Consider the following 127740-nt stretch of genomic DNA (forward strand, 5'->3'; position numbering starts at 1 on the left):
TTGATTACAATCCTTTAAATCCAGCAGTCAAAAAAATTGTCCATCTACCTTGTTGCTTATAGTCCACCTAGCCAAAACATATTTCACTAATTTGTTTGTCAGAATACTATGTGAGATCACATCAAAGGCTTTGCTAAAATCAATATTGACAACATCCACATCTCTCTCTTCACTGAGAGTCAGTTACCTCATCATAGAAGGCAATCAGTTTTATCAGACACAATACAGCATTGGTAACTCCTTGTTAGTGGTTTCCAATCATCTTTCTGACATTCATGCACCTGTACAGGAATTCCAAGAGGATTTGCTCCATAAACTTTGCCATAACCTTCCAAAGCTGATATAGAACATCTGCACAGTAACATTGGCCAGCAATTTTGGTGTTTCTGGAGACATCTCAGCTGGTCCCATAGGCTTGTAGATATTGAGTTTTCCTGAGTGCTCGTTAAGTCTGTCTTCATCTACCCTTGTTATTGCTGCGCTCCCCCAGGCTTTGCAACTGGGTTCAGTGGGGTAGGAGGTCTGAATGCACCCTTCAGTAGCAAAAAAGGCAAAAAAAAGCATTGACTACATTGGGCTCTTCCATGTCCTTTGTCCCTCAATCTCTAGCTCTACACAGCAGCAGGCTCACAGTTTCTTTAGTTTTCCATCTGCAGTTCTGTAAGAGAAGTCCTTCCTCTTGTCCTTCAAATCCCTTGCTAATTTAAGCTCCAGCTGCTCTTCTGGTATCTCTATGTTTTCTTATATTACAGACAATTAGTTATATTCATCCCATTGGTAGGATGACAAACTCTAAGGAAGAACTCTCCAGAGTCATTTACATGAGGGAACTAGTCAAATGCACCTAAATCTTTCAGGATTTGGAAGCAGCACCCAGATGAAAGGGCATAATTTCCAGATGTCAACCCTACATGGAAAATTTCAAATCCTCAAAGAAAACAATTCATAGAGAATTCATCTTATGAAAGACATCAGAGAGGGAGAAAAATCACTGTTCTGTTTTGTTACTATGCATCTGAAGGCCTTTCCCAAACTCTGACTAGTGATATATATTTTTTATCTCACAAGGCACATTAACTACCAATTATATTATAAAATTCTGGCAGCACATTATAACTATTTTCACCTGGAAAACTTTTTTTTTTTTTCCCTCATGGGGCACTTCTGTTAAGTGTGAGACATCACTGTTTGGAAAGATGAAAGACAGCTCTGAAAGAAAAAAAATAAATCCATGATTGAGCACACACTCAAGGAATAAAGCACAAAGCTCTGTGCCCTTCAAATCCTTGCTCCCCAAGGCCTTCTTAGGAGAATCTTGGTGCAAACACAATTTGGAGTTATATTCCCATTTTATTTTGCAATGAAAACTGATGATGTTTCCAACATGCAAATATAAAAACCCTAGGGGAAGATAAAATGTATTCTTTCCTGGTCTTTTCTTTAAAGATTCCTGTTTGCTGCCAGGCATGAACCTTCATATTGCATGTGAACTATGCTGTAGCTCACGGAGGTTTCAACAAGTTCATGCCTTTGCTACCAGAAATTTTTCATAAAATACATCTGGTGTGAAAATGGCATGATGGGAGAAAAGCGATTATCAAAGAAGGTGCTGCCTGAACATCTGCCTGTTTTTTCAAGTGACTTTCTGGCCTGAGGCTGTCACTATAAAGCTAAGAGAAGAATTGGTATGAGCTGTCTTGCCAAATAATCTTCTGTTGCCTTTGAACTTTTTGCAGTGATGCCTAAGGGAAGAGTTACGGTTTCACTTCATCTTCCAGTAAAAAAAAAGCACACACCTAGTCACACATTTACATCTGCTACTTGCTGTATTAATGCCCAGTCACCCTGGCTTCTCCTTTAGCCCCTGCCTTCAGACAAACTGCGCTTTCCATGGTAGGGAACTGGGGCAACAGGTCTCCTCCAGCTTTGTTCCAACTTAAAATGGCAAAATGTGCATTGCTTTGAAATTGTCCATTATTGATTGTCATATGAAAGCCTCTTCTGAGATGCTATGGATGTTATCTTTATTTCCTACACTGTGAACTTTTCTTTTAGCTCTTGCAGTTTCTTCTCACATCAGCCTGAGAATCACCTTTCTATTTCTCATTTTATGTGGTATTTTGCCTGATGTCCTCCTGGTTAATGATTATCTAAACGTGTTAGTCAAGGTCTGGGAGCACTGCCTGGCAAATGAAGAAGTTTTCATTGGGGCTAATTTTAAAACTTCCTGTATTCTTGCTGCATTTTTTGTCTAAAATCCCACCTGAGACCTGCTTTCATAACCCTTCCTCTCTTCTTCCAGCTTTCAAGAGCAGTCTTTAAACCCTTACTTTTAAACACTCATGAGCTCTATCATGGATTAGCCTCTGGTATCTCACTTAAAGTCATTCTGCTTGTGTGTCACCTTGACATGGAGAGCAGGGTTCTTCCAGTTCCTGTACTATGTAGTCATAGTTAATTCCTGCTAGGATTAATTGAAAGTTGTTAAAAATATCACATATTTCAAAACCAACTATTTTCAGGACTAAATGTTCCTTCCAAATAGTTGTATTTGTTGGTGGTATCCACCCTCTGCAGAAGAACTAAGTCTTAGATACTCTTTGGGTGCCCTCTGAACTTGACATCCCTCATATACTCCTTCTGTCTTGCCAGATGGTTAGGACCGAGGTGCTCTGGAATTGCTGTATCCACCAGTGAGCTGGTTGTCATACTGAGGTTGGCGGAAGATAAACAGTATGTGTGTGGCCCCCATGCAGGCATAATCTCGCCCCTACCTAAACTAAACATTCCTCTTTGGCACTTCCAGTGCTTTTGTGCAATGAGAACACTTAAATAACATTGTGAACATCAATCCATGAAAAGTTAGGTCTGAAAAGTTTTGACACTGGAGGAAGGCTTAAAAAAAAAAAAAAAAAGCACCTAATTTTCTAAAAACACCTGTCTATACCTGTCTCCAAGTCTTTTGTGTGGAAATGTTATTCTCTGTAGAAAAAAGGAAGTGTGATTTTTCAAACACACAGAATTTCATAAATAAAATTATTCCCCAAAGGATAAAAGAAGGCACAACAGGACTTAGTCTTTGGTTCATTGATTTTAGGGCCATGAGGGACCATTATGATTATCAAGTCTGAGAATCTGAATAAGGCAGGCCAAAAAAATTTCAACATTAATTCCTCCATTAAGTTCCTCTTGTAGTTGAGCAATAGAAAAGGCTTTAGCCTGGCATCCAGTTTGATCCATTAGCAAATGCCACTTGTTTCTCCAATTCCCACAAGTAATTCTCTCTCTCTCTCTCTCTCTCTCTCTTTTTTTTTTTCCTTTTCCCAAAGTATACTTAAAGCAATTTGAAATCTTTTAAAATGAGTGTTCAGTTTCCCATCATGGTTGGGCTATTTTTATACCTCCTAGAAGAGATCATTTGCTGTGAAGAGTAAGTACAAGTGCTCAAACTTGGCAAATTGATAAGGGAGGGACCCCTGTTACAGAGAACAAACCTACTCACTACCACTTGAACACAGGTTACCTATGAGAGCAGGAAAAAAAATTAAGGAACCGTTATTATTGGTAGGAAAGATGGTGCTAAACTTTGAACTAGAGTTCACTATCTAACACAGTGCAGAGCAAAAACGGTACATTATAGGGATAACTCCAGATTCCAGACATAAGGCACCACTTTCTCTCTGTTTATGGTCAATACTCACTCCTAGACCTACAAAAGAAAGCAGAGAGCAAATCTGGACCTGGGCAACCCTAGGCAGCACATGAAGTCCCACATCTGAAGGTTTCTGTGGGCCCTTGCTCACAGGGAAGTGTCTGAAGCCTGGTTACTCCTTGGGCACAGCATTGGGAAGTGGCCCTGTGTTTGCACCATGGAGAAAGGTCCTGTGGGAGGTTGGCTGTGGTAGGGGCTACATGAGCCGGCAGTGCTCGTGCACCATATAGGGCAGGAAGGTTTGAGAGGAACCAGGCCTCAGCCCTGAGGTGGGATGGGAAGAAGGTGTTGCTGGTGCTTTTCCTGCAGGCCCTGAGGTGTGCGCCACTGGGGAGAGGTAGAAACCTCCCCATCACACTCCCCTATTGTTTTAAGGAATGCTGTCAGATCTCCCCCAGGTTCAGCTCCGCTTTGGAGCTCATGGCCACCAACTGCAGGCTCACAATGGTGCAGAGAGGTGTCCACCAACAGCAGTGAATCTCCATGCTCCTTCCTTTGCTGCGTGTGCACAGCCTGTCTCAAAATGGTGGCACTGGAGGGTGGCTTTGCACCAGGGACAGTGAGCAAGGAGGGAGAAAGACAAGAACATCAGATCCTGAAATTTAGGGTAAAATTGCAGCAGAACTGCTAATCCCACTTGAAAGAATGGGCTCGAGTCTAATTACAATTTTTTTCCAATCCAATAGGAAAACCATTACACTGATGACAATTGTATTGGTGCAGCCATGGCAATCTTGAAAGCATTTAGGATATTTTGATTAAATGATACAGTGGGCAAAGACTGAAATTGCTTCTCTAGAAAAAGCCCAGCATGGATAAATTTTTAATTAAAATGAATTAATATGGCATTTTTATTTGGAAAATCACATGAAAGGGAAAAAATAAAATTGAGGGGTATGAGAAAGGGAAAACACCCCTTTGTTTTCTCTTCTGGCTGATTGTCACCACACTTTTAAAAATCCCTTTGCTTCCCTGTGTAATCAAGTTGATTAAAATCCTCTAAAGAAATAAAACAGCTGCACAAACCTTCAGAATCACACTCTCCGCTACTGTGTGTGCATTGTCTTCTTTTCAACAGCTTTGTTTTCAAATTATTCTTTTCCCTTCATTGCCTCTGAAAGCCTATTACTGGATTTATTAAAACAAAGCCGAATAAGCATGCTGAATACAGACATAGTGATTGCCTCAACACATGTTGTTCTTGCAAAGAGTACTGTGCTAGCAGGTCTGAACTGCTGTCTGTCGCTGAACTGAAAGCAGAACAAAGCAAAACCCAGCTGAACTAATGAAAGTGTTCACTAAACGAAGACTCCATATTTTGCCCTTTCATCACATGCTGCAGAGCTAAAATAATAATTATCACGCTGAAGTCAGACCATGACATTTCCCTTCAGCCCAGGCTAGGCTGCAAAACCTTCCCGAACCAGCTCTAAGATGACCTGACACCTTCTCCCCACCTCGGGCTAGGACCAGGCAGCTGCTACCTGCTGTTGCTGCAGCTGTGTCCTTCAGCCTCAGCCTGCCTGGGGTGTCTCAGGAAGGAGACACGCTGCTGCCCTCCCACTCCTGCTTGGGTTTCTTGTGCCTCGCTGCAGGAGGCAGAGGGGATGAGGGGAAGGTGGCGGGCAGGATGGAGGAGCACTGCAGACACACACTACACATATGGACCCTGCATGCTGCACACACACACTGCACATATGCACACCCCAAATGTGCATTGGACATGTGCACACTGCACATTGTGGCAGTCCACCTGGACAAGGCAGTGGGGGTGGCTCACCATGACCGGGGAACACTGCTGAGAACGGCGGCAGGGAGAGTTTGGTCCCTGCACGCTGCATGACATCTACAACATTTGAAAGGTAGCACCTAACAAAGCAGAGACATCTCTCATCCCAGCCAACACATTAAGTTTCCTGGATTTATTTTGAAGATGCAGTCTGGAAGGAGGTGTTGGCCTAATATTGGTGGGACAAGTTTTATTCTTGTCCTGCCTACTGACTTTGAGGTATTTACTTCAGCTCTCTGCAGCTGTGTTCCCTCATCTGGCAAATGAGATTAGTGCTAGCTAATGCCTTTGGAAACCACTCAGTGGACTATGAAGGAAAATTCCTGTGTAAGACACTAGATATTTTATTCTCAGTCTGACTTTCTCTCTCATCATGGAGACCAGAAAAGCTCAATGCCCTATATAAGCTTACACTTAGATCGATAGGACATATCATGTTTACTTTCATAGATAAAGGTCTATTAAACTTTAAATTCAACTTGGTATCTTTCATGAAAAAAAAAAAACTGCACAAATCTGAAACAGTGACAATGTAACTTTTAAAGTGTTTACAAAGATGAAAATATAATACCTGCAGGATAAGAGTAAACAGAGTCAGTCCTATGCAAACAATGGTGGACTGGGCCTCATTGTCTTAGAAGAATCCCAAAGACTAGTTTTTTTTATTATTATTTTTATTTGTTCCTGGCAAGAAGAAAATGTGTCCCCCAAACAGCTTTAAATCGGTAAATTCTATGTGCTGTTATACAGATGGAGTAAAATGCTGGCCCCACTGATGCTAATGACAAATCACCCAATGAAGTCAGTGGGGTCAGAGTTTTACCCTGAGACTCTATTTATTTAAAAATAACTCATATTTCTGACATTTTTATATACACTTACATAACATAGACTTGCAGACTTCCTGTGCTGTGCCTATATATATTATCTTTTATAGCAGTGCCCTTGTACTAATGCTTTGTAAAATCTTTTCATGATTTACAGCACTAAAGAAAAGATTTTCTAATTTCTCTTCATCATACTATTCAGAGGTCACACTGTATGGTGCTCTTCCCTCTCCAGTGCAAACCACTGAAATCCCACTCTAGCAGAATGACATGCAAGCATATGCTTTGATTTTAAGTGTCTAATCAAGAGCAGACACAAAACATGCCAGTTTCTTTAAAATGCAGTGGCGCTGCATTGCTTTGCAGCATCGACCTATAAAGGCACCATATTTTCCTTTAAAATGCCATGATATGATATAAATTGATTAATTTATAAGCCTGTTATATGTGTTTGGGGGACAAAAAGGATGCAGGAAAGTAGGAGGCAGTGGCAGAATTACAGATCCCCTAGAACCATCAGACAGCCCATCCAGTCTCCTGGACGATGCAGCGAGTTCCAGCCAATGCGGTGCTTACCCCCCACCCAGGTACTGAGCTGCAACACCCACGTATGCATGCCCCAGAGCCCAGTCACAAAGGCCAGCAGGGCTCCTGCACTCCCATTTTTCTCCCAGCAGGAATGATCCGGCAAGTTTGTGTACCATTTCCCAGCTCTGGTGGGTCAGCTGCTTCTTCTGCAAGAGTGATATTTCGATATTTTCAATTGCATGCAGTGACATATATTTATTTTCCATATTTGCTGTATATGAGATTTTTGTTGCCGGTGGTTTTACACAAATACTTTCCTAGTGTTGAAGCAAGAGAATGTGACATCATATTTTTTCAGGTTCCTGTACCAAAATCTCTGCTACTCACATTTCAGAAGGGCACTATACATTGGCCATGCAAAACAACCAACACTATCATTATTCAAAGAAGTGTTGATATCCTGAGTAAACTTTGTGGTAGAAATAAAAAAAAAAAAAAACCTTTTGAAATCCCCAGGCTTTTTTAAATAGGTCACTTTTCACGGGTTCAAAGCCTAGATAGGGATGTGATACATTTTTTAGGTACATTTTTGAAAATCTGCATTTAGGTTCACACCCACAGTTAATATATGCATCTGTGTATTTGTCTAACCTTGTACATAAAGCTCTTTCAGCTGTGATGCTTATGGATGATTAAAATCATATCATTATATCTGTTTCTTTGATGACAAATTAGTGTAACACATTATCTTGATTCTCAGTAACTTCCAGCTTTGATGTTATATTTAATAAAACATGGCGCTGTGTTGGAGAGTCCCTAGGGAATCTTTAATTTCTTTTTTTTTTTTTAATATATATTACTTTTTAAATGGGATTAAATTGTCTGATCAGTGAGGCAGGCTCTTGCTGTAGCAGATAAACCCTGAATTCCTCAGGGTGATGTGCAGCCACTGTTAAAGCCTCTTTCCAAGACAGAGACAAGCTCAGCAAATCCCGCGAGAGTTGAGCAAAATATTTCCCTCATGCCGAGGCTGGTTTCACGCTCCCACCCCAACATTTGCTCTGCTCATTCATCTTCTGCCGCACAAACATTACTTTTAGGTACACAGGTAGCTGTTCTCCCACCCCTTGTTATGACTCAGAGGCTTCACATTGGGGCAGTTCTTCTGCCTTCCCCCCTCCGCAGTTTCTGCACCATCCATCCCTCATCCACAGTAGCTTGTCCTATGTTTATTTTAATCGCCTCCAGCGGATTAGCAGGGGCAAGTGGAGCTTAATAAACTCTGGCTGGAGATGGCCCTTCTTTCGCTGTCAAACAATAACGGTAGCCTTGAGAACCTGGGGCCATGTCATTATGCTCTTTATTACATTTTATAAAGACTATATATTACAGAAGTAACATTGCAGAGTTGGACAGTTACAGGACAACCAGATTCTGCCATAGTGCATGCATACAAAAATTCTTCATCACTTTGGCTCTTATTGGCTAACACAATTGTCTTTGAAATACTCTGTTAACTTACCATACAAGAAGGAAAATTAAGAAGTAGAATAGAGAGAAATAAAAATCCAGATTAAAAAGACACAAACACAAAAGACCTTTTAACTCACTAAGGTTTTGTCTCTTGAGTCGTCAGGTTTTTAATATTTATTTGGAGACAGATATATATATTACATTGCTGTAAGACAGACTTCTATGCTGTAATTTGTGAATAATACTCAGGAAAAAGTTACACATAAAACCACCTGTTTATTTCATAAATGCTTCAAACATTTAGTGTCATGATAGCATTCTTATGTGAAGAATGCTGAAGTCCCCTTGCACGAGGCTCAAGGCAGAGCTTTATAATGCAGCTGGGTTTTTTTGGTCCTTTAGCATCAGGCCCCAGCCTAGACATCATTGACATACCTAAGTGGTTTACATAGGTGAGTAGCACAACTGCCTTTTCAGAGAGCCACTCGTGTAAAGCTACTCTTTCACAACAGGATCAGCAGAAATACTCACAGTGTACAAGGTGGTATTATGGCTTTCTCAGGGTCAGGGGAAAAAAAAAAAGTTTGCATAGTTTCAGGACCAGAAGAAGGGGACATGGGACAGGAGTAGGGGTTATTTCTCTATGTCTATACAGTAGAGAAAATCTCTTCAAATTCACACAGGTAAAATGTGTTGCTTTTTTTTCATATCTTTCCCCTCCTGACCACTGGAAGATAAGAAGATTACTGACCCAAGAGAAGGAAACATTTTACAATGTGCTTAAGGCAAAAAGAGTGTTGCAATAATTACTGGCAATTAAAAAAAAATATATCAATATAGAAGTTCTAGGAGTAAAACATATATGATGAAGGAACTGTTTGCATAGATGCAGTAAGTGAACCTGATAGTAATACAGCAAGACATTACTAGCACAGACCAGGGAGGCACAGTGTGAAAACAAAGCAGGGCCAGGGAATCTGTTAAAATAGAGGCAATGTGAAGGGACCTCGCATATCATCACCATTTTTCTAGCTAGCTTAGGTGACCAAATTTTATGAATGTGCTTAGTTACCTTCTGCTTTGCCTTCCACCTGGCACCTAAATAGCTGATTCCAAAGTGAATTGTAAATTGTGCAATCAGCTCTTCGGTTGGTTGGAGGTAGGAAGCAGGCAGGTAAGGTGGGACTGGCTCCTTGTGCTAACACAAAGCTGTGCATGCTGCCGTATGCAAGACCTAAGCCCAAGGCAGCAAACACCTGAGTCAACAGCAAGATTGCCCAGACTCGGATACTACTGATGAACGTGCATGTCAGCAGCAAGGACTTCTGGTTTTCCTGGCAGTACATAGGCCTCTTCTCAACTTCTAAAAGTGGGGTCCAAAATCTGGCCATGCCCCCTCTTCGTTCCTTCCAGTGCATTGTCCACAAGCCCCACACCTCCCTGCAATGCCCCCAGCCCGGGACCTGTCCCGCTGCCCTCTGTAGGAGACGGGTGCCTGCCCTAGCAAGGATGAGATGGTTTCGCAGTGGTAGCTGTGATATTGGGAACATCCATGGCACAGTTCAAAAGTCTTTGGTATTAAACATGAAAGCCCTGAGCCTAGCAAGTGTGACATAAGGCATTTTAGAAGAAATCACTATCCAGTACAGAGTTAGACCCCCCCCCAAAAAAAAATACAAAATGGCAGGATCTGTCCCACTGGAAAATAGCCATGAGAGAGAAATTCTTTCAAATGCATCTCTGACCCAAGAGATAAAATTAGAAAACGCCAAGCTGACTGTTGTGAAAACATTCTTGCCTAGGCCAGTAATTTAGAAAGTTTAGATAAGTGTTTGAGTCGCTGTTCTGACTTCTTTGAGGACAATGACCGTATTGGTACTACCTTTAATGAGGCCAGGATTTCACCCCTGAACTTTGTGCTGTTGATCCAAAACAGCCAACATCAAGTTGTCTCAGTACTTGTATGAGAACAGGAATGAAATCAGGACAGCACTCAATTTGTTGAGGAACTTTCCCATTAGTAGGCAAACCCTGTGCTCAAGAGCCATTTTGCTCAAGAGCCATTCCTACTTGTCTGAGGAAAGTTCTTATGAAAATACTGTCATCTAAATAGTTTGTGTGAAAAATATCTCCAGGAAAAAAATAAAAATGTTAGTGTCATCTCAAAAAATAAACTATGTTCCATAGAACTAAGAGCTGGCTCAAAGGAAGAAAAGTGCGTTTGCTCTTAAGAAAAAAATTGATTTTCTTCAGGGGAAAATTAAAAGAAAATCCTAGCCCCTAAAACATAATTTTCTGATTGTGGCAACAATGACTTAAGTTTAGGAATGACTTAAGTTTAGTTCCTTCACTCTGAAAGGTAGTTTGAGGATCTATTTTCTTTTATGAAGTATGTTTCCATAATGTCTCCCTTCTTTATAAAGAAACATAGGAAACTAACCCCATTTGCAAAAACTTAGCCTTAGTTGAACCTTCATCCACCTTGACTGTTAGAAAATATTTGATCAATCCTTGTAAAAAAATGTATCTTACTAATATTTATATACTGATAAAATAAAACTTAAAAAAATTAATAGAAGAATCTATATTTTTTGTATATATATATATAATATATACACAGACATATAGATTTGCAGTAATTAAATCAATGTAAAGAAGCTCTCTCTCCATTTGAAATGATTCCACAATCCAAAAATGAATTAATGCACAGGGTATAAATAAATACCAGTTAAATATGTATCTTTCTGTTAGGGAAGAAAGGGCTATCTTAGTTTTCTTCCCCCTTTACTAATAATTTTGTGTTAAATATTTTCTGCTACTAATTTTTATTTTATTTTTATTTAATATCGTTAGAAATCAGATAAAAAACTCAACTGGCCTGTGTATATGCTGCATTTAAAAGTCCTCTACTTCTAAACAGATCTTTTGACCCAGAGAAGTCAAATGCTGCTGGCACTCTGTTTTTCAGTCACATGTTCTTCTTTCCTTAAAACTACAGGTAATCTTGCCCTGTTCAGAACATGAGGACAAACATGTACACTACTTATATTCTTCTGTAAATCTCAGACACTAACACATACTAAAATTAAAACTGCTGTAGTATTTCAGGCTTAAAAATAAATGTAGGTGAAACCATCTTCAGCACAACATAAAATTCAGCCCATGGGGAAAAAAACTGCCCACACTTTAAACAGGAATAAGTGCTGTAATAAATCTGGGTATCATGATGCTGGGAAATCCCTCTGCAAGCCTCTGTTTTTTCACCATACATTGATTTTTGTCATAAGCTGTTCTAAAATTAGAAAAGGACAGGATCTGACAAGTATCCTTTCTATTTAGTCCTAGCAGATGGAAACCATGAGGTGCTTTCTCAGCTTGAAGCTCTTCCAAAACCTAAGGCACTAATCTGGCATATTAAACCAAATTTATATAAAGTCTTGTGCCTTTACATCATGCAACATCATTTATGGCGTGCTGGGCAGTGACAGTTTAAGTTATGAAAATGCTGTATCACACAGCAGATCAGAGCTGGCTTTATAGTAGGTCTCATGAATTTCTTCATCCAAAAAGAACAAATTTTGTATGGGAGCATTCTGCATAGCACCCCTGCAGAGCAATAGATTAAAACTGGATTTTAGCATTTACCTCTTGCTCACATATAAAACAGGAATTAGAATTGATAATGGCAGTTACCCATCAATGGCAATGCAACTGCAGATGAACAGGAGTTTTATGGATAAAAGGAGTGTCCATATAGTTCATCCATATGGATGCATTAGAAGTAACACCTCTCCAGATTGCAGAACGTTATTCTGAAACTCTAGTGGTGGGCATGAGCTCAGATGCAGCAGTTCACATTGTAGACCCCTGTTGACAAAAGACCTGTGTGGGATGTCTACCACAGCCGGCAGGATTCTGCCCCTCGGTTCATATTCGTATTTACTGGGCAGCTGAAAGCCTTACGGAACTCTTCAAAGTTGCTCATGGCACCAATAACTCTGCAAAGAGAAAAGAAAAGTTCTCAATAGGCAGGTTATATTCTGTCAAACATCACAGACCTGTGAGTGTTTCAACATATTCACTTCGGGTTGAATTTTCAGGCTTCCCTTGTCATTTCTCCAGAAATAAAAAGTTCAGGAGAAACACTCCCATTTAAAGCTAATGTGAAGACAATCTTGTTTCATTCAATGCTTTGAGAAACGTCATACTTTGCTAGAAATTCAACTGAAAACAATTGCTTTTTAGCAGATACCATGTCATTCAGAAAGATTTTCCAGTCTGAGCCTTGGCAGGAAAGGTGGGGGGACGTCAGCAGTAGCCTTGTGTGGTGGAACCCTTCTTCCAGCAGCTGCCAAACTGCTGCAGCCCAGCACACAGCAGTGTGTAAGCACACACAGGGGTTGTGCTGGAAGTGGTTTGATTTGGCTCATGCCAACCAGGTTCCCATAACAACACCCCCTACCCACACACACAAGCCACCTCCCCAAGACTTTGCAGCCTGAAGCTGGGGTGACAGACTGAGCCTCTCAGCCAGCTCAACCTTGGGCATCCCAGCCCTTTCGATATTTTGGAAATCCATTTTCTGAAGCTTCTGACCTGACCAACTCCCAAGCTCTCTTGCTTCCACCCCAGATGGCATGATAGTGAAAAAGCAGCACTTCTCCTCCTCACACAAGCTAGACACTGTGTTTGAATCCTAGACCGGCACCTTCAGGTACACGGGAAGAGCTCCTGTGTGCAGTCATCTTTGGTTTCTTCTTCCATGTCTGTACTATTTCATCCTGTCAGAAATGATTATTTTACCATTGCTAGATTGGAATTGTGTTGTTTGCAGATTTTTCCTATGCTTTTAAGCATCTTGGAGTTTACTAACCTGAAATTTGAAATGGTATTAAAGTAAACAGCAGCCTGAGTTAAAAGCAGAAAGGTATCTACTGAGATATTAATTGTGTGTCTTTCTGCCCTCCTTCTTATGCAGTGGGAAGACATTTTTCTCCATTGCAGGCAATCAGCTTCTCAGCATAGCTCAGCATGGTAGAAAACATTCTTATTACATTGATTAGACTTTCTGTGGGTAAGAGAATTTGCAGTCAGCTGGTGCAAAAATATCTAAAGGTCAGTTTTGTAGGGAGAATTACAAAATGTTGTTGGGCTTCAAATAAGATATACAGCTTTACCATAGAAACATCACAAATACCTACTCAGGTGCTGGAACAGAAAGAGCTGGTCATGCTGGATTGCTACTTACGTTGGCGGGCATTCTGCCTGCCACACCGGGGAGTTCACTTTGAAATCGGCATTCAAAATAAGTGAACTCCCATGCTAATACGGAAGATCTGCCACTTAAATAAAACCAGAATCTAGTCAGCAAGAGATCTTTATGTGTCCATTAATATGACTTTTCTATGTACGGTTTGACATTGCCATGTTAACTGTGGAATCAGAATGGGCTGTCTGGATTTCAAATCACTGACCTACAGCAGAGACACCTTCCCTTGAATGGGTCACCATGGGCTCTCTTGACTGTCAATAGAAAGGCGTACTTGCAGAGTTGAAGTAATCCAGCTTATTTATTTACAGAATGATATGATACGCATTCAAAATACCTATTCTTTTTTGACTGAGAAGAGAACTGGGGGTGACTAGCTCAGATGCACACACCTATGCTCAAGATGTGTGTTTTTCATTTTTATTATTTTATGATTACTTTTTATAATTACTTAGAAAAGTCTGTTTGGGATGTCTGGATAGCAAGTACTGTCATTTTGGAAAGTAGCTACATTGCTGCTATAATCATAATGGTCTTGGGACATAAATGAAACAAAGCTGGGGGAAACATAATATTATTCCAGTTGATATGACATGGAAGAAGAGACAAACCAAAATTTCTCTTAAGTTCTGAAACAGAAGATTGTTCTGGCTATCTCACATAAAAACTAAGAGAAAGATTTGTCTATATTTTCTAGACTCAAAATTCATCTAATCTTCTCTGTAATTGTCTTCCATAACCTGATTCCTTCAGCTCAATAAGAGTTTTTCCTCATGAATGCATTATCCTTAGGTTTCTCTGCATATTTTGTGTTTTGCACCTTCTCATAGAAATGTAGCAATGTGATGATTTTGTACATAGAGAAAGGTAAATCTGAGGACTTTTAAAGCCAAGAAATGGTTGTTTTTATCAAAATCTGACGTGTGAGTTATAAAAAATATCACTCTGTAGGCTGAAGATCAGGTGGATACTGCAGTCTTCATTGTCATAAAGTATTTTTCAATTGTTAAAAGGCATGTAAATTTGTATATCATAGTTGTTTTACTCAAGCTGATGTGGCAAGTATTGCTAAGGTATGCTACTGCACGTTTAAGTGCAGAGTGCAGAAATCTACCAAGACCAGGCATATTCATCTGCATTGTTAGCTTACATTACATTTGCGCTATAATCTTTCCAGCTCCATTATTTCTTAACTCATTCTGGTTATAAGTACCCCAAGGTGTGCTATGCATACTGTGTTTATATGTCCAGATTTGGTATGGCTATGTCCAGGGAATATGTCAGAGTACCTGTACCCTTTGGTCCATGAAGCAACCTCACAGCTCCCCTGTGAAGACAGTGTTGCTATTTTTCCTTTATCAAGAGAGATAGATATGAGGCAAAGGGAGCTCATAACACCTAAATTTAGCCAAGGAAAATCCCAGCTTCCTCTTTAGTCAATAGAAAGTGGTAGGAAACACCATAAGATAACCTGACTGAGAGCAAATACACAATTCTTGGTGAAGTAAATGCAAATGGCATGAATCCCAGAAGAAACAAAAATTGCCCTTGGTTATGCAGACTCTGTGGAGATACAGAGAAATAAACATCGGCTTCTTAATTCTTACATAGTCTTTAAACCTTCCTCCTTTTCCAGTCTCTCCTTCTTGATGTTCAGTGGTTAAGAGAGCCTGGCAGAGGCCTCTTGGGCAAAGAGGTGGACATGCTGTTATGGCTGGACTACCACAGTTCCTTTAAGAATTGTGTCTTGGAGGTCAACTGAAGAGTTCAGTCTTGAACTGAACCGATGTGGCATGTTTTGCTTTGCTTTTCTACCTGTTCACTATTAGTATAATTCAAGGCACTCTCTTTAAAGCTTTAATGAACTCAGGCAGTTTGAATCAAGGACCCTCCTAATATTCATTGTTTTCCAAACTAGATTGTCATAGGAAAAAGAAAAAAAAAATGACAGATGAGACATTTCATATACTCAGGTCTTGATTATAGAACATCACAAGGATCACAGTATGTTCTGGTTCAACTGCTTTTGAGGGTAGATGCAAGTCCGTCATTTTTACAGAAGAGCATTTGTAACAGCAGAATATAAGCTAATAAGAACACTTGACTTTGAATCTAGGCCAAGACCATAGGCAAATTTTGTGTTTTTTTCTTAACTTCTCTTAATATGCTAAATTTCTGCTCTTGACTGCTGCAGTGATGATTCTGAATGTATACTAAGTAAATATATTATTTATACTACCTGAACATAGGAGGGCTGTGAGCTCCAGCATATATTTGTTCTCTTGCAGATTCTGATCTAAAGGAGTTGCATCTTACCTAACAAAAGATAAAAAGAAGAAATAGGCACATCGTTTGGAATGACCTTGCAAGTTAAAGTAGAATGTAACATCACAGTTCTTAAGATGCTTGTTACGTATAGAATGTACAAAATGGAAAGACACCTCTAACTCCTATTTGGTTTCACCTTTGCTAGCTTGCAGCGTTCTCCTGATATATTCTCCTGTTTTTTGAAATCCCTTAATGGATCCAGTCCCCACCTGCTGTTTTTCTCCACCCACTCATTCCCTTCATCTAATCATAGCCGCTTTACCAGTTCTTTGTTTGATATGCTCTATAATTGTAGTTTGATTTTCAGCTTGTGCTGGAGCATCTCACACCTTAATAATTACCAAGGATATTTCTTGGTCTCAAAGCTATGTAATGTGTAAAAGGTACATATAATGATGTCTCCCATCTCTAAAATTGCAGCTGTATTACCTTACATTCGTTCCACATTGGAAAGGCAGTTTCTTTTGAAATGAAACATTTTTCAAGTTTCCATTAGTGTTCCCCAATTCACTATTCCTAACACAATGCTTGGCCCAATTGTAACTGACCACAAAACAGAGTAGAGAGAATATTTGCACAACTGAGTAATCCCTCTTATGCTGTATCCATTGCATGAAAAACCTCAATCTGTCAGTCCTTACCTTACCTAAGCCCGTGTTGAATATTTTCTATCAAAATCCTTTAAGCCAGACCACATATAAAATACATGTGCTTCAGTATAAACTACCAAAATGCAATCTTTTCATCAGTTAATATTGTCAAACTTAAGTGGTCATAGACCTGTACACTGCTACACTGCTACCTGTACCCTTGGCAGAGAAGTGCCAGGGTAGGTTTAAAACCAACGTTGGTTGCACTGGGTCCTGTTTGTTCAATTTTCGATGATTCATTCCTTCAGGTGGCTGATGCAATTTTATAGCTCTACTTTTACTCCTCATATAGGGAGTTTGCCCAGGTCTTTTATACAAATAAATCATTTCTGATTCTCTCCCTTGTTTTTTACAAAAACTCACATCTTCTATCAAAGTTTTACTACAGGGTGTCCAATGTACAGCAAACAAAGGTGAGAAAAAAAGAAGCAAATATTTTCTTCACCACTGCTTAGTTTCACTGAACAATCTGCTCAGTAACAAATGGTGGTGGTATATTTGCAACAGGAGTTTGTGGTGGATAAACTGCAGGTGGAAAACAGTCATAAAATTCTGCACACTTTAAGCACCAGAAAACTGGGATGCGAACATAGAAAGAGGTTATAGAATCAATATGTGCAAGACAAGTTTTGCAGTGGATGGAAGCAGCAAGAAGAAAGCAAGCTGCTGCGAGAACACTGTGCAAAAAAAAAAAAAAGAATAACTTCAGCATTTCTGGTACCATGGATAGGTGAATGAGAATGAAGAGAAAAGAAATAATAGTCTTGTGAAAATAAGTCTCTGTTTATATAATTAAAAGTATGGATTTGGTTGCTATAGATTGTTGAAACAAAGCAGCCTCATCTCTGCACTGTACCTTGTGCAGGTCAATAGATGGAGACTCAAAACACATTCATATTACTCACATGGGCATAGCTCAGAAAGAAAAGCTGGTTGTGTGTGAAGTTAAGGCCTGGCAGTAAAGGTTCTTCTTCTCCTCCTCTCTTTTCTCTAACCCATCTCCTGTATGCCTGATAAGAAAGAGATAAAAAGTGTCTTTCAGTGACATGGAACCTAAACACAACTGTCTTTCTCTCTCTCACTCTCTTTTTTTTTTTTAGTAATACCATGTTCCAGACATTTTTCGTATACTTACTCTGAAAGCCTCTCGCAAACCTCCATTATCTGCAATGTTTTCTGCCAAAGTCCTCTTGCCATTCACCTGGCAGAATGAAAGCACTTCAGTCATTTGACCTGTTTCTGAACTTCCTTCTTGATCAACTTCAAGGGACAGGGAAAAAAATAAAGGAAGGCAAGAACAACCTCATCCAATTTCAACCATCATATCTCTGGTTAAGAAAACTGGTTTTCATTGTGAAAACTGTCAGTAAATAATCCTCTGTTATCCTGGCTCTTTGCCTAGATCTTTGTAGCCGAAAATGTAGTAGATAAAATGCACTCAAAAATCCTGTCCCTGATCTTTGATCTGAGAATCAATAATTTTCCCCTGAAGATTGTTTTTCTCTGGTTACATGTGAGATCCAGCAGCCCCCTTTGTAAACTTTTATCCAAAAGCTTATATTTGTTTCTCTACATAACTCTTTATATACTCCTGGGATGCTAAAATGACTTTTAAGTCAAAACATAGAAGAGCATAATTAAAAATAACCGTCAGAGACAGAATTGAAATTGATAGTATATTCAGTGCTCTAAAAATATCTGTGAAGGAGATTCATGTTGCTTTTCCCCAATATTGATTACAAGAGCAAGAGCGATGGAAACAAGAATATGTTGTGAGAAGCAGTGCTATCAGAAGTTTCTGAAAAAGCCAGTCTCCTGGTATTACAAAGTGCAATATCATCATGGAGAAATCCTCATTTCTGCAAGTACAGCGTTATCTCTGATCACCCAGCTGATAGGGTCTTAGTGCTACCAGACGGTATTTGTAATTAAGCAGTTTTACTCTCTGTTATGCCTAAAATGAACAATGTAATGAGCACAGTTTTGTGCTGAGCTCTGAAGACCAATGCTGACTGGCAAATCTTCCAATGCCATGCTCTCCCATGGTGTGGCGGATGAGCATAGGAGGGTCTGGGTTCAGGACCCACTTTATTTTCAGGTTGGTATAAAAGGAAAAAATGGGGTAGAAAAGGTAAAAGGGCTCAGGAGATACACAGGCACATGCACACAGTCCCACCACTCAGTGTAGATGAGCACCCAGGTCAGACCCAAGGAATCTTGCTTGACACCTAGCAAGGGCGTAGCAAGGAGAAATGGGAGCAGTAGAGGAAAGAGCAGACCCTTTCCTACCTGTCCTTCCTCCCTTCAGAAGGCCAGAGATGGAGATAGGAGGGAGGTTGTCAGGAGAAAAGTTGCTGGGACACCAGGGAACATCCATATGTATTGACTGGCTTTTTTTTCCGGCCTACATCTTCACACATTTTACTTGTGGTTATCTTGTGAAGTAGACTGATTTAGAGAATGAAATGAGAGTAAGCTTGCAGTGGCATGTGAGCCATAGGTCATTTTAATAAGTGGAAGAAGTCCTTCCGCTGATCTCAGGAAGCTCTGGGTCAGGTATCTGAGACTAGTGGGTGCAGACAGGTCATGACAGGGCTCAGAGACCACGATAAGCCCTTTGTTTGATCAGTTGAAGCTGAAGCTATTTCTATATACACTTTTTCTTTCATTACCTTGCTTTTCTGGAGACATTTTTATTGTAAACTAAATGAGAAAGAGGAAGAGTAAATAGGTTTCTTGATCCATGTAAAATATTCGTACAGGAATAAAAATACCTGCAGAATGTATGAATATTGATGTAAACGACAGGGGAAGAAAAAGCTCTTTGCATGCATAGCTCTTCATACAGAAGCTATGAAATACATCAGAAAATACTAAGATTATTCTTCTATCCTCTAAATAGTGCTTTAGGTTATCCCACAGAAATAGAAGGCAAAAGCCTCACATGACAAGGCTGCAGATAACAGGATCTCTTCATAAGCCCATCCACCAGCTTCAAAGATGGTAACTGTACTGGAAGGGATAACTCAGATCTACCCCATTTCAAGAGACACCATAGAAAGTAAAGTGGATGGTGGAACCATTGGCGGGAACATTGGAATGACTCTGTTTGTTTCTTAGGGAAGGTTTTAATGACCTTCCGTAAGTGACATTTTTGTATTGATAGTTCTTGTCCTATAGACATTCAGGAACAAGCCTGAGAATTGGTATTTGCAAATTACTTTGTATGAATTACTTTATATCTGAATTGTTGAACTTCAGATTGGACTACAATATGGTCTTGTTATCTCTGAGACAAATATAAACAGCCTGAAGAAAGTATTGCAATTATTGCTAAGCATTCAATGCAACTTCTCTGTTCTAGAAAGGCAAAGAATTTATTGTAATTCTGCTTCTAAAAAGGTAAGTAGAGGTGGCGAAATTGAGTAGGGGGTTGGGTATGTGTTTTGTCCTGAATATTAAGATTAAAATCATGTCCTGGCCAACATCACCAGAATTTTAGCTATTGACTTTTGAAGACCTGGGTTTTATCCTATTTATTCTCTGTTTGGGACACTTACATAAAGTACACATTTTCAGAGAAGCCTATAGCTCTGATAGACAATGAAACAGAAACAATTGCCTTGCACTTTCTTTCTCAGTTGTTTTCTATGAGCTACTGCTATCATACTCCCTTCATTTGGGATACAAATTCGGTCTGTGTGCACATATGGAAAAAATAGCAAGAGTTGAATGTGAAATAAAGTAGGGTTCATGCATCTGTTTTCACGGCTGTAATAAATATCAAGTATAATTGCTAAAGGAATGCACAAAACATGTTATTATATTCTTCTTTTTAAAAACAGTGGCTGCTCAGATTTCATTACTGACCTCACCTTCAGAAGACATTTAACATGCTCACGGTAATTGACCAGCCCTGCTGAGTGGCTCCATCCTCTTCTTCTGTTTCCAATATGATATGATGGGGAGAAGAAGTTTAACCCTGTCACCAGGGTATGGGTACTGGTATTTGACTGGACTAATCAAATCTGACAGACAATTTTAATCACAATTATTCATTTCAGAAGATGATTCGTTGTGAGAAATGAAGGCGGTAGCCTAATATCCCAATATATTGGGATTTATGAAAAGATAGATTAAAAAACAAAACAACAACAACAAAAAAAAACAAACACACTCCTAATATACCAGTGCTTTCAATCACTTCTGTTTTACATACATGTAAGCCAGCTCTCTTCCAGTAGTAACTGCTGTATTGATTAATCATGCATTTTGTCTTCTCTTTAAATTTTTCTTCAGAGCCATTTGTCCACCATGGGTCTAAATTTCCATTTTTGTCATATTTCCGACCTTAAAAAAGAAAAAAAAGAAAGAAAACAAACATTTCAAAAGGAAAAGAAAAACAAAACAATAACAAAACAATAGCAAAATGAAACGAACAAAACCCATAATTTTCCAGTTCAGGAATGTAGCACTTCCATAGAAGTTAGAGGTAAATGTACTCATGGAAGTGTGTGAACAAAATACTTAATATCAGCAGACAAAATCTTTACCTCAGTCAACTCAGTAGTAAAAAGCTCACATTCATTTTATAATTATGTAATGTAAGAGGGATACAAGCTTTCTTGTGAATATAATTGTATTTTTCATCCTCAGCCTATATGTCTTTGATTCTGCAAACCTGGTGACAACTAATTTATTACTTGACAAGAAAAAAAATAAAAAAACCTGTGTCATAGAAACTTCTGAAGTTTACAGTTTTTTGGTCTTGGAGCAAAACCAGAACATTAGAACTACATTCATATAAACAAGAAAAATATATATGTCCCATTTCCCAGGTTGGTGGTTTAAGCAATGGAGACCAGACCACAACTCCTTGGCCAGGTTCTTACCTTCCCATTATAGAACTGAATAAAACTTTAGGGAATTTGACACCTCGAACAAGACAGAGCCCTTCAATTTTCTTCACACAATTCAGCATCGTTAAGGAAATAAACAATAAAAGAGCTAAAGTACACACACGTCATCTTTCTAATCTGTCAACTGTAAGGAAAATAAAAGTTATCAACATACAGACAAACACTCACCATTATTATCAAACCCATGAGTAAACTCGTGGCCAACAATTACTCCTATAGCACCGTAGCTTAATGACCTGTAACACAAAGAAGCAGTGTTCTCAGAAAGCGTCTACACACAAAAATCAAAGAACAGAAGACAGAAGGTCAAACCAATTTGTACCTCAGGAAAGATCGTTATTAAAATTGGGAGAGGCTGGGGGGGGGCTGGGACACAAAATCATAAGGTACAATTTTGACTTAAGGTTTTTGAAAGTCTGAAGGTTAAATCCTTACTTGTTTAAAAACAATCCTCAATATAAAATTTCAAAAAGCATTGTTGTGGCTCACTCTTTTAACCAAATCATTTATTAGCATTATCTGAGCTCCAGAATGTCTCCTGCAGCTGATTTTATTATGTATATTTTAACCAAGAACAGGAAAAAGTTATAGATAGTATTATTCTCTTATAGTCGTGAAAAAAGCATAGATCAAAGGCTGCAGTGGGCTTCTGTAATGCCAGGTCCAATCATTCTTCACTGGCATGCAACAAACAGACTTGCAAATGACTCTGTAATGCAAAGCATTTAACAGATCTCCTTTGAGTTTTCAAAATAAAGGTCAGACAATTTCCTTGCACCTGCACAGGGATAGGGCATGATCTGCAGTAACATAAATGCACTGGAGAACCAGAATAGACAGAAATATTTTGTATTCTTGATTGACAATAAATGATATTCTCCCTGTTATACCCGAATAAACATGCACCTGGGAGAAATAGGGATGAAAGTTTCAGTACGAAATGCAATGGGTATGGGGGGGAGGGGTGGGTGTTATCTGCTAAATGCATCTTTCATTTGTTAAGTTGTTCCTTGTGATTTTAATTATTTCAGTTATTGAGATGCCATATTTCAAAGTAGCTTAGAGTATTTTCAACAGATTGTATTGAAACAGGAGAAAGGCTGAGGGTTTTGAAGTAACATGTTATTACTGGACCTAATGATCCATAGCACACTAATTGCTCATCTCAGTCATACCCAAAAAGTATGATATGATTTAATTTCCCCTTCTCCCATGGCAATTCTTCACTTTGGATTTCTTTCTTTTTTTTTTTTTTTTCATTTCCTGAAAGGTAACTTACATGATTTACATGTGATATTGCTTTTTTTGCTTTTTTCTTTCTTTTTTTTTTTCTTTTTTTCCCCACTACTATTGCAAACCATTAAAAGATGTTGGTTAAAATTGTATATTTCTGCAATGAAAATATCACCCTTTTGTGTGGCAAATTTCTAATCTTGTGTAACAAATATTGGTAATTATCCATACTTAATGTACTATATTAGACTTGTTTTCTACATCTGAAGTAAAGTGGTTACACAGGATCTTTTAAAGAATAGCGTGCAACTTATAAAGAGTTCAAGAAGAACCAATGAGATCTATTACTAAATGCATCTTATTAATGATAGGTAGCAGAGAAAGCAGGCTGGTTCCCGGGCATACCCAGGTCTTTCCCCAGCTCCAAAAGACCTGTGCGGAAGTTTGGCATGAATTTTGTCCTTTCCTTCTATGAACCCCCTACAGCATTTTGTCCTGCTCAACAACCACTTTGCCAGAAATGCTCCCAGGTCTGCTCGTGCTCTTCTCTTTTGGGACACAGCTAGACACAAATGGAGAGGATTAGATCAAGCCCAACGGGTACCATATTGGAGAGGAATGTTCTGGGACTGGGGAGGCTCTGAGGACAGCAAGGAAGCTACTGACTCAGCCTGATGTCTCTATTTCAATAAATCTGGCATTGAAGACTCATAACTATGAATAATGGCATTTGGATGGTATTTTATTTCACGTACTGAGATGTAAAGTGACAACTTAACTTCCCTTTATGCAAATAGATGCAGCTGTTTTATAGTCGTTATGCTGGAACTGGACACTAGAACTGCACTAAATGTTAAATATTTGCTAAATCAGTTTTCCAGCAAGTGCTGATGATTTTTTGATGATTTTTCTGTTCCAGTGCCATGTACTGTTTCTTTTAAGCAGACAGAAAACAGATCCAGAATATTTCAAGGACAAAAGCAATCTGTTGTCTGATATAAAACAGCTACATTTGTTTACTAAATTTCATTTTGATACGTACTCAAGCAAAACCAATTTAAGCTAAGGTAACCTTTAAAGAAGAGAAATGAGCAAAGTACAAATCTTTGAAAGAACCATAATTTTATCACTATGGCAGAAGGTCAGGGCACGGAGAAACCTCTTCAGCAAGTAAAGCTGGAAAATGATCTGCAACAACCACAGCAGAAAATAAGTTCTCCTTAACCAGAAAGGACTTTTCTGTATCCCCAGTTACCACCTAGAAAGTCACGTGCCTCGGCAGAATTCTTTTTGAATGGAAATTCATTCGTTCCTAAATTGAATGCATCTCTCTACACGTACTGCCAAATTTCTTGTTTACAGGGACACATCCAGACTGGAAGATGGGAAACCAAAAATATTTTAAAAGTTTGATTTTATTTTTTCACAAATATTTATTAAGGACATGTTTCACTTGTAATTGACTTTCTATAACTACAAAATAACTTTCAGAAACTGGTGTCAGAGACTTTTCCTGGTCTGAACCTGTCCTAAAATAGAAAGATATTGAACTGCATAGAAGCAGTCATCTTTCAAAATTAAATATATGTGACCTGTAATTACTCTTCCTTGTCTATAGTAGCACATAAACCTGCTCAGACAATCACTCTTGCACATAGAGGCATTCTCATGCACCTCAACAAGCAGACCCACTGTTAATCTTAGATTTTAGCAGAAAATGAGAAAAAAAAAAAAAAAGATAATGAATGGCTTCTCAGTATATTCATTTCTGTTCAAGGTGTGTTGGTCAGCTGATTTACAATTGCTTTTAATACTTGCCATATGCACACTGCTGCATCTGCGTACTATAGCATTGAACCACTTCCACTAAGGTGCACTTAATTAGCAATTCCTGTGAAAAATCAGTCATCAGTTTAAGACAACAGCAACACCCATACTGCTCCCCAGGGTAAGAAAAGTTATCACAAAAAGCAGTAGTTTTCAGATATTTTTTTTTTTAAACTATTGCAAAATCAGGACACAGCAGGGAAAAACAAGGCAACCCAAAGGCTGAGCTTACCCTACACAGTGACAAGACAGCATTACTGTGAACTACTTGTTGGCTGTCTTTAGCAGTATAGCCTTTTTTCTCTATGCCCTCTTCTTTGTCTGTATGTATTTCTAACACCTTTACTTTCTATTCCTTGCTTTCACGTGTAAGAGGTTCCCCTGATGCAGTACCTACCTAGGATACTCTGTTCCCCAAAAGAAAGGCTTTTGCAGTTCTCCTGCTGGGAATCCTGTAATAGCAAAAAATGACAATCGTGAGATCCCTAGATAAATATAGCTGAATTACAAAGTAAGTCACTAGGCCCAACAGTCACCTTTTTTGTTTAGTTTCAGAAGATTTTGCTAGGCAAGCTTTCCCTCAGGTGGTACTTTCAGAATATGACAGAGAGGATCTTTGAGAAGAAGTGGAGATCTCTCTCTTTCAGGACCCCAATGAAAACCAGATGCTGCATTGCAAGAACTTGATTTTCTTCCATGGCTATATGTGCATATATGTGTGTTTGTGCATTTGTTCCCATGAATAAACAGCTAGCATTTCTCATGATAAAGAAAAAAACTACTTGATTGCTCTCGGATGCACTGGCAGATCAACATTGAACATATAGGCAAAAACCGACAAGAATTATGAAATTGTTGGTTTAGTGAAGCTTCAGTACAGCAAGAGACATACGAAAGTGATATAATGTAAACCTAATTGTAGTCTGTGAAATCAAAGGTAAAGGAACATACTTAGGCACTTCAGTAAGGAGCTGTAGACAGTAAAGAGCTGTAGAGCCAGTCTAGCTACAGGAATTACCTGGCTGCTGGTAAACTAACCAGCAGCCAAAACACACTAACAGTGTAGGCACTCCAGTGAATGGCAATCTACTGATGTTACACAAAGAAGCCAAAATAGTTTCTTCATCAAAGTCACGTGTCTATTTCTAATTCCTGGATGACATTTCACTGCCGTGATTCTGAAGACAATGGAGCAGGCCATGTTAGCAGTGTAACAACCCAAATAGTTGCTAAACAGACACCTATACCAAAAGTTTTCAAATGCTGGTGAAAACTGTAGTTCGTCTGGGTCCAAACGCAGAGTTTGGTGACTCACATGAAGAATTCCTATTTACAAAACATGGGCTTACATCTGCTTTGAATGTTACCCCACATGGACTTCTCCTTGTCAGTGAGGAAATGGTTTCCTCTGATGATTCACTTGCTTTCCCGGGAATCTCTGCTTCACCTTACAAGGCTCTCTGCAAGAAATCACCTGGCCACTCAGATCAAAACAAACAAAAAATGCATTCACTTGATTTTGACCATCTTCAATTTTTCACTGATAAATAGGACATAGATTTTCCAATAAATTTTCGGGCAAAATTTTTCCTTTCCTTCCAAAGTCATTAAATACAATATCCTGAGGGTAATTCACATCAGATGATGTAGCAAGTGTTATGTCCTCCTGACTGCTTTTTTTCACTGTTCTATCCTGGCTGTCTTGAATACCTATTTGCAATTAGTTTAACAAAAAAAGTATGGATTGCAAACTTATTTTCTGAGTACTTTTTTCTCCTACTTCTGCAGATGCTGTTTTGTCCTTTCAAGCTTGTTATCAATTGCTTTCCCAGTGCTACAAAACACAATTGTACCAATGTCAAGGACAAAGTTTTCCTGATCTAATTCTATTTGCCTCCCAGCACACACAGAAAAGTATTGAGTGTTTATGGTTTGTGTTTTTAAACATCTCACAGTAATGGTACACTGATGCATCCTGTTGAAAATTGTTTGCTAGTACACTAAGTTCTTCCTAAAAAAAAGTCTGATAAGTTTACAGAGGAACAAATCCATCCATTAGCGCCTGGTCCAAAATATACAGAGGCCAACAAAATTATCCCTGGGCTGGACTGTGGCACATTGATGTAAGTAAATGGCACTCCCCCATTCCACATTAGAGCATGCAATGTTCCAGCAGGTTGGTTCACATGACACCTGAACCTTCAGTGTCCTGTTCACATGCATTTTGTGACTGCTATATGTTGTAATCAACTTTGTGTGCTAAGCACCATAAGGTACTAAGAGTTGGAAATCTACCCTGAACTACATTGCATGCTTCCTTCCAAGTTCAAAACTTCAGAAAAGACTTTTGGACATGCCAAAGATATCATTTAATAAAATAAATGTTAGGGTCGACTAACCCTGAATGATCCTTTCCCCCAGCAGCAGATGAGAGGAACTGTGGACAGAATGAAGAAATCATGTCTAGTGGTCACACAACCCTGGCACACAGCCATGTAGCTGCTAGCACACCGAGATGCTATCAAGATCTTGTAAGCAGAAGAAATTACTTTGCTTATGTGTGCGCTTCTATAGTGAATTTGCACTTGTCTGTGCTCCAGTAGAGGTATACATGCATTTTTTTCAGTAAACTAGATGCAAAGATTCACTCAGGTTCACCCATCTAAGTAATATAATCTAAAGTTGCCTTCATGTGACAGTGCTGAAACAGTCAGGTGTGAGTTAAGCCATGAGATAAAGTTACCACTCGTTATGTGAAAGAATGGGAAGAAGCTCCAACCATGAGTCAATTCAACAGGTTGAAAATTATTTTACTCTAAGTCAGGATCCATTTTAGATAAGACATGCCAAATAATGGAGCTTGTTTAAAGAGTGATTTCTGCTTGTGCTGTGTGAAACACCTTTGTAGTTCAAATGCACCAAAGCAAGCTTAGGAAGTATTTTCAGGCCAAAGTGAGTCACTGATCTAAGACCCATTTATGGAAAACTCATGGAACCCAATAGGGTGTTTTTGTTCAATAAAATTATTATCTAGTTTTAAAAGTGATTCCTGAGCAGCTAATAAAGTGGAGGTGTCCTATCCTCCAGAGATTAGTGATACTAAATGATGAAGGGTGCTTGCCCAGTATTGCAACAGTACTAGGATACAAGGAACAGCTTTGGAGCTGGCAACACAGGGCATCCCTCTAGAAACAATGTCTCCCTAAGGCAAGTGTCAAAAAGATTGTCCTTGGAGGAAACAAGGAAAACAATGTCCTAGACCTAGAATCTTCTCGAAATTATAACATGAGATAGATCACCTGACAGTTTCTTATTCTGTGCTGTTTTGAATCCCCTGAGTTAGGCAATTCCCTTCTGAAGCCTGTTTCTTGCTTGCTTGCTTGGCATATTGCACCTAAAAGAATTAATGACAAAACTCAGAGAGCTCATAGTAGGCTGCAGAAGCAATAAATACTAATAAGATTATTTATATGCCACTGGAGTTCAAGCGAGAAAAGCACTGATCTGGAGAAGTAAGTCAGGCAGACTTCAGTTTCACATCTTAAAGAATGGATACAGGCAATAAGTAGGTACTTACAGCTAGCACTTCACCACAAATTTAGCCTTTAGTGCATCTTTACATTCTTCCTCCCTCTACATGGTCCAAGAAGAGGGATATAGGCTGAAAACCTCTCTGTCAGTTATGTGTACAGTTTACCGCTAGTGCTGGCTTGGAACCATACTCATCAGCAGCACACAGAAAGAAAACTGTGCTCTCTTATTACAGACCCCCAGACAAATCCCTTTGCCATAGGTATGACCTGGACTTGCTGAATCTGCCTGGCCTACTTTCTTATGTCCTACCTACTTTTGTAGCAACATTGCAAGACTGCAACATCATTCTGAGATGGACACTGGTGTAAGATGACATGAGAGCACTGGAGATTTGTGGACATCTGAGTTCAAGCTATCAGAGAACAGCATTAGTACTGTACATCCAAGCATTTTAGAGAAGGCAAGATGTATGAGCTGGGTCATCCTCCAGATGGACTTTGTGCCACTGATCACAACCCTTTAAAGCCCAGCAGCTATGATCACAGCCTTCTGAGTCCAGCAGTTCCACCAGTTTTCAGTCTGCTTATGAATGTCTGCTTATGTAGTCTTTACTTCATTAATTTGTCTTTGAGAATATTGTAGGAGACAGTGTGGAAAGTCTTGCTCAAGTCAAGATAAATCACATGCACAGCTCTCCCCTCATCCCCAAGATGATGATAGAAGGTTATTGGGTTAGTGAAGGAAATGGTTTCCTGGATCTCTACTTTAAACCCCATCACATACACAGGGACTGAAGTGAGGCTAGCCAGCCTGTAGCTCCCTGACTCTTGTGCTTTTTGAAGACAGGAGTGACATTTGCTTTCTTCCAGTCCTCAGCAACCTCCCCACAACCTTTCAAAAATAAATAGGAGTGGCCTTGAAATGGCATCAGCCATCTCCTTCAGCTAACAAGTTTGCCTTATCAGATCATGGACTTGTGTCTGTCCAGTTCTGTTTATATATTTCACAATCTGCTCATCCTCCAATGAGGATAAGACTGTTTGCTCTAGACTTTCCCTTTGATCTCAAGGGCCTGGGATTTCTGAAAGTCTGTTTTACCAGTAAAGACTAAAGCAAAGAAGGCATTGAGTACCTCAGTCTTCATAGTGTCATTTGTCACCAGGTCCCCTGAGACATTCAGCAGTGTGTCCACATTTTCCCTAGACTTTCTGTTGATGCTAATACACCTGCAGAAACCTTTCTGACAGCCCTTCACATCCTGCACCAGGTTCATCTCCAGGTAGTCTTTGACTTTCCTGACCCCTACGCCCACACTCTTGGACAGTGACTTTTTGCTGAACTTTCCATCTTACTGCTCTGGAACACAGGAGCATTTCAACCAGTGATGCACATCTGGCTTACTTTAAATATTTCACTCTGAATTTATGCTGATCTTGAAGCTCTGACAGCACTCTTCACCTGCAGAGAACTACTTTTAACTTAATTGAAAGCATCCAGCTTCATTTTATCCATTGCATCAATTTTAAGCCTCTTTCCCCAGCAAGATGCTATGAAATTTGTTGGAGTGTATTTCAAGTTTGAAACACATTTTTTTTCTTTTTTTTTTTTTGCTTTTTTTCCCTCTCTCTCTCTCTTTTTTTTCTTTTCTCTTTTTAGTTTTACAGTGGCTTTACTGCAATTAATGAATCAATTTACCAGCTGATACCATGTTATTATACACATTTTGCAGATGAACACCCTGAAACTCAGGGGAATAAAGCTACTTTTCCAGAGAGACACAAACAATGACATTTCATCTAATAGTTCACTGTAACTATGTAAACTAATAATGGATGAAGTAAACAAAAAACAGGTGAGATGCCTGAACATGTCATAAGGAAACTTGGAGTTCAAATCTCAATATGAATTCTAATTCCGTAGTTCATTTACATTGCATGATATTTTTAACTAAGACAAGATCTAGTAAAGCCTCATTCAAAGTCAGTGCATTTACAATTTCCAATAATTAGCTGGTTTGTTTAAAGCAACTTCTGACAGGCTAGTGAATCCACCACATAAATAGCAGATGTGGGAGACATCTGTGCTAAGCTGTGTGACTTACAGGGTACTCTGCTGATTGTCGTACTGGCTGTTTACAGATGTCTTTAAAAAATGCAACCTGTTTTCAAGTGTCATTGAACCAATTCATATTTAGAATTTTAAATGGATAAGACATAAGCAGAAGACTAATTTCTGGTCAGTAAGCAAAGGATTTTGAATTCATGTAAGAAATTAAACTTGAAAACTATGAGGATGTTGTTTAGTTATCTAAAAGCTGCGTGAAGGGCAGGATACATTTCTTTAAAATGGCTCTATAGACTTTAAGTTGTTTGGATAACTGAATCTCTTCCCAGTGCCATTTGAGGTGCCTTTGCACGTCCTGCCTGGGACATGAAGTGCCACTCCCAATGGAATGAGTTCTCCTGTCTCCAGGGTCTCAGATCTGCAAGATATGACGATGTACTAGATGCTGCAAAGAATCCCAGACAGCTTTGATCTACCTATATGAAGGCAATTAGGATCACTCTGTCGTAACATTGACCTGAACCCTACACCTTATTTCAAGTTCTATCCTGCAGACAATAAGGATGGAAAATATAAATTGTGTGAGGCACAGTAACTGTTTCAGACTGTGCACGAATACAAAGCTTAACTTTCTGAGTCGTAGTGAATACATTAATTAACAGATAAAGAGAAATTATGGTCTTAAAGCAGAGGACTCAGCAACTTTTGGTTCAATTCTTGGCTCAGTTTCCATTTCACCTTACAAAAGAGGGTCTTTGCTGCTCATGAAACAGAGAGAACCTCAGTGGGGCACACTGAGGAGAAATGCATGATGGTTTGTGACAAGCTAATGAATAAGTGTGCTGAGGGATTAAGAAACATGTTTTTACAATAAATTTTAAGCTTTATTTTCTGAAGACAACAACTCTCTAGATTCCCCAGATAAAAAGAAAAGCACACGGAAAAAATCCTCCTATTTTAAACATTTATACATAAGAATTTTAGGAAGAAGAAATAGAAAAATGTGTGTAAGGATCATGTATCATCTCACCTATAACTGTAAGTAAATAAAAGAGAATACTGTCCATTAGTAAATAGGAAAAAATGAAAACGAGTGCTCACTTAAGAACACTTAAAGCTTACTTAATAACAGGGCTCAGAAAGTATTCAGTCCAAATCTGTTATGTTCATTAACCTCCTGGAAACTAATGGAGCACTTGAAACTACTTCATCAATAACCTTCCAATTAGTCCAGTTCTTAAGGGAAGAGAAAGTGCTGCTACGAGGAGTCCCCTGGTCCTTCCCCAGCCACGGCACCATGTGCTGTTTGCCAGTGCTTGCCTGGCTCCTGGTGAGATAAGAGTTCTCCTTTGCAACTCACAGCATCAGCCAGCTGCCAGCATCAATATCTGCATGCCACTTTCTATAAAGATGATACTTGCTGCCTAATATAAGCTCTCATCTGTAGTTTTCTCTATGGATGCTAATTTGAACATAATTTTAAAATTCTATTTTAGATTATATCTTCTTCCTGTAGCATGTAATGAAGCTGCTCTCAAAAGAGGCCTCTTGACTTTCTAGAGAACTGCAGTACAAGCAAAAATGACTTAGAAGAAGCATAGGTATAAACTTACAGAGATAACATCAACAGGAGTTAATTATCCAATACATCTATTCAAGCTCATACCTCATTGAGTGTGTTGCTTATATTTGCCTTAGTTCACTGTAAATCCACTTTTCATTACTGTTCACAACCCACAGATGTTACTTTTTTGACATATTCTAGAGGCAAATATATTGACACTTGGAAAGAAAATTAAACACACCAAATGTCTAATGAGCAGTTCCCTTCTACCCTTCACACATTCAAGGGCCAATATTTTAGTGTTGTAATGAAATAAAACCTTTTCTTGAAGAGAATTATGCTAGCATACTTTGTTCATCACTTGTATCTATTTTCATCACGTACTTGTTGGCTGCTCTAGAGCTCATTAAAATAAAGTCTCTTTTGGAAAGTGTTTTTGTATTCCAGTGATCATAATTTAAAAAGATGGTATTCATGCTGCTTAGGTTATATGAAGTGTGCTTAGACACATATGTAGCATCTAAAGACAATTATATGTACCTGTTATCCTTGTTAAGTACCTATAATTGAACAGAAATTGACTAGCAAATACTAAGAAAAATCCAATTAGAATTTAAAAGTGATTAATAACCATTGTAAAGATGCATGGTTGTTAATCTAAGATGCTTTGAAGCATGGAAAAAAAAAGAAAAAACAGGAAATAAATAAATCTCAAGTATAGAGATCATCAGGAGCAAACTTTAATAAGATAAATTTTATATACCATAATTAATAAATTTGCTTTTTGCAGCACATCTTACCTTGATACTTACTTCTTTTTTGGAAAAATTAACAGAATTGTTGTCCATTTGAGCAATTGATAATTTACTAATGAAAATTAAATGAAGTAATAGCAGCCATAAAGGATGTTTGCACTGAAGCAGAGCAGAATTCATTACAATATATGCACATTGAAGTTTTGCTTTATTCTCCCAAATCCAGCCATTTTTTTAATCATCTAGTTTCTATTGTCTATTAATTTTCACTTTTAGTGAAGAAAAGTCTTTTCTTGCAAGCAATTCAGTAGTCAAGATGCCACTAAAAACAGTAACGAATTTCCCTTATATGAAGATTGCATGGACTTGCATGGAGATTCTAGCAATTTCTTGTTTAACACTTAAGTGAGCAATACAGACTACAGTGACAGGAGAATTTATAGACCTTTCACTGGGAGAATGCCAGAGACTTCCCTGTGCTATGGGTGCAGAAAGAAAAGGCATCTTCCTAAAGTTAAGAAGTGATCAAGGACCACCATGTTCCCCTCCACTTCTGCAGGTACCTGATGACAACTCCTTTTCAGAGTCCACAGATCAAGGCACAGATGATGCCTTTTCTCTAAATTGTTTCATGAAACCTTCAGTGACTAATCGAGTTTGGAGTTGCTGTGGTTAAGCTGATAATATCACACAGTACATTTCTGTTTCCAAATTGAGTGTTCTTAATTTTTAGAATCAACTTTAAAACCAAGTCTTTTCCCGCTAATGTAGCAGCTGCTTTCCAGAAAGAATTTGCTTTACGCATTTTAGAATTCAGTTTTCTCAAATACTCCTTCTTAGTAAATGCATTTACCAAGAGAATAAATAGATGGGCCTTGAACACACTAAATTCTAGTTTGTGTACTGAAGAGCAAGAACACTCAAGAAGATAAAGAGCCGACCTAACCCATTCTCCTCTCTGTAGCAGTGACCTGTAGATATCAGTGGAAAGAGCATTGGGCATCTATCTGTGAGGTAGTTCTTCCATTAATACAACTTTTGACCTTCCAGCAATCAGTAGATGAGGGACATGTCCTCTTGAAACAGAGTTTATCCTCCTGGATCAAAAACTATGCCTTTGTTCAAGACAGAACACCCTCTTTTTCTGATCATCTGCTAACAGAGTGACCAGCACAGATCCTTTGGTAACACACCCCTCCAACTATTCTGAAAACAATGAATTTGTTCCTATCTCCTTTTCTCATCTCTGATTAGTCATTAATTTCTGAAAGGATATTCTTTCCTGTCTCCTGACAAATTCCAATTAATAGTATTGGGAAAGAACTTCATGAAAAGTGTTCCACGGAAATAAACGTAACATATCAAGTTCACTTACATGCTGAATTACAAAAAAAAAAAAAAAAAAAAAAAACCTATTAGACTAAGGAAGCGTGATTTTTTTTTTTCTAAAAGAGAGCAAAGAACAAGTCACTTTGACTCTTCCCCATTACTTCACATATTTACTCATTCTTGTCTTTGTTATGGTCAGTTTTCTTCACATAGGTGCTAGAATACTGCATATAATTATATCCCTCTGGATTCTCTTCGAGAAAAAAAGATTTGACATTTGCCATACCCATTCTTCCCATGCCATGGATGGTGCAAGTGATAACATACCAAGGCTGGTTGGTTGGCAACTTCTAAGTTCCTTTGGAATATCTGAGTGAATATTATCTGGTGCTTATATTTGTTCCAATACACTTTATGAATTTCTTCTAAAGCATCTTCTATTAACACTATGTTTGAGACACTTCTTGGGACTTAATTTCCATAAGAAAAAGCTTGAGGATAAGAACCTTCCAAACTCTTCCAATACAGAGAATTGTATTATTTTTATGTCTTAAAGACTGTCCTTTTTCAGTGTATTTGGAAAAAAAAAAAAAGTTTTATTATTAGTTCTTATATTCTTAGAAAGTTGCTCCTCCAATCCGTGTGGGTTTGTTATATCACAACTTTACATTTAACCTTCTAGAGCTCATGCTCATTTTTATTCTCAAATTACGTTCTTATTTGTAGAATTTTGACATTCTGTTTTGTAGAACTTTTTTTCTGTTGTTTAACTACACCTTTGAAAAGGACACAGGTTTTGTAGCACATCCCCAGCCCCTGCAGAACTTGCTGTGATTACTACTGAAAACATAGCTATAGAGCAGTAAGGCAATAATTCCTGTGTGTGAGATTTGCCCAGAGATACAGCCCACAGCAGGAGTATGCTTGGGATTGCAAAGTTTGGTCTAACATGGTACAGTTCGTTCCCAGCAGCATTACTGGGAACTCAGTAGCAATATGACAAATATTTATCAGCAGCTTCAGACCTGAGCACGTTCCCTGCACATGTCACAGGGGCCACATTCCCTGCAAAGCACATTGATGGAAGTCAGCAATGGAAGATCATTTTGTGCTGTGCCTTTCATCAAGCCTCTTCTCCTTTTGCACATCATTTTGAGTGTGAGGTTACATGTGTAACTCTCTCACTCACAGGTAGAACAGGATTTTGTTCAGAAAGAACCACCTAAACCCTTTTGCTCTTAGGAGCTTGCTTGTCTTAAAAGGACAGTGAGCAGCACTATCCAAATTTCTAGGTCAAATGCCAGCAATACAAGACGGTCAGCAGTTGAGATACAAAACACAACCGCCCCTATACCCATGACGGATAGGTTACATTTGCCAGCCCTCTGCTTCGTGACACTTAGACACAGTGAGAGCACAATTCAGCTTCAGTAGCTCCAGCCTCTCCATTGCAGCTTTCTCTAATGTGCCCTGGTGGAGAGGCTAGGAGAGCTGAATGCAGCTGGAACTTGAAAAGACCCAATATTAAAGAAGATGTAACAGCAACAGCTCTCATTTTGCACTGACTAAGCTTCCTCTCTGTCCACACAATACATCTGAAAGAGCAGCGGGGGCCTGTGCTCAGTTTAGTGGGAAAACCAGATGTCGTTTTTCAGATGTACTTTAGAGCTCTGATCAACCTGGTGAAACCTGCCTCAAGCATACACTCCAATGATCAACAAAAATGTGGCTGCTTAATGATGGCAGATTTCTAATTAAAGTGGAGCAGTCTAGCTCTAGAACTAATTTTAGTCAAAAGACCCACCTAATTATCATACTTGCTTTACAAATGAGCTCACTTAGATACAAAAGAATTTAGATTTGGTGGCAAGAAATTATTTACAGAAATAGGCAAGAGCAGATACCAGCAGACCCAGATCGCCTGTCCTCTGCTGTAACCTCTTCAGTGAGAAACATTCATTCTGGGCCTTTCAAAAATTGTTTTTCTATTCGATCAAAAGGGATTCAGGAGAAAGCGGGGGAGTCACTCAGTGATTTTTGACAAGCCTGTCTCTGGGGACCCAGATCACAGAGGTTGCAGCACTCAGCCTTCCAGGCCCTGGCGGCATAAAACTGGAATGGCTGATTTAACTTGCAAAGCTAATAGCAATGAAGAGAAGTGTCAGGGCAAAGATAACACTATTATCCACAGAAATACTGGTATAGACTTTTAAAACCAGTTAGAAATTTTGCATGCAAAGTCCCATTAAGGCAATTGGAGCAAACATCCAAACCCATACGTATCTTTGGAAAATCTCAACAATTTTACCAAACCAGGATTTATACTCACTAGAAACAACAAGGAACTAAAATTAGTGCAAGACAGGTGGCACTCTACATACAAGAAAATTTCATCATACTATACAGGCAAGAGTTTTAAGTTACCTACAGATACCGCTTCTTGTCCTTGTAAGGTATTGAACAAATCTGCCGGACACCATTTTTATTTTATTTTTTATGTCACAATTTCCTATAACCATGGTTTTTGCTACATATCTATTAATACTAGCAAACTGAATTGCTGTCACTTAAAGTGTTAGTGCATATTTATGGGGGTATATGTGCACATGTTTTTGCTACAGCAAACAGAAAATAGAAACAGTAGTATAAACTTTAGTAAAAGTGATTTAAGCTAACATTTTTGTTCATATTTTCAATGGACAGACTACACACAAGCAGTTACTGCAACTCAGTTTACTCAGGGTAATTCACTAAGCAACAGTAATTCAGATTTGTTGGAGCCCTTGCTTTTCCAGAACTATCCTCTAACTAAAATGCCTCACAGATAAATTATGTTTAAGTTATGTTTGCAGTTCTGATTTTCTTCTCCCCAATATACAGTCACACACACACAAACTGTACAGATATTTTCTGAAGCTTAATGTAACATTTGCCAAACAGACATTTTAAAAACAGGCTCAGAAGTCAGATACTCACTGATTTGATTGGTAGATGCACTATAAAAAGCATTGACAGTAGTTGGGCTGGTAAACCACCTGTAGTAAGAGCAAAAGCAATCATCTGTCAGTACACTAAAACAACTTTATGAATAGAATAAGCAAAGATTAAAAGTTCACTCAGTGGAAAGAAAAATGTAAAAGACCGAGGATACATTAAATTATTTCTCCAGTTCAGCTCACAGTTTCTGGAACATCGAAGTCTATTGTTTAATGGCTTTACTTTAAGTGCACTTACTCAATGATTGTTCAACAAGAGTGATTGTTAAATTTCCTATTACCTAATCTGTTGTATTTCTAAGTGACATTAGTGCTTGTGAGGTCTTCCAAGCTGACAAACTGAAGTCCTGACTACACCCAACAGAGGTGCAACACTGATAGCAGCTGTGACAACTCTATAAGATTTTATTATACCTGTCTTTCAACCATGTGCAGAGAAACTCCCTCTTGAAACTAGAGAGCATTTTGAAATGACTGAAGTGGCTTCAGACTCTTTGCTGAACAGGCACTTGTATGATTAGGATGATGTTAACAACATGGGTAGGTCCTTTCTGGGAACCTAAATTTGAAATAAACAGCTTCACACTCTGTACTCTACTCAGTGAGCATCAGTGTGCCCATAAACAAATGGACATCCTTAAAGCAAAACAAATTTTACAAGGAATATTACCATTTCTTCTCGTGTTTAGATTTCTCATACTTCCAGGAACCTAGATTTGAAGTGCAAATAGGATTTATGAATCTCCTTAGCCTAAGCTCATCTATATTGGCAGTGGTTTCACCCATACGAGTGGAAAAATCTCAATAAGTTTCAGCAAGATCCAAAACCCCTCTGAGGAAATTCTGACTTCAGTGAGTTCAAGATTTCACCTTATGCTTTTATAATGAACTGAGAAAAAATTGAAGTAATTAATAAAGATGATGAGAATTTGTAGCTAATTCATAATAAATTAGAAACAACTGTAATAAGCATCCAAAAAAGGAAAATCCTGATTTCTTTAGCAACACATTACTCAGAAGCTTTATAAATCCTGAAAGCAATAAAAATAATGCAATTGCTTTGGAAAATTCCTTTCAAAGAGAAAAGATGGCAACTGCAAAACAAGGAGTAAGACAAAGGAAGATCTATCAGAACATGGAAAATGTGTGATGCCGGTGACATTCAAGAGCATGATTTGTGTTTTAAAATAGCATCATCAAATGAAGGAGTTATCTGCAGAGCCTGACTGTTGTTCTGACAGTTGATGTCCTCACATAGACCATGTAACAAAGGGGAGAGGTTTATGATGGCAGCATTCTGTCTTTTATCAATAAGTTTATCTGCTTCTCTCATGTTCAAAGCTGAACAGCTTATTTTATAATGCAGTAACTAGAAAAAGTAACCAAGGAAAGCCAAGAGTGATGTCTTGTAAATGTCTAAACCATCCATCACATTATACTCTCTAATTGCCACAGATAATTCTCCCACTTTTGTTTATTAGGAGATGCTGAATGGGAGGAGTAGGGGGAGGTTGTTTATTTTGGTGTTTTCTGTTTCCTCTGTAATAAAGGCATGAAATGCAAGAGATAACATAGTGAGATAATGGAAAACTGAAGAAAGAATGCTTATGGTGAAGGGATAAAGAAAAAAAATTAGGGGCTCTAATTGACCACATTTTATTTTCACATTTGTTGACATCACTGATGAGCCGAAATATTTTGAAGGATTCAAGCCAGCCACTTGTGCAGTGATACTGCTCTCCCAGCTTAGCAGTAGCTCTGAAGGACTCTGTCTCTCTTTGACAAGGAGACAACCCTGGAGGGACCCACTTGAAATGCTCAACACTATAATTTGGATTTTACTGGAAGTTTGAATAGACACATAGCATTGCAACTTCTACCTCACCCTGTGGGTTTGCTCCACTTAAAACATCCTTTCTATTCTCTTGAACAGCAACTTCTAAGCATGAAAAAGGCTTCCAAACAACAAACAACTCCCTTTTTACAAATCCTTCTTACAGTGTGTGTCTTGCAGGGCTCCCTCATTTCCAGGCACAGGATTAAAGGCCTGAGGCAGATAACTTACACTTCAAAACAGACTAATGTACTTTGCTCTCTTCCCCATCCTCTTTGCTGTTGCGCTCCCGGGGCCACACTGAGCTCACTGCAACCAGCTCTTGATGGGAAACACCACAAGCAGTGGTTAAAGAGTTCCTCAAGTACAATCAATGCCTCTCTAACAGCACAAGTTTTCACCTCTTTTTCTGGGTGAGGAGCTAACCATAGCGATGCACGTATTTGTCATAACAGAAACACCTCATTTGGCCTGAGAGCAACCAACACCGCACCACTGCTGGCCACACTTTCATGCCTAAGAAGTTACCTCATCGCTTGTAGACAAGCTGCTGAGTCTCATCACAACCTCTCTGTCCTGTTGCTACTCCTTTCTTCATGATCTACCACTGCAACAGCAGAGCCCATCTTGTCTTCTGAGCTTAGTATAAACCAGACACCAATAGCAGTCTCAATTTTCTCATTGTAAAACTGAACTATGTTCTTTCTAAGTCACTTTTTCACAACAAGGCCTCAAGAAAAACCCAGTATGAAATTTGTTATACTTTTAAGCAGATAGAAAGAGAAGACTTAGTAGCTGTAACAAGGAGTCACAAAGAAAAGAGTTTTCTGGTGACAAGCAGTGTATACTGCTGAATTTTATATTTGACGTTTAGAGACTCTGGCAAGGAGCATATTTGCACTCCAGCATTTTGTTATACCATTGCAAGCCACTCTCAGAAAGATTTAGAAAGCATTTTCCACAAAAGAACAGAAATAACTGAGACCGCTTCTATTCAGACTAGATGAACAACTTCACCTCACATTTGTCAGCCTCTTTCAGTGAGTGCCTTGAAATGATTGAGTCTTCAGTGACAGACCTTAACTAATAATATATCAAATTACTATATGAAGAGCTATAATAAATAGCTGTCAATGTTAAATTTTAAGGTGAAGCAAATTTAGAAATAGCTCTCACATTCCTGTTTGAAGTCTGGTTGGTCATTTGCTCTAGATCTGGTTACAATGTCAGTGTATTTGACTCACTATCAGGACAGAAAAAAAAAAAAAAAAGAAAAAAAAAGAAAAAAAAGAAAAAAAAAGAAAAAAAAGACAAGCATAACAAAATCTAAGCTCCCTTTAATTACAGACTAAATAATAAAACTAGAATTGTTTCTTCTGTTTCTATTTCTTAGTAGCATGTGAAAGAGGAATAGCTGAGTGTAAAACGTTACCTATCAACTACTGCAGCAGTCAAAACATAAAGCTGTGGACTTGATACTTTTAAGTTTGATATCTCTTGCAAAGAAAATCTTGTACTGAGATAACAAGTGAGGCAGATGCTCTAATAGGTTTGTGTTACAGCTATCTCCACCATATCTTACTTCCTGAGTTAAAAGCATAGTGTGCTACAACGGCAGTCATGAAAAGTGTTGACTGGGAACGATTACAATACAAGGAAAAGCTTATTTCTTTAATTCTCCACAAAGCATGAACTGAAGTTGCAATTTGTTCTCTCAGCTTTTTGAGTTAGAGGAAACGCTTAGATGGAGCAGAACTTGATGTGCAGTGTCCCAAGTAAAAATTGTGTTTTTGTTGTTGTTGTTGTTGTTGTTTGAAGACTGCAAAGTGCACCTCCTGTGGCTGTGGTGACTGCAGGGGAACCAGGCCCCTGGGGACCCCAGTATCAAGTCACAGCTCCTCGGCACCATCTGGGTGTGAAAGGTTTCCAGGTGCATTCCTCCCATCCATGGCGTGATCAGCATCGCACATGATGCCCTCCCTACTCCTTTTCACAGAATCATAGAATCACAAAAGGGTTGGAAGGGACCTTAAAGATCACCCAGTTCCGATACCTGCCAGGGACACCTCCCACCAGACCAGGTTGCCCAAAGCCCCATCCAGCCTGGCCTTGAATAACTCCAGGGATGGGGCATCCACAGCTTCTCTGGGAAACCTGTTCCAGTGCCTCACTACCCTCACAGTGAAGAATTTCATCCCGATATCTAATCTAAATCTACCCTCTTTTATTTTAAAGCCATTACCCCTTGTCATATCACAACACTCCCTTTTTGCTGTAAACCAGACAACAGCTAGGTCAGGAGGGAGCAAAACACAGGACAATGAATTTTGATAAATACTCCTGGTTTGGGGGATTGTTTCTGTTTCTTAGATTACAAAACCGTTGAATCCCCAGAATAACTATTTCCACTTTCTTATCCACATTCCTCTTGCTTTATCAAACTCCTTTGTCTTGTACCTCTCAGCTCCTCTGTCCCCTGATAGTGTTTCCCTGGTGTTTCAAGTGAACTAGCACGTTGTTTTTCCATATAGTTGACTATGCTGATGAAAGTGAGTCCAGATTGAAATAATATTGCTGAGAAATCTGCACCATCTGCTAAATGAATATAGTGTTTCACATTTGGGAGTAATATTACAGTACTATGTGATAACTTGTTTTCTTATATACTTGTTTTCTTATTTATCTTTATCAGTCCACAGCATGGACCATCTTTTAATTTATATCTCTAAATATAAATATTTTGCTAGAAGCTACTGAACTAAAGAAAAGTAAAAACAAAGAAAATGGAAACAAACCCCCAAGGGTAATTCTCTATTAACACAGTGCCAAGCTTCAGTGTAGGCCAATGATCTGTGGAGTTCAGTGACAGATAAAAGTTTAAAAAAAATAAAAAATAAAAAAAAAATAAACAGAGAAAGAAAAGAAAGAAAGAAAAAAGAGAAGTAAAAGCCTCAGAATGCAGTGTTCTGATAGCCAAAATGTGGCAAACACTAATGCATTTAAGACCATCCTTGACATGCCTCAGACTGGTGGGAATTATTTGTATATTATAATAAATTAAAACACAGGATGGTATTTTTACTACAGGTGACAATGGCTTTCTGTGCCTTGGTAGTCCTCAGCTGACACAGCAACAGTGGCCAGTGTAAGGGATACCACCTTCAGATCCCTTTTCTATCCCTGAGCAGGTGCAGAGGCAGAATAATCCCCCAAGAGGAAAAACCATGGCTGAGGGCTCAGACGGGTTTACCCCCAGCCCCGCAGGGAACAGAGCATATAGTTGTGCTGACAGAGAAAAGATATTGAAAATCAGGTTGGGATGCCCCAAGCCAGACTGTTCCCCAGTGAGCTGCGCAGAGTGAAGCTGGAAGGGTCTGTCCCCTGCCCTATATGTATGCACACATGGGGACAGTAAACCCACCAGAGGTTCCCATCTCCTCTCTTATGCAGCAGCCAGTACAGAAGGGGTCATTTTTTCCTTTTTACTCCACCTCCTGTGGATGAGCTACTTTGTAACCACATATGGACACTAGACCTGTTTATCTTCCTATTTTTTTAAGCAAAGGAAAGTGCAAAAGCAGACTGGAATAGATCTATTTAAGGGCAAGACAAAGGTGATGAGGAGACTGCTGTTAAGTAATCCTCAAAATAAAAGGGCAAAGACAAGGAAGAGAAAGTAGTCAATCTTGTAGTGGTCAGTAGGGTAAAACCTTCAAGTTTTTGAAGTGTACCCACATGAAGTGACAGTTCTCAGAGGTGACAGCCCTTGAGGTGTGTATTCAGGGACTACCTGCCCATTAATTTCCCTGCAGGGGGTATTTTCATTCCTGCCAGCAGTCTACTTAGTCTGTGTTAGTGCTGCCTCATCTTTGCTCACAGGATGAGGGCTGCTGATTACAATTTCTGTGGAGAGGCAAGCATTATGTTTCACTGGGATTAACCATTGCAATGTCAGAAAAAGGTGTAATGATCTTAGGTTAACTCATCATTAAAATGAAGCTATAAATAACCCCCTGAAAATATGCAGCCAAACTATGAAATTCTAACCAAGCACGGGCTGCAACTGCCCTGCTGGCACCCTCTTCCTACCCCACGGACAATGCAGAGCCACCCTTGAAACGAGGTACAGTTCAGTATGAGAAGGAATTTCTGGAACCATACGGAAATAGCATCACAGGAGCTAAGCAGCAGCACTGATTTCAAAGGCTCTGTGCAGAAGGAGTCATTTTTAAGTAGCGTGATTAGAGTAATTAAGTTCTGTTTAGGTTATAATTTGCATTTTAAGGATTTGATTACCCACCAGTAAGAAAAGAGACTGATTCTTTTATGTATTTGATGACTATATGTGACACAATATGTACTCTCAGGTTTACAAATAAAATATAACATATGTAAATTAAATCATGTCTTAGGCTGTATCACTGCAATCAACAGCAGGTAACTAACAATGCTTATTGCTATCATTAATAATATTATCTCTTGATAATGGCTCCATTAATAGAAAAAGTATTTCATAAATCTCTGCTGTATCATTCCAAATTCTAACTGTGACCAAGAGACATAATCCAGTTTCAATTGAGATTCAACTAGTTCTTTTTTTTTTCATTAGATTAAAAGTTTAAACTGCCAGAATATGTTTATTGTGCATCGGAACAGGGGTACCTAGAACTTAATGAAAAGAGTATTTTTAAGATAAAAATATCCCCAGGAGTTCCTGAATAACTGTGGGTTTTTTTGTTGTTGTTTTGTTTTGTTGCCCATAGGCTTTTTTATTATAAAATGTTGCTGTGTGTATAATTCTATTACAACATAAATTGTATAAATTAAATAATGTAATTTAAAACATTGTTAAAAGATTATGAAAATTTGTCTTTTGTCTACTCACTCTGTTTTTGGAACTTCTTTTCTAAGCCAGTAGAAATCAGACTGGGCTGCGTATTTGCGAGTTTGTAATACATTGCCAAAATAGTCACTTTCTGTAAATTTCAGCTGTATAGGTAAAGCACAGATATTTTTAAAACATGTCCAAGGAATAAAAATGATAATAAAATAAATAAAATAAAATAAAATAAAATAAAATAAAATAAAATAAAATAAAATAAAATAAAATAAAATAAAATAAAATAAAATGCTGACATAAAACAATCAGAACTTTTAATTTAAACAAAATAACTGCATAATTTTTTTAGTCATTATCAAACTAAGTAAAATTTCCGCATTTGGTAGGAGGAATAAATATTTTTTAATAAGTATTGATGTAAGTTAAAAAATGAAGGGTGAAAGGATCTTTGCAAGGGGCTGGTGGAAAGCTCTTGCCTGTGCAGAGAGAAACTGAGGAATTCAGAAGTACCCAAAGAGAAATTGTAGACTGCATGTTTCTATGGCTATTGTTAAGGCAGACTCTTTTCCATATGGAAATAGGTCTATCCCTGTTTCTAAAAGTCCATTTTAAAACTGCTTTCAAAACTGTAACAAAGCCTCTTGTTTTTCAGCTTGCTTTGCATTTCATTATAAATACTTTGTACTATGTGCCCTTGGAGGATTCTGCTGCCATTTTTTACCATTCCTCACATTAAACACAGATGTATGGCTCCACATTCCCATACGCCTCCAAATCTATTAGCAACACTCCCCACAACCAAACATGCAAGAAAAAGGGATGTTAATGTTTTATAAATCCAGATTATATCCCTGCCAAGAGTTTCAAGTAATCCCAGGATTTGTGAGTTACATTTCAGATTATATTTCAGATCACAAAATTATAAAAAGAATATAAGAAAAGTTATATTTCAAATTTAACTGGGTTTTGCCACTGTGATTAACAAGAGGTTTTTGCTAGACATTACCATTATCTGGGCAAGTAACTTCATACCCTGAGTGGCAAAGTTGGTCACTTCCTTCATCTCGTTACACTGGATTCACAGCACTGTCTCGTGCCACTCTTCCATGAACAAGGAAGGAGTAAGCTTGTAGAGCTAGTTCTTCAAAGGTTTCTCAATTAATCATGCCTCCTTTTAGTGTACTTTCCTGTTTTCTGGCATAGTGACTCTATCACTACTTGGATTTTAATGGTTCAGGATCGAATTTGTGGTTCTACTTTGCCCGCGACTTGCAGTAATACAATTTTCCACATACACGCCACAGTTACCCCTTTGAAAAATAACAAAATATCTTATTCTTTATCATCTTCTTTCCTGCTGTAGTTAGGCTGAATGGATACCATGTCAGGAAGGAAGCCTCCACAGTATCCTTGTCCAGCATCTGTAACAGTAGGGCTGTACAGTGGTTAGGGCCTCCAGGTATGATGAGAAACAAGCATAAATAAAATTTGTAGCCTGGAGAAAGGGGGTAGAGTCTATACAGGCATCATCAATTGTGATAATTCAGAGGAAATATGCATTCGTTTTTCTGGAGGCCATTACTTTGAGGAGAAATGGTTTTGTTTTCTTCTGTTTTTATATGTAAATAAAAAAAATATATCTGGTACTTTTAACCTTAAAAATGTTTAATAGCGGGCAGGTTCTTTGCATCCAGGCCAATTTCACTCCCAGCAGGCCTGGAGGCCATCTCACTTAGACATGTTAACATTGACACTTTAGACACTAGAGCTAGCATACTTAATTCAATGTTTAAAAATAAGCAGGCAAGCAGAACTCCAGATGCGGGTAAAACTAAGGAGCTTTGGTTTTAGACAAGGGTGAAACAAAGCAAAGAATGGTCACAATATGTAAAAGAAGAAAGATACAAGTCTAACACTTACTGTTTTGATGTCTTCATTAATATATGTGTCATTCATTATAAACTGGGGATAACCCACTTTTGCCATAACTGCTTTTGCCTTTGAAAAAGAAAAAAAGAAAAAGAAAATAAAACATTGGCAGACATAACCATTGCTCAATGTATGACACTTTTTTCCCCATTCTTTTCTCACTACATATTATTACGCCTCCCTGAAGGCATCCTAATTCAATTTCAAACCAACTTGCCTACAAGGTAAATTTGGTGCCACAAATGAGTTTCACATCACAGTGTGGAGGGTCTAGATTCTGTTGCCAGATTATCACGGTTGGACTGTTGACACCTGCAGAGTTTTTACAGAATTACAGCAATGTGAGTACGAAAATCTTTCCTACCAATTTTTGAGATAATCAAATGGTCAAATGGTTCCTTTTATAATGTTTTCCAAAAGACACCAGGAAATGACCCATTTTGCTATGGCACGGTACACATCCAACTGTTAAATTGATTTAGTTCAGAGATATGGCTGACCCTGCATCCCTGAAAGGGCAAACTGTCGTGTTTCCATTGAGGGTCACTTCCATTTACACTTGAGGCCAGGTGCACACTTTTCTGAAGGACACTGTACTTCCCTAAAACCCCATAGCTGACCTTTATATTGTTCTCCACTTTTATCCCTTTGCTTCACAGTCTTTCCCCTTTCCCTAAAATTTAAAGGTGCTAAATAAGACACTTCACTTTCCATTGACTTTGTTTTATTGTTTTTCAGTCATGAACTGGTCCCATTGTTTATGTGAAATCGTTGTAAACATGCTGGTGTGGATTGATAGTAACTGTAGATGAGTATTGCCACTTCATAAATCATAGTATGAGGATATAAACAACCTTAGCAATGTCCTCACAAAAAACAGCAGCAGGCCACCCAGACACCCAGCATCACTGTGGAAACAACACATTTCAAAAAGAAAAGCAAGAGGATACAAAAGGAAAGGGTGACATAGAAAGAAGTAAAATATGACAAAGCCTTAGAATAACTTAAAGCCATGATGGACCAGGGTAGCACAAAGATCGTACTTTGTATGTTTTTGGGAAGCTGAACATAACTTCTCCTTAAGCTTTTGGAATTATCCTCACGCCTCAAAAATAACTCTTCTGGAAATACTGTCCTTCAAACAGAAATGTTTAAATCCAAGTGTATATTGCAAGATATGAGATGCAACATATTGATGGGCCTTTGAACCGACTACAGCCATACCAACCCTACATTCTGTCTGCCAGCAGACCCCAGACCTCTCTGGAGGACCCCTGATTTCTATTTCTCTCCTGCTGCATGGGGTGTTTGTTCAAGGGAAGGTTCCCCTTCCTCCACAGTAAAATCCTTGCCCTCTTCTCCCCCTCCACAGCATCTCAAACAACAGGGCTTTGTATGAAGATCACAGACAGCAAGAACTGAAATTGTTATTCCACAACTGTAAGAAGGAAGCTGATAGGGGATTGCCTTAGTTTAACCAAAATTATTTTGTCTCCTCTTTTATTTTTCAAGAAGAAAGACCTCTTTGCTACTCGAAACTCCTTCTATTTTTCAATCTCATTTCCAACCCAAAGTCATAATCCTCCATTTGTGACATCACAATTAATTGCAGTTGAGATAATTATGATGTCTCAAATAGAAAATTACAACTTCAGGTGGGAAATTAGCAGCAGGAGCAGATGAACTCTTAAGCAAGAAAGATCCCATTGTCATGCAAATATCCCTAGTGGGGGGAGAAAAAAAAAGAAAAGACAAGTGCTGAAGAGGAAATATGAAGTGAGCCAAATTAACTCTCAACAGAATGTTCTCTCAGTTTTCCAGAAGGTACAGCAGCCTTTCAAGATATCAAGATATTTCAAATGCCTGGGGAGAAAAAAAGGAAAGGGAGCGGAGCACAGTTCATCTGCAAGTTTGTATGTAATCAAGAGCATCTATTTTTTGTTGCTCATGGTGCTGTCAGGTCCAGCTGACTGAACTTTTTCAGGGGACTGGAAAATTTCCTTTTCTATTTCCAGTGCTTCAGTCCTAGTTGTTACCCTGCTCTAGATAAAGTGGAGTAAAACTCATCAGATTTAGTTTCTACTCAGTCAGCTGCTTAAGCAAGTTCAGTGAATCTCAAATGATCTGCATGTGTTCCAGCCATCATCTGAATTGCTTAAAGTAGCCTCTGTGTTGAATTTACTTAATTGAGTCCCTTAACACTTTAGATTTTATATCTATTTAATCAACTTACATGATAGAGTAATTCCTTTAAAAGCAATTTATACTGCAACTTGCAAAAATCCAACAATGATTTTTAAAGAAAAAGCAAGGATTTACTGTGTTAGTACAATGTCATTTCACTCATGATTTAGCTAGTACAGTGTCAATCAAAAATTGTTGATCATATTTTAGCACATAAAAGAACTTTTTTTTTTTTTTTTAGCTACATTATATACTTTAAAAACACTCTTACCTCCTAGGCTGCCTTCCAAATGAAAGCAAAAAGCATTCACACCTCACTGGCTGTAAATGCAGAAGACTACAAAGCCAGCCCAGGTCTAGCAGTGCTTCTTTGCTGAAAGGTGTGGAACATGGGCCCTGTCCTCAGACCCACAGTGTTAGCTGTGTGGTCAGGACCACAATATGCCCATCTCCTCTTCACCACATGGACATTTTGGGGTAATTGTGGAATATCTGCCACATCCATCTCAGTCTCTTCCAAGCAACCCAGTGAGAGCAGCATCATGGAAATGACAGTTTTCGGCCCTTTTAAGCCCCACTCCTTAAGCAAATGTCTCCAACAGTGAGGATGATTCCTTTTCCAGGCTGCTTACTAGCAGATCTGATATAGGCTGACTGAAATATCATGTCCATAACTATTATTTAATATTAATTTTATATTTGAGTCATATTTAAATTTGTTAGTCTTGTCATGGCTCTGCTGCATTAGAAACAGAAGATGGGAAGAGTTCTCCTAACTGGACTACCTCAGAACTGCTGGGCTCACTTATCAGGTTACACAGATTCTTGCTCTGAGCCTTTGACAACTGATGTAATGAGCTTTTGATTTCCATGCATTGAGGAAAAACGGTCAGATGCTTCTGAGATATTTCACAGTACAGGCTACATAGAATGCTAGTAAATAACAGAATTTGTCTCAGAATATTTTGAAAGTAAACTCAAAATGTAATGCTGCTCTTAGTGCTTTAATGTTTTAACAATTTGTTTTAACAAATTCTTACCACAACATGAGCGTTGTAGAAGTCTGAGCAAATAGGAAAGACAACTATATACTCCTTAATAAATAAACACTAACTAAAGGTAGATCTTACGAGCATTGCTAGTAATTCTGGTGACTTCTTAAATGTTCCACCAACCAACTAGGATAACAAAGATTCAGAAAAGCAGGCTTTGTTACTACAACACCAAGTTACTTTGCAGGAAGCCAAAAGGCTGTGGCACACCTGTAAAGCCCCTGATGCTGACAGTGAAGGAAGCGGGACTCCTGGTGGAGGGGGCAGTGGAGGGGGCAGCTTCCTACAACCAAAGCAAAACCCATGAGAGGATGTAGGAAGCTCTGTGAAGACCCTGGGAATTGCTTCACCAGGTTTTCTCCCAACAGCTTTGCAACAGGTCCAAGCCCTTTCAGCTGAGCCCAGGACACAGCCCAACTTACAGAATCATAGAGTCATTAAGGTTGGAAAAGACCTCCAAGATCATCTGGTCCAACCATCCCAAACTTATCTACCACTGTCCAAATCATCCCAACTTATCTATACAGCAGACAAGTTTGAAAGCATCTTGTTATGAGCAGGTTTCTAAATTTGTACATTGGAAGTTTCTTGCTTCATTTTATACCTTTTATTTTCACTTGAGTAATATTTAAATGGCAGTTTGAAGACTCCTTATTCATAAAGCACAAGAAAGAAGAAAGCTCTCCTAAGACTGGCATGCTCTTTGATAATCGAGTCAGTATTTTCCCCTTGATAAAAGTATGTTTAAAGGACCAGCCTTCCAGGAGGCATGCACACACATATGGGCGAAGCAAATGAAATGTGACAAATGTACAGGAACCAACAATGTGATAATTGCACATGAATCCATTGTAAATGCACCATGCACAACTTCTTATAGTTTAAAGGCTCATTTAATTTATCTAATTTGCATATTAAGTAACCATTTGTACAGGAAGAAAAGGAACGATGGTGTATTTCCCCTAGCCACAGTATTCAATATTCAGACTGGCTTAGGCTGTCAGGTAAATGAAGAAAAATCATCTTCATGAGCTTCCTCTCCTGCCACTGAAAGTGAGAGGCTCTGGCAGGGGGTGACACAGAGCAACAGCAAACTTTAGAGTAAACTGTGATAACTGTTTTCTATCCAAGCAGCCAGAGAGAACAGGCTCCAGGGCAGAGGACCTGGTGTGCAACTGCTCCCTCTGCCACTGGTTAGGCCAGGAAGCTTCACTGCTGACTTCCACAGGGTTGGGATTTTATCATACGTATGTCCTTCTCTTTCTGTCATGAGAGCTTTGTATGTTGTTTTACTACAGAGACAAAATAATAAAAGGCCTTTCACTCTTGATTTAACTTGATAAGGTGGAAACAAACACATGCATTTAAATGTTACAAGGCATCATCGGTCAAGTCAAATTCTCACTTGACACCCAAATGTAGCACATGAGGTTTCCAAGAGCCTTTTTTGCCCATTATAGCCAGATCTGGATACTTTGTAGGCTTGCTAGAGAAACCAAGTACTGACATATTGTATTCACTGTTAAATAAATAAATAAAAATCTCTATATATCCCACACCCAACAAAGTTTTATGAGTCTGACATAGATCTTCTGTATATCAACTTGACTCACAATGACTTTGTGAAGATCATTTTCAAGCTTCTAAAAATAATAAAAAAATAATAATACAATTACAGTTCACTGAAAAATTAGCATGAAATACATTTTGAAAGCTAAAATCATTCACGGCAAAGTAATGTTCCATTTAATTACAAAGATTAATTCAGCCTTTATGTACGTGTCTGGTCTTTTCATTTTTCATTGAAAACAGATGATTCAAGAGCCATCTGGTAAAACTGCTGCATAAATATCACTGCATCTATTTAGGTTTTATGTATAGAAAAACTGGGAAAAAAGTAATGGATCTTGGAAAATCATTGAAAAGTTTCATCACAGGGCTAAAGCCAACTCCTACAGATATCAGTAGGAAGTGACGCATTATCTTGAGTAGGACTGGACTGGGCCCACCTTAAAAATGTATTTTATTTACACTGCAGAGGCTACATCAAATGTCAGGGATTTGCACATCATAAACTGCAATCCAATGTGAAGTAGCAACTCAGGCATGAACTCTTGGCCTGAAACAATAATTTTAAGAGTACTTGATCTGCACTCAACTGACAGTTATACATACTTCAGAATATAGCTAATCATCAAATTATATATTTATAAACTTTGCTTTAACTTTCCTCCTACATTTGTGTATCACAATGCAACCTATGTAGACTGTGCCTATCAAACATACTTTCCAAGATTTTTAGAGCTAGTGATACATATAATAAACAACTCTGATACCACTCCACACTCCATCACTGTGTGATGTTCCCCACCCATATTTCAATAATCATTTTGGAAGTTTTAAATTAATCTGTTGTGACGATGGAAAATGCAGCTATGGCTTCATTCTTGTAATAGCTTGAGTTCAGGAGGTAGAAAAAAATCTATCAAGTGACTTACATGAATAATCACACCCAGCAACAAAACGGATTTTAAAGATTATGGCATCAAATACACTTACAGCACTGTGGTTTGAAAAGTAGCTGAGTCCATTTAACAACTATTTACTGCCAAATGAGAAAAAAAAAAAAAAGTCCTAGTCCTTGCCTTGCTCCTCCCATCACTGTCCATGATTCTGCTCATGCTGCTGGCAACCACAGGCTCTGTGAGCTGTCTCAGGTCCTTGCTGCATCTTTCTGCAAGATTATTTAGATCATTATCACAGAAGAAATCGACCTTTTTTCTTCTTTTTTTTTTTTTCTCCAAATATTTTTCTGCCAGATCAGTGAGCTGAATCACTACACAGAGAGCCAGCAAGTGCTGGAACTAGTGCAAGACAAGTGCTGGGAACACATGATGTGGGAAAGAAGAAAAGGAACCGCACTAGGATTATGTGTTACATTACTTTACCCCTTCCTCTGAATCATCTTTTGAAACCAAAGCCTCATTCAAAGAAAATTTCCTGACAAGAAATTATTACCTAGTACACATGGGGACCATAATATACTTTACCATCCAAAGGAAAGGAGGGGAAATGGGACACAAAATTTTCTAAGCAAACAGTTAGTTGGAATTATATAATTACTCTTAATATCCAATAACTGTTACTAACCATAAAGTTACACCTAGAAGTTTATTAGGACAGCCAAACATAGAAAAGAGTCAGAAAAAAAAAAATACATCACAGTGACTCTTTCCTGTCCTAAATCCCTTTTGGTTCTGGATCTCTGAAAGGCAAAGAACTTGAATGTTCAAGCATTCTAAAACTAACTTCATTGGAATTAAATTTTCAGTTTAAACTAATCCTGCATTGATTTTTTAGCAACAGAACCAAGCTAAATAACAGAAAGTCTGAAAGAGTACATCTTCTATAAACATACAAATCCACTGTGATATTTTCACAAACATAACTCCTTAGTACAATGTAGCAGTATAATTATTATACCTACTCATAATTTCACCTACCAGCTTGGTTCCAAACTCATTCTGCTGCCATGGATGCTTTAATTTTACTAAGAAAAAGAATTCTTTTGTCCATTTTGTTTTAATTCCATTTTCCATTTGTAACCTCTGCATAACAATTATCATGATTTCATTATTTTATGCATAGAACACTATATATGACAGGCATGAATGCTGTCTTCCATGAACAGAACCTCAGCTCTGTAAATTAAACACATTTCTTTTTGGCACACAGCAAATATCTTCCTCTATGCTTATACAATACATAAATAATTAGATGTATCTCTTTCATAATTTTGAATGAGAGCTTAGTTTGACTCCAGTGAATCAACAGAACATCCAATTATACAATCAAAACCTTAAACTAGTTTGTTACATCCACAAGTGACCAAAAAAAAAAAAAAACGAACAGAAAAAAAAATCATTGGTGAACAAGAATTTTGAAAATGCAAAGGCTACAGAAGGTAGATTTCTTGATGTTTTTTCTCCAACAACTCCAATAAAAGACTTCTGTTTACAGGCAGAAAGTTGTGGAGGACTGGGGAGAAGGCTGAGGTGGGGGGAATACTTCCAAAGAGATCTCAATTAGCAGTTAATGATGGTCATTATACAGCTTACACCCACATGAGGCAATGAATACATATGGACAAAATTTTAACCAAAACATGCTTCAAACAAAAATAAAATAATTATTGACTTCAAGAGAGATGAGCAATGCCAAAGCTAAGTATGCTTTAAAATTTTACTCTAATTTTATATACCAAGCAGAGCACGTTGCATACCAGAGTACTTTCTGGCTTTAAATCTGAAATACTTTCTACAGTTTAAGAGTAGGTATCACCAGAAATAGTTTGTGGTTGCAGCCTGATTGGCCACTGGCCTTCATTTACCCAACCCTTTGACTTGGCTTCCCAATACAGAAAATTGGAATAACAATACTTACTTCATGCATCAAGCACAGTAAGTGCATTTTGGTTTTCTTTTAATCCAGGAGAAAAAAAAAAATTAAAAAAATGAAAAAAAAAAAAAAAAGGCAGGATAAAAAATACTCCAAATTGAACATAGAAACAAACAAAAAAATAGATTTCTTTCATTATCTCTTCAGATTTTCAGTTCTGCTTTTCTACATCACTTTATTTTCTTTGTCTTTTTCTTTTAAATGAGTACAGACTAACACTGTGATTCAACCTGAGCAAGACAGAAAGGGCTCCTCCCAAGAACTTTGGTGACGTGGCTACAGTGGGCACCCTCAGGTGCATCTTTCCTAGCACCCTGATAATCACAGGCAGCACTGTGATGTTTTCTCACGGTAGCTGATGTCTGTGCCTGGCCTCCCCATGGTGGGTTGACTTGCTGCAGTGCTGCACATCTGGGAAGTGCTGCTAGGTGGAATAGGGACAAGGAGCAAAAGGCATGGTTTCGGACTGTACCAACTCCTAGACAGCTTTTAGGCATGATTCAGGGGACAACACACTTCAGGAACCACTCCTGACAGTATCTTTGAGGTTGTACCAGGTTCAATTACCTTCACAGTCATCCAACACTATCCCAGACAGTTATGCCTCCTTGCTTGTCACCTCATATCACATTCTGGGAAAGACAACACATCCTTTAGATCTATAAAAACATTACCTCAGTAATCTTCAGCTTGGCCTTCATTTTATTTCAGACGTGCTGAGCTTGGAAAAACCCAGGGGGTTTATGTCTTGGGGACACCACATGGGCCCAAAGGTGACCTAGACAGGTGCTGTGTAATACGAGTGCAACCAGTTTCTGTCACACAAATTTATAGCCACATGATTTCAGTATAAGGAGGTTTAAGTACAAGGACTTCCAATCACGCACAATTAGACCAGGGCAGGCTAGTTCCCACAAAAGAATCAGGGGAAAATACCTCATGTCAGTACCTCTCCATATTAGCACAACTGAGCTATGTAGCAAAGGAACTATTTAACAGCAAATCATCACTGTACAAAGCTCCTAAGTCAGTTTTAAGAGTCTCTGGGTTTTCAGTGGAGTAGGGATCATGCTTGTGGACCACAAGAAAGAATGGTGCACAGATATGCACACTGACTCAGCCTGTGCTATGTCCAACTGCAGCATCATGTCACCATGCCAGCAGTGACAGGTCCACTCTGGCACAGGGATTTTGGCTGTGTCCCTCTAACACACCTTAAGATCACTTAGGGTGTGAATTCAATAATGCATGTGCAGCCAGCCAGGAGCTCCTCCAGCTGCATTTCAAACAAGCCAGAAGCAAAAGCGTTCTGGTCTGGAAGCATTTGCAATGCCACAAAGAAAGAGACACCTTTGACCAGGATTTGGCACATTAGCAAGCTGCAGAAATTACGTTGCATTTTTTGTAGAAACTCCCTGGACTCGCTTCACTGCTCACCCCCTGAGCTCCTCATCAGCCAACCTGAACTCCTGCTGTCATGCCACTTCTTGCTAGAAACACACCCACCCAACAGAAAAAGCTTTTCTGCTGCTTTTGTTTTAGCTCTGAGGAAACAGCAGTTTTACCAAAAAAACACTGTGCTGCCTGGCAAAATAAAAGTCCCCAAGGCCCCAGTATGCTGAAGAGATCTCGGGCACTGAGTGCTGTAACGCCCTCCTTGAGAGAGGAAGCCCAGGGGCAGGGAAGCCCTCTCCCCATCACGGCTGTAGGGGAGATGAGTTACCACACTGCTTCTTTTGGCAGTTTTACTCAGCAAAACACTTTATAACCTGTTCCAGAGGGGGACAACTTCTGACCTTAGCCTCTGCGTGCACGAGTTTATATGCATTTAATATTTTCAAGGTTATCTTTGCTTAGCAAAGGGTGCAGAGCTACTTTTTTATTAATGAATAATATGCAAAAAATTCTCTTTCCATTTCTAGCCACAAATGAGCATCAGACCAAGTCTACACACATCCAAGACCAGACATGGCAGAGACTCATTCCTACATTACTCTAGGTCCCCAGACCCCATTTCAGTTTTAAACACAAACATTGTTTGCTTTATATTTAACTCAATTCCAATTACGTGTTTAATTCCAAATTGATGCAGCTCACCCCTTTCCCAGAAGAATGAGCACAAGACACTGCACAGTATCTTTCATGAAGGAGGGCAGCTAAGGAAGCCTTTATTTTCAGTGAAGCATCCTGGCTTCTGAAAAGCCAGTAAGGGAGCAAATTCCTGGGTCCAATGACCTCCTTGTTATAAAACTCCTCTAGAAGTAATCTCCAGCAACACCACTACCTGAAGCATTTTGAAGATCCATTTAACATTTCACAACTTCGCTTCCATGATCAGTGCAATACCTGAGCCAGCTAAAGTGCTGCTAAGACTCAACAAGAAGGCAGCTTTCCTCTCTGAGGCTCAGGCAGGCATATATAGGACATGGAAGTCACCACAGCCAGGAAAGATAGGAAAGACAGGTAGATACCTAAGCTTGCCTTTGGACTCATCGTCCAAGCAAGACAAGGATATCGCATGCCTCAAGAATCTATTACTGGTCAGCTGGAGGACTATAACTCCTTTGTAACTGTTCCTCTACAGAAGGCAATTTTGCTTGGTAAAGCAACAAAGCCAATGAAAGTTAAAGCTAAAATTGTCCAAGACTTCCAGGGGTGATGGAAGATTTCCTGACTTTTGGAAGAATTAAGCTGCCTTTTAGCACACATATGCTTTCAGGTTGCATTTCTGCCACAAAATCTCCAGATTCACCCCAGTCCCTGAACATCAGAAGATGGGTCCATCCACCTCTGTCTCCCTCCCTCCGTTTCAAGCATGAGATTTGTCACAGATGTTTTGATGTCACACACCCATTCGGGTCTTATGCAGTTGTGGCGGAGTCTGAAAAATGACAGCTGAGAGATCAGGGTTAAATACAGTTTCCTCTCTCTTCACCTGTTTTCCACTATCTGTTTGCACAGTGCTCAGTTTATTAATGGAACTGACATCCCTGCACAACTGAGTGAGCAGTAGCAGCAGCCACATAACAAGGGAGAAGCTGACAGCAGCGATCTAACCCCAGAGGTAAGAGATAAGCAAACATGCCATGGCTATTAGTTTCAACTCTGGCCAAGGGAGAAGAACATCTCCTGTGGTTACTGAATAGAAAAGCCCAGTCCTCCTGAAAAGGTTAAATTAAATTTTGGATGTGAGAGAGATTATTCTTTGAGTGTGAAAATCAAAGTTTGTGATGAGAAATAAACATTTGACTTCTAAAATAGAAAGTGTTGTCTGATGATCTGATGCAAAGTGAGGGTTTATTTTTATTCAGGGAAAAGCATGGAACACTTTTACATGGAAATGAAAGTGTCATTCATTCTCTTTATCTTCCAGGTGAAAAACACTACACTGAATATTAGCATTTTCCAAATATCTGTCTCAGGGATGGTGAGATATTCTACTGTCCATATTCCAGACTAGGTAAGTACAGCAAGCTTTCCAAATCCCCTGCAGCATTTCTGAGCTACGCTATTTCACCTCCTGCTCCCTATCGAGTTCTCCCTTTCTCTTCACATGTCCATGTTTAAGTTAGGATAAAGATGAGTTACACCATGAAGGTAAGCTCCTGGTGATATATTTAATGCCCAAGAGAGCTGCAGAATGTGACTCTGACTATTCTGAACTCCAAACCATGTTTCAGCTGAATCAGAGACTTGCTCACTGCTCCCTGCAATGAAACTGCTACAGTACAGGCAGAACCCTAACTTTTCACATCAAAACACTACCCCAGACAGAGACTACCCTCATTTCAGGAAGTTAACTTCTACAAGGGAGTAGTATGGCCAGGGATGAACTGGCATTAAGTAGAAGTATGCTTTCTCATTTAAAAATGACAAATTTATTGCAAAAAGATCTGAATAAAACTTTCTATTAAAAACATCAAATTTGGAAGTAAGAACCTGCCTCCCTTGGCTTTAGAACAGAAATAAAGTGTCTAAATGCAATTAGAGCCTTTGGAAAGTTCTCCCTTTTGCTAGTTCTTCTGAAGCAAGTCTGGCAGCTTGTGAGTGCTCTGAAGCAGTCTTACTCTTTGTGAAGTTCTCTGAAATCCTTGAAACAAAAATATAAAGTCGTCTTAAAAGAACCAGTGAAAGGTGTCTTGGGATCTTCCGTTTTGGAACTTCCCCCTCCTTACAATTGTCATTCTGTCAGTCTTGTGCTGGTCTTTCTTCCAGAAAAAGCTCACTTGAGATGTGGGAGGCATTGAGACTCAGGACTGGTTGCTTTGTGGTGTTCTTGCATTGTTTTATATAGGTTCGCTTCACAGACCCCACAAGCTACAGAAACACATATTTCTTTCTGCACAGCACCTACTGACCATTCTCAAGATTGGAAGCTTTGTCATCTTTGTGCCAAATTGGCATGGCATTAGGCAAGATTAATTTCAGCTCCTGGAGCTGTGGTGTCTGGCCTCTGCCTGGATATGCCTAAGATGTTAATGAAAAGTTATTTTTCAGAACTGTATCTAGTGAATGTCTTGAGCAGTCTGTTTGAATACTCCCATACTCCCTGCATGTAATTCACAGAATCACAGAATGGCCAAGGTTGGAAGGGACCCCTGGAAATCACCTGGTGCAACCCCCCTGCCGAGCAGGTTCACCTAGGGTACATTGTACAGGATGGCATCCAGGTGGGGTTTGAATATCTCTAGAGAAAGAGACTCCACAGCCTCTCTGGGCAACCTGTTACAGTGCTCTGTCACCCTCAGTAAAGAAATGCCCTCTCATATTAAGCTGGAACTTCCTGTGTTAATGCGCCTTCATGTGCCAGGGTTATATGCAAAGACATATGGGCATAATTAGGCAATTAGATGATTCTCTGTTTTCCCCAGTACAAGAATGTAGGAGGAGCAAAAGACATTTTCCAGATAAACAAAAGGAGGTGCTTCCCCACACAGAGCACAGTGAGGCAGTGGAAATCATTGTCATGGAAAGCTGTGGATGATAAAAATTGTCATGGGTTCAAAAAAGTCACTAGACAAACTCACAAGAGAAAAAACTGGAAAAATACAAAGACACCAATTCTGGCTCAGGAAGCAGCTGAGCTGCAGATTGTCAGAGGCTGGGAGAGGATGGCAGAAAAGTATCCCTTTATGCTTGCCCTGTCCTTATGTTCATCTCTAAACATCTGCTACTGTTTGGCCACTGTCCGAACTAGACGTTGGGCCTCTGGTCTGAGCAGTATGGCCATCATGTTCTTAGCGAAATCACCCAAATGTGAAGAGAAAATGACCACAGAGAACAGGGAAAGATGGCGGGGGCTCAGCTAATTGACCAGAGGGCTGGATACAGCCAGCAAGTTCCAGATGAGATGCGAATGGCTTCAGTGGGATAACTGATGGACACCTACCTCATCTAAAGTACCTATACATTGTTGAATCAGGGCTTGTGCAGATGGCTCTTGAATTCCTCGGGGCTATTGGTCTTAATTGCATTACGTTGTCTAGGGAGGTTTGCTGTAGCTCTCTGAAGCAGGAGAACAAACCCTGTAGGCTAAGCTAAGGTGCCTAACACTTCCTGAGAGAGACATAAATAGCTAAGCACTGTCCTTATATTTTCCTGTGTTTCTCTTGCCTCGGTCTTCAGACAGAGCGAGATGCAAAGAGAACAAATGTTGCGTATATGACTTCCTTAGAGAGAAATAAAGCCAAGCAGCAGGCAAGTTCAGTAGGCAAAAAATGATTGCACAGTGACCTTGGGATTTGTGCTCCATGACCTAAAGAGGTTAATAATGTTACAGAAAAATCTTATTACAGAAAAACAAGCTTTTTTTTGGCTTGTCATCTATGCTTTAAAAATAGTATTGCAAAGCAAAAAAGATAACTTCCTACAATACAGCCTACTTTACAAGATTTGCAAACTTTCAGAGAACAAGCTTTTGTGTAAAAGTCTCTTTTTCAAGCCTCCAGTTAAACTCAAGCACAAAGGGCATTTCAGGAAGGAAAAAAGTGATTAATAAAATAATGGCTCCTGCACAAGATAGGAAATAATTTTACATCTCAGTGACGATCTTCCAATGAATTATCCTCTGAAGAGCAGCAGAAATAAATTACCATTTTAAAGATGGGAGCACTGATCGCAGGAGCCATGTCAATGGAATTTCAGTAGTGGGTTTCCTCTTGTCCCTGTGGACCACCATTACAAACCATAGTTGTCCATACCATTTGGCTGACAAAGTGGACTGCAATCTGCACCCTCTTTGTCAGGGAGACAAAAGCCTCCCCTCTCTCCCTCACATCCTCATTTGCCATCCTTCTTAGAGGCTGCAGGGTGGCTGGGCAGCTGTTGAGGCATCTTTCTGCAGAGCTTCTGCAACTTGCAGACCATGTACCTGAAGACTGTGGCCAGACACACCTTGCACTCATTTGAATATTTTATCTGCTCTTCAAATGAGGGCAAAATTTAAGGCCTTACAATAGGGAGAGGAAAAAAAGACAAGAATAGGAACATGCTTTCTTTTTCTTTTTCTTTTCCTTTTTTTCTTTTCCTTTTCCTTTTCCTTTTTCTCTTTCTCTTTCTCTTTCTTTTTCTTTTTCTTTTTCTTTTCCTTTTTCTTTTCCTTTTCCTTTTCCTTTTCCTTTTTTTCCCTTTTCCTTTTTCTTTTCCTTTTTCTTTTCCTTTTTCTTTTTTTCCCTTTTCCTTTTTCTTTTCCTTTTTCTTTCTTTTTTCCTTTTTCTTTTCCTTTTTCTTTTCCATTCCTTTTCTTTTTTTTCTTTCTTTCTCTCTTTCTTGCTTTCTCTCTCTTTCTCTCTTTCTTTCTTTCTCTCTTCCTCTCCTTCTCTCTTTCTCACCTTCTTTTCCCTTTCTTTCTCTCTTTCTTAAATCGGAGATCTCCATCGAAAATTCGGGAAGTTAACAGGCATAATTTAAGCAAATTTCTGGTGATAGTCAACTACAGATCAATAAAGTAATGCTTGCACAGGGTGGAGGAGGCAGGACAGGGCATAAAGCAGAGCATCACAGCAGAGTGCCAAACTGTCCTCTGCGATGCAGAGCTCCTTTAGAAGCAGCATGAGCTCCATCCAGAGAATTAGGTGAGAACTGCACGTGAAGACAGACCATGGCACCTAAGCCTGTCAAAATCTGATTTTGTAAGACTGGCTTTCAGATGGTCTGGTTTAAATCCATGTTTCAATCATCTAAATACAGGAATGGAGGGGGACAGGAGAGAGGGAAATTACCAGCTACTTTCTCATTATATTGCTCTAATACAGACAGAAAGCCAAACATTAACTCCAGAGTTTACAGGGACTGAAAAGATGATTCTCAGAAATCAAGCATTATAAGAAAAATGTTCTTTATGTCACATGGCTGTGTTGGTTTGATCCTCTTAATACATTTTAGGTTTATCAAATTAGAGTGAACAAGTAGTGCTAGGTGTCCTTTCTGAACAACTTAAAACAACAGAACAGACACACAGAGTTATAGGCAAGAAACATCACAGTGATCAGATGGAGCTGACAGGCTGCCTAAAGCAAAATCCAAGCATCAATTCCTACAGAAGACCTTAAGTTCTTCAGAGGTTGATGGTCCCTTTGATTGCAAAGTATTAGGTGACAGCAAGGTGTACAGGTGACCTCAAGATGTACTTGAGGCAAGTACACGAGCAAGGTGGGGATCAGTCAGACAACAGGTAGCAGACACCATGTAAGACTGTATTGTGAGAGAATTTGTGGTTAATTCTCTTTAAAGCCTGCCAAGTCATTTGCATTAGAGTGTTGTCATCTGAAGATACAATCACAGAAGAGACATCTGAGTAGAGATGTTCATTCAGGAAGGTTTACTGTGCAGACATCCAGATCCTGCATTTGATCTTGTTCCTCTTTCAGGAAATTGCCAAAAAGTTTGCTAATGACACAATTATTTCTGAAGTTAAATAAAGGGCTAATTACAAAATAAACTGTTCACACGAAGTAGGCCCAGTAAACAAACAAACAAACAAACAAACAAACAAACAAAAACAAACAAAACAAAACAAACAAACAAACAAAAAACACTAGGCTTCTACAGTTCTTCTCTTTCCAAAGCATTTAAGAACAAAATGAGATTAAAAATATGGAGGCAATGCTAAGTATATGGACCACTGCCCTTTCCATATAACATACAGTTTTCCTGTAGAACTTCAGGCATCAACTCTACTCTGCCTCACCACAAGGGACAATGTGCCCAGGTGGCTACAGAAGTCTGAGAGTGAGAAAAATAGGATGGTATTTTTGGCCTCAGCTCTGTCAATGGGCCAAGCTACTCTTGTGCTTTGGTATCTCATCCATAAACTGGGAATGAGGCCCAATCTCCTTTGACAGCTACTGAAGAAAACATGATAAAAGGCCACGACATTCTTTATCTCACTAATAGCTCCCTTTCTTTACTTAACGGATAATAGAAATGATCAGGTGCCATCTTCTGTTCTGGAAACAGAAACAAGGAGAAGATGCTTGCACAGGACTTGAAATTCATTTCAAAGAAGAATATCCTACTCTAACAAAAAAAATTCCATGGAGGGTTTATTAACCACAGAAAACTAGAACAGATGTTTTATGTGTTACTGGGCTCGGTCCAGCAATAATTGGCCAAAATGCTACAGTTTGCCTATATTAAAGCAGATCAAAGCAGAGGGTCCTTTCTGAAAGAAAGTGCCTTTTGTCCGAAAGAAAGTGCCTCCAGCACCCCACTATGCTCTGTCATAATGCTGGGTTCTACTTTGCTCCAAAACAAAGAGTAAACCTAAGAAGCCCCCCAGGATCAGACAGTTTGCTCTTCTTCAATTCAAGAACAAAGCTTCTTCCTAACTTTTGAAATCCATGGCATTTGCATTGTCTTCAAGACGCGGATAAAAACTGTCAAACTGACAGAGAAAAGTCTCTTTTATAGTTCTATATAATGAAGCAATACTGTTGTTTTTTTAAACAGCACAACAACCCCTAGTCCAACATTCCTGTTGACTTTACTGTTTTGTTAAGGGATAAGTATTAAAAAAGTGACCACATAATATTCTGGGCTCATGACATTTTAAAAAGTAACAGATTTTGAAGGTTTTGTTGTATGATATATCATAGATTTCCACAGTGAATTATCTGTCTATACATGTAATGAATACATTTCTTAAATAAAAAAATGCCCATCCAAATGTTCTAGCACAAATCCAATACCAATCATTAGCAATAAAAGAGTATTTAATAAACATGCATAAGGTTCATGTTTGGAAATCTACCAAAATGCCATTCCAGGTTACTGCAATTTCTAAGTCATTATGTAGCACTTATAAGCCTGACCTTGTTTCTACCTCAGTAAACGATAAAATTGTTGCTCAAGTCAGTGATAATGGATTTAAACCATTTGCTATGCATAGTAGCATGGCATATAGTAATATTTTTATTGTACAGCTTGAATTTAGTTTGTCATGCACTGTTCAGACCAAACTCACCTCATTAGCTTCAGAAACTTAACTGAGATGCCTAAACTGGGAGCAAGTGCTGTAAGCTTCCTAAATATGTCAATGGAGGGGAAATGGGCATCTCCACCCACAAAAGATTTAACCTAACTTCTGAACACAGCCTTCCCTAAACTGGGAAGAGAGATCTCTTTAGGGAGTTTATTAGTTTGTGGTAAAGCTTGTATTGTTTCTCTGCTGGAAGAAAGGTAGAAAATTTTTAACAAAAAGTTTAAGCCGATTGTTTGCTGGAAAATAAACATATGACTTGTATATGGCTGTAAAGGTATATAGAAACATCTCTATTAAGGAAATAAATAGAAAATCTTCCTGCTCATAGTCTACATCAAATTTGTCAAGTATCTAAATTAAAGATCATTATGCTTCTATGGGTATTTCTAGTAAACAAACAAACATCACATCCAGTAAGAAATAATAATTGTAACCCATATATCATCAGGTTAGCAAGAAATAACCTGCCTCTTACTATCCTTTGCTTGCTATAGAGTTTATTGGTCCATTTATGCAGCTCAGTTTCATTTGTGCATCCGTGAAGGGCATTGCTGTAAAAAAATGTAAATAGACTGTATATGGAATTTAAAATTTTCCACCAATAAAATGTCTGAATTGCCTTTTCTACAGAATTGGCAAAAAAAACCAACTTTGAACTCCATGTTTGTTTTTAAACCAAAACAATGCTATTTTCATTCAATCACAGTGAGAAGGAACAGTGAAGCTGCATTTGCATGTCACATTATTCAGAGAGGAAATTTACTAATTCACTGATATCCCATTGCCTTCACAAATAAGGATGCAGTCCTACACATTTCCCTTCTCTGCCTCATTTATGCCTCTTCCAGCTGCTGCTCTGGGGCAGAGCTCTGGGTTTAGACAAGCTCCCTTGCTGTGTATCTCATGCCATAAGTACATGAGGAGTCCAAAAAGGAGCTTTCAGTACCTCCTACCTTCACCTTTACCTCCTGCATTTTATGGTCACACCACCTGAAAGTAATCATGACAGGTAATGCCCACCTTGACCATAACACTTCATAACTAGCATTGCCCTATCAGGAGATGGCTGTTCAGCTGGTGTGGTTACCACGTTCCTGGAAGGTGGCTTCCAATGTAAGCCTTCCACCATGACTTTGGAGAAGGTGAGAAATGTGGACGCTTCCACACCGAACATCCTCAGCTGTCCCACATGTTTTGGACACTGTTTTCTGTTTGTAGGTTGGTGAACCCCTGACACCCCAGTCAAAGCTGAAGACCTTATCAAGAAAAGCACTGCACAAGTGAATCTGAAATGAGCTCACGGTCTACATCAGCCACAGATGGACCGGGAAAGATGGAGGCAAGGGGAGGAAGAACAAGGCAAAGCAGGTAAGGCCCACGACATTGTGTTCTCACTCAAGTCAAATCTTCACTCTGGCAGGATTTTACCCACCCACCATTTATATTTGTTACCTTCTCGTAAGCTTTTCTTTTTGTTTCAGAGTCCATCCAGTCATTTTCCTTTTCCAACATGTCGATAAAAGCCCAGCGTATTCCTTCAGTCAACTCCTCCATCTGGAAAACAGTTAGCAAACCCATCCCCAGTAAGCTATGGCATGGCAGGATCATTATAAGAAAAGTTTCAATGCATGGTGGATTTGGTAAGACCATGAATGATTCCAAATCAGACAGTAACTGCTCGTGCTTCTTGAAGATTGATTTCTTTTTTTTTTTTTCTTTTCCTTCTCATTTCCTTTCCTTCAGTTGTACCAGACAACTTGTTCATTGCTGATCCTTTCATGTCACAACTGTGAGAATGCCTGCCTTAAAACCGTAAAAAAAAACACTGAGAGAATTGCAGTGATTTGTGGAGATTTTTGTCTCCTTGATCCTAGATCACTAATCCATACAGAAGAGCCAGGTGCAAAGCATTTGCACAGATAAAGCCTTTTCTGCAGAGAGCATCTGTAGCCTTGCTTGGTTTATGTCACTGAGATGCTCCTTATTAATACTGCCAAAGAACTGAATTTGGGCTGACAGTATCACGATCCAAATACAAAGCAGCATCCAAATATTCAGCCAGCAAGTTGTGCTTGTGAAGTACTCTTACCCTTTGTGTACTGCAGGGATAGAGGCCATGGCTCACAAGACTGAGCAGCCCTTACTGCTTCTCTGGTCCTGAACTTCCAGTGACAGCCTGCATCTGTACAAAGCTATGAAGTCCACAACCATTTTAGCTTGGCTGCTTCTTTACGGCTTCAGTACAAACGGTGGTTTGGCACATATACAAAGCCCCAAGCGTATCACAAGCAAGTGAAATAATAATAATTGAAGCGTTCAATGAGTATAAACATTAAGAAAACCCTGAAATGAAGAGAACAAGGAGTCTTATGGCTAAGAGATGCATTGCATTGGTCTAAAGAGCAGAAATATGCTCACACCTGTGCATTTGTCTGGCAGTGCAGACCAGAAAGGTAAAGGCAATGAGCTGCTTCTATTTGTATCAATAGATGAACCTTGTGACAGATGACCTCGGAGAATACTGTGAGCATCAGGCATTTTGGATGATCCAGTAGTTGTCAGAGGACTTTAGCACAGTCCAAACCAGAGATGAGACAGTACAAGACATGACAGATAATCATTGTATGAAGACTTACTGGATCTTTTTGTTATCAGTTATGTTACATTTAAAAATAATGAAAATATCAAGTACCAGAATTTTATATAATTTTATTCCAGTGGTTAATAAATGAATGTTGTTATTATTATCCATTTTATGTCTGGTAGCTTTGAAAAGTCATTAAAGATGGGGACTAAACTCCAGAAAGTAATGTTACCTTCAGCTGAATTGTCATTTATGTATCAGATGCATATTTTAATCTGGAACAGATCTTTATTTGTGGTGGAGCCAGATAAAATGCAGCAATGCTCCTTTGATTATTCATTCTACCTTTTTCACCAAAAAAAAAAATCTTATTTTTTTTTATTTTTAGAGACAGTATGGGACAACCGGAACTGTTCTAGCATTAAATATGACTAAACAGTCAACATTCACAGAAAACTGCATTCCAGGGAATAGAGTAACTTAAAGGTATTGATGACAGAGCACCAACTCAATTAACTTAGTGCACTAATGAGGTGAATTCCCTGTATTTGGAGGTTACAAGTTCAAACTCAAGCTCTACAGCTGGGCCCTGGTGTATAGTTAGGCTTTATGCACCAGCTGTATCTGCAGGGGGCAGGAGGAGAAACCTATTCCTGCTATCAAAGTTATTACTGAAACTGCTCAGGCATAGCTGTAAGAAACACTGCAGGCACTCTGGGTTAGAAACAGAGCTATATTTAGACACAAATAATGTCTTTCTTGATAAAAGGAAGAGAGAAGGATCTAAGGTATGAAACAACAGTCACAAAACATGGAGGAAAAAATCCATATTATATATAACTCAGAATTACCTTCTCATACACATATTCTATGAGTCAGGGAAAAAAAAAAGGAAAAGAAAAAATAAAGAAATAAACTTTTATAAATAAGAGTGCTTCTCTCAAAGGCTTTCTAAATACCTAAGAAAGAAAAACAGAACTGAAAACCAGTGAAATGAAAATGATAACAAAAATGATCAACTAGAAAAGCACACTTCTAAATGGATTGCAACAAATTTCACCTGCATCCAATTTTATCTCCTATAAGCCTGAATCTTGTGATTTATACTAAAAAGTATGTATGAATGTCTTGCTACGGGTGTTACTGTGAATTTAGACTTGATAGTTTTTCAGAGACTTGGTCTGAAAGGAATTTGCATACTAAGAAAGGTTTTAATAAGGTCACATTTCAATAGATAACCACTCTCCAACGGCTCATCTCCCAATAAAGTGTGTAATCTTACAGTCCTTCACACAGACGTCATACTATCTTATATCCCAGAAATATGTTTGCCACTAAATTGCCAAATAATACATTACAAACTCAATAAAGAATTAGGGAACTGGAAAGCTGGATCTCAGAGAGGAAACTCCAGATGAGAGCAAGCAACAAAAGAAATGCAGAACCTGAGAGGGAAACACATGTAAAATATTTGTAGAAGACCAGTCAGAATGTTGGTCTGTCTAAAATGGAGTCCCTCCCTGAGAAAGCAGTTGAACTAAACAGGGTCAAGCAGACAAACCAAACTGACCCAGGGCTGTGCAAGGCCATTGCAGAGCTGTTGTTCCTACACAGGATGCTGTTTCATGTGTTTCTTTAATGGTTGTACCTCTCTTGTACTAGGAGCTAAGTTTAATAATTAAATTAGTTAATTTTAAACTACCTACTGTTACAAAATCAATGGCTGGAAAAGCAGATACTGGAAAACTCTATGAAAAAATTATGCATTGAAAATAAGTCATAAATGATTGTGCAGGGAAATTAATCATTTGAATATGCTATTAAGAGGACTCACCATCTCTTTCTTGTCTTCTTGAAAATGGGCATTCACAAACATCTTACCAACAACGTAAGGGAGTGCACTTTCAACAAAGTCCACACATTTATCCCACTGAGGCAGCAAAGATGTTGTTCCATGGATCACCTGTTGGCAAGTGCATGCAGGAAGTCATAAAATCATATTGTTTATAGAACAAGTCTACATCCACATACAGTATATTTTAAAGTATATTTGTCAAATAGCTACAAAAAAAAAAAAAGAAACAGTAATATTTTACAGTTAATTCCATTTTAATCTAGTGCTGTGAAAAATCTTTTCAACCCCACAAAGTAGCTGTGAAGTTTTAAACTTAATACAATGGTAATGACTTAGACTAAACTGAGAGGATTAGTTATGAAAAGGTTCTCACAAGTGCTCATTTTAGATTAATCTTGGTAGTATTCTTGTTTTCAGTAGAGAGACACCTCCCTCTAGAAAATGCCTGCTCTGACATTTCTCCTGAAAAAGTTTCTCTGTCTTCACCAGTTAGCTGGGAAGCCTCAGGAGATCATCCTCATGGAAATGAGGTCAGTCCTTATGAAACACCTCCTACCTCAGGGTAGTGAAGGACTCTCCACTTAACTGTGCTAACTAATATCTAACACTGCTGGGTATGAGTCCACGCCTTTTTGCCATTTACTTGTCTGCTTACTCCTGCCACAGCCTTACTCCTACTTATCACAACGCGAAATAAATCTTTGCTTTCCCAGAGTATTTTCAGGAGAAAACCTGTTTGAATCATCAAGAACACTGAGTACATGTTTGTCCCCCCAAAATCCCCCTCCATGTTATGGCAGAAAGGTATTGCTAGAGCAGCATGTGTATTTTACTAAAGGAATGGTGGTTAAACAGAGATTTCAAGGCTCTGGTGAAGTTTCTGCACCACTGTATATAAGCTTCAAAAGAGAAATAGTCAAACACAGTCAATGAACAAATAATCAAGGCAAAGTGAAGCATAAGCACATTGTAACTTTGGTTTGCATTGCTGAATGTTGTTACTGTGGACACCTGGCAGATAACATTACTTTTTCTTGTCAAGGTAGGAGTTCATTAAAAAAAAAAAAAAAGTACACATTCAACACAAAATACAAGATGTGTCCATGTAAGCAAATAGCAAATGCAGTGCTGATTATTTTATTATTTTATTTTATTTTTTTATTATTATTTTATTTTATTTTATTTTATTTTATTTTATTTTATTTTTTCAGATTCAAAGAGTTCTCTTTCTACTTCAGGAACTTACTAGGCTTGCTCTACAGAGAATAAGCAAAATTCCAGTCCAGTAGTTAACACCTGTCATTTGTGTAATAGTGGAATACAGTCAACACCAGGCCAGGTCAGGCAGGATAGGATTTTGTCCTCTCAAAGATTACACAAGCCTCCAAGCACTGACCTTGCATTTACTCGGCCTCTCCTTTTCGCCTATTCTCTCTTCCTTTGAGCCCAAGATCAAATTCATAGCACATAGCACAACTGAAGGGGTTGGATTTGCTGTTTTCTCAACAGGAAAAGATTTCATTGGAAAATTCCAGATTGGCTTAACCCTCAGCTATTGACGGTCATCTATTTTGGAAGTTGAAAGATTGATTTTCTCCATCATATCGTCTGTAATTAAGCTTAATCAATGACTCATACTTAAATACACCAGAGAGTTGCATTTTCAAATGCTTTTTATTAATACTGTATGTGCACTAATAGATTTTCAATGACAGAAAGAACACTGCATCTGTAAGAAAGCGACATCAGGCAAACTGATACATAATAAGGTAACGGTTTCCTATACAGAGCTAAATTTGAAAATAAACTCCTTTTCCAAACCCTTCAACCCTCATACATGATACATTTTAATAAATAAATAAATAATAAAAAGAAAGGGAAAAAAAAATCTCTCCGTGCAAAACCATAACGGAGCTTTTTCATGATGCAGGGGAAAAGGGGAGTCACAGTATTAGTCATCAGAGCTTGAAATTCTTTCCAAAAGCTCTGACTACACATCAACCACAGAAAGAGCCAGGAGACAGAGCTGGCTTTTAGTGTGTGATACATTATTACAACATAATAATCATTATTATTTTGAGGGAGGCTTGACTGTAAAGAGGACAAAAAGGCAGCACAGGCTCGGAGACCAATAAAACCAGAGCTGAGAGGAATAGATTATATCTCACAGCTGTTTTATTGATATTTATGCTACAGCAGCCACCTAGAGCTCCCTCAAAATTGTCCTCCTAATATTAATGTCTCACTCTAAAATGCAGTACTCCAGGTAGTAACAATGACTTTAAATAGCAGGTTTCAAGCCCTCCCAGGCAGCTCAGCGCTCCGCAACAGAGGTAATTGAGCTCTTCCCCAGGAGCCACTGCATATTTGCTAGAGCTCAAATAGCCAGAGCAGAGGAGCTGCTGATGTTTGCTGATTTTGTAATCAAAACACTTTCTCTAGAGTCAGCAGGTTTGTCCTATTTTTCAAACTGAAGTTTTTCGAAGTTTCATCACTTCTTTTCTCCTTTCTTTGCAAAATGCCTTCCAGTTTAAGTGTCTCGATGTCAAGATTTGTATAAATAAGATGTAAAAAACACCAGTAAAAATAAGAACCTGGTGGCATAACACTACACTTACAATGGGTGAGGCTGACAAGAAATGAATGAACAAATAAAACGCAACCTTCACTTTAGGGGTCAGTGATTCATCTCATGGTCATGTCTTTGTATGAAGTATTAAACTTTTTCTTCATTTATCAGGCAAGAGGTTAGTGGGTTCTTTTTATGATCCCAAAGGACCCATGTGGCTTTAGTCCTGCAGCCTCTGACTGGACCAGTCTGCTAAACAATAGCTTTGCCTTGGACTCCATTTCTCCCATCATTTCTGCTGACCTGTGAAAACTGTTTCCCTGAGCTGTTCAGTGCACTTAACCACAACTGTTAACTATTAGCTCTTGCTGTTCACTGCACTTAACTAACTCCCCATGTCCAGATCCCTGGGGCAGATAATGCAAACAAGCTGCTGGCTTACTCCCTTTACTGTGCTGCTCTTAAGTTTTCACAACCACTTACTTGAAACCTTTAAGACATTATTTTTAATAAGCTTTGAACCAACTTGAATTAGACTTCTCCCTAAGCTTCTGGAGAAAGCACCCTGAGAAGTGACAGCAGCTAGCTAGCATATCCAAAAGCACAGTATCTAAAGCTTATTGTTTCTTTCCAGGAATTTTCCTGACCATAATATAATTCAATGTTATGCTGCAGACTGGTGAATGGTCAGCAATCTGTTCTACCTGGCTAGCAAGAAATTGTCCTCACAAGGGGACACCCCCGCAAACTGGTCCCTGTGGTTCTGACAGGCAGTTTCTCACATTTTTGCATAAAGAAAATGGCATCTCTAACAATACTGATTCTGGAGCATAAGACAGTGCCTTTTCTGCATAGCTTCATCAAGCTATTGGAGTTTACTTTTAGATGTGTGATCAACTCGTAGCTACTCCAGTACTACTCAGGAAGGCATTTTGGGTGCTTTGGTTAGGCACCTGCATGCCTTGACATGGAGGACAGAACACCCACACCTCCTGCGCCAGATGATAGGCATCAAAGTGACAGCCTCCTCTAGTCAGGATGTCACCAAGCAGCTAATTTGCATAACAACAAACAAAAATTTCACCTTCTAAACTAACATGAACAAATATACTAAAAGGAGAAGATACAGCAACTTTCGGTCACAGTTTCATCTTTGGTTTCCTTAAAGAACCCTCACACTGCCCACATGAATATCAGGGTGGATTTCCATTCAGGATCCACTTAATCAAACATATGTTTTACTTAAATGCTCATATTAATTAACAGATAATTAGCTCTGCTCTCATAGCTTATGACAGCAATTAATGCACACATTTGAGACTTCCACAGCCCTGAGTTGGAAGTCACCTGATCTTCTCTGTGAAAATGACTAATGTATATACGTTAGAGCTCACAGAAAGCTGACATTACAGCATGACAAAGTTTTGAGCAAGCTCAGAAAAACAAAACAAAACAAAACAAAAAAAACACTAAGTCTTCAAGTTTTGTTTTAGCAGAACTATTTTCATGTATATATAAAAAGTATGTTTTTTTCAAAAACCTAGATTTTGGCCAAATAAGTTTGACACTTTGCAGGTCACAACCATGGCACAAAATTTAATAACTTTCCAGGTTTCAGTTTCCTGTGTAAGGAAAACTAGCTTTTAAAGAGGAGGTCTCAAAAACTCCTTAACGTACTCTAAAAGATACTTTTCCTTAGTGTCATACACAAGAATATGTATGGCTTAATTATTTTAGATGGAATCTCCTACAAGAAGTTTAATCAATACATTTACCCAGCATGGAAAATATGTCATGTTCTGCAAAGGTATAAGCAACAAAAAATAGCATCTATAATGGAAACAATTAGTGCCAGCACTAGTGCCATTGTAAATTCTATCAAAAACTTTAACTTACCCGAGAAAATTCCAGCCACCGATACTGAAAACGTCTACTGAGGTTAAATAACCTTGAATAAACCATCCTCCACACCAGATAGTTGGCAAGAGTCCTGTTAAATCAGACATATTTTTATCAGACCTCTAAATGCATATGATGTAATGCAAAGCACTCACAGAAATATTGCCACAATATTCAGACTGAATGGTGGAAATTTCACCTTGAAAATTAATGAGTGATGACCAAATTGATAAATCCTTACTACATCTATAGTAATCTGTTGGATTGCGGCCAGTTAGTATGTAATTGCACAGTGGTAACCATGTTCTAGAGGGTATATTTATTGAGCCCATCACCTACTATGCCATGTTTAGGTAATGTTTTTTTCAAAGGGCAGTTTTCGTTTTCTGTAAAAGTAGCAAGAACAGTGTCATAATAATAGTTGCATGAAAATTCTGTACATAGATTTAAAAAAAAATCAGATTTTTCTTTTGTAAATCAGAGTGTTATCTCTCCTTATTAGTTGGGAAGATAAATTAGTAGGGAAGATAAACCATAGAATAGAAAAGATAATGATCCATTCCTCTGTACTAAAGATTATCTCTATTTCATATTTGTGCCTTTCATTAGAAGTTATCAAGATGGTAAAAGAACAATTCTTACTACTCACAGTTATTAAACTATTACCACCCATATTTTGCGGATGGGTAACTGACATACCAAAACAGGAAGTCTCAGTAACAAGAATCTCATAAGAACTGAGGGCTAGAGATCCTGGAAGAACTTGTTCAAACTTCTCTGCAGACCTGACATCTATGACCCTCTTTGTAAAACTTCAAGCACTTGACTAGGGTATTTATCTAGACTAGACTGAGCTATCTCTATGCTCAGCAGTGGTTGTATGAGGTGAAAGTGCACTGCAAATATCCAATTCAATCTCAAATAGTCTCAAAACAAGTCCATTAATGGCCTAAGTGTATTATCCTTGTGTTATAGATGACATTTTTCAATAATAGTCATTACCCTAAAGCTACAGACACACAAAAGTTGTTTGTTGTATACAGGGATATACATAACATCGTGGGCACACCACAGACTTCTCCATAAGGAGGAAATTTTTTCCTTTGTACCAGAAGATGCTGTGATGCCTGAACAACTCCCTCTTCTATAAAAAGCCAATTTCTTCAACTTTTAGTTTCCGTAGAGATGGAGCCACTAGCTGTTCCTGCAGTGTCACTCGGTTAGCTTTATTGACAGATGCTACCCATACCATCCCCTCTTCCAAATCCCACATTTTGTGGGAGTGTTGTCTCCACACCAGCATCACCTGAGCCATAACTTGAGTTTTGCCTCTAACCAAGCTCCTGTCAAGCTTCCAGCTCAAGATACGTGGTTGCTGCAAGCTCAAGCTCTTGGCCCCTCAGCTGCAGAGCTGATAGTGATGTGAGGATGGAGATGTTTAAGACAAGTTAAAGTGACATATTGTCAATTTGTGACTGAGCACGTTACAACTCAGCCACTCTGGCTATGCACACACATCCAAGCGGGACACCACACCAAGAGCAGATGAGTGGCTGTGTGCTCTCGACAGGCTGTCAGAGGCCTGCAGTGGGGACAACTCTGGCCAGGCACAGAGGCTGGCAGCTGAGGAAGGCAGGGACTCTGCAGTGCCACTGGTTTCATTTGTCCTCAGAGCTGCTCCCTCTAAACTGAAGCCAGCATGAGCTTGGGTGCAATTGTACATCCATGACAGTCTGGGCAAAGTCTCTTATTTTAAGTCTGCCCATCTTCAGAGGTTAGAAATACAGTCAACTGTACACACAAAAACCTGAGGGTTTAATCTCAAGCTAGCTGTCACCACAAAGGCAGATGTCTTATACTCGCTAGTTTTTGTGGCTAGTAGCAACATCTTTAGGGGACTAGAGAATTGCTACAATTTTTATACATCCTGCCTTTTATACTTCAACATCATCTTTCACACTGTGGAGAGAGGCTTCTACAAAGCATTAAAGGAAAGTCTTCCTCCCACTTCATTTCCAAGGCACCCAGGTCTGAATTATCCCATGCAACTCGGGGTGTAATTTTAGATATGCCACATAACCCCGGGCATGAGCCCTCTTTCAGGATACAGGTATATCATACAATATATATAAATCCCCATTATATTCATCAAATATATCTGAAAAAAGCTTTTTAGCATGAATAATGTAAATTTATAGCACTGTACACATCACAGCAGACAAAAGATCTAGCTCTGATTGGATGATTAAATCATTTTGACAGAATGTTTAGGGTCACTAAAAACTTATTCCAATCTATGAAACAATACCGGAAAGTATAGATTTTCCCATTAACATATTTTTGACAATGTAGAATTTCCTCACTTAACGGCAATTAAAGTGCCCTGAAAGAATACAGCTCTCATTTATTTTGTAAGTGACCAGAACCCCGCCAGCTCCACAAGCACCTGCCTCCTGTATTTAAGCAGCACTGAACAGCATCCCTGCTCCTCCAGTAACTACTGCAAATTCCCTCACTGTTTTACAAAGTAATTCTGTGGATCTAAAATAGCATTTCTGCTGGTCCTATCTATTAAAAGGTCTAAAGACATCATTTCTATTAAAGTTCATCAGTAAAAAAAAAAAAAAAAAATCAGCTAAATAGACAGCTATCATAAACCAATTATATGTTATAATTCAGTACATAATTGATGCAAAAAAATAATTCTTCCTTCCGCAAACTTCTTCTTCTCATTTGGAGGAGTTTCTCTTTACATTCAAGATGAGGAACCTCTGTCAAATCAATAGTGAAGGAAAGACTGTAAAGGATAAGTCTTGAAAAGGTGACATTCAAAGACACGAATATCAGTGTGAATTCAAAAACATTTGTATTAGTCATAAATGATGAAGGCAGGTGTCAGTTTCAGGAAATAGCCCACGATTAATTGAGATTTGTTTTAATTTGAGAGAGAAAAAAAAGGCTGACACCTCCTAAAACTAAGCTCTCTGATGAGATTGTAACAATTCCTGATTGCTATCACAGTAGCATCCACTGATGCATAAAATGCAATAAAATAGGAAGGTTTAACTTCAAAGCCCAAGGGAATGTATATTTATGGGGGATGGGGGTAGACCTTTTCTTTTTTTGTTGTTGTTGTTGTTTTTTTCATGGTTGTTGTTGTTCTTGTTGTTTTTGTAGATGTTTGTTTGGAGAGGGGGAGGGAGGGGAAGGAGGCTGATAATTTCATTTTATTTCAATCTGTTTACTTATTTGGGTGATGACTGTTTTATCTTTTTAGCTAACTGTATGAATTTAAAATCAATTGATTGCCTTCATTCAGGTTAAAAATAATAGTTTTTGGTTATGAAATGCCTCAGTTATGAGTTTTGGTTATGAAATGCCTCACCTATTTTGCGGTGATTTTCATCCAAATTTCACAAATAACGTCACTGAGGTTCAGGGAAATTAACCTCCTCACATGGAGTAAAATCCAATACAAAAATAAACCGCAGAACTCTCTGCACTTCCGATGAGACCAGAGCATTTGTTGTTGTAATCTTTGGGAAGACTGCAGTACATAGTCCCTTATTTTATCTTCAAAACAACTGTTACAGAAAGAAGTGTCAACTAACTGTTTCTTAACCAATATTACCATTGCTGTGATACACATTCCAAAAGGAAGTGGTAGAGAGCTTGCTTGCTGGGACAGTTAAAATTATACCAGCATTTATAAATATCTGCTGAAGAAGGCTCCACCCTATCTGGGAATAAAGTAGGTTGCTCATGTAAAATTCTGTGAGTTTGTAATATTTTAATCAATAGACACAGTGTCAATTAAAAAAGATAGATTTAATAAGAGATAATGGCAAATTAATTGACATTTTAAGAAAAATATATCTTTCACAAGTTTTGAGAACTGTTTGGAAATTGTATTCATAATTAGGTTGTGAATCAAATTAAAAGAATTGAAAAACATCCATCTATAGCTGGAGGCACAATTTCTCATTAAATTATTGTAGCTTAGCTCTCTAACTAATTTTTCAGGGGCAGCTGAAGACCAGAAAGGAGATCTAGTTCCCCCATCGCTCTCTAAAGAAAATTCCTCTTTATGCTGCAGGAATTACCATGTACTTCTCTATTAATTGTCCCACACTGCAAAAATGCAGTAAAATGAGACAACAGAAAGTAGCTATTTATTCTGACAACAATAAGAACGGTAAAGCTGCTTCCTACAGCAGCTGCAGACATCTCCGTAATGAGGACACATTTTACTATATCCTATTCATCGCTCTCCTCTAAGGCACCAGCACACAGATAACAGGGATGGGAAATAAGCTTGCTACAGAGACCCATGCCCTAGGCTGGACCCACAGCAGTGCCCTGCTTTGGGAATTTCAGACAGTCCCCATTATGTTCCAGCCACACCACAGCACACATTTCAAGCTACACAGAGTAACTTGACTACATTCAGCAGGGTTGTCACTAAATAAATAAATAAATAAATGCCTTATTCTATTAAATTCACACTACACTCTGCCAATATGCTATTTTCCAGTAACATTGCTGTGTGAATGATTTCGCAATTCAAGACTGTTGAGCAGGTTCTCCAAAACAACAGTTTATAATAGGATTTTGAGTCCATACAAGTTGTCACCTCCATCACTAAGAATTGTTTCTGTAGCTAGGCTTAATTTTCACTCCATTCTTCCCTCCACCCGAAAGAAATTTCACCAAGTAGTTTGCCAGATCACTGGGGCATGAACCTTCATTTTGTGCCATGTTTGAATAGCACCCATGCCAGCAGGTTGCCCACCTGGGAAGTAGACACAAGGGCACTGGAATAACAGTGTAAGTTAGGGATAGGAGGTTGGTAACTGAGGAGAATATGAACTCAGAGAAAGTGCCTGTCTCTCCAAATGACACTGACTCTTCTGAAATAATCAGAAGTTAATTCACATTTTAATCACTGATGCAAGTCTAAATGTTTTGAATGCTTTACTAGGAAACTGATTCATGGAAATATTTACTATATAAAAAAAATAATGTTTTTTCCATTAATTTAACCTTTTAAACATCATATGGAAATGACAAATGAGATTACCCGTAAGAAAATATCCTTGTTAAGCTTTTGGATTTTACTGCACAGGAACATGTTAACACCTTGTTGTTAGCAGTTTGCATTAAGATGATTTCTGATTTTCTCAGACCAGATAACAAAGTTGCTTCTGGAGCAAACTATGACATTTTAGATAATGAATATTATTACCTAATATATAAACATAAACTTTGTTATCATGCAGTGACTCTTTGGATGGATTTTATGTATAAGAATTTGTTGAAGTCTTCTTGGGTTGAATTTAGCACTGTATTTGACATTTCTAACATTTTATGATGCAATTTTTCTTAAGGAAAACTTAGAGAAACTGAGCAGAAAACACTTATAGTGTTGGCTCACACAAACCATTATCAGCTATAAGATAAACAGCCTGAATATATTAGGAGTCAAAGACTGCTTTTGCCTGTCCCCTCAACCTTTGGGAATCAGGAAGCTGGTTTTGAACTTTGCTGAAGACGGGCATTGAAGTTCTTTCTGGTCACTACTCCAGCCTCTCTCTGCCATGATACACACACTGGTTTAACTTCTCTAACACTCATTGATGGGTTTTTCTTGAAATTAAATTAAAATCCTAATGAAAAAAAGCATCCAGGTATTTACTGTGTAGTGGTTACATTTGCACGTAAGTGTATTTGTACACAAGGAATAACTAATTCTCTGTTGTCTTGCTACATGTGTCTCTTCTAAATCACCTCTTATCCTCACTGGCGTAGCCAACTTTATAAGATACAAAGGATGGACAACCCAAACCATTTAGAAGACTTTCTTCAGCAGACTAAAATTCATGGTTCACTAATGATATTTCTGAATTTTATAAAGTAAGAATGTTTGACAATCTGTAGGCAGAACAAATGATCACCTTCACGTTTCTTATTGTTTGATCTTCTTATTACTTTTACAGGTACTGTGAATTTACATAAGCATTCTGTCATTGGAGGCACAGAGCAGCAATATAAGAACAATGCTTCCAAATTATTCTTTTTTTCTGAAATGCACATTTGGTTGTGGCCATACTGTACAATCAACTAGGAATTATTTTTAGAGATGAGAGCCTGGCAATGGTTTTTAAAAGTTCAGCAACACATCTGAGTGGAGAGTGAGAGCAAACTATTACAGAGACAACTTAGATGTTATCAACAAAAATGCTTCAAAATAGAACATCTTCACATACCCTTTATTCATCACATTGCCTGAACCTGTCTTGCTTCCTATGCAGAGCACATCCATTGTGAGCTGCCTGCATTTTTCTAGAGGTATAATGATTTCACAAGATACAAGACCCTATACAGGTGAGAGAGGCTGAACGGATCTGGAAAGGATCTGCTGAACTTTACTGCAATGTGTTCTGAGTAAAAAGATGCTTGAAACTATTTTTTTCTGCTGCACTCAAAGTAATACCTATATCCTCCTTCAGACAAAACCAAGGAGATCTTTTTCCTAGAGACTTGATTCCAAGAACCTCTGAAGCACCTGAAAATCCCAGGAAAAGCCCAGTATTCAATGCCCCGTCATAAATATGGGTGAAACCATCCTTACTTTTTCCTCTCATTTTCAAGTATCCTGAATAAATCTTTGAAGTACTGGGGAACACGGATAATCACATTTTCTGAAGGACCTATGTCTTTGAGCTCAGGGTAGAGTCTGGTGTCAATCACTTTCTTGATGTATCCCAGCCAGTCAAACTGAAATGACAAAAAGAAGGCTGGTTAAAGCAGTTTATCGAGGAAGATGATTTATTAATTAACTTGCACCTTTGAGATTAATGGTTTCAAAGCTTTACTTACTAAATATTTAAAAACTATTGTAGTCTGTCTTTACATGTTTGCAGACCTCGCATAATTGTGTTTAAAAGAACATACAAACATTCCTAATAATATTCCTTTAACATGCTGTCTTTCCACACTAGAACAGTTTTTAATTACATAGGTCAGAAACAAAAACATTAGCTTTGTATTTTTCCACAACCAACCTGTGGAATCATGGCACTAAGCTCCGATATGTTCATTTTATTGTACATCACCTCGCTTGTTCGATTTTCATATGGAATCATGATCTGGGAAATAAAAAAAAAAAAATAAGACAACAAGATGGTGAAAATCAGGCTCATCTTCCAAGGATGTGCTCTTATATCACTACTGTCCACCATAATCTCAGTGCAGAAGTATCTCACCACCCCTTTTACAAGTGTTCATGACATCAACTTCCGTTTCTGAGGATGGCATTACCTAGGAGAACTGGAATATGGTTCATTGTCAGCTTAAATCATTACTGGGAAATTTGATGAGCTGAATGTCTTCTTTGAACACAGTAGACCAATTTTAGTTCTGATTATAACAAGCAAATGTATGTGGATTCATTAGAGGCAAAAGCACACTTAGACCTTTAATATTTATTCATCTTATCATCTCAGAAAGAAGCCAGCTCCAAACTATATTGTTTAAACGGTCAAATCTGAGATGGGTATGCTGGAAGCATATCTCATCTCTTGGATTTGAACATGTGCCCTGCTATGGCCTGATTCCATCTGAGGGAAAAGCCAGACACACACCGGTTTCTCCCCGTTTACCAAGTGTCCTGATTTCCATAGCAGAAAACTTGAGCATATAGGCCAGACATGAGCCAAAGCATTCACCAAACCAATCTCTCATCTAATTGACCACAGGAGCCAGACCTCAGGATCCTTCTGCAGTATCAAACCCAAGGATGTAGCAGAAGAAATACTAAATACAAAGTAAGTTCTTTTATAATTGGCAAGGTATGGTCAGATTCCAAGATGGCAGCCTGTTAACTTAGCAGAGAAACAAGCCAAGTACAAGATAAAGTTTAAAATTTTGTCACTGTTCAGGAGAAACAAGAATTCCTGATGCCAATTTCAGCCCCACTCTAAGGTAAATCCTGTACAACAGGCTGTTTGCTGCAGAGCTTAAACAGGACAGAGATTGATGCCAGACTAACCAGACAGCTGGAAGTTCTCCAACCAAAATTCTACAGTAAATGTCTGTGGTTTTACTGTTGCTCAAGCTCAAGCCATACAGAAAAAAAAAAAAAAAAAAAAAAAAAAACCAACTTTCTTCCCCTTTTCTGCAAGTTTCATTTATCTGACAAATCTTTAAACTCTTCTTGAACCCATTTGCTCCCTTCCTCTCAAAATTTTTCCTCTTCCTCCAGTAATTCAGATCTACTCAAAAACTTCCTTGTACACAACAAGATCTCTTGAAGCATACCATTCCTCCCTAAATCCAACACATTTTCCCTTTATTCTTGTTGTCTCTCTTCCTGAACACACAAGTTCTTCGTTATGTATGTTCACTAAAAAAAATGTATAGAGGAACATGGGATATAGTAAAAGCCAAAGTGACAAACACGACTAGCTCCTTCAAAATCATGGTAAGATGTTTATGTGATTAATTGTGCTCATTATGGATCATGTAACAATTCCCGTCCCTGGACTCGTGACTAATATCTGAATATATTTTAGGGAATTTTTCATACTAAAGGAATATTAGGTGACTGTGAGCAAACATGGCTTGTTGCATAAAGGCATGCATTACTAATCCTGAAGGCTATTACATGATCCATGTCATCTTTTACGGCAACTTCACATATCCTGTTCGTGGATTACAGCTCTGTAAGACACTTGCCAAATAAAACATTAGAACTACCAGAGGTAGCAATGCATCTTATCACATCACCAATAAACAGAACAAACAGTTCCTGTTTCTCAAGTCAACTGGATCGCAATGAAGTATCTGCTCATTATTCCAACCAGGCTAGGTAATTGAAACAGAATATTTGCCTTTATTTAGAGATTTAACAAAATTTCATCTCTGCTTTCAGCTGAGAGATGGAAACACTGATTTACTGCTGTTTGGATGGCTCTCAGTTCTGCACACAGACACACACACACCAAAAAGACATATCACTGTCTTTCCTCCTGGTGTAGACAGCAATAGCAGTACCCAGGGAAAAGTCATTTTCTACTGCCACCTCTTCTGAGAAAGAGGCTTCTCTATTAACAGCAGAACCAGCATTTCTCAGAGGACAGTGGGAGATAGAGTTTCTTTTCCATGGTGATATGAAGAAATCCTCAGTTCTCTTGGAAGTTCAGTAAATCAGTGCCAAGTCTATACCCCTAACTTTTGCTGGTTTCCCAACACTGAGGGAAACTCTTCTCTCTAGCTCTGGAAAAAGCAGAAATGTTAGCAGACTTGCAGCTCCCAGGAGCAGGACTCCTGCAGCAGCCACGCTAGAGGAGATACAGGGAAGCAGAAATGTTTCTTCAGCCTGCAAGAGTCATAAAGTCTAAACTGAACTCCACAGGGGGCCAAAAATGTCACCAACTAAATCAATCAGACCTGAGTGCCAGATTTAAATCTGCTTAGTTTTGCTAAGTCCAGTTGGTCCCATAAATGAAAACTCATGGAGTTTTTTGTCCCTTCTTCCAGGGAACCCCAAGAAAGCAGCTCAGGAGCTTACTGTGGCACTACTATGACCAGCCATCCATTCACTAACTACTAAGTGCCACTATACTAACTCACTCTTGTGCTGCTTTTAGACTTCCTCAGAGAATGAGACAGTCTACTCCTTGAATATATGGTAATGTATTCACAACACAGCTGCACAACAGGGACTCAAATTCTGCCCAAGTTCAAAATTAAGAAATATTAACAATTTAAATGACCAAGGGCAATTGGCTAAGGGTTTTATTTGTTTGTTTGTTTTTTTGTTTCTATTTTTTATTCAACCTGCCCCTGAGAATAAAATATTCTATTTAACAATTTACTAGGCAGGAAGACTGTTCATTCTTTTTTTGTCAAGTTCTGCCCCTTTCCTTCTCCTTCCAACAAACAGTATTGCTAAGGTGGTTGATATAATGACTTTCCATTTTGAAACAGGACTGCACTTTGTTTTTAAAGCTATCTTCAATACCACATAAAATTACCTACCTCAGCTATTTTAACTTCCAGCTTTAGAACTGACTTCATATCAGACTCGGCTCGTGAAGCATTTGCACCCAGAAGCACTGCTGTATCAACCATGAACTGCAAAAAGGCATCTCGGTACTGAAAAAAAAAAAAAAAAAAAAAAAGGAAATTATCACTGGATTTCCACTTCAACAGAGTTGCAGCAGTAGGTCACAAAATGCCCAGCTATAGCAGGGAGTAGAATACTTTGCATTTTCATGCCCTTGCAACCAAAGTTATAATTTCCTTACCTCAAGTGCCCACTTTCACTGAAGAGAAGAGGGGAAATAACACGATAAACATACTGTGCATGAGAGACTGAGATACCTGCTGTGGTACACAACTCTGAATCTCTGTGTAAATCTCAGGAAATGCAAATGACACTTCTGGATTACATTGAAAACACAAATCTTATAATGGGAGTAGACAATGTGTATGTGTGTACACAAATATTTTTTTCACAATTTCATACAGTAATCAGCACAGGACTGAAGAAGTGCTTATAAACAAGTGCAAGCTTCGTGGCTAAGAAGACTGGGAGATAGACTCTTCACTGACCTCTCTCCTCTATTTCTGCCACAGCACTGCAACACATGTTACTACCACAATGCTCTGCTCTCCCCAGCTCTTCTAAAAAAAGCACATTTTAGTCTAGTGTGTATAAACAGATGTTAGCACAAAACACTGTATGTAATGGTACTGTTGTGATTTTTGTGCTACCTCTCCCCAGGCATCATCTTTCAGAGGTCCTCAGATTGGTCCTCATCAGCTCCTGCTGGCCCATAGCCCTCCAAAAGAAAATACATTTCCCAATACATCACCACCTTTAATCTTTGAATAGACACAGTTATTTGGATCCCGGCATCATCTAGTTGGATGGATGTGGCTAAAAAAGCTCACTAGCTTCTCACAGAACTTAAAAGGGAAGCAAAACTCTAAGACCTTAATCATAAGCGATTTGTCCACTATGACAATCCGAGTGCTTGTTTTCTGTGAGCTGTCGGCTGCATGTGCCGGATGCTGCCCACAGTCTTTCGTCAAAGGAGGGTGAAAGAGATGTTGCCATTGTCAAGTATCAATACATATGGCAAACCTCATCAGTTCATGACTGCTGTCCACAGAAAAGCAGCAAGAAAACTTGTTGATAAACTGTAGCAGAGTACTGAGAAATCATGAAGAGAGTGGGAAGAAGAGTTAATGAATCACTGAGAACCGCAGAGGGACTCTTGTTCCCTGTATTTAATAAATTCAGGTTAATTTGATGATAGTCATCTGTAATGGCGCTTGAAATGAGCTCAGCCTTCTGGCCTAATTGAACCCAAGACGCTGGCCTGGAGGGCAGCTCACCAATGTAGTAGTATCGGGGTTCCACTTTGTTGAAACAGTCCCGAGCTTCTAGTCGCTTTGTCCATGGTCTGGGAATTCCTGGGGCCTCCCCTGCAGTGGACTGTGGGACTCCTGTTGCCACCAGGTCAGGTGAAGGCTAAGGCAAGGGTAGCTGTAGCAGCTGCTAATGAATACTGTCAGCTGTCCTTGAACGCAGTGTGCCTGCAGACTTTCTTTTAGCTGACCCCTGACTGGGGAGAGTCAAGCACCCTTTTAGTCCACACCACAGAGAGGCCTATACTAGAGCCAAGCTCCTCAAGGCACAACTCCCACAAGCAATCAACAGATGCACCAGTTCACAAGGAAGAGGTGAGCGAACTCTGTCTGGCATACTCATCCTTAGATATGGTGGTCACATGCTATAGGACATGGTCCCCAGGCACTGCTGGTGTAACTGCCTTTTTGTTGAGCTCCTGGACCCAGATGGTGGACGCAGATCTGCAAGTCTCAAACTGCAGGCAGTGCCTGCAGCCTCTTGATGAGGCACATGGTCTTCTAGAATGTGTACTTTCAGCATGTTTGCAGACAGTATGAGACTGGGGGAGGTGGGGGAGAAGGTTTGAATGATGCATCATATGGTTGTGTTGCCACTCAGAGGGACCTTGTTAGGCTGGAGAGATGGGCCAACAGGAATCTAGTGAAGCTCTGCAAGGGGAAATGGCAAGTCCTGCATTGGGTGAGAAATAACTCCAAGCACAAACACAGGCTGGGGGCCAACTGACTAGGAAGCAGTTTTTCTGAAAAGCTCAGGAAGTCCTGGTGGACACCAAGATGAACATGAGCCAGCAATGTGTCCTTGCAGCAAAGAAGGCTAACAGTATCCTGTGCTGTATTAGGCAGATTGCTGTCAACAGGTTGAAGGAGGTGAACCTTCCCCTCTACTCAGCACTGGTGAGGCCACATTTAAGTGCTGGGCCCAGTCCTGAGTTACCCAGTACAAAAGAAACATAGCTGTACTGGATTGGGTCCATCACATGGCAACAAAGCAGATAAAGGGCCCAGAGCATCTGACATAAAAGAGGCTGAAAGAGCTGGGACTGAGCAGCCTGGACAAGAGAAAGCTAAGGGAGATCCTATCTATGTGTATAGATATCTGATGTGGGGAGTAAAGATGACAGAGCAGAGCTGACACTACTCAGAGGAAATGTCTCCAGAGGTCCCTTCCAAGGTGAAAGAAAAGCGAGGGGGCCCCCAAATCTCATTAAAAGCTTCACTGGAAATCTTTGCAAGAGTGTTGTTGGTGGTGGTGTTTTCTGATAGGAAATACCTTGAAAAATCTAAATTCAAAAAAAAACACTTTTTTTTTTTTTCAGTTTGGAGCTCCATGGAGCAAAATCCACAATGACAAAAACTGAGGGAAAAAATGGACATTTTGAGTTTCAGTTAATGCTACTTACAGATTTAGCTTCTGTGGTGTTTTCTAGGTAATCCTCTCGAGATGAAAGAGAGAGGCTTGCTTGATCTAGCTGTTAAAAATAACAAGAAAAAGCATTAAATAATTAAATTCATCAGAATTCAAAGATAGCCATATTAGCAACCTTGAAAGAGTTCATGTTTTTCTGGCAATTACAGTGGGTGTGTGTAAATATCGATTACATAATACATTGCTGAAGACCAGCCTGAGTTCCACATAATTAAAAAATAAAAAATAAAAAACAGAAAAATGCTGACAGACATAACTAAATTCACATTAGCGTGATCTGGAAAGCCTCAGATGCCCCCTGCAATATTTGAGCTATCTACAATATTTGAGCTATCAAAGTATCACCTACCATGACTTAAGTGTTTATGGCTCCTTTAGCAAGTGGGGTAATGCAAAAGGAGTGGGTCTACAGGATCAAACACTCAGTGCTGGCAGTGATTCATGCTGTACATATTTCAGGGGCAATAGAGCCAACTTTGGACGTACTAGTCTAGTGTGTGGACCAAATGTCCATTAGCTGCTGGAGCATGTCCACTGCTGTGTGCCTGGAAAGCATCATTAGCCTTCTTTGACAAAAAACATGGTTGTGCATTTGAGCTTCACCCTAGAGCAGTATTGAGTCCTGTAATGAGTATTTGGCTTTTTGAACAGAGGTACAACTGGATTCCATCCACAGAAATCATTACATGCACGCATGTATACACGAGAAATTTCTAAACCACTCTTGAAAGTTCAATGAGATCTGCACTTCGTCTTTTGAATGAAATGACTACATGGGAGTGCTTGCATAATGTTTCAAGTTCTTAACTAGGCAAAATTCACAGTCAAGCAGTATTCTTAAAATCACTGCTGGAAACTGAGAGTTCACAAAACATTTCAATGTGATCAAAACAAATTAGGATATAGAAGCCAAATCTGAAAACATAATTCATCCAGTTTCTGAACTCTGCATAAGATACTCGTGGGAACGGAAAGAATGGAAAAACAAAAACAAAAACAAAAAAAAAGTTTTGTCATTCTAAAATTATTATTTTGATGTTGTATTTGTTTTTGAAAAGATAAGAAAAGAAGAGAGATTGTACCTATTCATACTACTTCACACAAGCCCTTTTTACTTTAAATCCTACAGCATTTATATTTCACATTTTCTACATGTATAAAACTGACCTACGTAAATGCAAATAGAATCTCAAATGGGTGAATAAACATCATCTTGTCCTCAAGATGTGATTTCCTCAAGCTTTAAAATATACCAAAACCATAATAAAACAAATCCTCCCCTGAAAGCAGAGTAGCTGTGACGTTCAGTGCAATTCTGATTCTTTGAAAAAGAGTATCACCTTTTTTCTGCATATTGAAGAAAAAAAAAATCACTACATACAACAGATATTGGTCTATTTCAGTTATGTGACTGTTGCTTTAAGTGCTCAGCCAAATTTTCCTGGTTTAAGAGTCAGATTTGATAATCCACTGAAAATAAGAAAGACAAATGAGATAGAAACAAAAAAGTTAACCAACATTTTTAGTCCAAATTTAATATATATATATATATATATACTGAATACTGAACAAAGTTTAATTTGGAGCTTCCCCTCTTTTCCTGATCTATTTATGATTTTGCAATGCTGAACAAAGAATTTTGCAATAGAGCCATTTTCACAAGCAGATTGAAATACTCTTTGGTACAGCCACACTCCTGGGAATTTGTTAAAACATTAACAAATTAGAATACTGGCTGATGCATTCTGCAGATCAAGTTTGTAATCAAATTAACAACAACAGAATCCTCCAAGGAATAATATGTTATTCATAGGATGTAGTGCTTCAGTTATTTAGATACCTAATTTTTATGTGCCACTAAGCATACTGAGTGAAGATACTACTAGGTACAATTCATTTCCAAGGGATCAGCAATATAGATGTATCCAAGCCTTCCACTGGCGGGTGACTTGGCCTAGGAGATTATGGTAGGAGTATGACAGGAGATAGCTAAATATTTCCTCTTTTGATTCCACCGTTTCAGTTCTTTTAAATGAATCTCCAGCCAAAGCAATCTTGACAGGATCCAAACAGCATCTTAGCAGAATGACATCCTTAATACTTGAACTCTTGATCTGCTATTGCCTTGACTGTTCAGGAAAACTCCCTAGAGACAGGGAAAAGTTACTGCTGAATTTCATACCAGTCAAACACCTCAAACAAATGGCATTCCAAAGAGCTGATTCGGAATCAACATCCACTTCAGAATCACTGAAGTTGGTTCTGTCCAACTCTCGTCCAAGCCCCAAATACAATGTATTCTTGAAAGCATCCCTACAGCTAGCCAGGATGTCAGCAATGTAAGGACCATAAATATTATTTTGCTGTGATGAATGGTGTCATAGTTTTTTTCCTTGTTCCTTCTCTCTTGCCTTCATAAATTACATTCTCATGGCAGTGGAGAGCTGGCCTACTCTGGTTACTCATCTCTACTTCCTAAACAACAACAACGCATTTGGCCCAGGCACTTGATCTTGCCATGATGACATCTCACAGTAACCATTACAATTCTCTCTGGAGTTTTGTCAGACTACAGCTAGGCATTTTTTTTACTTATTTTTATTTTTTTTTCCTTCTCACTCATCTAAACTGTTGTGTAATGCCATGCATTGTTAGTGAACTTTATGCTTTGGTGCAAAACAAAAGAATTTCAGTAAACGGTTTTTCTGTATTTCAGGTTTAGAAGTGTTTGGGATACATTTTTTGTTTTAAGGTGCTGCATAAGCACAAGATAACATGTTTCCACCTCAAGAAAAATATCTCAAGTTCAAAATATCTGTGACCAATTCATCATTCCTCATCTTCACAAACAAAAAGCATTCTTCATACAACTGATAGTGTTATAAGCAGCACTCAGAACAAGATATCCACCACTCTTATTTTCATACAAGTGGACCCTGGACATTAGTCCACTGGGAACATGCTTAATCTTTTTTGCTGTTTGAAAGGAGAAAATGTCCTGTGTACATATATTTTTCAACAGCATGTGGTACGCAATAGTTTCTACATTCCTGGAATTGGCACCCAGGTACACCTGTAAGTTAGTAGATAAAAGCAACAATAGTTAAATGTAAGCATTTGGCTTGTATGCGTGTTTTAAAAAATGAGATCACAAAATACCATGCAGAGTAACCTAATAGATATGCTATTCTGTACCTTCAGGATGTACCGGTTGGAAATTTTGTCATCAGCAGCCACATATAAACGGATGAAGACAGAGTTACTGTATTGACCACGAAGGGTTGCCAGAGTCTGGACTAAGCTAAACCTCCTCTCCGACCACAGCCCCTCAGGTCCAATGTTGGATTCCAGCACAGGCCAGTGGAAAGGGGAGTGCCTCAGTATGCTTAGCAGTGGTTTCACATCGGCTTTTTCAATTTTTTCTGAAATGTCAAAGTGTGACAACTGTTACATTCCAGACAACTCAAATCCAGCAGCACCACGGGAGATGCAAGGATTTATCAGTGCTGATTGATTTCTAGGCAGGACAAGGGCATTGCTGAACCCCAGCACCTCTGCTCTGCCTGTGAACACAGAGGCACAGCAGTCCTACACCAGTTTATATGAATCAAGTTAAAAAAGAGGCATATCACTGCCTTTTTAAAAAGACAAAGGCCTGGAATTAAGCATATTTTAATATACTGCCCCCAATCAAAGCCAGAGGGGTCAGCAGCTGGGCACCGCAGCTGCAGGGCAGCTGCCCAAACTGCTGAGCCTGCCCCAGGAAACCATGTCTGAAGGAGAGTGAGAAGGACAAAGGGCACTTTAATGGACAAAGTCCACTCCCTCCCAACTCATCTTTCACCCATCCAGTTGCATAAAGTTTGTGCTGTGTCCCAGTTAGTGCACATCAACCGTACAGCAAGTGACAAGCTCAAGGAAAGCACTGCCCAAAAGTGGCTGCAGGGTTCCCCCCCTAAACCCACTTGGCACCCAGCTAACTCACAGATTCAGAGCTCAGGGCTGCCTGAGTCCATCCCTGTGGAAGTGTTTTGATCACAGGGATTTAGAGAAAGCTGGAGGGTGCTGAGCAGCAGACTCTCAAAAGTGTCGTAGGAGAATTTCATCAGAGGGCTCCTCTGATACACCAGGCATTACCCCTGCCCCCCTTGGCAGGGTTTTAGCATTCTTTTGCACACATAAGGATCCTTTCACAGAGCCCTGATGAATAGAGGTCTCTGTAAATGTGCTTCCTTGTTCCTTGATGTACCATTGCTTTGACTTCAGGAACAAGCAGAGGACCCCCTGCATTCAGGTTGAATGCAAGTCAGCAAAACCTGTGAGTCTGCACAAAGCTTCATGGAGTCCAGTGGAGAGCAAAAAAGTCTGCCTTTATAAACATGGCTAACACATCGGTGTCCCAAAATCAGACCACTTACTCTCATTCATACAGGATGCGTAAAGGATCTTGGCCTTCTGTACAGCTTCACTGTCCTGTCTTTTGCTGATTGGTTTCTCAAGTAATGCTGGAAAAAGAAATGACATTTTTTTAATACCTTGGAAATTGTGGGCATGGTCTGTTTGCCCGTCTCAACATTTGCTTCAGTCATAGCACTTAGTTAATTGAGGATGAGGCTTCACATGTATTTTCTTAGGCTAGAACACAGGCATGAGAGATATTTTCACTTTTTCCCACCTCCACACAGGATATACATACTTTTTAAAGGACTACTATAAAGACAAGTTACTGACACTGTTCTTTGCTCACAAAGAACCACCTCAGCAAACAGAGGTGACAGGAAATCAGGGGAGGCGGGTGGGAGCTAGCACACAGGGCAGACTGAGGAGTTTTTTTTAAGTGACTGACCTCCTGGTGTTGGCATGCTGTGAGACTGGAGTCTAAAAGAGAAGGTGGTAGGACCCCAGGAGCAAGACTCTTGGGGTTTATTTCCACCAGCTCTGCCACTGCTGAAAGCAAGCAGCAGAGAGCTGCCCTTTTGTCCATCAAACACACACAGCCTCAGCCTTGTGAATGACACAGAAGGCCAAGTGTGGAACCACTATTTGAAAAGCTGTGTTATATGGCTCCCTCACACCACAGTTGCTCACCCGTCTTGTTCTGGAAAACCAAACTTATTTTCCTAAGTTGTCATCTCTCTGCACAAACATTGTGCTCATCACATTATGTAAGGAAGTGAAATATCATGCAGAATGCATCTGAACCTCAGCAGTCCACACTCAGCTGCCTCAAGCCATTTATCCAAGCTTTAAACCAGCCATGATGTTGTTGCAGACATATGTACTGTGGCTAGATGCAGATCAGCTTAGCTTCAGCAACATCCATCAGATCGGGTGCAGCACAGCAAGAGAACTTCTATGACTAAGAGAAGCAGGGTAGTACTTAAGCACAGCACAGAAAATGGGCTAGAAAACCCTGTTGGACCTAATGTAGTTTTGTGAGACCCAAACAGGTCATGCCCAATATTACCTTACTATTACTGGAACCATTGGAAAGATTGGTTTTGCTGGAGCCATCCCAAATGCCTCCTGATGGGTGCTCAGCCAGAGCTAAGAAGCCTTAAAAAATTCAAGAGTAACTTTCCTATAGCATACTCCCCAGTCAGTATCCCTCTGGGCTTCAGGAGAGTTTATGAGCAAAGGCACAGTGCAGATTGGCCCTACGAGCTGCTGTGCCTGCCTGAGTTAAGAAGCATGTCCCCCACATAAAGTAGAACAAAGTGCAGTGCAGGAGTCCCAGGTCTGCCAAAGTCTGCAGTTGGCCAGTGGGACCTCATAACACTTGCCACGGTAAAACCAAACCCCTTCTACATGGAGCTTATTCAAGAACCTGCCATGCTTCACCTTTCAGATGCTTGTCACCCATGTCCAGGGCACCTACACTCAGGGGACCATACTGCTTACTTCAAAAAGGTATTAGTCAAAGAGTATCCCAGTGATGAGCAAATGCCACTTGGTCTATTCCTCCAAAATCCCTTTTCTCCTTGGGAAAAAAAAAAGAAAAGTAAAAAAAAAAAAAAAAAAAAAAAGACTTAAAAATTTGCTTGGATCTTTAAGAAACTGAGAAATGTGTTGAGATCGTTCCCTTCTAGCTATGGATAAGATAAGAATTTCACTTAAAAATAAATAAATAAAAGCTGCTGGACAGGATTCCCAACAGTTTTGGTTTCAAGTCCTCAAGTTCTTAATATTTCTCAGTTTCTTAAACACAATATCATACCAATCATTGACACATATCTCCAGTATGCACAGTTCTTAGCAGAATAATCAGACCTGTTCGTGTTTTAAGAATGACATTTTAAGAGAAACTATAAATGAAACCTACATAAAACTAAGGATGAAAAAACACACTCCCATTAATGCTGTTGTAAGAACTTCTTTTCCTTGCCAGTGAGCTGCACAGCCATGAAATTTTGAAGCTAATAAAATTCAATAGCTAAAGCCCAGCTAAAGCTCAAGAGAGATACAGAGGATGACATCCAATAAAATAAAATAAACTCTTGGAATACACCTGCATAAAATCCTGCTAATATGAGACCTGGTGTTTTCCCATCAAATCACCTTGTTATGTGACAGAATGAAGCTGTAATTCCTCCTGCACTTTTGCAAAGGGTAAGGTAGGGAAGATGCTGCCATTTTGAGCAGAAGTATGAAGAAAATTCTTGGTTCCAATGATGCCAAATCCAGTTATCAAAGATGAAAACCTTAATAAGAAGGTTGAATCCTCTATTTGGACACTGAAATGAGGGATGTGGTCCATGTGTGCTCTTCAGACTACATAAGTTCTTCAGCTTCAGTTCCTCAAGCTTCCAGAAAGATTTAGAAGCTCAGATCTGGAGCACTGGTCAGATCCATTTGCTTTCTGCACTAGCTGATATACAATCCAAATACAAGCTTCAGAAATTCTCTGTCTGTTTAACACACAAATATTTACAGCTACTTTACCTGTCCTTGAATATTCAAGTTCTTCTTAAACAAAAAGAGTGAGAAAAGGCAAAAGGTAGTACATGCTAATCAAAAACATGGGTAATCAGTTAGTTTATCTACAAGTTGGGGTGTCAATGGAAGGAAAGTCACTGCTGTGGTAGTAACCAATGTATACACATCAAACTATCTATAAAGCAAGGTCAGGTGCCTCAAGTAGCCTGGCCATAACAGCAGGCTGCAGCAGGGCAGAGCCCAGAGCCTCTGCTCCCTGAGGACCTCCACGAACTGCACAGACCCACCTCAGGACCATCCTGCCCTCTCACCAGCCTGGGGAGGCACTCTCTGAACACTGCTCTAGTTCTTGACTTGCAACATGGCATTTCAGGATCTCATCTGCACTATGACAAATGCCAGTCAGTAACCCACAGGGAGCAAATCCAGCCCCTCTGTCAAAGTTCAACACTTAACTATAGCTGGCTGGGAGAACCACATTTCCACCTTGAAAAATTTATACGGCTTCAGATATTTTCTGCTTGCACACCAGAATGAGAGAAACACCCAAGTGGTCTTCCAAGGGATAGGAAGAGAAAGACCACCACAGATCAGTTAATGTTCAGGCTAATGAGATACCCACAGAAAAAGCACAAGACCTCCATTCCCTACTGTCTTTCCAAGCACCTGTTCTTTCCCCTCACTGGAGGAACATTTGGGCTTGTACAAATCCACTGAGGAACTCAGTCAAATGGTTTTCTCTTAAGCCCACTGGCTGGAAGTAGAAACTCTGTCCCACTTAGGGAAAGTCAGTGTTTCGACTAAAGCAGTTCACTCAGCACTGAGAAGGACGTTGAGTTTGTTCTTGAGGTGTTTTTGTTGTCGCTGCTGTTTTTGTTGGTTTTGGTTTTGGTTTGTTTTTCTGAAATCAGATAATTTTCTGAATGAAAAAATAACTTGTTTAAAAATGAAAAGCACCAACTTCCTAAAGCAATCTTCCATTTTAGGACTCCAAATATTAACTGAATTTGACTTGAGTCTATAGGCAGTTTCAATACACTAATTATATATATATATATCCTTCACCAGATTTTCTGATTATGAAAGAAATTTTATCCACCTTCCATCAGCACATTTTAGTTTCATCTTTAGATGGGAGTTTTTAGGAATGGATCCCTTGCACAAGACTGTGAAACGCACAGCACTCCAACAGTACTAAAGAACTTGAAATAATAGTTCATTTGCTAGCTCTCAGTTAACTGTTATAGTGATAAAGATGGAATAGCAATCTAGCCAAAGAGACTAGAAAAGCAAAACATATAAGGTCATTTACATTACTCTGAAAGAGCACAGGATCATAATTACCGGCAATGACAATTTAACAACAACTTGCTATTACTGACTTACATTACCAGCCTGCCACAAGTGCAAAGCACAATGTCATAGCTGAAAACCACCATGACAAACAAAATGAACCAACATAGCTTAAACCACCATGAAGACAAAGCCTGTGATCACCTGTCCCTAGCCAAATATAAAGTACAAGTTTGAATGGCTGTTCTAGCAAAGCAGATCTTGTTCTTCCATCACACCTTTTGTTTCCTTCACTTTTAAATTAATTCCAAAGTTATTCTGTTAGGAATAAAAGGGGTCTCAGCCTGTGCTGTTGATCTTAGCACCTCATTGTCTGTGTTTCTGTATGCACAGAATGCTCAGAGGCAAGATTTATATCTGTCTTCACATAAAAGCTAGTTATGGCAAATGTAAAAACCTATTGGTAATTCTGCTCCACAGCGCTGAAACAACATAACTCATCTCATTGAGCAACTATCTCTTGCACAGTCAGAAACTGGTTAAAGCTGTTCATGCTATCCCAAGCTTTCTGAGGTCGCGAATTGCTCCACCATTCATTTTCTTCTACCTAGGGGCTGAGGGCAGGGAGGTTCCTGTAGCAAACCAAAGTTCCTCTGCTCGTGGCAGTCTAGGTCAGGCAGGCTTACATCATCGCCCTCCCTGGCCCTTGTGCAAAATACAAAGACAGAATCACCAACAGAAAGCATGCCATGACTGGGAATGATCCTCAGTTGCCTGAACTGAAGATGCTCAGGCAGGCAGTCAAGGAAAAAAGCCACAGCTGGGGTGGGGTGTTGGGTTTGGGAGGGCAGGAAGGAAGGTCTTTATTAGGTTTCCTTCAGACAGTGCTTTTCCAGGACAAGAGGGCTAAAAAAGGCCAACTTCCTGTGGTTCTCTACCCTACAGTAAATAGCAATCATCTACTGTCGAAAGTGAGAGCAAGGCACTTTACAAAGTAAGCTTTGCTATTTTGTGTGTGTGCATGTATATTTAACTACATGCTATTCTAAAGTGACTAAGAATAATTTTGTGGCTAAATGTTACCTTTAATCTCACTTTCCATTTCTAGCCCTTGTTGATTTTCCTGCCTACTGTCTTACAGAGCTTTGCTTTGGTTTTTGACCACCGTATTTTATTTACAGTATTGAGAAATCCTTTTCCACCTTCTGACTTGGAGCGCAGGAAAAAGAAGTTGTACAGATTTGTAGGGAAAAGTAACATGCATACCATTTATTCAGATTAGAAATAAAGATTCAAGTTATGAGGGTTCTGGTCTGCAGACTGTATATATTGTGTGCTATCAGACAGTTTTCTACATACACAGTGTCTCACAGGAATGAAATTCAAGTTTATTTCTCGTTCTACAGAGACAACATAAGGTTTTACTGCACTCTCCAGCCATAGATATGGAGAATACATAGTGCTAGTGAAGATAGTAGCATTTTTTTTCCATTCATTTTTGTCCTTATCCTTTTACAAACATCTGCTGTATGTGGAAAATGCAAACTGAAGTGTTTGTACAGTGATATCTGATGATGATTTGAAATATATTATCATGCTCTGTACCTAGAAGAAAAAGAACTGTATGTGTGAGTATTCCAGTGGGAATACTTTAAATAAAATAATAATAATAATAATTTATACAAAAACCCCAAAGGGCCATCCCATTTCCTGGAAAGTTTTAACCCTGGAGGAGTGAAAGGCTGGAAGGAAACAAGTAATTCAGCATGAACTCCCAGGACAATGCTAGAGAAAACAGCAGTCTTGGGCTGCAAAAACAGAGAAGTATCAAAGTGGGGAAATAATCTTATTGTCCTACATGGGCTGGCAAGACAGACTGGAACACTGCGTGCCCTTCTGCTGTCCAGATTTTATAAACAATTTTGAACATTTGGACAGGGTGCAGAAAAACATCACAGCCATTTTTTTCTTTGTGTGGAGAGGCTTGAGAACTGGGGAGGAAAAAAACAAACAAAAAAAAATGCAGTGAGAGAATTGAAGAGCTTGATTTATTTAGTTTCATGAAAGATTACGGAAAGCTGATGGGATTACAGTATGAAACTACCTCACCATTAGAAAATGCTTGGTGCCAGAGAGATCTTCAGTCTACTGAAAAGAGGCAAAAGAAAAAGCAGACATTGGAAGATGTAGACAAATTCAGCAGCGACAGTGATTAACCACTGCAGCCAAGCAAGTAGCAGAGATAGTGGCTTCTCTGCCCCTTAACATCTTCAAGACTTGATGTTTTGGGGGAAGATACGCTTTAGCTTAATGTGAATTATGCTTTATCCCAGTGCAAGCTATTGAGCTTCGTATATGGGTAATGTAATTGGCTGTGATACTAAAAGGTCACAGGAGATAATCTAATGATTGCTCCTGGCATTGCATTCTGTACATTTAGGATAAGGATTTCCAAGCACTCTCAGACATGTGACAGCAAGGAGGTGCAGCCATTATCTACTGTTGCAGATAAAGTGAGGCACAGAAGATTAATTCCTCCATATCTAATTCATGTCAGAGTCTTACTGACTTGAACAGTGCTGCTTTATGAGCATAAAGCTTGCTAAACTTGATTCAAAGACTTGAAGAGTCTGATCTTTTGAATATGCTGAAAGCTCCTCTGCCCCTTTAATGTCAGTGACAGTGGGAGTTGCTCAGCATTGGCCAGAAGATGCTCAATAGTACAACTGAAAACAATTTGCAATGCATTTTCAGTGCAGATCCAGAAAGCAGCCCGAGACTGTAACCATTCACTGGGCCAAAGGAAGAAAAAGCTTGTCCTTCAAGTATGCCACAGTAAGTCTCTGTGAAAATCTCATGCAACAGCATGCTCTTCCTTTGGTTTTGGTAGCAGTAACCAGAACACATATTTGCTGCAGATTGCATGTTTATCATTCCCTAAAACACAATGATCTTCAGTTTCTTAGACCAAAATGCAGGAACTCTGCTTGTGGAAAAGGAGTTTGCTTGCCTGTAAACAAAGAAAGTGGACTTCTCTTTCAGTTCCTGAGCAATAAAGACTGTGTTCTTCACCTTCTCCTTAATATCCGTCTACAGCTAAAAGCGTCAGGTTTCTAAACTGATGAAAAGAGTAGTTAAAGAAGCTATTCACCCTCTTCAGCTATCAGTCACAAGCTTTGTTTCCTCTCCAGGTTCTGTGCTACCTCTGTGAAGAAGCAAAATCCAAGTTATCTTTTAGACATATGCAGCATATCCTCTGATGCTAGCAGTAGAACGTTTTAATGATCTGAGGAATTTCAGCCTAAAAGTAGAGAAAAAGGGGTATTTCATCACTGTTACCTTTTGAAAGCAACTTTTGCCCCCATAATCCACAGGGGCAACACAGGTGGTCATTTTGTTTCAGTGGGAGATGAGTGCGCATATGGGTACACATGGCAAATGCTTGGCAGTTTCACGCTGGGCACACTCAAACTAATCACATAGCACTTGTGTGTAAAATGTCGTTCCTTAAGCTCTGACATACTTACGGTTAATCTAATGTTCATTAAGTATGTCTAACTCTTAATCCCATACTTACTTCACACAAAAAAGCTATGTCAAAAGAGTCCTTGAAAAGCAACTGTAATCCAAGCGGTACCTGTGCTGCCAGGGGCATTTATTGAGGACTCCACCTGTGTCATAACGGCACTGCCCTTCTTCAAACTCCTAGTGCATTGGGTTTCAGAAACCAGGTTTATTGCAGTTTACAGAGTGATCTTGGACAGAAATGATTTTTCCAGGATGTGAGGGGGCGCACAGAAACCTTCAAAGCCACACTGCTGTTATGGAAATCACAGCTAGAACAATGTAATGTCTTAATTACAGTAATGTGAGCTTGCATGTTCCAAGAGTGGTTATCTGAGAATGGTTCGGAGTCAGCTGACTTTCATTCAGAGTATCTAGTTTCCAGATCCCTTTTTTCACAGCCTGGAGTTAAGTGAAGGAGGGTTAGTCTTATGGATGGAGGCCTACAAGGGCACAATGTTCTACCTCAAAATAAAATCAGTGGCCACAGCATCCAAAATTATGCACAATACTGTTATGATTGCTTGTCCAGTGGTAACTTCCCTGGCTTGCTACATGAAACTATGAGAATAATAGACTACAACAAAAACAATCCAGGTTATGAACTCTTCAAAAAGGAAAATCTGGTACATATATATATATTATTCTCATCAGTCTGGAAACCTGACCCCTACAGCTGGAGAGGTGAAGAGCCTTTATATCAAGTTATAAAAAAATAACTTATAATCTGTAAAATACAGTTCTACAAAAATTTCATCAACTAGCATATTTCAAAGCTGTACATATTTCCTGGAAACAAGACAAATACAGTCGAGCCCATATTATAATATTCTTAGAGTTATATCTCAGCACACTCTCCTGCAAAGACAGACATCTCTTGCTCCAGAAAGCAGTGTTTAATGTTTCAGTAAAACTTTATCTTGAAAAAGGATCCTTGGTTCTCTTGGCAGGTTTACTAGCACAGGCCACACTCCTGTGCTAATGCACCTGCCTTGCTCATATTTTAGATCTGCTTTGAATATCAAAGCCTCGGGAGAAGAGCTGAGCAACCTCTTGCCTGCGTGGAAAACACTGCAGATGCAAGCCTTAAGGGTAAAGAAGCCCAAGCATTGCTGCCTTCTGGCACCATCGTAATCCAACAGCAAATACATAATTTCAGGGCCTCATTAAATTCCTTTTTGCCTTTAAAATACAAGTTTTTTCTGAGAATATCCACTACTATACATCTTCAGCATATGCTACACCTTTCCTCTTCTAACAATTGATAGACAGCAATATTTGTTTATTTGTTTTTTGAAGCTCCATCAGTGTTTTTTTTTGTTTGTTTGTTTTTGTTTGTTTGTTTGTTGTTTTTTTAACTACCAGTTCTGTTAGTTGTTCTCTAGCACTTCTTACTATTTCAGGTGTTTGGTGGACTGTCTGATGTGTAGTTTGCAGTCCCCATCCCCAACAAACTCTTTTTAAAAAGTGAGCTGCAAATGATTGGTTTTTAAATGAAAGTTTGCTTTCAGGATTCCAAAAGAAGAAAATAGACTGTTTAAATATGTAATTTTCACTCCAACACAACTAAAAAAAAATTCTCACCACTGTACTTAGATACTTTTTAAAGAATATACCATCACTCTACTAACTCTAAGGCTCTTCTTCCTTTTCTTGCTGGTGGCTTTCAGAGGTTTGGAAGGGAAGCTGTCAGAGCCTAATGCAGTACCAAAAAAATATTTTAATACATTTCATAAACACCTATTTCAATTTCTAATGTATTATGGTTCAGATTCCTTCATTGTTCCTCTACTGTCCTCAAATGTAAATGGAAAAAACAAATTAGCATCAAAAGTTTTCAGAAATCTTGAAATGCTTAAGTCAATGACTGCCTTAATAAAGCCTTTTCCTTTGAGTCTAAAAGAAAGTAAGAAAAAAGAAAGGTGGCTTTCCCCATTTGCTGGGGAGGGATTAATGGAAATAACACAACAGGCACCGATGACCTTCCTTCACAAATATTCTGATATTTAATTTTTTTTTCTTTTCAATGAGCAAATGTGGCCATGCAAGAATAACTTCATTTTTGAATTTGAATGATTCAGGAGCATAGTTTTATCTTACATGTAGTTAAAATACAGATATATGAAAATAAGTCACTTTACTTGTAAATACATAGGTAAAAATATATACACTCCAGCAAATCTGGAGAGCATTGTTTGTCAAAACAGAAGCAAAAGTGTTAATTATGAACTAATTAAAACCCATTGTTCAACCTGAACCAACTGGAGATCCAAGTTGAAATGCATTTGGTCTCCCATATCTTGAGATTTCCTAACTACTGGCTTGTATGGATTTCTGGGGTGGCCTTCCTTTCACCTCTACTGTGAGAATTATTTTACTTTATATGCAATTGCATGCTCTTTGGGGAGGAACTGGAGTCCTATGTGCCACCCAGAAATTGAATACTTTAACTACCTGGCTATTAAAATCATTTAGAAGAACATTTAATGGCTTTGAAGGTTAAATATTTCATATTAAATGTTAGTTTCAACAGGAGAGACAAAAAAAGAGCCACTGTTTCAGATTCTACCATTTCACAATTAAGTTGTTATCCTGAGTTGAAAGGTCTGGATCCATATCCCTCCACACCCATTGCTAAGATAATCTCCCCAGTTTCTTACTCCACAAGGAGGTGCAAGGGAAATATGGTAAAGTTATTTCTCAAATTAATCTTAATTGTGTAAATTGTCTTGAATCAGCTTATATCATTTTTGAGAGAAGACTAATCAACCTTTCTTCACCTTCTTTCCTCTCCCTAGGAAAACCACACTCTGTACTGATGCAAATTACATAGCTAATCAGTACAATTTTTTCTCTTCTGTTGCCTATAGTGAATCTTCTGAATTTCACGAAAGCACATATTATTTTCAATTTCATGTATTTTGTATTCTCTCCTCAATCAGCCTTCCATTACCTTCTCACCTTCTTTCCATCACTTTCCCCATTATAAATAATAAGGTTACCAGAATCGTGTTACTGTAAGGACTCCCAATAATCACTCCAAGCATATTTCATCAAGGCAAATTCCTTATTCATGAAAACTAGGAAATAATGCAGAGTTCTAGACACAACTCATGTTGTCCTACCATCTGCTGTATCCTCTCTTCATTGGAAGGCTGAAGCATCCAAAATGCCAATGAATGTGGCTATTGATCCCTATTGATCCCTTTTGGAAGACCTTTTGCTGGCTTGCACAGTCTCAGGTATGCCCTAAATATAACAATTTCCATGTTTTTAAAACATTAACATCTATTTTTTAATAAAAATTCTTTTTTTTTTCCCTGTAGCTCCAGGAGCTCATTCCTCGGAATTGTCTCTGTGGAGCTGATGCCTTAATCAGGACTGTCTTTTTTTGAAAAACTGTTTTCCCACCCACCCAACTCCTACCCAACCTCCCCTCCCCCTCCCCCCTTTTTTTTTTGGAATGGCATTTAGTGATGATCAACACATCATTAATCAATTCAGGCAAACATCTTTCATATATGATACAACTAGTGTCCATCAGTCTACTTCTTAATGGCAATGTCCATCTCACTATGGTTAGACTAGTGACTCTTGAAAATAACTTGTTCATAATTATTAATTCCTCTGACACTGATAGAACATTTAATCATTGTGAATTAGTTTTTCATTAATGAGAATATAATTAATATGCATGTCCACAAGAATTCACAAAGGTTTAGTAATTAATCAATTCATATATTTTCTAGTTGCTAAGCAGCACAAATCAAGTAAACCAAACAAATGTTCCCAAACACCAAATTCATGAAAGGATGTTGTATTTTTACAAATAAATTCAATCAATATATTGACATTTTAGGTTTTACTCAACCCCCAGCCCAAGAAGAAATTCCCTCCATCCATTTTTCTGAATATTGATTTTGGCAATATGTAAGTTCTTATGGAAATGGCAGCTGAACAGCTGTGCTTACATTAATGCTTCCTAATGCTGCCCAGTGCCCTAATAGACAGCACATTTCCTAAATGAAAATGCTGTTTGTTTCCGTAATTTCAACATTTTGTAAATTCTTTGAGTTTGTGTATAAAAAAGATAAGCACACCATGTGAGTTCCTCCAAAAGTCAGCTAATCTAAATGTACACAAACTGTAACAAAAACAAAAGTCATCTTACAGTGATGTGAGAGTTCATAAAACTAATTTCAATAATAAACCTCAAACAATCTTTTAAGCAATACTCCGTCCAACTACCCACCCCAAAACACACACATATCCACCAGCACAATAGTTTAAACTACATTTAAACCAGAAGATTGTAAGAGCCCCAACTGTTACAGTGCAGAAGGAGCTCTGTGCTAAATGCCAGCATTAAGCTTTATTTCATTATATTAATACTTTCAACATGTACTTGCACATTTTTTCTGTTAGTCATGAAATGGAAAATCAGATGTCACAGCTTGATACATTTTTTTACAGTACAAACACCTCTGTCTGCAAGATTTCCAAAGTACAGTCCTACAGTTATTTTGGAATTTGGTATCTGCAGATATGAACATACCATCCTACTTCAGGTTACAGCCAAAAGACAGATTCCCTGCAAACCCAGGGGACTATTGTACCATGCATGGAGCAGCAGTGAGGTGTAAACCCCACTCCTGCTCCAGCGCAGAACTTGCAGAGAGATGCCGTTCGGGTCTCCCAAGAAGGGAGACATTGTGGGAATTCTGTGGCTCAGCTGCTGTGCTGCCTTAAAACCTCACTTAGGAACCAAAATGATCTCCTTTCTGTACTCATGGTTTCCCAAAATCACCCAGTTCAGATACAGCTTTCATTCTGAGCAGCCACAAAGCCTTTAGAAAGTCTTGGCTGCTCCACCTCTGATCCAGGTACTTCATTTTACCAAAAAGTAGTTGCCCAGAGAGATTTACTTGACTTGGGCCACTTCTGCCTTTTCTTACGCTCGGATGAATAAGTCATTATAAGAAAGATCTGGACTATTACAAAAATGTTTGGACCACTGAAAAGAGATCTATTTGCAGATGAAGAGACTAAGAAAAAAGAGTAAGCGCTGTTACTGTCTGCTGCTCGCTTGTTATCCAGGAAGAGCTATCCAACAAGAGGCTATTGGAAGGAATAACATAAATACCCTCTCTATTTTTTTTTAACAGTTGGTATTCTTCCTCTTATTCAGGACAGCTCTCAACCAGCTACCTCTTAAAAAAAAAATCACAAGACAGGTCCACTGAGACAGAACACCAGCAGTGAGCATCAGTGGCGACACTACAGACTTCATGGGCCACATCCAAGTCCTGACCAAGAGTCTGTCAATGTGTGTAAGAAGAGAGGCCAACTCTACCAACTCTATAATATAATGACTATAATATGTTACTCTATAATATAATACTCTATAATATAATGAAGTAACTCAAGCTAAAACACAAACACATATAGAGGCTGAAGTTACACCTTGTTACTTTGGCCACCAATACTGACTTCTACCATTTACTTTTTTCCTTTTTTTTTTTTTTTAATTACCAAGAATATATTTTGGAGAAATTATTAAATAAAATGATAATGATGAGATAACAAACGTTATATTAAATCAACTACTCTGCACCACCTGATGTTTCACATCTTTTCTCTTTTCTATGCTAAAGAGCAGTTCTTGCTGCCTGTTAAAGTAATTATCAGGCACTTCATTACACTCTTTTTTTGATATGGAGTTTCCATTAAGCAAATACTTCTCATTCAGATGTTTCTTTCTTTGTCTTGTGTTTTCCTAGCTAAGGATTAGCCACTTCTAAAGGGAATGCCGTAAGAAAACCACATAAAAATGTGGCTTAGCGTGATGTCCTTGATTAGGCACGGTAAAAGGAGGAAATTAAGAATGAGAATCACAGCTTGCTACTCTGTATTTAATTAGATCTGGCTTATATGTGGCTAAGGTTCATGAAGGATGTGCAGTTTTCTAACACAGCCTTATTCTGGCGGCAGAACAATTAGAATGCAAAGTGTAACTTAAAACAGGCTCTAGCAATATTTCTTCCTTAGGTTGTGACATCTTCAGCAGATTTTAAAACAGCAGTCATCAGATTATATCCTATGCTGAAATTCCAAAATCATACTCTGAAACTGCCTGCACCTTTCAAAATACTTAATGATGGGGAAATTGAATACAGTGTAACTGAAGAAGAAAAGTGGAAAAGGGCTTTGATGACTACAAACATGCGCATACAAAAACTAATAGAGAAATAAATGCTACATTTACGCACAACATCCTAAAGATGATCTCTGTTCTGTGGTGAACAAACAGGAGGCTAATAGGTGAACTAATAGGTCAATAGCATGCCTAAGGTGTGTTACGCTCAGGAACACTGACAGCATGTGTGACATGGTTTTAGTGAAGATGATAAAATTCTAGCAGTTTTTTCCTCCCTAGCAATAATTGTAACCCTTTTTTCCCAGTTGGTCTGCAGAGCTTCCTGGTGAGGAGGCCTTGCTGCAGAGTATAGTGCTAAGTCAAATAACATACAGATTAAAATACCTGTCTTCCTACACACTTCCACACCAGGCTATTTTTTCTGCAGACACACATCCTCAAACAGTCTTCTCTTTCACTGATGATAGTTCAGGTACTGCAACAGAAACCTAAATGGCAACTTGAAGGAAACAGGGAACCCAAACAGCCATCTCCGGAAGGCTACAAATTGCCTCCTGCCAAGAGCTAGCTAACTATACTGGAAAATATCACTGTTTTTGCCTTCTTATATTCCTTTCCTGCAATCGTCTGCTGTCAGAGACAGAGTGCTGTCCTAGGCTGATGCTTGTCTGGATCTGGGACAGATATTTTTCAACGTGCATGCTGTACTCCTGCACTCTGGTCTACCGGTCTATGGCAAGGAAAAGGTGGTTCAACCCCTGCCACCTTTTCCTTTGGTATAAGAAGTATCCTTTTGTCTCATGGTTCTTAAATTGTAGAGTCAAAAGTAATTGTTTGCTTCCTCCCAAATTCTGTTTCTGTTATACATCATTTTCTCTCAATGTTATTGTCAATAAAAACAACAAAAATACATATAAAAGAGAACAGGAAGTTGTCCTGTTGGATATCCTGCAATAATCAGAAAAGAGTGTGGAGTCTTTACTCGTTTCAGCATCAGCCACTTAACAAGCAACACCGAAAAGTCAACTAAATACTTTCAGAAATGTCATATTTACCCTTTAGTTTGAGGTCCACATTGTGCCGCAGCCAAGGATAAACACCGTAGTTTGACATGTCTTCAGGAATAGGGTGATTATATATCCAGCCATCACATGCAAATCGATAAAAGTTCTCGCAAGGATCTACAGACTGATTTATCTTGCCTAAGATGGCAGCAGCTGTAAGAATAAATAAATAAATAAATAAATAAATAAATAAATAAATAAATAAATAAATAAATAAATGAAGAGATACCACATAAATTTTATGGAACATTTTTACCTAAATAAAGAATGCCTACATGAGAAGCAGAAAAAGAATGAAATATCTGTGCAATGAATGCTCTTGAGTGTTGTAAGAGCAATGACCACTGAACCTACTGGAACATGACCTTCTGGAGCCAGATACCTGAACAGAGACTGTCCTTTGTTGCCATGACAGAATTAAATCCCTGAGGAATATAATATCAATACATATCAAACAGACTGTTAACTTACCAAAAATTATGCACTGTTTACCTTCAGCTGAATAGCTGCAAGTTCGGATCTGCCATTCAATGGAAGAGATAACTAGTATATTCAGCTCAGTTTTGTGACTGCCTTCCCCAGCAGTATTGCAGGTGAGACCAGTTAGAGACAGATCAGTCTGACAAGTTTGATAAAATAACTTTTGCATGTATAATCAAATGATCATGCATTATAGAGATTCTGGCATAAGTCTACATGAGTAAAATAACAGAGAATATGGAGATAATGTACATCTTTTGGCTAAACGACCATGTGCTTTGAGGCTTATCCAAATAACTGATTAAATTTCTTAGCAGGAAATCTGATAACTTTTACAGAATTTATGGTACAATTTCTATTATCCAGTATTTTTACTTAGAATAGCTCTTCCTAAGATATTTCTGTTTCAGCTGAAGTTCCATCCTAATGTTAGAAACTCTCAAATTGAGTACATTGAAGACATTTTGGTCCTTGGCAATTTTCTATGACTCCTGAAAAGCTGTTCTTCAAGGCAGAGCTCAATCCCTACCCAGTACACCCTCAGCTAAAACACTCAGGTCCTGTAGGTGTCCAAGTCTGCCTTGGTGTAAAATACCACATTCTGCAGAGTCTACAAAAAAATCTATGTTACTTCATGTGCACAAGAAAGCCGATTCCAACTCAAACTTGTAAAATGACTTTTTTTTTTCCGTCCTGAAGCTCAAGATGAAGTCCACACACTTCACACATATTTTTTTTTCTTTTTTCTTTTTCTTTCTTTTTTTGGGGAGGTAGGGGGAGTGTGGGTGGTGGAGTGTTATTTGTTTGTTTGTTTTGATTAGTCATCCTACTTAGATATATGCAATCTTCCAAAAATTAGCTATGGACAGCATTGCCCAGGGTGGCTGAGAGTACAGTCAGCACAGCACAGATGGAAGCCAAGTGACATGAAGTGTCAGGGCAATCTTGACATCTACAGATTTTTCACAGTATATATTTAGTCCACAGAATTTTGCCCATATTTCAAAACAAGACAAACATCTCACTGTATTATCTTAATGGTTCAGAATGGAAATAAATATTCGTAGAAGTTCACATGATGTCCACTTCGTTTCTGTTGAAATGGCTCTAGGGCCAGATTTCCAGACGTGGTAACAATAGTTTGATCTTTGATCTTGTTACATTCAATGAAAGACTGTCATTGATTTAGTGGGAGAAAAACTGTCAAAATGACAAGGACAAAATGGGTCTCTTAGGTGCTACCAAACTGCATCTCTTTAGCTCTCATTTCATACTAATAGATGTCCAAGCTTTGTAAGGATTATCACATGTATCTCTGTGTGGGGAAAAGAGCCTGCCAATATGAAAATATGGTTACAGATTTTGAGTCATAGTTTCCACGTTACAGGTGTGCACATCTGTGTACGATCTGGCCCTAAAGTACCTCTGTGCAGAATTCATTTGCCAATTTTCTGATTACTGGAAGGAACAAACCAAATACACCTGAAGGTTGAGTCACCCACTATTTGGTTCCTCTATTTAAAAAAATAAATAAATAAACCCTACAGGAAACTTTGAGTTAACCTGGATAGAATAGAGATAAAATGATTAAAAATATGAAGTTGAATTGCAGAAAATAAACAGATCTATAGTAATTTAGACCTTGACTCTTTTTTTCAAGTTTTTTTGTTTGTTTGTTTTGTTTTGTTTTGTTGTATAACTGTCATTGTTAATGAACTTTATGAGTGAAAAGAACTGTGGAAAAAAATAAAATGGTATAAACATCTCATTAACATACTGTGATAATGATATATAATAGATGAGAGAAAATTGTTGCTTACCAGCTTCAGTGCATTCTGAAGTCAAACAGTATTGTTGCTTCGGGTGAAACTTTATAAGACCTTGGCTAACTGCAAAATGGAAAACCATAATGAGACCATTTGTCATGAATTTTGACCATTTGAGCCAAATATTGTGTATCTGATCATTCAAATGTCAGTGTAAGCTCTGGCCCTAATGCATCTCTGGCTGCATTGATTTAGAACACTTATAATGTGCATTAAGTAAATACTGCAACTCCTAAAAAATTATTTTCCCCTCCTGTACGTGCTTCCACCTCTCTTTCCTCCGTCTTTGCTCTTGGGCAGCATGGAACAAGAACTGTCTGTCTCTCATAGTACATTTGCACAACACCTGGAGCAACAGCACTCCACTTAGGAATGGTGAGCACCACCACGATACAAAAAATCCATCCCTCCAGAGATATACCTTTCCCAGCTGGCAGCTTACCATGGAGCTACCTAGCCATCTTCTGCAGGGCTTTCCATGCTGCACCTCCTCCTGCAGCAGTGCTGCACTGTCTGGCCCCCCCCAGCACCCATGGGACACCTTCAGCATCCCCTAGTCTGGAATAACTTAGAGGGCAACAAATGGAGTAATAACCCTGGTTTATAAGCCACAGAGCATCTTCTGTGTGAACTGGCCCCCAAAGGTACTGGAATTTTATTTGCTTCCAAAAATCGCACTGACAAGACCTATGAAATTCTCAGCTAATTTTGGTTATCTTTCAAAAATATGCATTACCATTGCCACCAAAACTTAAGTATAGGAATCACTAATTTCAGACCCTGCTGTCAGGCAGCAAATATGCAGACATTTAATGCTTGGGATGAGGATGGGAAAGAGTCCCAAGGGGCAGATGAAATAAGATTCAGTAGATGTGCTTAGTAGACTTAAACATCTCACAACTTCCATTATCTTATTAACTCAGTCCATGGCAAAACCAAAAATAAAAACCAAACCAAAGAGTAAGAGGGTATCATGGGTATTTCAAGGTATCATAACTTTAACTGTGCTGCTGATGATAAAGCAATTTCTCCTGTGGTATTAAATTGTTCAAAAAGACATGAAGATGTGAAATAGGATTTCAGCACTGGAAAACTTTACAGTTAAAAACAAATAATAATTAAAAAACAAACAAACAAACTTAAAGCTAGAAATTAATATTAAGATTTTTCATATCATCCAAATTCACAGTTTTAGTGACAGCTAAGGATAGAACAGTCTGGATTTCACTCAGACTTTCTTAGAAACTAAGACTGTAAAACTATTTCTAGACTACTTTACCAAAACTTGCATTGACTCAGTGAAATACATCTTAAAAACTACTACTAGTTAATTTGACAATTAGCCAAGAAAGGCACTAGAGTTTGACACATAAAAAAACTGCAAATGGAACTTTGAAGTACAGTAGGAAATAGAGAAGCGCAGATCTACAGAATACAGTTTTGAGCTTCTCTATTTTATTTTACAAATAATGGATAATGTGCTTATTACTGAATTGTTTTTCAAAAGCATTTTACTCCTCCCATTCATGGAGATTTGCTTTCTCCCTCTTTAAAGTTAGCTTTTAAGAACTCATCCAGGTCTTGAAGACTTGCTAGATTTTTCTCTTAACAAAGCAGAAAAAGGAAGGATATTTCCAGACAACCTTTAATTGTTTTGCACTTGATGAAAACTGAGGGAGAATGAAAACAAGGCAGTAAAGCTAAAAAATCCAAAGCAGACATCATGGTTCTTATACTTGTAAACAAAGAAAAATATAGTTTCAAATGTCTTTGTTCTATTTACAAATTTCTCATCAGAGCAAATTTTTTAAAAATTTAAATAAAATTTACCTGCTTTTGTTCTCTTGATTTTTTTTTCTTTTCCCTGTATTATAAGAATCAATCATTACATTACTACCTACAGTTGTGATGTTAACCTACACATTTTACTTACACTTGTGCTGGCCCTGGGGGGGGCAAAACCCCACTACAGAGATGAAAATGTTGGTCTGTCTGCTTTACTGCTGCCAGGCCATGAGGCAGGCTGCACTACCTGCCTCCATCAGTAGCCTACCTTCTTCCACCACGGCCTACCTTCTTCTACCCTACTCTTATTCAGGGCAGGGGGCATTTTTGCTTTTAATCTTGCCTGAGAAATGGTGAAATTGGAGGAAATCTTTTTTGTGTGTGTGATTTCAGAACCACAGCTCCTCACGAGGTGCCACCATGACCAAGTGGCACGGTGATGGCACAGCTTGCCCGGAGGACCCGGTCCTCCCCAGCCCTCACCTCCACAGTGGCTCTGCAGCATCCAAGGAGAGCCATACGCAGTGGGAAAACATGAAACACCCTCCTGCCTGCGCTACAGACATACAGAAAACAGCAGGAAAGTGTCAGAGAGCCCTGACCTGTGCTTTGATGCCAAAGCTACAAGCAAATAACGTTCAATAAAAACGCATCATTCTCCTAGATAGAGTCAAGAGAACTCTAAGAAGAACATAAAAGAGAAGTAGGAGAAAGTTATGTTACACTTCTCAGACTGAAAAAAATGAAGGGGAATTGTTTCAGGTCCACCAAAAACACCAAGTTTTTGCAGATTAAATAAAAATTCAAGAAAAAAAAGGTCATCTTCAGATGCCTGAAATGTTTCACATGACCATTAATAGTGGCTTCCTTTTCTACAGTTTTACAAACCTGAAAAAGAGTTAAACTCAAACTTACAAAAAAAAAAAAGTGTCAAAATGAAACACTAGAAGATTTCATTGACAAACTGTTAAAACAGAACAGTTCAATTCTTTTCCATCATTCCTTTTGGTTGAAATCTTCAGACAATTTCAAAACAAAACCTTAAAAACATTTTGGTTGACCCAAGGCCAGTATTTTTATTTTCTTAGCTATTATGCAAATGAAAATTCTTATGCTGAATCCCCGGTTACAGAAAAGGTCTCGGCACACTTACAAAGCTGTCTATAAAAATTATCTGTTCTTGAATTTTCATGTCTGGTCTATGGGCAAAAGACATCTCCAACAAGCCATGTTGTTAAAATTTCTATTGCTTTCTACAAGAAATAAATATACAAACAGACAACTGCTAAAAAAGAAATAAGGTCTCTCCATTACTGTCTGGTGTTTGGTATCATATTAATTAAGAGAAAAACATTATTTTTTATATAGAATCAATATTTTAGGCTACCAAAATGAGGATCCAATCTTCCTCACATTTATAAAGGGTTTTATTGAACTAAGTGGCATTCTTTCTATACACAATAGTTACTTAAGTGTGTTTGTAGAATTTATTCTACACCAGAAAAATACTGAGTGAGAGCCTGCTGCTTAAAATATTCTATAGAAAACTTAACACCATTTTCTCCGTTGTGATTACTAATGAAGCATACCTTGCACACAGCATCATAAAAGATTGGAGGGAAGCAAAAGATAGTCTTAGAGGTTAAGTTCCCTCAAGTCCATGGAAATTGGTGTTGATTAAAGAAATGAAAAGTTTGTCTAAATTGTTCTAAAAAGGATCTCTCTGCAACCTTTTACAAAATATTGCTTTCTATTCACTGTCTGGCGGTTTCTGGGTGCATTTTTAGGTGTAGATATATGCTTCCATGCGATATTCCAAGAAAAGCCATCTATAAATGATTCCAAATCCCAGAGAGAAAAATCTATTTCCTTCTCTATTTTGTCCAGTTACAGCTAATAAATCTGATCAAAATGTTTTAGTTTAATCCCGGGTGCACCTCTTATGATTTTTGCAAAGACGCCTTTGCAGTTCATCATAGAAAAACAGAAACATCTAAATAATGTGCAAGCGTATGCGTTATTGAAGCTTTCTACAGGAATTTTAGTCGAGCCCTAATGAAAACCAAATGAAGGATAACCCAAAAGACTGCATAAAATGTGTGCACTACAGATTGATTTTCAGGAAACAGAGAATTTTAGTCCACATTGGTCACAAACTGCCAGTTTGCAATGTCTTACCAATATGCATAATTTTACCCTTTTCTCCCCATTCTGTGAAAGAATCCAACTCTAGCTAGAACACATCGAACTGAGTATTCAAATTTAAATTCAGCTTTCAAAAGTTACATGGGCTCACATTGCAGCTTCTAGCTCTAGTGTTCCCCATAACAAATCTCTTTGCTGATGCATTTCCATTTTACGGTAAAAATAAAACAAGGAAAAAGAAGAGGAGACTGGGATTGTCACCAAAACATAGCGTACAGCACAAACACCCACACCAGGCGGGCAGGCTCAGGAGGGCTATGTTCACCCTCGCCTAGACATTCTCACTTACCCAAGAAAAGTGCAGTGCCAAGCGCAATGGTGCCAGCCACGAACACACCAAGGGCAATCCGAGTGGCTTTGTTGGCTGCTCTCCTGGTCTCTGATACTGTCTCCCCTTCCATCAGGATGGGATGAGATGTGCTCACTCTCAATGAAGTCTGGTTTTGCTCCACTGCAGTTTTATCAGGAGCTCAACTACTCAGAAGCTGCATCCATCAGCTCTCCTCCTCCTCTCTTCTATTTAGAACTTCAGGTTTCTGTCGTGAACCATTTCCTAGGCACTTCCTGCTCTCTCCCTCTCCAAGGAAAATCAAGCACTCATATAAAAAGCTGTCTTCTGCACTTCCCTCTGACCAGACCTAGGGAAGGCAAGCAGTGACCACTCTACTTACAGCTCCTGCTGCCTGTAAAGTCTCTACGAGCCAATCGCTCAGCAGTCCCCTTTATCAAGAGTTCAGAGCACAAGGATTTCACAATGTTGCTGAACAGACGTTTTAGTTATTCTAACATAGTTGTAAAGCCGTTACAATCAAAGCAGGATTTCTGACAACTTTTACAAGCACGAGACTGATGGAAGGTTTTCGTTTTCTCTTGCGCTTGTTTTACAAACCTAATTATTTGCTGACTGAAGTTCCCTCTTCTTAAACCATTGCTACTGCATCATTTGATTTTTACCAGAAGCAATATTCACCCAGTGGGCAAATTCCTTTTTAAAGCTTCCTAAGAGCTCTTAGAATATCATGTAGCATTTTATTTTGGGAATTTGGTATGTGATACTTTGTGCCAAAAATCACAGTCATGCAGCACAAGGCAATAATCAGCACAACCTACAGAATACTGCTGTTTTAAGAGCTGGATTTTATTTTATTTTCCAGGCAAGATATTTCAGTATTGCTCATATGCAGTGAATTATAGGAGAGGATCCTTTGCTTCCAACTCAAGTACCACTATGAACTTAGTGCAAAGTATCTATTTGGCACTTCCAAGATGGAGATGAGTAAAAGGAAACAAACAAACAGACAATCAAACAAAAAAAAAAACTTATTTGTATGGATTTCTCAATTTCAGGCTGAGACTTGACGATCCTCTCTCTAGGTAGCAAGGTTTCCCTGTTCAATCCATAAGAAAGTTCATCATTTCAGAGTGAATTCTCTGACATGGCTGTGACATTCAGCCCTCTGAAGTGCTCTTAGTTCCTCCAGAGACAGACTCTCATGTAAAACATAAGGATGCAGGGAGAGGCAGTGCCATGTCCAAGCTCCCAACGGTTTATGTGTCTAAGTCACTTCTATGCTGAGTTTTTATCTCATCCCCCTCCAACCCTGATTAAAAAAAAAAAAAAATTGCAAAAGGAGAGAAGACAGACAAAGGGTATGTGAGGTAACAAAGGTTACCAGTCTGGAGACCAAATTGTTTCTCCTTATGAGTGATTTATCCAAGTTGTCCTGGATCCCAGATGGGCATAAAGGGAAAACCCACTCCTTCCATATGAAGAAGTGGATTTTGAAGGTCCTGCAACCCTCTCAATAGCTGGGATAGGGTAATACAAGGAAAGCACCCCCATTGCTGACCCTGTCCCCCTTTGCCAATAAGACCTAGAAGGGTATTTTCATCTCCTCTCAGTGAAGACAAGGAAAAAGCATTTTTTTCTTTTCACCTGCTTATTTGTCTCTTATTTATCCCACAATTCATGATGTCCAACAGCTGAGGAAGAAGAGGGAAATGATGATGACATGGAACCAGGAGGACCATATACCACTTCCCCAGGGGTGTTTAAGGAAAGGCTGGATGTGGTACTTACGGACACGGTTCAGTGAGTGATATTGGGGGCAGAGGGATGGTTGGACCAGATGATCTTGGAGGTCTTTTCCAACCTTAATGATTCTATGATACCTTCCCGTACAAGAGTTCCCTTTCATGAATGAATGACTCCAAGGGCATGAGCAGATCCCTGGTTTCAAATGATCACTGGCACAACTCTGTCACCAGCACAGACTTGAGAATGTATGTTTAAGCAACATCGATGCTATTGAGTCCTCATATAGAAATCACTAGGGGTCTCAAAGGGTAGGGAGTTGACACAGAAAATGCATGGACACGCTGTGATCTCACCATTTGATCAAATTTGCCCATGACACAAACATTAAGTAAACCTCAAAAGGAAGCTCTTGGCAAGGATTTGTGTTTGTATGAGTTTTCCTTCCACATCAGTACTGAACAAATGATGGTGCAAATACTGAACGTTTAATAGACCTATGAATACCTTCTGTCAGCTTTATATCCTTTCAACTGACCAACACTAAACGAGCATATCCCTAACTCACTTGAATTCCCCCACAATTTATAACTTAAAAGTTTGGCTCCCTTGGGGTTAATTATTTACAGCCTAGCATGTGTGAATACCGTGTTCTATTAGTGTTTCACTGACAGCGTTTCACTTTCAAGATAAGATCTCGGCACTGATCCTGTCGGAGTTTAAGAGGCGTTTGGACTGTTCACTTAGCCATATGGTATGAATTTTTGGGTGGACCTGTGTGATGCCAGGAATTGGACTCGATGATCCTCCTGGGTCCCTTCCTACTTGGGTATTCTATAATTCTCTTTCTAGGACAACACCAGGCAAGAAACAAGGAATAGCTTTCAGCAGTGCAAAGCAGCAGTGATTTATTTCCCAGCTCTCCTTGGGAAGATTGCAGAGGGAAGATGGAAAAGGGAGACTGGGAAGCAGATTAGAGGTAGAGTCTGGACAATTCAGACCCTTTTCCAAAGAGGAACCTTAGCCAAAGCAATGCTGAGGGCTATGGGAGCATGGAGGTATACCAACAAGAACCAGCCGGCTACAAGTACAGGATGCCTCTGGAGAGTCAGTCCCAGGCAGCATGCGATCCTTCCGGCAAGGGACTCACAAATCAGCTGCCAGCACATGAATGACTCCTCTATGCTGGGGTTTGTGGGCTTATTTACACTGTGGCATCATGTAAGTGTCCTTCCCTGTGTTTAGGAGAGCCTGGTTGTAGTCAGTAATTTATTTTGGTTTCTCCAGCATGTAAGGAAATACAAAATTAGAGCTAAAACTCAAACAGCTGCAGGCAACAGCTGCAAAGGTTCATTTCTGGCAGTAGTTGAAAAGTATATGGAGCACATGTGAATCAGCTTCTGATACTGCTGATCAGTAACAGAAGTTCAATGTTGCACTTGAGACACTTTCCTGATGGATTTCGTTGCCCTGTTCATCATAACTCCAGCAGCAATTTGGCAGGTACCCAGTACCTGCCATGCTTGCAACTGCTAGAGTGGCTAATAGCACTCCTGGCTACCACAGTCCAATAAGATATTTAATGAGACTGTGCACAGACTCTGTTAAGTGTTCATAAAACACTGAATGGACATAGGAAAAAGATCTAGTACTTAAATGCAACACACTCTGAATTAGAATCATAGGATCATTACTATTCTTTCACTCAGAATTGCCTCTGACTGAGACCCCGCTCAAACAATGGGATCACTCTGGCACTTGCAACAGCGCTAGGACAATGTACAAACATTTCCACCCAAATCCATACGTAAAAGAGCTGGCAAGCCGTCTGGTACATGTTCCAGGCTGAACCACAGCAAAAACGTCCCAGCTTCTAGAAGAATTCTGTCTACATGTGTAAGCGTGCATGTACACATGCATACGGATGCACACTCACAAATACAAGTACTCATGCATTACCTTTCTGTTTTACAAGCAGACACAATCCTCACTTCCATAGACTACACCAGTCAGGCAAGAGTTCTGATCAGAGCTGAAACTGATAGCACTATGTCAACTTCTGTCCATGCAGCTTAGTTTAAAGTAAGTTCCCATTTCTTGAGGTTTGATTATCAGATACCTTTGATAAACTTGCCAAACCCCACATTTTGCCTAGTTTTCACTGGAAACAGTCAAAACCAGAATTATGTATGCTGTCACTGAACACCCAGAACAACAAAACAGCCTGAGGTTGACATGTATTCAGCTCAAGCTCACTGAAAGTCTTGCTCGGGCTCATTGGAAAACATTTTGTCTTTCTTGCACTTAGGTAAACTTTAAATCATATTAAAACAACTGCTGATACTTTTTATGGAGACAGAAAAATCAGTTCAGATTTCAAGGCAACAAAGGACAAAATAACACACGTAGAACACATAGGATCACACCAATATGTTAGTTACAGAAGGCATTTCCTCACGCTGTCCTCGTGGTGCACAATTGACTTGCCAGTGAGAGGCAACAGACGGGTTACCGCAGAGGAATAAGTTAAGCTTGAGAGACGCAGTTCACAATCAGCGCATCGCAGCTTTGATAATGCCCTGTAAGGCATTTTTAGCTCACGGTGACATGAGGCATACTGCTGCTACCACGCTGCTGAAGGCAGAACCACCAGGCAGATACAGCATGGGTGGCTTCAGCAGAAAAGCACTTAAGAGTCTGTGAAGTTACAGGTGCACTTGGAGGCATACGCTTTGTTGAATGAGATTAATCTGCACAGGTCAGAGCAGAGGCTGTGTTTCATTTCATTTCATTTAAAGTGTTCCACCATGGAGACTTGAACTGTGTTTCTTTTTAAGCTATGCAGCTGTTGTAGCCAGGATTGGCTGATTGGGCTCTAAGTACACACAATGTGCTTGAGAAAAACGCAACATATTGCATTTGAAGACAGTCTTTAGATCTCTGAATCTTGTAAATGGTACTCTCTTAGCTACAGAACTCCTAAAATTTCTGTGCTGCAGCCAACAGCAGCTGTGCTGTGGTGCAAACTGGTCCTTTTTTCATGTCACAGAGACAGCTGGAAATAAATAACTCCATTGTTTTCCACTGGTACAGCCACATCATAGAAAGCCTCAATTAATGACCCCTATCCTCACAGCTGCACTCAGAGCCAATGCAGCGCCACCAGGCCTTGCAGGGCTCTGAACATTGCTGGTGGCAAACTTTTCCATAAATACCCTCCATACAATTTCAAATGTGGAGAGAGCATACTGCAAAGCAGAAAACGTTTTCCTCCTACACTTCTAACTTCCCAAATATTTTTTATCATTATTATTTTTATTCCAAGTAGGCTTAGCTTTTCTCCTTACTCCAAGAAGAACTTGTCCCTGCTGCAGAAAACACTTTTGTCTCTGACCAAAAGGTGCTTGTATCCAGCCCAAACAGCAACTCACCACGAAAGCCAACGTCTGGGATGATTAGAGTTAAACCACTCAAGTTTGCAAGCCTTCTTAGAGCTGCTTTTGAAAAAACACTTTAATGAAAAAATGCATATGCTCTCAAACAGAAAGGAGAACTGCTTTAGGTCTTCCGTCAATTTTTCTTCAAGAAGTGGATTGAAGTATAGCTAAATAAAACACCACTTCTCATAGAGGCCACGTTCACACCATTATAAGTGTGTTTACAGATGGCCGTCTCTTCTGCATACTCTCCTCCTCATCTGTCATTCCACGGTACAGATTAAATATGGGGCCATATCCACTGCTCATGCTAACATGGATTTTAGAAAGGCATGGTAGTTGGGAATTAAAAACATATAAAATAATTCTGGAGCACCTCAGAACAAATTTTTGACTTTGTTCATCTGAACTATCTGTGAATGTAGGCTGTATAGCACTGAAAAAGACATTGCTGGGAAATGTGATACTTCCAATGGCCATGGCTGTAGATGCAGGGGTGTAGACAGGACATGACTCTCTATTGTTTCTTTAAAATATTGCATTAGAACTGCCAGAGCTTTAACCATTTCCTTTGCTCAGTCCAGATGTTTGGTCACACAGCCTTCAATACAAAGGTTATTTATATGAGCAGTGGAAGTAAGGAAGCCTGGCTTCCAACAAGTTTGTGCCTCATGGGTGAATCCTCAGGCGTGTAATGGGACATATATTCACCAACATGTGCAATCAAAAGAGGAGAGCCACCAGACCCATATGTGGCTGCTTTCAGCATCTACTCAGAGGATAGATAGACAGGACAGACTCCCCTGTGCTGACCAAGGGCCATACTCACTCTGAGGCCTTAGTAGCAGAAAAAACAGGCCTTTTTATCTGGGAAAAAAGTTGTCAGAATTGAGCTTCCTTGAGCCCAAATCCCCTCTGTCAAATTTGTTTGGAATTGGCTGGCAAGGTCAAAGGTTACTGAGCAAGGCTGGGAGATGAAGGGTAAAGAAATTCAGGGAAAGCACAACTGCATAGGCTCTGCTCTCAGAGTAAAAGCAGCTGGCTAAAAAAACTGTTCTTCCAGACATTGCTACAACCAGTTCAGAAGCTTCCTGAAATTAGTTTTATTTTACTGTATTTTACTTAAGTGGATTCTTTTTCCTCTCCCTCATCTCAAATGGAGATTACAATTAACTGTGCATAGTTAAAAGCCAGGAAAATCCCACATTAAATATGATGTCCTAAATCCAACATCCCATGATAATGAGACTTTGTGCCTCTTGCCCAGTGGAGGTATTCTAGCAATTTGTCTAGACTTGTAGCAGTCTTGGTGCTACTTCATTGATTACGTCCGTGTCCAATAATGACATTCAACAGCACCTCAGCAGGGCATTTGATCAAGCTCTTGTGAAAGGGGAGGCCAAAATTGTCCCAGGTTGAAACCACCACATAAGACCCCATGGGACAGAACCATCCAGGCCAAATGTTTGTTTTCCCCAAGTCACAGAAATCCTCAAGAACAAGTTAGAAGCCAAATATAATTATCTTTACAAACCAAACTGCTATGTTCCTGACAACCCTTTCCTGAAGTTTCCAACATCTCTATTTAAAATAAAGCTTTGTGCTATTTTATTGGTGCCTTTTTTTTTTTTCCTATTGACACAAGGCCATAAAACACAGATTTCTCACTGCCTTATACTATTATGGATTTATATCCAGACCTGATTAAAAATAAATTTTTCAGTAAAATTTGTGGACACTCACATGGACCTTTTGCTGTATACTTCTCAAAGTTAGTGCTTGATATTTTCACTGCATTTGAAATGAAGAGTATTAGCTTCAAGCTCATTGCAAGGCTTGGGTAGTGGATTTATCTAGGACCAAAGAAAAGCATGTGGTGGACTTCTTCTTTTGCGACTCATCTGCATACTCTGGAGTAGGAAAGTAGGTGTTCTGGATTGCTGCTTTTCAAATTCTAGTATCACAACAAATTTCCATGAGGAGAGCACAGATCTGGAAGGGGCATAAGCAAAAATGTCAAGTGTTATTTCTGCTCTGAGCAGAATGACTTAGGAAAAACACTCATACCTCCATATGTAAAAGGCAAAATGGAATAGAAATTTAGCAGTAAAGCTAAAATAACATTAGAATAGGTGGTTTAAGCTCATAAGGGAATCCAAAGACTTGGGAATGTTACAGTGCTTAAGACATCCACAATTTTGCCATCTTAGCCTTTAGCAGCCAAAAGAAGTACAAATGCAAAATAATGAAAATTTGAAGGGAAGCTCTGACAAAGAAATGTGTTGATCTGCAGCTGCTGAGACCCTGCTCTGTTACAAGAGACAGTAGGTTGAAAAAGTCATTGGCAATACAATGTTGTTGCATTTATCTACACCGGAGATAAAAATGAAAGGCAAAACACGATCTTAAGAGGAATCACATGTGTTTTCAGATTAATTTCATAAAATCTTCTATGGCTTGCTCTTTTTGTTTTACCCATCTATTTTTTTCACTACTATCTGGGGATAAAAGTAACTATACGACCATATTTTTAATTACATAAAATATTGAATGGAAAACATCCTCTGTTGTATGAATCTGCAGGTACAGTAAACAATTTTAAGCTATTACAATGTATTTTGTTCAGTATGACATAAAATATATCTTAGGGTGTCTGAAGTTCAGATGTACTTGATTACCATTTGTTCACAACTGTATGCTTGAGGAAGGCCAGATTTCTGCCACTCACTGGAAAAATGATTCACCTGCTGTCACTAGACAGCCAAGCAGGTGCTGAGAAGCCAGATCACAAGCATCATCCAGAACTAGCCTATATTCCTCCACTCTCACAAATAACACGTTAGGTACAGAGAAGCACATCTGATAGACAAAGGAAATCACCTTGGCTTGCTTCACTGCAGCTCACCACCTTCCTTGCAGCCAGAGCTCACTGTGCAGTACAAAGGTGCTTGCCTGTGTAATAATCATTTCACACAGCATTCCTTCTGGGTACAGATCTAAAACCACATTGCTATTTTATTTTTGGTACCAGAAAAAAAAATAATAATAGAGTTTGTGTTTATTTAAGAACATAGCAATGTAGATCAATAGCTGACGCTGCAAGAATTGGGTGTTGGCTACACTCTTTAAAACCAGCTGCTGGCTAGGAAGTGCTCCTAGTCTTTGAGTGGAACTATCATTACCATTTTTAAACTAACCTCAGAAAACCCCTGTTTTCAAAATCAGTCCATTTACCTGAAATGAAGTGGGAGAGTTAAATGACTAACAGACAGAAATTTATTTGAAAGTTTTAAAGGTATGAATGTTAACAAGCAATTAAAAACAATGCACACACCCACAAAACCACAAAAGCTACATACAGAGTATTGACACAAGTTACAGATAAAGCTCTATAATTTCAATTAGGCTAGAAAAGCACATGGTTTGTGCTGGATTACCTTTCAGCTGCCCCCAAAAATCTGACTTATTTGAATATTCCCGAATGACAAATGGTTCGGTAGAGATGATTAAAGAGGAAAACAATAACAAGAAAAACAAGGAGCAGCTCCCTTAACGATTCCTCCCCCGTGTTTCTAAAGCAGGTACACAGTACGGTGCTACAGCCTTCATTTTGAACATTTTTCCCTTGTTCCCCACCTTCTTCTGACCTGTTTCCACCCACCCCCATCACCAGTTCCCACGCCTGCACAACACGCAGGTCTGTCAGCACAAGCGTTTGTCTGGCAACACGATGAACCAGAGAGGTTTACTTCCAACACAGATTGATTTTTCATCCTTTCATTTCAGCAGAGCAGCTGAAGTGAGATCAGCTCCCCATCTCCCTTTAATGTCTCTTCTGGCTCATTTTCTAATCTAAAGAAGCGCTGCAAGTCTCACAGCAGAGGAGCTAATGCAGGGTGAGAATGAAGAGGTTGGAGAGAAAATGGCTGGGACCATTCACGGAGCACAGCTAGCAGAAGAAATGCCCTCACAGCAACCCCTTCACATGAACTGTATTCTCAAGGGAAGTGGATCAAGTAAATTTTAGAAAAAAAAAAAAAAAAAGAAAATTCAGTCAAGAAAGTCTGAAATATTTTTTATTTTTGAGAAGTTCTGTCCAAATAAGCTCTTTCTAGAAAGTCTGTGGCCACCCAGACTAAGTGCCCGCTCAAAAAATGAGGCAGTTCAGGTCTCTGGATGCACGGAGTGCCTGAGCCTATTGCTGCTATCTGAGGGCGGCAGAGACTGTGTGTGTGTGAGGTGTGAGCAGGTGGATGACCTGCTCAGCCTGGTGGCAGAGCTCAAGGAGGAGGTGGAGAGGTTGAGGGCCATCACGGAGTGTGAGCGGGAACTAGACCTGTGGGGCAACTCCCTGCAAGGCCTGAAGGAAAGGCACCAGGGCGAGACACCCCAAACAGTGCTGGACCCCCTGCCCTGCCGAGCAGAGGGAGGGGACCTAGGAGATGAGGAGGAATGGAAACAGGTCCCTGCTCGACGTCGCAGGCAACCCCCCTCCCTACTGGCCCTGCCTTCCCAGGTGCCCATACACAACAGGTTTGAGGCCCTGGAGCTTGAGAGACTGGTGGGTGAGGATGAGGTGAACAGCCTACCCAGGAGGATGCCTAAGGTGAGGAAGTCAACTCCACACCTCAGGACTGCCTCCACTAAGAAAGAAGGTTAGAGGTGTGCCGGGGGAACAATGTCAGGGTCTGGGGAGGAGGCAATGGCCCAGCTGAAGTGCATCTACACTAATGCACGCAGCATGGGCAACAAACAGGAAAAGCTGGAAGCCATCATGCAACAGGCTAGCTACGACTTGGTTGCCATCACTGAAACGTGGTGGGACTACTCCCATGACTGGAGTGCTGCAATGACAGCCTATAGGCTCTTCAGAAGGGATGGTGCTGTGGCTCTCTACATTAGAGAGTGTTTTGATGTTGTGGAACTCAAGGCTGAGACTGGGAATGATAAGGTTGAGTCCCTATGGGTTAAGATCGGCAGGAAGGACAACAAGGCAAGCATCCTGGTGGGGGTCTGTTACAGACCGCCAAACCAAGATGAGGAGATGGATGAGGAATTCTACAGACAGCTGGCAAAAGTTGTGAAATCGTCAGCTCTTGTCCTCGTGGGGGACTTCAACTTCCCAGACACATCCTGGAAATGCAATACAGCTCAGAGGAAGCAGTCTAGGAGGTTTCTGGAGAGCGCAGAAGATAGTTTCCTGATGCAGCTGGTTAGAGAGCCTACCAGGGGAGGTGCCCCGCTGGACCTTCTGTTCATAGTGACGGACTGGTGGGAGATGTGGTGGTCGGGAGCTGTCTTAGGCAGAGTGACCGTGAAATAGTAGAGTTCTCTATTCTTGGCGAAGTCAGGAGGGGGATCAGTAAAATTGCTGTCTTGGACTTCCGGAGGGCTGACTGAGCTGTTCAGGACACTGGTTGGCAGAGTCCCTTGGGAGGAGGTTCTGAAGGGCAGAGGAGTCCAGGAAGGCTGGGCACTCCTCAAGAAGGAAATCTGAATGGCTCAGGAGCGGTCTGTCCCTACGTGCCCAAAGACGGGCTGGCGTGGAAGAAGACTGGCCTGGCTGAACAGAATTGTGGCTAGAGCTTAGGAAAAAAAAGGGGGTTTATAATCTTTGGAAAAGAGGGCAGGCCACTCAGAAGGATTATAAGGATGTTGTAAGGATGTGTAGGGACAAAATTAGAAAGGCCTAAGCTCACCTGGAGCTCAATCTGGCTACTGCTGTTAAAGACAACAGAAAATGTTTTTATAAATACATCAACACCAAAAGGAGGACTAAGGAGAATCTTCATCCTTTACTGGATGCAGGGGGAAACTTAGTGACGAGAGATGAGGAAAAGGCTGAGGTGCTTAATGCCTTCTTAGCCTCAGTCTTTAGCGGCAAGACCAGTTGTTCTCTAGATACCCAGTACCCTGAGTTGGTGGAAGGGGATGGGGAGCAGGATGTGGCCCTCACAATCCACGAGGAAATGGTTGGCAACCTGCTACAGCACTTAGATGTACGCAAGTCGATGGGGCTGGATGGGATCCACCCGAGGGTACTGAGAGAACTGGCAGAGGAGCTGGCCAAGCTGCTTTCCATCATTTATCAGCAGTCCTGGCTATCAGGGGAGGTCCCAGTAGACTGGCGGCTAGCAAATGTGATGCCCGTCTACAAGAAGGGCTGGAAGGTAGACGCAGGAAACTATAGGCATGTTAGTTTGACCTCAGTGCCAGGGAAGCTCATGGAGCAGATTGTCTTGAGTGTCATCACGCGGCACTTGCAGGGCAAGCAGGCAATCAGGCCCAGTCAGCATGGGTTTATGAAAGGCAGGTGCTGCTTGACGAACCTGATCTCCTTCTATGACAAAGTGACGCGCTTGGTGGATGAGGGAAAGGCTGTGGATGTGATCTACCTTGACCTCAGTAAGGCTTTTGACACCATTTTCCACAGCATTCTCCTTGAGAAACTGGCTGCTCTTGGCTTGGACTGGCATACACTTTGTTGGGTTAGAAACTGGCTGGGTAGCCAGGCCCAAAGAGTTGTGGTGAATGGAGTTAAATCCAGTTGCAGGCCAGGCACTAGTGGAGTCCCCCACGGCTCAGTACTAGGGCCAGTTCTCTTTAATATCTTTATCAATGATCTGGATGAGGGGATCGAGTGCACCCTCAGTAAGTTTGCAGATGACACCAAGTCAGGTGCGTGTGTCGATCTGCTCGAGGGCAGGAAGGCTCTGCAGGAGGATCTGGATAGGCTGGAGCGATGGGCTGAGGCCAACTGTATGAAGTTCAACAAGGCCAAGTGCCGGGTCCTGCACCTGGGGCGCAACAACCCCAAGCAGAGCTACAGTCTGGGAGATGAGTGGTTGGAAAGCTGCCTGGCAGAGAAGGACCTGGCAGTACTGGTTGATAGTCGGCTGAATATGAGCCAGCAGTGTGCTCAGGTGGCCAAGAAGGCCAACAGCATCCTGGCTTGTATAAGAAAGTGTGGCCAGCAGGGCTAGGGAAGTGATTGTCCCCCTTTACAGGAGACCATCTCCTGTACCTATGCAATCCACCCAACACCTAGAAGGGAGGCTTCTGGGTAAGCACAGCACCTCAAAGTTGTGGTAGTCCAATTTACCAAGTGCTCCTAGACTACTCTGGTCTTGCTGCCCAAACAGCACACAAACGGCACCCACAGCAAGCAAAGCATGTGGTCTGTGCTTAAAAGGGACTGGGCCCGGCTGCATGCACACAGGCTGGGGACGGACAGGCACAGTGACAATCCCTTCTACATGCTGGTGGCTTTGGGTCGTACTCAGAGGCAAGCTCCCACATCTCAGGTACAGTCAGGGCTCTACACCAGCAGCAAGGCACCTCTACAGTCAGACTACTTTTTGTCAGAATATCAAAGGGGAGTGCTGGAATGTGGTGCTAGCACACGATGGTTGGCACTATCAGACATGCAAGCGACAGCCTGGAGTTTTGACAGTCAGTGTACATGTGAGGATGAGCAAGTTGCTTGATAACCCTGAGTGCACCCCACCCCCTGTGCACGCTACGATTATGGCCTAGCGTGGGTCAGCCTTCTGCTTCTGAGGCACCTTCAGCAGTTCCTGGCCTACACTCCATACAATGTCTGAACAACAGAAAAGCACACACAATGGCAGCACAGGATCATGGTGCCTGTGCATTACAACCATCAGCTCTCCAGGAAATGTGGATGTCTTCCCTGAGCTCATGTAGCTGCCGAGGCAAAGCCCTAGATGAGACAGATGGTAAGCATGGCAAGTGTCCCCGAAGCTCACGGCCAGCAGATCTGCAGACATTGCTGGTGCTGGATGCAGCAGCACCTGCTGGCTGCAGCTGCATGTTAGCTATATGGCCACAAGCTACCCATTCGGTGTTTGTCATTTTATTTATTCTGCTTATGAGGCAGCATGTTGGAGCTAGATTGGCTCTGCTTTCTTTAACACTGCCTAATCTTGACTGCAGTCTTAAGCACGCTCAGCCATTTCTTCTTTTCACATAGCCAGAGGTGTTCCCAGCCACCACACAGGTAAAGGCACAAAGGACTTCACTATGTAGGACAAGATCAGGAAAAAAAAAAAAAGTAGACTTGAGATACATTTTAAGTATAACTTCTTAAGGCACAGGACTGTCTCAAAACCAACGACAGAAGCTGAGCAGACATCTTCCCTTTCCCTAGTATTTAACTGTTACATATATACTAAGAACATTTTAAAGGCAGCAGGAACTTTTTTTTTAAAAAAAGAAAAAACACAATACAGGTAAAATCTTCAAAAAGGATGTTATCCTCTTAAAAATAGAAGTTAACACACATTCCTTTAATTATTCTCTCAGTCTTCACTGGTGTTTTTTAAACAATGAAGCAACAAAAACTTGTTACCTGTTAAATTCGTCTGCAGTCCTCCTTTCACCCCAAATAACTAACCAGTGGCTGTAAAACATCATCAAAAATACATAGGCGTTACAAGAGAAGCCAATCATTAGGAAGTAATCTCCCAGGATGTGAAGCTGAGAGCAGAACCTGGACAAGGCATGGAATAATATATATATATTTTTTTTTGTTTTTTTTTTTAAACAAGCAGAATCACTAGTTTTGATAATTAACTGAAGAATAAAGTTAAATAGGGAAATGTTAGATAACATTAGCAGCTACCAGAACCAAAAAAGCTTCACAGAGCTATATATACTCAGCATTGTTAGTCTCATCTGCTATAACTATTGTTTTAAAATCCCACTGATGCTTATCTTTGTATATACAAAGATTATTCAGACACTAAGATGTTTCTATTATACATCAATAAAATACTTTTGTCTTTGGGTCTTTCAAAGTAAACCGTACTAATAGTGCTCCACAGGCAATATGGCACAATCTGCTGTGCATTTGTTACTGAGGTCATTAAACTTATTATCATTTCAAACAACATACAATGAAGTTGTCATGGCACTTCGAAGTCGGAAGAAAAACCCTATAATTGTGATAGCAGCGTCTTTTTATTTTTTGTTTCCTTTTCATACCATTACTGGTTCAGATTGGTTTTCCCAATTCCATAAGCTAAGTTAGCAGAGATGCCACTGGTAAGCTTCTACCTCCCACACTCATGACGACAACCCATGACAGTTAAATCCCACAGTTCCCCTTCCTTTGGGCTTCATTAATTTTGTATTTATTTACTTGGGTAATTAGTCTACAGTGCACTCTCCCTTATTCTGAGTAGTTAGTTTCCTTTTGATCACCATTCCATTTCCAACAGTATTATTCTCTTTCTCCCAGAGTACTTAGGAGCCACCTTGTAATCGTTCCTTAGTAGAAATAAGATATAAAAACAAAGAAATAAACCACATTCCACATTTCAAATCTCTCTTCCTTCTTTCTCTGATACTTACAGAGGATAGACTAGGCAGTGCAACTGGCACACGTGCTCCCCAGCCTCCTGCCGTTATCTTGTCCTGTCCTGTTTCTGGTTCCTTCTTCTCACTCACTACCCCAACCACTTTCCATCTTACCTGCTCTTGCTCCTGCATCCTTTCTTCCCTTGACATAACCATTTCTGCAACACTGCACAGGCGTACTTTTTATCATGCTTCCAGTTACAAAGCACATTTTGCCCTTTTTCCTCCCTTTCTACTTTCTCCATTTCTTTCTCTGAAGCTCAAGTTCACTGAAATCCTGAAGTAAAGATTAACTGTTCCACATTTCAAAAAGGCACCCCTATATCGCTGCGCTATTAATCACTCATGCACTCAATTCTGTTGCTGCTACTTCTCTCCCTTGCTCCTTAGGCATTTCCTTCAACAATTCCAACTACCCTTTTTTTCCTCTCTAGGTAAGGTTTGTCAACCTCTTCCCATTACCCTCAGGCAACATCACATTGCATCCCCTGTTCTTAAATTAAAATAAGAAACTGAGTGCTCTTCTCCCTCTCACTTGTCCCAACGCCTTATTCCTTCTAGAGAGCTGTCAACACCTCAAACCCTAAATGGTAAAAATAAAAAAGCAAGAGACACCTAACCATCTTCCCTGTTGTGCATGTAGACACCCTAAAATGACTCTTTATCCTATCCTCAAAGTCTGTACGTGAGACTTTTTCTTAAAAAGTTACTTCTTCCCCTTTTTCCTAACTAACAAGCTATTTGGTACTGCTGTAATTAAGACAGATGTAAATATTTCTCCTTCCTAGTTAGCTGGAATTTATGTATATTTCTCTATGATCTTTATTTGAAGTCACTTTGTCTGACATTATTAATCTTTTTGAATCACACCCCAACGTAACTTCAATCTGCCCATCCTGTTCATGCTCTTCTCTCTCCCTTCCTAATCCTCCGTTCCAAAGCTTGCACCATTCCTCACATCTTCTTTCTTACCAACCTGTCTTTGCTTTGTGCCACACAATACATCGAGCTGCCACCCAAAGCCAACTTGCCACTTCAGCAGAAAAACTAAGGAGCATATTACAGACCTCCAAAGAATTCACATCTACAGTATTCCACAATAAAATTAAGTTCTTCTAGTCAAAGATTACTGAAGTCTCAAGTGATCTTCCCCACTGCAAACAACACTGTGCATACTACAGAGAATCTTATCTGAACATATATTATGTGGAAAATAAATGAATTTATTAATCTGTGAGAGACAGAAAAGATGCTCAATAAAAGGACCAGTAAGAACCTTTATGTTTGTTAGGTGACAAATGGAGAAGAAAAGGAGGTACAATGTAAAGCATCACACCCATTAACTTTGCCATTTTAACACTAAATCTACAATGTATTTAAGAATTCACACACAAGGAATAATAATGTAACTTTATTTTAACATGTGCGCTGCACTGATGCAGTAGATACAACGCCAGGTCTTCTCTTTGCACAAACTACTACCAATCGATTTTTAAATATTTAAATCACATTTCCAGGTGGAAGCAGCATTTAGTGCAAAGAACAATTAAGAAAACCTTAATGTTAACCATATCTTGGGAAATGTTTGCATACATAGGTGCAGCAATCACAGCTGTTTTCTAACTGGCCTTAAACATGGAAAACTGATCAGCTATTGCAGTTTGCATTTGAAAATTTGAACACAAAGCAATTTGTTTTCCTTAAAAAAAAAACCCACTACTGCAACAAATAAATAGACTGACAGTGTGTACATACTTGTTCAGAATCAATTCAGCAACTTTAAAAAAATTTAAAAAATGATAATGTTCAGGGTTTGCTGAATTGCTTTATACTACTTCTATCACTTTTAAAATCCTACATTAAAAAGTTAACACAAAGAAACAAAAGAATCCTCCAAGCCTCTTTTTATACTTTATCGGTTGAAAAGGAAAGATTTGCAAGCACTGCTGCCTCTGCCAACACTTAATTCAGGTCCCCTGGTCATTCCAGATTACAGAACATCCCTGCACACCCAGCACCTCTGTATTCAGGCAGCATCAATGCTGAGTGCCAGCCATGGTGCAGCAAGCCAGCAAGAGTATTAAATCATCTTCCAGTTCACAAGTTTCTTTGCTAAAAACAACCACCCCCACGTGTTGTGACTGACTTCTAGATCTATCAAGCTTGCTCAGGGAAACATATGCTGTGAGCCCCATCTTACGAATGCCTGTGTGCTTAATACCACCTACACTGTAATCACACTAAGGATCAACGGGAATATTCATGCTTGCAAAGTTAAGGGTACACATAACTGCTTGTATGACATCTGCATTTGTTTGCACCTGTAAAATATACCAATTGTGGTCCTGTATCATAAATGATGGGTTACTATTAGGTCATAGGCAATTATATCAAGGTATTTTCTGGGATGGATACAATAGGGTTAAAACATTTAAGGAAATGCAAGACACTTTTCTCCGCCCCTGTTCAGAAGGAGGCTCTGCTCTGTACACAGGGATACACGGGCTGTAGGCCATGGAAGAACTGCATCCCATGTGTAATGAGGAATCAGCAGTAACAGGAATCACTTTAAGCCATAAGAGGAAAGAACACTTCTCTTTGACTCTGCAAACTAAAAGCAGTTTAACAGCACAACTGTACATACAAAAATAATTCTACTCCAAATGAAGGGCAAATTTTTACAAGTTTTCCATTATCACTCAAATTCTACATAGGTTACTGAGAATTCATCAACAGTTTATGTACATGGGACACGTAAAACTCTTCTTTATGTATGGTTTAAGAATACAGATCTTAGGAGTGTATTTTTTTTCATTAACATTAATATTTTGGTTTTGTGGGAGGAAAAATAAATCAACTCCCTACAACAAAACAAAAAAAATGTGAAGACTTAAGTGTTGAAGGAAAAAAAAAACACATCATTGTGGTTCAGGATTAGAGTGTTTTGGGATAGTGCACTTTTTATTCTATCTTGGTAATGTACAGAAGCATACAGAGCAGTTATATCCTTCCTACCTCCTCTGATGTGAAATCTTTTAAATGTTAAAACAAAGTTTTAGTCAGTACATAAGCACATTCTTACAAAAATATAGCTTTTCAGACAACACGATAAACAGTTTAAGAAAAATGTTTTCTCTTTCAGAACAAAACTACAATGTAACCTAGCTTCCACTGATAATTAAATTGCAAGTGGTAATTCAGCAAGAACCTCACACAACATGGTCAGT

The 127740-nt window shown here is 39.3% G+C and overlaps 1 protein-coding gene across 2 annotated transcripts; it reads right to left on the reverse strand.

The window, feature by feature from the left end:
- Positions 1–8199: 8199 nt before the first annotated feature.
- On the reverse strand, positions 8200–110738 carry PHEX (phosphate regulating endopeptidase X-linked). Of its 2 annotated transcripts, XM_080556249.1 has the most exons (22): positions 109950–110735; positions 105665–105733; positions 103356–103517; positions 88769–88855; positions 87546–87772; positions 84325–84393; positions 81524–81640; positions 78547–78630; positions 78114–78259; positions 71480–71573; positions 66994–67122; positions 64028–64129; positions 45392–45469; positions 43517–43620; positions 36778–36836; positions 24953–25007; positions 21664–21731; positions 20796–20926; positions 17712–17777; positions 17482–17586; positions 15838–15914; positions 8200–12327 (listed from the first exon to the last, which is right to left on the reverse strand). In XM_080556249.1, exons 1-22 carry the CDS (start codon positions 110059–110061, stop codon positions 12225–12227), a joined length of 2244 nt encoding a protein of 747 aa, XP_080412375.1. In that variant the 5' UTR covers positions 110062–110735; the 3' UTR covers positions 8200–12224. The 2 variants fall into 2 exon arrangements, with proteins under 2 accessions (XP_080412375.1, XP_080412376.1); XM_080556250.1 differs by lacking the exon at positions 105665–105733 and having other exon boundaries at positions 109950–110738.
- Positions 110739–127740: the final 17002 nt, after the last annotated feature.

The sequence above is a fragment of the Anser brachyrhynchus genome (assembly GCF_964034855.1).
Source record: "Anser brachyrhynchus genome assembly, chromosome: 1".
Lineage (NCBI taxonomy): Eukaryota > Metazoa > Chordata > Aves > Anseriformes > Anatidae > Anser > Anser brachyrhynchus.

Excerpts from the sequence above, each read along its gene's own strand:
- PHEX (XM_080556249.1), bottom strand. The coding sequence starts at position 110,061 with ATGGAAGGGGAGACAGTATCAGAGACCAGGAGAGCAGCCAACAAAGCC. Across the intron at positions 67,123-71,479 it reads GGTGGCTGGAATTTTCTCGG|GTGATCCATGGAACAACATC; the intron begins GTAAGTTAAAGT and ends ACTTGCCAACAG. Across the intron at positions 20,927-21,663 it reads TCATGGGTTTGATAATAATG|GTCGGAAATATGACAAAAAT; the intron begins GTGAGTGTTTGT and ends TTCTTTTTTAAG.